Source organism: Nycticebus coucang, chromosome 3 (assembly GCF_027406575.1).
Source record: "Nycticebus coucang isolate mNycCou1 chromosome 3, mNycCou1.pri, whole genome shotgun sequence".
Classification (NCBI taxonomy): Eukaryota; Metazoa; Chordata; class Mammalia; order Primates; family Lorisidae; genus Nycticebus; species Nycticebus coucang.
In genome coordinates, this window is record NC_069782.1 from 7282115 (window position 1) to 7387329 (window position 105215).

The 105215-nt window shown below is 50.9% G+C and overlaps 2 protein-coding genes across 5 annotated transcripts; both read right to left on the minus strand.

Moving 5' to 3' along the window:
• Positions 1-6188: 6188 nt before the first annotated feature.
• TEF (TEF transcription factor, PAR bZIP family member) lies at positions 6189-38956 on the minus strand. Of its 3 annotated transcripts, none has more exons than XM_053584836.1 (4): positions 38700-38956; positions 20462-20779; positions 11652-11872; positions 6189-9726 (listed from the first exon to the last, which is right to left on the minus strand). In XM_053584836.1, the coding sequence occupies exons 1-4, from the start codon at positions 38764-38766 to the stop codon at positions 9511-9513; spliced, it is 822 nt and encodes a 273-aa protein (XP_053440811.1). In that variant the 5' UTR covers positions 38767-38956; the 3' UTR covers positions 6189-9510. The 3 variants fall into 3 exon arrangements, with proteins under 3 accessions (XP_053440811.1, XP_053440809.1, XP_053440810.1); XM_053584834.1 differs by lacking the exon at positions 38700-38956 and adding an exon at positions 24133-24837 and having other exon boundaries at positions 20462-20794; XM_053584835.1 differs by lacking the exon at positions 38700-38956 and adding an exon at positions 24133-24828.
• A 7526-nt stretch (positions 38957-46482) lies between these two features.
• On the minus strand, positions 46483-102286 carry ZC3H7B (zinc finger CCCH-type containing 7B). 2 transcript variants are annotated; one of them, XM_053582453.1, is made up of 23 exons: positions 102021-102286; positions 76361-76419; positions 73543-73576; positions 73242-73439; positions 71250-71408; positions 68550-68630; positions 67759-67815; positions 65643-65685; positions 64814-65007; positions 64183-64504; positions 62612-62670; positions 61738-61837; positions 61110-61271; positions 59265-59470; positions 57603-57703; positions 56409-56590; positions 53954-54039; positions 50809-50942; positions 50562-50667; positions 50341-50449; positions 49912-50045; positions 49652-49815; positions 46483-49315 (listed from the first exon to the last, which is right to left on the minus strand). In XM_053582453.1, exons 2-23 carry the CDS (start codon positions 76411-76413, stop codon positions 49069-49071), a joined length of 2931 nt encoding a protein of 976 aa, XP_053438428.1. In that variant the 5' UTR covers positions 76414-76419; positions 102021-102286; the 3' UTR covers positions 46483-49068. The 2 variants fall into 2 exon arrangements, with proteins under 2 accessions (XP_053438428.1, XP_053438427.1); XM_053582452.1 differs by having other exon boundaries at positions 102140-102283.
• Positions 102287-105215: the final 2929 nt, after the last annotated feature.

The following is a 105215-nucleotide window of genomic DNA, read 5'->3' on the forward strand; positions in this document are numbered from 1 at the left end:
TGGTTGCAGCCATCATTGTTGTTTGGTGGGCCCAGGCTGGATTCGAACCCGCCAGCTCAGGTGTATGTGGCTGGTGCCTTAGCCGCTTGAGCCACCGGCACCGAGCCACCCAGACAGTTATTTATGTATTTATTTATTTATTTAATTTTTTTAGAGACAGAGTCTCATTTTATTGCCCTCGGTAGAGTGCTGTGGCGTCACAGCTCACAGCAACCTCCAACTCCTGGGCTTAGGCGATTCTGTTGCCTCAGCCTCCTGAGTAGCTGGGACTACAGGCCCCCGCCACAATGCCAGGCTATTTTTTTGTTGCAGTTTGGCTGGGGCTGGGTTCGAACCCACTACCCTCAGTATATGGGGCTGGCACCCTACACACTGAGCAACAGGCACTGCCTTCAGGCTGGTCTTGAACTCCTGAGCTCAAGTGATCCACCTGCCTTTGGCTCCCAGAGTTCTAGTATTACAGTTGTGAGCCACCATGCCCAGCCTGTCTTAGTCCATTTTGTGCTGCTGTAACAGATTATCTGAGACTGGGTAATTTGGTATTTTTAATTAATGAATTAGATTTATTTTTTTGACACATAGTCTCACTCTGTCACACTAGCTAGAGTCCAGGGGCGTCATCATAGCTAATTGTAACTCAAACTTCTAGGCTCAAGCAATCCTCTTGTCCCAGCCTTGCAAATAGCTGGCACTACAGGCACGTGCCACGATGCCCAGCTAGGTTTTCTATTTTATGTAGAGATGGAGGGTCTCACTTTTGCTTTGGCTGGTCTCAAACTCCTGGCTTCAAGCATTCTTCTGACCTTGACTTCCCAGTATGCTAGGATTATAGGCATGAACCACTGTGACTGTCCTATTTTTAATTTCTATTTTATTTTTTTAGAGATGAGGTCTTCCTTTGTCACTCGGGCTGGAGTGCAGTGGTACCATCATAGCTCACTATAATCTTGAATGTCTGGGCTCAGGCAATCCTGCCTCCCTCTGAGCAGCTGGACTACGGGTGAGTAGTTACAGGTACCCACCACAATGCCTGGTTAGTCTTTCTGTATTTAGTAGAGATGGGGTCTCACCCTTGCTCAGGCTGGTCTTGAACTCCTGAGTTCAAGTGACCCATCCACGTTGGGCTTCCAGAGTGCTGGGATTACAGGTGTGAGCCACTGTCCTCAGCCAGAGTTTTCTTTCTTTTCTTTTTATTTATTTATTTTTTTTATTGACACAGAGTCTCACTTTGTCACCCTCTGTAGAGTACTGTAATGTCATAGCTCACAGCAACCTCAAACTCTTGGGCTCAAGTGATTCTCTTGCCTCAGCCTTTCTAGTAGCTGAGACTACAGACACCCACCATACCACCGGCTATTTTTTTGTTTGTTTAACAGGCCCTGGCTGGGTTTGAACCCACCAGCCCTGCAGCATGTGGCCGGTACCATAACCATTGAGCTATGGGTGCCCAGCCCAGAGATTTTTCTTTCTTCCTTTTTTTTTTGCAGTTTTTGGCCAGGGCTGGGTTTGAACCCGCCACCTCTGGCTTATGGGGCCGATGCCCTACTCCTTTGAGCCACAGGCGCCGCCTCTTTCTTTCTTTCTTTCTATTTTTTTTTTTTGTAGAGACAGAGTTTCACTTTATTGCCCTCGGTAGAGTGCTGTGGCCTCACACAGCTCACAGCAACCTCCAACTCCTGGGCTTAGGCGATTCTCCTACCTCAGCCTCCCGAGTAGCTGGGACTACAGGGGCCTGCTCTTTCTTTCTTTCTTTTTTTTTTTCTTTTTTTTTGAGAGAGAGTCTCACTATGTTAACCTCAGTAGAATGCTGTGGTGTCACAGCTCACAGCAACCTCAAACTCTTGGGCTTAAATGATTCTCTTGCCTCAGCCTTCCAAGTAGCTGGGACTATAGGCTCCTGCCATAACATCCAGCTATTTTTTTTGGTGTTGTTGTTGTTGTCATTGTGGTTTGGCAGGCCCAGGCCAGTTCAAACCAGGTTCAAACCACCAGCTCAGTGTATGTGGCTGGTGCTCTAGCCACTGAGCTATGGGCACTGAGCCCAGAGATTTCTTTTCTCCAACTCCTGGGCTTAGGCGATTCTCTTGCCTCAGCCTACCGAGTAGCTGGGACTACAGGCGCCTGCCACAACGCCTGGATATTTTTTGTTGTTGTTGTTGTTGCAATTTGGCCGGGACTGGGTTGGTATATGGAGCTGGTGCCCTACCCATTGGCCACAGGTATGGCCCTATTTTTTTTTTTTTTTTTGAGACAAAGCCTCAAGCTGTCCCCCTGGGTAGAGTGCTGTAGCATCACAGCTCACAGCAACCTGAAACTCCTGGGCTCAAGAGATTCTCCTGCCTCTGCCTCCTAAGTAGCTGGGACTACGGGCGCCTGCCACAATGCTTGGCTATATTTTGGTTGCAGCCGTCATTGTTGTTTGGCGGGCCTGGGCTGGATTTGAACCTGCCAACTCAGGTGTATGTGGCTGGTGCCTTAGCTGCTTGAGCCACAGGTGCTGAGCCAGAGAGATTTATTTCTTAAGAGTTCTGGAGACTAGAAGTCTAAGACTGAGGGGCTCCATCTGGCAAGGGGCTTCTCACTGTGCATGATAAGATGTAGAAGTCAGTCACCACATGGCAAGAGAGGATTACGAGCTGGAACTTGAGCCTCAAACCCTTTTATATCAGCATTAGTCCATCTATGACGCTGGTGTCCTCACCATCAATGCCTCCCATTAGGCCCCACCTCTCAGCATTGTACTGGGGATTCCGTTTCTGACACATGCCTTTCTGGGGAAGACCCTCCAAATCATGACACCACTCCAGGGTGCCGTGAGGCTGGAGGACACAGGAATGGGGGAAAGGCACTCCCAGTCCCAGCCCCTGAGATGACCAGTTGGAGGCAGCAGACCAAGGCTCCACTGACGCTTCCGCTGCCTACTCCAGTTCTGGACCCCTTGCCAGTTTGGAGAAACTTTGGGGAGGTGAAGCAGTGGCTCGCTGTGTGACTCAGCTCCTGCTGATGGAGTCACAGCTTAAAATAAGTCTCCTGCTCAGCCTTTACTTGATCCTAAGGGGTCTGAGCTACATGGTTGGCAGGATTTGCTGAAGTGGGAAGCTGATGGGAGCCCAGGGAGAGCTGGCTGGAGGTCTGGGGCACCTACCTTAAAACCTGCTGATTTCCTTTGCTGCTCATCCCTATCTCTGCCTGACAGCTTTCCTGGATTAGCTGCTGACGTCAGGAGCTGCCAGCTGGGCTGGACTGGCCTGGCACAGCCAAGGGGAGGTATATGAAAAGCTGTATGGAGGTGGGGTGCGGCCAAGGAAAGGCCTACATGTGACCTGTGTACATCCTCATTGTACAGAGAGGGAAATAGCTCAGGGAAGTTAAGTGACTCCTCCAGGGTCCCAGGGCTGATCTGATCCAGGCTGCATCCCACACTATCTGGTTGACAGCCCTCCTTGATGGCTGATAGCTGCTAGGACTGGAGGTGATCCCCTCAGCGTAGGTCATTACCTTCTACTCCCTGGGGTAAGCATTCCCCCTGTGCTAGGAGCTTTATGTACAGAATCCTTGCAACAGACTTACAAGGCTTTGTTCCATTCTACAAATGAGAAAACAGAAGCCCAGAGAAGGCAAGTGACTTGCCTAAGATCATACCCCAAATTGGTGACGGAGGCAGGATTTGATCCTGGGACCGTGTTATTCCAAAAGCTGGAGTTCTTACCTGCCATTCTCAGCAGGGATTTCATGGCCCATGCCTGTTCTTCCCATGGCTGTGCAAGTATCTGCTTTGAGTGAGAGCATCTGAATGTGGAGTAGAAAACAAAGTGCTTTCAAATGGGTTAAAATAGGTTATCCCTCAGGTTGTCAAATCTCAGGGAAGGGTTTCATAGACCCAGATGAGTCACATGATCACACCTTGACTAATCAACTGTGCCCAGGGCTAGGGTCAAATAGCCTGCAGGGATGGATTTGGGGACAGGCAAAACCTTTGGAGGTCAAAAGTTTTGCTTTTTCAACTGGCTTCTTGGAAGCCTATTCCCAACCCCAGGGACAAGAGGTGGGGGTGGGAGTGGTAGCTGTTTTCCTGGTGCTCTATCCTTTGGTCAGCTGGACAGGTTGTGTCTGCAGGGAAACTGAGGCGCATGGCTCAGGGCCAGAAGTTACTTGCAAGACCCTTGGCTCTGCATTCAGGTCTGTATTAACCTCCGGACAAGTCACTTCTATTCACCCTCCCGGCCTCAGCTTAAATGATCCTCTCACCTCAAGTGATCCTCTCACCTCAACTTCCTGAGTAAGTGAGGTTACAGGTATGCACCACCATGCCCAGCTAATTTTTTCATTTTTTTCCTTTTTCTTTTTTTGTAGAGACAGAGTCTCACTTTATGGCCCTTGGTAGAGTACCGTGGCATCACACAGCTCACAGCAACCTCCAGCTCCTGGGCTTAAGCGATTCTCTTGCCTCAGCCTCCCGAGTAGCTGGGACTACAGGCGCCCGCCACAGCACCCGGCTATTTTTTTGTTGCAGTTTGGCCGGGGCTGGGTTTGAACCCGCCACCCTCGGCATATGGGGCCGGCGCCCTACTCACTGAGCCATAGGCACCGCCCAATTTTTTCATTTTTTGTAGAGTGGGGATCTAGCTGTTTCCCAGGCAGTAATTTTATCTTTCCTAGCAGGCAGTGAGAGCAGGAGACATGGATGTCACAAAACAGACATTTAGTAAATATTTGCTAAGGGACCCTTCTCTAAACTCGTTTCCCCCCATATAAAATGGGGTAACAGCCTTCCTGTGAAGTTTAAATAGTGTTTCATAGCACGAAGCTCAGGCCTGGGATATAGTGGGAATTGTTCACTGTACTGAGGGCTGTGCTGAGGGGGGAAGGAGCTCAGGGGCTGACAGTGAGACTTTGTGAGCAGTGAGGGGCTGGGCAGACCCCAGGGTGCTATTATGTGACTCTGTCCTGATCCAGGGTGGAGAATGGGCCCCTTCCCAGTTGTTCTTCTGGAAATTTGTCACCACATGTCCTACTTGGGGTTTGAATTTAGCTATGCTACTATGATTTAGGGCATATCACTTTGCCTTTCTGAGCCTCAATGTTTCATTTGTAAGATTGTCACTTAAGAGCCCGCCTTGCCAGCATGCCTCCAAACTTCAAATGCATTTTTCTTCTTAGAAACAAAATTACAAATGGTTCCTGGTCCTTCAAACTACAGAGACCTTAAGGGCTAACAACAGGCAGTGTGGGGAGGCCAGAAGGAGCAGCCTTGATTCTAACAGGGCAGCCCCAGGCCTTGTGGAGGAAGCAGGCAAAGCAGGCACCCACTGGCTGCCCACCTAGAGGGAGTGGAAGGAGACTGGAGCTGGACAGGGGAGGTGTTTACAGGGAGTATGCCAGGGGCCATGCACTTCCTGGATAGCTTGGGACTTGTGGATGCCAAAGCTGAGTGAATTGACAATGTTGGCTCTATGCCCTGCAAGTTGCTGCATCCTTGTGTTAAAATTTGTCTTTTTTTGCCATAGACAGAAAATCTGGCAAAGGAGAAAAGGAAACCGCTCAGAATTTCTCCACCAGGACCCAACCCTCCCTGTTTTTTCCATTTTTTCTTCTTTTTTATTTTTTGAGACAGTCTCAAGCCGTCGCCGTAGAGTGCGGTGGAGTCACAGCTCACAGCAACTTTAAACTCCTGGGCCCAAGTGAGTCTCTTGCCTCAGCCTCCCAAGAGGAACTACAGGCACCCATCACAATGCCCAGCTTTTTTTGGGGGGGTGGTCCTGGGCTGGATTTGAACCTGCCAGCTCTGGCGTATGTGGCTGGCGCCTCAGCCATCAGAGTTACAGTCGCTGAGCCACATTTTCTTTTTTTTTTACATATATGCCATTGAGCATTCTCTGCTTGGAAACACATTTCATAAGCAGTTCCTGTCTTTCTGTTAGTTGTATAGCACTTTTACCTGTTCAAATTGCTTTTTGGTCTGATTTTTGTCCTTCCTCAATATAAGCAGGGCAAGAATTACTTCCATCTGATAGCTGAGGAAACTGAGGCACAGAGAGTTAGAGTTTTGGTGTCAAGGACACCTAGATTATGATGAACGGGGTGGAGCCTAATGAAATAGTTTTCTGGCTTGTTTCTCTGGCTCCCAGGCCAACATGCCGAGGAAATGGGTGGCACAGCGAAGGTGGACAGAAAAGACAGTCCCCACATTCTCATCTGAAAATATTTAATTTTATTTGAAAAGGACACATTCCCGGCTTCCCTCCCCACCATGTCGCTCTGGCCCACCAGCAATGACACACTCGCACGCACACACGCACATAAGGCCAATGGGCTGCGGTCTGCTTCCGCCCTCTCCAGCTGGGAAGAAGGGATTTTTCTTTTGTCTCCTTCCCCCAATAAGGGTAAAGGAGAGGGGCCCACTGGAATGCCAGCTCCCAGGGGAGGACACGGAGCCCCACACACTCTTACCATGTCACATGCACTTAGAAAAATAAAACCAAGTGGTGTTCTGGTATCCCAAACACCAAAAGATAGCAATATCCACCTGGAAGTCATCTTTGCCATTTTCTAGAAAAATTTATTGCACTTAATTAGCAGATGTTAAAGGGAGCTCTGGGGCGGAGCTTTGCTGTGAGAACCAGAAGCTCCTTGGCCCTTTGTGTTACAGGGAGCAGAGTGAGAGCTGCCCGGCACACAGGGGCCTTCCTCCACTGGCTCTCACACTGGACACCCTGCCTCAGGCCAGAGGACTATAGAAGCTGCCTGCCCAGGACCACAAGCAGCCCTCTCAGCAGGTGACATGTACCCAGAGTTAAGGTTCACTGTTAAGGTTCACTCCAACCTCAGGAGCCAGACAGACAAACCCCTTCTGTCCACCAAGGCTAAGCTACCCAGGGCCTTCAGAGTTGAAGGCTGTCTTACTAAAAGCTCTCTCCCTCTTGAAACGTACATGTACTCCTAGCCATATATACATTTATAATATGTATATTCTTGCAGTGTTCCAGCTCATTTATGATTTGTCTGTTCTGAGGTTACAGCAAGGCTGCCACAAAGCTGCAGACAGGACACTTAGGAAGTGGATGGCACCTCCAAGTCCATCGTGAACCCATGGAAACCCAAAGTTAAGTCAGCTTCTCTAGCCTCCAGTGCTTTTTAGGTGTCAAGATCTGGGTACAGGAGTCTCTGTCTTCAGTTGTCAGCCCCAAGATGGAGAGGAACCATGGACGGTGAGGGAGACTCTCATTTCCCTGATGGAAAACTGAGCAGGCACCGACCCTTTCCCCCTGCAAGGACTCAATTCTTAGGCCAGGGGAGGAGATGACCTTCCCTGAGCACTTCTCTTCCCTAAAATGTCAACCTCTGTGGACATCCTCTGTTCTGTCCTTGCCAGGCTCCTGACTCAAAAGGGCTCTTCTAAAAGAGTCCAGAAGCCACACTCTTTCCAAGTAAGCACTTTAGGAAGGGGCCCGACACCCACTGCCGGGGGGGAAGAAGGGAAGGGCACCGAACAGGTAGGTGGAACAAAGAGGAGAGACATCAAGCCGTCACCCCACCCACTGGGGTTGGAACATGGACACCATCCAGAGAGTAACTGTCCACCCTTAAAAAAAAATCAAAATAAAAAAGCACAAACCATACACTTCTGGCCAAAGAAAATGAAGAGCTTTTAAGCTTGAGGCTCTTCCACCAATAATATACTGACAACTGTCCTCTTGGTGAGTAGCCAGACCAGAGGGAGAGTCCCCGGGAGGGCAAGCTGCCCTGGGCAGGACGCTGACATGCTGGATGCACCTGCCCTGTGTGGTTACAACAGAGTGAAAAGTGTGTACATAGTTTTTATAGAACCACAAAGTAAAAGTCAGGGGCCTGGAGGGAGGGGTGACCTCCCTTGGCCTCAGGGACCCTTATTAAGTTCCCCAGGAAGGTACGTGTGCAAGCCCCCAGAAGGCTATGGCATTCCCTGGGGGTGCAGCCCACGGCCTGGTCTTAACATCTGTTATGAAAAGTCTTTACACATTCGGCCTGGGACTCTGAGCCACCACTTTAAATAAAGCCAGTGTTATATACGACAAAGCATGCCCGTCACCTCTGTCTCCTCTTCACTGTAGGCTGCCCGCCCTAAGCAAATAAACACACCCATCTTGAGGGTGCTCCAACTGACCCAAATGAGCAGAGGCTTCCACAAATTTCCTCAGTTAATCTTCTGGGCAAAGCAAAACGACGAGTCCAGCCAAACACAGGAGATAGGAGTAGCTGTGAGGCAGAGGAAGCCACGGCTGTGAGAATCCTTCCACCATGGCCAGGCTCGTGTGGGTGGCCCCATCTCCTGGGACCAAGATCAATGGGACTCTGTGTAAATGTCCCAAGAGCCTGCTATTCCCATAAGGGGTGCACAGAACTAGGATGCCCTCTCTGCCCCAGGGGAGAGTGGAATCTGGCCTGGGCCACATTGGTGAATAGGACAAGAAAAAACAGGAGTTTCTCAAGAAACATGCACCAGCTCTCATGCCCACAGTGTAAGGGGGCTGTGGAGGCCAGTTTTCTAAATACCATGAGGAAGCTGCATCCTGGGGTCCAGGAAGTTAAAGCTTCCTAGATAAGGGGGGTTTTCATGTTAAATCTATGATCTGAGATTGATTACTAGGTAAAAGAAACAGCAGACCCCAGAGGCCCAGTCTAGTGGGACAAAAAGAGAGTCTGGCGGCCTCCACAGGTGGCCTGGAGAGGAGGTAAAAGGGCCTCTCTCTGTGCTGGCAGCCAGGGCTTGAGACCAGCTGCCCTGTAGTCTCTCCTCCATGCCCATGAAATGCAGAGAGCGCCAATCACCAGGGCCTCCTCCCTGGCATCCAGATCTCAGAGCCACCATGGAATAGTGGGATGGGGCTAAGAACAGTTGGGTAAACTCCCGCTACAGGCTCCAGATGCAAACCCCACCCAGGCTGTGCAGATACCGGACTCCTGTGGCCTGCCACCCATGCAGACACTAATGGAGGATTTGGTTTGTCCTAACTCCAAGGAAGATGGGAACAGATGTTTCCCTCAAAGACTTTCTGGAGAGGATGAGGTGCATGATAGACTCACCCGAAGTGGAAATACACCCTGCTACCTGAGAAGACATAAGGGTGACAACAATCGTGACTCACTCTTCAGAGACAGCCCTTGGCAGCCCACGCTGGAGACTGAGGGAGTGTCAAGAGAAGCCTGAGTGCCCTGTGAAAGGAGAGATCTGAACTCCAGAGGTCCCATTCCGATTCAACCAGGACATCCCAGAATAGAAACTAAGGCCGATTCATCTGTCTGCGTAGATTCTCTCATGCTCCCCACCAGTGAGGAGGCTGGCGCCCCCAGGGCAGCTGCCACGTGCACTGGCTGTGTGATAATGAAGCTGAGACAGGACGCTCCTGCAGCACGTGTGCTGCCACACGCCCATGACGAGTCATAAGTCTCCACGTGTGTGAGGGGTTTCAGGGAGCCCCCAGGCAGAGGTCTGAGGTGCAAGCAGCACCCCGCCTGGGCGTTGGGCACGGGTTACAAGGGTCCGTACTTGGTTTCATACTTGGACACAATGGTCTTGCACTTGCCCACCTCCTTGCGTAGCTCGGCCACCTCCGTCCGCAGGGCTGTGTTCTCTTTCTCTAAGAAGGCTGCCCGGATGGTGATCTGATTTTCTTTTAGGCGCCGGGCATCCCGTGACCTTTTAGCTGCCACATTGTTCTTCTTGCGTCTTGTCCAGTACTTTTCATCCTGTGGGGAAATGCCTTCTGTGGGTTGCCTGTCTTTCCCCTTGAGGGAACCCAATCTTTCCCCTCCTGCCCCTGGCTTTCCCTTATAGCTCATCTAGGGTGGCCAGAAATGGGAAGCTGGGACACCTTAGGGAAGGAACAGCACACACCAAGGCACACGGGGGAGGGGGGTTCTGCCTTTTCCTCAGGGGGTGGGATGAGAAAGTCCTTCAGTAGGTTACAAGCTAGAGGGAAGGAGACCCATCTGCTGGTAGCTTGCTACGTGCTACAACCTATACCCTTGCCTCACTTAGATGTTCTGCTTATGGTTAAGGGCCTGTAACATGGGGCCAGTTCCCTGAGTTCAAATCATGGCTCTGCAAGATTACTAGTAGTGAAACCATGCCAGGCCTTAATTCTTTTTTTTTTTTTTGTAGAGATAGAGTCTCACTTTATGGCCCTTGGTAGAGTGCCGTGGCCTCACACAGCTCACAGCAACCTCCAACTCCTGGGCTTAAGCAATTCTCTTGCCTCAGCCTCCCGAGTAGCTGGGACTACAGGCGCCCACCACAATTCTTTTTTTTTTTTGTAGAGACGGAGTCTCACTGTACAGCCCTCAGGTAGAGTGCCGTGGCGTCACACGGCTCACAGCAACCTCTAACTCTTGGGCTTACGCGATTCTCTTGCCTCAGCCTCCCGAGCAGCTGGGACTACAGGCGCGTGCCATAACGCCCGGCTATTTTTCTGTTGCAGTTTGGCCGGGGCTGGGTCCGAACCCACCACCTACTCACTGAGCCACAGGCGCCACCCAATTCTTAACGTTTCAGTTCCCTTATCTTTACAATGAGAAATAACAATTATAACTACTTCACAGAGTTGTCTGAAGATTAATATACAGTTCAGATCTGTCCTTTCACAGGGTACCCTTATGTCTGAAGATTAATACAGTTGTCTGAGTTAATATACCAAGTGGTTGTAACAGTGCCTGGCCTGAGTAAGTACCACACTAATGTTTACCATTATCATCATCATGACTCTCAGAAATCCCCTTGAGAGATAGGTTAAGTTACTCCCATTTTACAAACGAGGAAGCTGAGACACAGCTAGGTCAGAGGTAGCAAAATGGAGTTAGGACCCAAGTCTGCTTGACTCCAAAGCTTTAGATGAAAAGTCCTTCCTGTAAGGTTTTCATAGGGTAGAATGGAAAAACGGCAACATTCCCTTTTCCAGCCAATTCTTACAGAGCCATGAGCCTGAAAGCTGCTTGCTCATCCCCAGGGATGGCAACATAGAAGCACTCTTCTGTCCTTCAAAGTGAGGACTTGTTCAGCCACAGTTCTGTTGTCTAGTGAGCACCTGCCCAATGGCTGGGCCACAGCCAGGGCAGCAGGAACATCAATATAGCTGATGGCCTGGTCAGGACAGAGAAGCTGTAGGGAGTCACACTGGGGACAAATGCCACCTTACTCCCCCTTGTTTCTCCCCGAGACAGACTCTCACTCTGTTGCCCAGGCTAGAGTGCCATGGCATCAGCCTAACTCACAGCAATTTCAAGTTTCTGGGTTCAAGTGATCCTCCTGCCTCAGCCTCCCAAGTACCTGGGACTACAGGCACTGCCAAGATGCCTGGCTAGTTTTTCTATTTTTAGTAGAGACAGGGTCTTACTCTTGCTTAGGGTGGTCTTGGCCTTCTGAGCTCAAGTGAACCTCCCACCCTGGCCTCCCAGAGTGCTAGGATTACAGGAGCGGGCCATTGTGCCTGGCCATCTGACTCCCTTTACTTCTACCAAATTCTTGCAGGATGAGGCTCTACGCCCAGAATTCATGTCTTTCTACAAGGAGTCCACAGGGAGGGAGGGTTCTCCAGATAAGGTCAAACGTGAAGAAGCCTAGTCCTTCAGCTCCTGAACCAACGCTGTACCTTTACTTATATAGAATACCAGGTTACCTTCTGCTCATCAGGAACAAAGACCTTCTTGGCCTTTTTGATCATGGGCTGGGGCTTCAGGTCCTCCTCTGCAAACTTGTGCTTCCGAGGGTTGAAAAGCTCCCCACCTGGCACACTGGAGAGAACCAGGTCAGCAGGGTCAGGATTGAAGTTCACATCCACCTCCACACAGTTGGGGTCAATGGGACTGGGAGTCTCCCTTTCTTTTTCCAGGGAAGATTCTGAAAGACATAGAGGCAGGTGATCCTGAAGAAGCCCACTGCACAAAGACTACATCACAAAACAAGATACCTGCCTGAATCTCCAGGTTGCACAAACACTTTCTTATTCAAGAACAGCAAGAAGAAAACTACAACAGCATCTGCCCTAGGTCAGACTGACACTCATGGTTCAATTCAGTAATGCAAACATGGAAAGAATTCTTCGCTTTAGGAAGAGAATGCTCAAAAGGAAAATAGTGGCCCTTGAAAGATTTTCCAGGGCAGCACCTGTGGCTCAGTGAGTAGGGCGCCAGCCCCATATAATGAGTGTGGCGGGTTTGAACACAGCCCCAGGCAAACTGGAACAAAAAAACAGCCAGGCATTGTGGCAGTTGCCTGTAGTCCCAGCTACTGGGGAGGCTGAGGCAAGAGAATCGCCTAAGCCCAAGAGCTGGAGGTTGCTGTGAGCTGTGACACCACAGCACTCTATCGAAGGGAAAAAAGTAAAACTCTGTCTCTAAAAAAAAGATTTTCCAATTGTTTCCCCCCCAAAAAAAATAGTAAATCATGGTACCCCATTAACTTTCTGTGATTTCACGTTCTCAAGTAATGAGAAGCAGGTGAATCTCCGTCAACTCCAATGGATTAGGAACAGACTGAATAACGTAAATGCAAATGATTCCATTTTTGAGTCCCTGAGACGTGTCAATCACTGTGCTCATTTAGTCTTATGACAACTCAGAAAAGAAGACGGGTTTTAACCCTATTCTACAGCTGAGAAAATTAAGGCTCAGAGAAATGAAACAGTTTCCCAGGGTTACACAGATGATAAGTTACTGAACTAAGTTTGAACCTTGGTCTGATTCTGATTCCTTGCTCTTCCCTACCCCATCTGGCTGCCTTTAAACAGTGGACACTGGATTAAAGCCACCTTCAGAATTCAAAGGTTGTGTGTTATCAGAGATAAGAGTTATTAAAAAAAAAAAGTATACCGTTAGCCAACTCATTCAATGCTACTGACAGGAGTACACAAAATAATTAGTCAACAGATACTTATTGAACACCTACTATATGCCAGATTCTGTCTTGGCAAAGACAAAACTGTAATAGTACAACTCAATCTCTGCCTTCATGTTAATGTTAATTTACTGGGGAAAACTGAAATTACACAAGACAAATACAAAATATTTCTAAAAATGGTACATGCCATGTGCATATATGGGAGAAAACTTAGAGTGAGTATCAAAGGCCCTGAGGCAGGCTTGGCTGGTACATTCTAGGAAGAGTAAGAAGGCCAATGTGGCTGAGGTGAATGAATGAGAAGGGAGAGTAATAAGATGGTCTGGAACAGAAATGTTTGGCCTTTAATCCCAATTAAAGCAGTTCTCAACAGGGTAGAATTCTGCCTTTCAGGGATATCTGGCCATTCAGGACTGGAGGGAGTCCTACCCATATCTAGTGGGCAGAAGCAGGGGTGCTGCTAAACATCATACAGTGCACAGATCAGTCTCTCCTCTAGCCCCAACAGAAAACTACATGTCACTGGTGCTGGTGACTTTCACACAGACACTGAGAATGGAAACCATTGGAGGGTTTGGGCAGAAGCATGATAAGATCTGACTTAGGTTTTAACAGGATGCAGCACATAAACTCATTTTATCGGTTGGGTGAGGTGGCTCACACCTATAATCCTAGCACTCTGGGAGGCTGAGGTGGGTGGACTGCCTGAGTTCAGGAGTTCGAGACCAGCCTAAGAAAAAGGGAGACCCCATGTCTACTAAAAATAGAAACAAAAGCTAGAGGGGCATTGTGGTGAGCGCCTACAGTCCCAGCTACCTAGGAGGCTGAAGCAAGAGGATCACCTGAGCCCACAAGGTTGAGGTTGCTGTGAGCTATGATGCCATGGCACTCTACTGAGGGGGGCATAGAGTGAGGCTGTCTCAAAATAAATAAATAAACTCATTGTATTCTATTAGAGGGGGTTAATTACAAGGAGGTCTAACCCTCAAAGGAATGAACAAGGACTGATGTAATGAAGGAATATAGGGGCCTCTCAAACCTCATCCTTTTTTTTTTCTTTTTTTTGAGACAGAGCCTCAAGTTGTCACCCTGGGTAGAGTGCTGTGGCATCACAGCTCACAGCAACCTCCAACTCCTGGACTTAAGCAATTCATTTGCCTCAGCCTCCAGAGTTCCTGAGACTATAGGCACCCATCACAATGCCCGGCTGTATTTTGGTTGTAGCTGTCATTGTTGTTTGGCAGGCCCAGGCTGGATTTGAACCCACCAGCTCTGGTAGTATGTGGCAGGTGTCTTTTTTTTTTGTAGAGACAGTTTCACTTTATTGCCCTCAGTAGAGTGCCGTGGCATCACACAGCTCACAGCAACCTCCAACTCCTAGGCTTCAGCGATTCTCCTGCCTCAGCCTCCCAAGTAGCTGGGACTAAAGGCGCCCGCCACAACACCCGGCTATTTTTTTGTTGCAGTTTGGCCGGGGCTGGGTTTGAACCCGCCACCCTCGGTATATGGGGCCGGCGCCCTGCTCACTGAGCCACAGGCGCCGCCCATGTGGCAGGTGTCTTAACCGCTTGAACTACAGGCACTGAGCCTCAAACCTCATCCTTGAAAGACAAACAGCCAAGGTATCTACCACATGAGGATGTTGTTCAAAGCGATACCAGCAGCAATCAAATGCTAAGATGTGGTTACATTTCAGGGACAGAACAAGGGAAAGCCCAAGAAAAAAAGAGAACAATTTTCAAAGAGTGCATAACAAGAGGCTGGGTGGGTAAGGTTTTTGAGGAATCCTCCCTTCCCAGTGCATAGATCTGTGAACAAATTCTAACAAATTACTATAAGACCTTAAAGTTGGCCGGGCAGGGTGGCTTATGCCTATAATCCTAATACTCTGGGAGGCCGAGGCCAGTGGATTGCCTGAACTCAGGAGTTCCAGATCAGCCTGAGCAAGAGCAAGACTCTGTCTCTAAAAATAGCCAGGCAAGGCTCAGCATGGTGGCTCATGCCTGTAATCCCAACACTTGGGAGGCCAAGGCAAGTGGATTGCCTGAGCTCACAGGTTGGAGACCAGCTTAAACCAGAGTGAGACCCCCATCTCTAAAAAATAGCAGGGTGTTGTGGCAGGCCCCTGTAGTCCTAGCTACTTGGAAGGCTAAGGCAAAAGGATCAGCTAAGACCAGGGCACTCTACCCAGGGCAACAAATGGAAACTGTTTCAAAACAAAAAACAAAAAACAAAAACAAACAAACACCTTAAAATTACTCTGCTGGAGGAAGAGGAAAAAGTATTAGGTCTATTAGTAATATACCTAAAACATTATTTGCTGAGGTCCACCATTACAAAAGATGCCAAAATTAAAATCAAAAGCTGACAACTTCAAAACCCTGCTGATGGGAGTGTAAATGGATACAACCACTTTGTATACTACTTGGCAGTATCTAAAAAACTGAGTGACTGGGCGGTGCCTGTGGCTCAGTGGGTAGGGTGCTGGCCCCATATACCGAGGGTGGTGGGTTCCAACTCAGCTCCAGCCAAACTGCAATAAAAAAATAGCCGGGCGTTGTGGCAGGCACCTGTAGTCCCAGCTACTCGGGAGGCTGAGGCAAGAGAATTGCCTAAGCACTCTACTGAGGGCGATAAAGTGAGACTCTGTCTCAACAACAACAGCAACTAAAAAACTAAGTGACTATATGCATACTCAAGGACCCAGCCATTCTATTCCTAAGTAAATGCCCAAGAGAAATACATACATATATTTAGCAAAAGACATGAACATGAATGCTTGTGACTGCACTATTTCTAAACAGAATGAAAAACACTCCAAATGTTTGACTAAATGGATAACTTGTATGTTCATTCAATGGAACAGTATTCAACAATGAAAAATAACAATTATTGCTACATATAACAACATGGCTGATTTTCACAAACATACAGTTGAGTTAAAGAAGCCAAACACAGGCTCTGTGCCCATATAGCACAGTGGTTATGGTGCCAGCCACATACACCAAAGTTGGCAGGTTCAAACCCAGCCTGGGCCAGCCAAAAAAAAAAAAAACAATGACAACAACAACAAAAAAATAGCCAGGCGTTGTGGCGGGCATCTGTAGTCCCAGCTACTTGGGAGGCTGGAGCAAGAGAAACGCTTAAGCCCAAGAGTTTGAGGTTGCTGTGAGCAGTGACGCCATGGCACTCTACCCAGGGTGACACAGTGAGACTCTTGTCTCAAAAAAAAAAAAAAAAGGAAGAAAAAGAAGCCAGACACAAAAGAATATATATTATTTATATCTTTTCTACATAATTAAGAGGATTCTTTTTTTTTTTGAGAGACAGAGTCTCACTTTATTGCCCTGGGTAGAATGCCGTGACGTCATAGCTCACAGCAACCTCCAACTCCTGGGCTTAGGTGATTCTCTTGCCTCAGCCTCCTGAGTAGCTGGGACTACAGGCACTCACCACAACGCCCGGCTTTTTTTCTGTTGCAGCTTTGCCGGGGCTGGGTTCCAACCTGCCACCCTTGGTATATGGGGCCGGCACCCTACCCACTGAGCCACAGGCGCCACCCCAAAAGGATTTTTTTTTTTTTTTTGTAGTTTTTGGCCAGGGCTGGGTTTAAACCCACCATCTCCAGTATATGAGGCCAGTGTCCTCCCTTGAGCCACAGGTGCCACCCCAAGGATTCTTAATTAAGAGAATTCTGGGGTGGCGCCTGTAGCTCAGAGGAGTAGGGCACCGGCCCCATATGCTGGAAGTGGTGGGTTCAAACCCAGCCCCAGCCAAAAAACTGCAAAAAAAAAAAGAGAATTCTATGTTCATTTCTACTATGTGTATAATTTTTCAATTTAATTCTTACTTCATTTTTATTGTGATTTTTCTGTCAAGAGTATTCCAAAAATATGCTCTATAAAATTTTTTTGTTAGTGTAGTAAAGAAATTCTGGAGCCCACATAACTTATGTGTGTACTATAAAACTAGCTATAGAAAGCTATAAATGGGCTTGGTGCCTGTCACTCAGGGGTTAGGGCGCTGGCCATATGCACCGAGGATGGTGAGTTCTGACCCAGCCAGGGCTTGCTAAACAATGAAAACAATAACAAAAAAATAGCCGGGCATCGTGGCAGGTGCCTGTAGTCCCAGCTACTTGGGAGGCCAAGGCAAGAGAATTGCTTAAGCCCAAGAGTTTGAGGTTCCTGTGAGCTGTGATGCTATGGCACTCTACTAAGGGCGACATAGTGAGACTCTTGTTTCAAAACAAAAAGAAGAAGAAAACTATAAATGTAAGAGTATAAACGTAATTAACTTTTTTTTTGAGACAGAGCCTCAAGCTGTCCCCCTGGGTAGAGTGCCGTGGCATCACAGCTCACTGCAACTTCCAACTCCTGGGCTCAAGAGATTCTCCTGCTTCAGCCTCCCAAGTAGCTGGGACTACAGGCACCCACCACAACACCTGGCTATTTTTTGGTTGCAACTGTCATTGTTGTTTGGCAGATCTGGGCTGGATTCGAATCCGCCAGCTCAGGCGTATGTGGCTGGTGCCTTAGCCGCTTGAGCCACAGGCGCCGAGCCCATAATTAACTTTTAACAGTCAAAAACAAAAGAGGACATAGTGTACAATTCCATTTATAGAAAGTTCAACTATAAGCAAAACTAATATTTGGTGACAGAAATAAGAATAATGATCAAAAATAATGGAGTAGGGTCACAAGGTACCTCAGAGACACCAGTAGTGTCTTATTATCCCAATTTAGGTGACAATTTTGTGGTAGGTTCACTTTGTGAAGATTCACTGAGCTGCACATTTATGATATGTGCACCTGTGTATGACACACTTTATCCAAAAGGTTTACTTAAAAACAAAATCAAAGGAAAGTGCTATCAAGTGTCTAAGGTATAAAATGGAAGCTCATTTCTAGCTATTTCCCCTACCCACACATGGAACCTGCCTTCTCAGAAAACTAGCACAAAAACAACCCACCTTCAAATGAGAATTCTGCCAGAATCAGCAAAAGCCTCTAGATTTAACCAATTTACAGGAAAAAAAAAAAAACAAAAGTACATGGTAAATGACCTATAAGAATACAGCCAGCAAAACCAGAAGACATGAAATTCTATCGATAAATGATTTGGTTTCACGAATAAATAAATTGCAGTGGGCATTCTTCCTCTTTCTTTGGGATGCCACACCCTACCCTGCGCTTCTTTTCTATCACCCTCACCCCCACATCTTCCCTTCCATCTCTTCTCTCTACTCTCTTCCCTCTAATATAAAATAAACTTACACTTTTATATCCTAAAAAAATCCAAATAAATTGCAAAGAAAAAAAAGGAGAAGGGAGACTACATGTAGAAATTTAAGAGACTTACCAACCAAATGCAATGTATATACCTTATTTGTTTTGGATGCTGATTCAAACAAATTATAAAATATTTATGGAACTTCAGAAATTTGAATGTTAATGGGTATGTCAATTTTAGATATAAAATTAGTATTTTGATTATGTATTTTTAAAAAGAATACTTACATTTTATTTATTTATTTTTTGAGACAAGAGTCTCACTTTGTCGCCCTAGGTAAAGTGCCATGGCGTCATAGCTCACAGCAACCTCAAACTCTTGGGCTCAAGTGATTCTCTTGCCTCAGCCTCTCAAGCAGCCCGGACTACAGATGCCCGTAACAACACCTGTGCATTTTTAGAGACGAGATCTCACTCTGGCTCAGGTTGGTCTTGAACTGTGAGCTCAGGTCATTTACCTGTCTTGGCTTCCCAGAGTGTTGGGATTACAGGCGTGAGCCACCACGTCTGGCCTTATTTAATTTTGTTTTAGAAGTGTAATCTTGCTGTGTCATTCCGGCTAGAGTGCAGTAGCAGGATCATAGCTCCCCTCAGCCTCCAACATCTGGGCTCAGAAATCCTCCTTTATCAGCCTTCCAGGTAGCTAGAACTATGGGCATATGCCACCATGACAGCTGACTTTTTATTTTTTTGAGACAGTGTCTCACTTTGTCACCCTGGGTGGAGTGCCATGGCGTCATAGCTCACAGCAACCTCAGTCTCTTGGGCTCAAGCAGTCCTCTTGCCTCAGTCTCCCAATAGCTAGGACTACAGGTGCCTGCCACAATGCCTGGCTATTTTTAGACAGTCTTGCTCTTGCTCAGGCTGGTCTCAAACTCCTGAGCTCAGGCAATCCACTTGCTTTGGCCTCCCAGAGTGCTAGGATTACAAGCGTGAGCCACCACACGTGGCCTTTTCTTTTTTTTTTTTTTTTGTAGAGACAGAGTCTCACTTTATGGCCCTCGGTAGAGTGCCGTTGCCTCACACAGCTCACAGCAACCTCCAACTCCTGGGCTTAAGCGATTCTCTTGTCTCAGCCTCCCAAGTAGCTGGGACTACAGGCGCCCGGCTATTTTTTGGTTGCAGTTTGGCCGGGACTGGGTTTGAATCCGTCACCCTCGGTATATGGGGCCGGCGCCTTACCGACTGAGCCACAGGCACCGCCCGTGGCCTTGATTTTTTTAGAGATGGGGTCTTATGATGTCCTGGCAGGTCTTGAACTCCTAACCTCAAGTGATTCTCTAGCTTCAGCCTCCCAAAGTGCTGGGATTACAGGCATGAGCCTCCATGCCCAGCCAGAACCCTTATATTTTAGATACATACTGAAATATTTATGGATATGATAAGTATCTAGGATTTGAATAAAAATAATTGCTTATGAGTTAAGAACTGTTGAAACTAGTTATATGAAGGTTCACTACTTGTCTTACTTCTGGTAAGGTAGTTTCTTACTTTTGTATATTGTTTGAAATTTTTCCATAATAAAAACTTAAAAAGAGAGAGAGACTATGAGAATTTCCTAAATGTGTGTTCCCTGGGTGACACATCAACTCCCAGGAGACATCAGCCTATATGCTTCTAACTGAACCTGAAAACAAAAAAAGCACTTCCCAGAGGTAAAAAAAAGAGCAAGAAGATGAAGGACAGACCCTGACTAGGGTCTTAGCTAGGCAGTAGGAATGCCTTCTTTAAGCCAGCGCCTAAGCTATGGAGTTAGATATCCTTGGTTTAAGTGCTGCCTCCATAAACTAATAGCTGTGTGACCTTGGGAAAGTTACTTCTCTGTGCTTCTGTTTACTCACCTGTAAAACAGGGATAAAACTATTAATCTCAAAGGTTCTTGTGAGGATTACATGTTAATACCTTGCACAGAGTAAGTACTAACCAAACGTCAGTTGGTGTTAACACTATTGCCTGAGCTTCCGGATAATCTGTGGAAGAGTGCATGTGGGGGTAAAAGAGGATCATAGAAATGGAGAGTGGGATTTCTATCCGGGAAGGGCTCGGTCCACTGTCCCAACCATTTGCAGCATACCAACCAACAGGAAGGCTCCGACTGCTGTTGTCAGTACTATTTTTATCTCCAGACTCAGGGATTGTGCTGAAGGGTGGAGAGCACAGGGCTTCTCCACATGGCAACCCTAGCAGGACTTCCCCTCAGAAATGGGGTTCAATGGATTGGGTGTCGACAGACATACTCAGTGCAAAGTGGATTTCTTTAGGTGGGGCAGGTGGCCCTGTCCACAGGCCTGTCACCAACCTGTGCTGGACACGGTTTCAGAGGGCTGAAAGATGGTAGTGGAGGAGGATGGGGGGGATGCTGTGGAAGAACTGGCAGACTCCTTTGCTTCTAGCTCTGCCACAGGCAGCAGCAGGTTCTGCGCCAGGTGGGTGGGGCTGGCAGGGATGCCATTCTCTAGCAAGAACTCGTCCAGGTCCATGTACTCCAGGTGGAAAGACTCGCCGTCATACGGGATGGTCTTGTCCCAGATGGGTGGCATGAGGGAGGCTGAGACGGCCATGGTGCTGGCAGCTGCTGCCTCATCCTCCTCCAGTTTTTCCTTCCCCTTTTCTTTATCTGCAGACACAAAATCTGTGATGAGACATCACACAAGAGGGTAACTCAATTGTACATGGTAGGCAGTGAGCCTCACAGGCCTTACCCAGCTTTTTCAGAGCCCTGATTCCATCCCATGCATTTCAAGAGCCTACTCTATTGTGCTGATTTTCTTCTTTGGAGATGGCATCATGCCCTTGTCCGTGCCTCGCTTTCCCATCATGCTCATCACATGCTCTGAGGCCTGACATGTCATAGGGTTTATTCACAACAGGCTGTAGGGTCAGCATTTGCAGGACATACTATAAGGGAAGTGGAATTTCTGACCTATCTTGATATTTTAGCATGGAAAGGGCTGAGAATTTTAGGCCAACAACTTTTGAATTCTCCTGTCTTGCTCCCTCTGGTTATGCTCCTCCATGGCAACTCAGCCCAGGGAGAAATCTCAGCTCTGTCACCCACTTGCTGTGTGATGTATGACCTTAGCCATATTACCTAGCTCTTCTGAGCTCTAGTGTCCTCCACTGATAGGTAAGGAAATAAAGTTGTCTCTTCTGTGAAGATTAGAGCTAACAATTTAAAGTGTCTTAGGGAGTTCCTGGCACACCATAGAGCTCACTGAGGGCAGGGACTGTGTCTGAAGCATTTCTAGATCTCAAGGGCCCAGAAAAGAATTAGCAGACAATGGCCTATGAGAAAATGTGTACACAGAATGTAGAATATTGGATTTGCAAACAGATTCACTTTAGGTTTATTTGATAGAGAGGGCCTGGAGCTGTCTTTTCAGGACCCTTTTCAGAACAACCATTTCAAGAGACCTTTATGCCTGATAAGCAGAAAAGACTGAAGATAGGTTGTGTGGGAGAAAGGACAGGGTAGAGCTGAAGAACACAGATTGCTCCTATTCAAAGCAAAACAAATCAATTAATAGGGACTGGATCCTGCTTAATAGTCTCAGTCAAAAAGTTATGCATGTGGATATCCAAGAGCTGGCAATGAAAAAAGACAAGAGAGAAATTTGACAAGGTTGGAAGGAAATCAAAGTGACAGGGAGGCTAATCAGGGAAGTGGGAGATAAAATCATGACAAGTTCATAATGGGTTTTCAAAATTGAGGGAGACAACTTTGAACTCTGGATTTAGAAGTGAAAAGAAGAAATCAAATATGATTATGTTGGAAATAAACCAGTCATGCATGGACTCCTAGACCATAAACAAAAAGCAGGCTGTTGATCCAATAAAAATTGAACATACCCAATGAGTTAAGAAGGTGACCATTTTAACAAACAGAACTTGGTCATGGCTTCTAATACAAATTAACCTGAGTTTCTGCAACTGCCTTCTATATCATGCTTTGATTTAAAATAAATTGAGAAGAAAAAGCCAAGCCTTGATAGGCTGGCTAGGTAGCACCATCTGGCCCACCTGCACTTATCCACTGAGATCTGAACAGACTCCACATTCTGTTCATAGTTTTTTTTTTTTGGCCGGGGCTGGGTTTGAACTCACCACCTCCGGCATATGGGACCGGCGCCCTACTCCTTGAGCCACAGGCGCTGCCCGAGACTCCACATTCTGTTCAGAAATGACTGTGGCCTATGTCAGGTGGGGTCATCTGGGATCAAAGGAGGCAGGAGGAGGAGATAGAAATAGAAAAACAGCCATACTGAAGGACAGGCACAATAAGTTCCACCTTTTGCCTGGACTAAGTGAGGATAGTTTAAATCAACATTTTTTGTAAGGTTGGGTTTTAAATTGTTAAGAGATAAAGGACTAGTCCATCATTCAGATCTGAAGAATTGATACCGGTGTTTCCTAGTGTGATACGGTAGAAAAAGCACCAAACATAGTCAAAGGCCTACCCAACTATGTGACCTTGAGAAGCACCTTCACCTCTCTGAGCCTCAACTTTCCTCATCTGGGAAGTGAGAATAATACCCTATAGGGCAGCGGTTTGGTCGGGGATCACCACATGAGGAACTGTATTAAAGGGTCGTGGCATTAGGAAGGTTGAGAGCCACTGTTATAGGGATGTTGTGGAAGTCTTAATGAAATAGGATATGTCAAAGTGCTTTGTGACCATTCTGTAAATGTAATGTAGACTTGCTGTTATGAATGGTTATTATCTGGTAATCTTAAACAAGAACCTGCCAGATGTGTACTCCTGTCCCTGTAGCTTGTCTCAGCCTCAGATTTGGAACAAAACACAGCCTTAAAAACAATCAAAAGAATTTGGATATGTGAGGTTCCAAAGTAGGAGGAGAGAGCCTGCCCTCACCTGATGTGCTGAAGCTATTTATAAACCCAAAAGTGACAGCCATAGGGATGGGAGCTTCAGAACACACCCCAAAACAGAAGAGAAATGGCATTTTTTAAAAGGAAAATTAATTCCCCAGGACAGGCAATTAACAGAAGACCTATATCCCCTCCCAAATCCCTGAATTACACTGATGGCTCTCAGAAATGAAAAGGTCTCAGAGGGAAGTATACCTCACTGCATCTAAAACCCCACAATAGATGGCATGCCTGCTGCTCCCCGAACCTCATCTCCTAGGCCAAAATCAAGGCCAACCCCAGCTTTCCACATATGCTCCAGGGACCTCTGTGCTATAGGAAATAAGGTGAAGTTCAGCCTGACCCCTATGGCCCCAAACAACCTGGGGAAGGGCCTCAGGGACCTCACTCTGACCCTCACCCTGTTCCTGCGTCACCCAAATGCCCCCTCAAAAGACACCCACATCTTTGCCTGCTCCCTTTCCCCACCCGCACCTCACGGCAGCAGCCGTGAGACAGGTTTCCAGAAGGGCTCCAGCGTAGACCTAGCAGCTGGGGATACTAAGGGAGGAAGCCACGTCCTCCCCCCAGGGGGGGAAGGCTGCACACAACGAAAAGTTCGCCACCTTGGACCAAAGCTTCTCAAACTTTGATGGACTTTGAAATCGAGGGGGTGCGGTTCATTGGGGTGCTCCATAAAATGCAGACTCCCGCCCTATGAGCTGCAGACTGGGTGTGGCCCAGGAACCGGCATTCTGAACCAGCACCCCCATTGAACCGGTGCAGGCGGCCCCAGAGGCGGCGCCCTGGAGCGTCAGTGAAGTGGCTGCTCCCGACCCCCGCCAGCCTCCTCAGAAACCACTAAGAGATCCTCCTACTTGCACCTCCGCTCACACGCTCCCTCCTGACCCATCCTCTGTCGTCTCGCTCCTGACCTCTCCCCCGCACCCCACCTAGTCCTCCAGGATCCTAGTCATTCCTGGCCCCCATCCCCCTCCGCTGGACCACTTCACCCTGACCTCCAACCTCCCAGCCCCGCCCTCCAAGGCCCCGCCCCTGCAGAAACCCCGCCCCCAGGCACGCGCGGACCACCCTCCTCACCCAGGCGCGCCTCACGCGGGGGGTTCTCCATCAGTTTCTTCAGGACCAGGGGAAAGGAGCCCGGCAGGCCCCTTTCTCCAGCTGCGCGCCCCGGCCCCGGGCCTGGTCCAGCCTGCGGCTCCACAGGCGGCTTCTTTCCGCCGCCCGCGTCGGACATTGTGCCCTGAGCCCTGCTCACGCACCTCGCCTCCCCCGCCCGCCCCCCGAGAAGGGCCAGAGCTGTGCGACCCGCTGCAGCTGCCGACACGAGCAGCTACTGCGCAAGCTCTGAGCTGCACCCCCGCCTCCCTCCATCCTTACCCCGCCCGCAGACGGGCTCCGAAACATTAATTATTCATGAGACCAGGCCTGCTTCCTGGGATCGCGGCTTTGGATTGGACCATCGTCCCGGGCCGTAATTGGCTGGGCAACGGGGGGGATGAGCTGGACACGTGCGGGGCCAGGTGAGCAGCTCCAAGCCCCGCCCCGTCCGCTCCTGCGTCTCCTGATTGGCTCCTGCAGGAGTCTGTGGCGGAGGTCGCCGCCGCCACAGCCCCTTCCCTCCTACTAGGTGTGTCCCATTCGCCGCCTTTTGTAAAACCCTCGCCTTCTCTCAGAGCTCGGCATCCTTTCTCTTGGGTCTCAACCTCGCAAACTTCTGGATGCACCAACGAAGGGAGGCGGGGCTGGGAGCGGACAGGCCGGCCAGGGCAGGCCGACAACCCGCGTGTACGTTCCTCCGCGGGTCACGTGGAGCCACACCCGAAGCTAGAGTCGCGTAGGGAGGGGGGAGAGGAGGACGGCGCGGCAACAGCCAATGGAGGGCGGGGGCGGGCCCGGGGCGGCGCACGAGGCGCCGCACGTGCGGGGCTGCGGCGGGCATGGGCGGGCCTGTTGTTTCCGGGACTCAGCCCAGGATCGTGAGAAGGGGATGCGAAGCCCAGCCCGCACTGCTGTTAGATAGAAAAAGGTTAAAACAGGTGACAAGACAGGTAGAGAAAGTGACCAAGAATAAAGAGCCAAAGTCAATCAAAGTACAAAACCTCCCCAAAATATCAAATATTTGTGACTTTTCTCTGTCAGAACATACACGGTAAAGACCTAGTGACCTTAACTGATCGCGGCCTCCTTACCATCGAATGGACATTACAGTTTTGACCCCCAGTGGATTTTTTGTAAAAGATTCTGAAAAGGCACATGAGTAAAAAAAAAAAAAAAAAAATCTTACATAAGCCCAACCTGTTACATAACCTGTTAGGTAACCTTTTATATAACCCCAACTTGTCAATCACCCAAAGGCGGAAAAAAACGACAACCAATCCCACCCAGGAGGAAGGCGCCCCAAACTTGTGAATGCACAGACTGTGTACCGTGCCTCCGAGGTCTTCTCCACCGGCAGAGAGACCGTCTGCCTCTGAGTACTTTACAGTACGTGCCGTGTGCTGTGTGTACCTCTGATCACGCCATCATCAGCTCAACCGGGTACCAATACCCACTCCTGACACTTGAAAACGGAGGATCAGAACAGGTCGAGACAGACCTAACGCTCCTCCCCCGCCCAACCCAGAGGTGGCCTGAGGGCAGGGATGGCAGCGGGCTTGGCCCCAGCTGCAGGGGGTGTCAGGTTGCCCACTGATCCCAGGCTTCGGTGCGGGCCAGGCGGCCAGATAAACATTAGCGTGGAGGAAGCATTCTTGAGGCCCAGCCCTGACCCGACCTGGGTACACACTTCCGTCCTCCCACTTACTAGCTCGTGACCTTGAGAAAGTCCAGTTGCTGCACTTGAGCTTGTTTCCTTGGCCGTGAAATTAAGAGGTTGGGCTGAACGATCTCTCCAGTCCCAAACAGCTCTGAAATTGCTCCTTCCTAGGACTTTCCCTTCCTTTATCTAGAAAAATAACACATCTTTGACATAAGGGTAAAGATCCCACATCTTGTGGGAGAACCACCTCTTCTCATAAAATATAAATACTGCTTGAGAGCTCCTCAGGAAATCTGCAGAAATGTAAAAATGTGAAAGGGTAGACAGAAAGACGTTAGGGAAGCTGCGTCTATGCATCACTCAGAACTTTGTACTCTATAATACAGATCATAATTGCTTCAAACCCAAACAGCACTGGCCTCTCCAGGTTTACTCCCCGAAGGACTGAGACTTTGTTTGGTTATGCCGTCTCCTCCAATGGCTCAGGGCCTTCTAGTAGTGGGAGTGGGGAAATGGTAGAACCGCAGTCCTTGGTTCAGGGGTAGATGCCTTACTGCTAGATAAAAGTTGTCCACCTGATGCAATCAGAATTTTGCTGGGAATTGAGGAAGAAAAAGAAGTTGGGTAGCTGAGCAAGCCTGGAAAGCAAGGGATTTGAAGCACTCTGGGTAGTGGTTGGGACAGGATGGCAGAGTCTGACTTTAAAATTCAAGTTCTCGCAAATAAATAAATAATAAAATTCAAGTTCTCACTGCCACTCTAATGACTTTGGTGATTTTTTTAATCTGAGGCTTCCAACTAATGGTTTCACTTCCCTAAGCTTCTTTTTGCTTGTATGTCAAATGGAAAAAGGGCAGGATCTACTTTATGGGGTTTCTGTGAGCCACTGTGTGTAAATGCCTAACTCCAAGCCCACAACAAGCGGTAGTTTTCGTAATTTTACTAAAACTGTGATAGGTACAAATCCATTAGGTGTTGTATCCATTATCCCAGGGGCCAGTACAGTGTCTGATTTACTCTCAATTTAGTGAAATTAGTCAACTGTGTACAGAAAATCTGTTGTGTTATGGAATTATTGTTTGTGTGAATTCTGTATATGGCTAAACTAAGATATGTTTAGGAGAAACTGACCTAGAGGCTTTTAGAAACAAATTTCAAAGGGCAAGAAAATGAGGTAAAACAATATGGGAAGCTGGACAGGCATGGTGGCTGAACCGGTAATCCTAGCACTCTGGGAGAGGTGGGAGGATTGCTTGAGCTCAGGAGTTGGAGATCAGCCTGAGGAGTGAGACCCCATCTCTACTAAAAATAGAAAACTTAGCTGGGGCATTGTGGCTGCTGCTTGTAGTCCCAGCTATTTGGGAGGCTGAGGTAGAAGGATTGCTTGAGCCCAGGAGTTTGGGGTTACTGTGAGCTCTGACACCATGGCACTCTACCCTGGGTGACAGAGTGAGACTCTGTCTCAAAAAAAAAAAAAAAGGAAGGTTAAAAAAGAAATAGCTGGGCGGCGCCTGTGGCTCAATGAGTAGGGCGCCGGCCCCATATGCCGAGGGTGGCGTGTTCAAACCCAGCCCCAGCCAAACTGCAACAAAAAAATAGCCGGGCGTTGTGGCGGGCGCCTGTAGTCCCAGCTGCTTGGGAGGCTGAGGCAAGAGAATCGCTTAAGCCCAGGAGTTGGAGGTTGCTGTGAGCCGTGTGACGCCACGGCACTTTACCCAAGGGCGGTACAGTGAGACTCTGTCTCTACAAAAAAAAAAAAAAAAAGAAAAGAAAAGAAAGAAATAGCCAGTTTGGCTATGAAGAGACTTGCTGAGTTAGAATTAAGTTGATATTTTGGGGGATTAATATGAAGTTATTGTAGGGGGAAAAATTCAATCTAATAGGATGGGATTAATAACATAACAGTTGAAGGTAAGAACATTTGTCTATGACAAAGATGAGCTATAGTAAGGGGAAGTAAAGCTTTAGATTTTCTTTTTTTGGGTATAGTTATCCAAAATGGATATGCCTACAGTAACGAACGAAACAAGCGACTCTGGTGAGAAGTGAGACCAGCTGTTAGGGCTTCAAAACTTAGTTTTGATTCTGTTCTCTGTACATGTTCTGACACATTCCAGAGAGGGTTTTTCCCCAGGATAACCAACAAGGAAAGGGTGTGTCACAAATATTGGGGGAGCATTATAAACGCGCCCTCTGTAACTCCAAGCTTGGAGGGTAGCTCATTGCCATTTTGCAGTAGACAGCACGATGCTAGGACTGGAGACCCTTTCTGTTTTCTTCATTCTCAACCTGACCCGAGGAGAGCCACAGCAGCCTCTCCCCTCCCACCTCTCATCAGTAAAGTGGGAATAACAGAGTGATCTTGCCCCTCCCCTTAGTGGAGGAATAAATGTTATAAGAAGTGATCAGCTAATTTCTACAGTGTCTGTGAACCCTACAAACTCCACAAGAAGAGCATTTTATGATGTGGTTAGAACTTTAAAGATATGAAGTGTATGGCTCGGCACCTGTAGCTCAAGCTGGTAAGGCACCAGCCACATACACCAGAGCTGGTGGGTTCGAATCCAGCCCAGGCCCATCAAACAACAATGACAACTACAACCAGCTACTTGAGAGGATAAGGCAAGAGAATCGCTTAAGCCCAGGAGTTGGAGGTTACTGTGAGCTGTGATGCCACAGCACTCTACCCAGGGTGACAGCTTGAGGCTCTGTCTCAAAAAAAAAAAAAAAAGATATGAAGTATACCCTAGTATTTTGTACTGAGAGGTTTTCAGTACAGTGGCTTGAAGGACATGTAGGTCTGGGACATCAGTGACTTGGCGGGCTTGGGAGGCTAGTCTGGGGAGAGTCTTCCCTTGACCACTGACCAGCCATATGGAAGAGTGACTTCTCTGTGAACCCAAGACGGACCTGCCTACCTCATGGGATTCTTGTGAGGATTATTGGTTATAAGCAATGTCAAGTGCATTCCCAGAACACAGTGAAGTGTGAAGTGGGTGGGGGCCACCCGTCCACTTCCATGCAGATTGTGTCAGGTCAGGAACAGAACTATTCTGGGTGTGAGGACAAGGCTATAGGCCTGACAGTGGGTTTGGGGTATAAGCTGGAGATGAGATAGGATATGAGGTGCCCATTTTTCAGAGCTGGATTGGCTTTATGTTCTTCTCGTTACTGTTCCAGAAACCTGCTAACCAATCCAAGTTAAAAACTTCATTCAACTGAGCAAATGCAGAACAAAATGATTTTCATTAAGCCCTTTTGCCAATCTGGATTTTTTTTTTTTTGGACAGTCTCACTTTGTTGCCCCTGATAGAGAGTGCCCTGGTGTCATAGCTCACAGCAACATCTAACTCCTGGGCTCAAGCAATTCTCTTGCCTCAGCCTCCCAAGTAGCTGGGACTATAGGTGCTTGCCACAGCACCAGGTTATTTTTAGAGAGGGGGTCTCCCTGTAGGTCAGGCAATCTGCCCACCTTGGTCTCCTAAAGTGCTGGGATTACAGGTGTGAGCCCAGGGCCCAGCCACCAATCTGGATTTTTAAAAACGTTTTTATTCTACTCGGGAGGCTGAGGGAAGAGAATCACTTAAGCCCAGGAGTTGGAGGTTGCTGTGAGCTGTGTGATGCCATGGCACTCTACTGAGGGCCATAAAGTGAGACTCTGTCTCTACAAAAAAAAAAAGTTTTTATTTATTTACTTATTGCAAATAAGGTCTTGCTCTTTCTCCCTGGCTGGAATGCAGTAACTCCATCTTAGCTCACTGCAACCTCAAACTCCTGGCCTCACACAATTTTTTGATTCTCCCTTCAGCCTCCTGGGTAGCTAGGATTACAGGTGTAGACCACTGTGCCCAGCTTGGATTATTATTATTTAAACTCCAGTGTGGAAGGACTTTTCTGAGGGGGGAGGACAGAATCTCAGTCACCCAGGCTGGAATGCCATGGCCTCAACTTAGCTCACTGCAACCTCAAACTCTTGGGCTCAAGTGATCCTCCTGCCCTAGCCTCTTGAGTAACTGGGACGACAGGCACCTGCCCTGACACCTGACTAATTTTTTTTTTCTCTTTCTTTTTTTCGAGACAGAGTCTTACTTTGTCACCCTCGGTAGAGTACTGTGGTGTCATAGCTAACAGCAACCTCAAACTCCCGGCTTGGGCGATCCTCCTGCCTCAGCCTCCTGAGTAGCTAAGACTACAGGTGCTCACCATAACACTAGGCTATTTTTAGAAACAGGGTCTTGCTCTTTCTCAGGCTGGTCTCAAACATTGTGCCTAGAATGGGAGCTCTTGACCAGATATCCCATAATGATCTCTTTGGCTATATATTCAGCATTTGTAGGACAGTCTCACTCTTCTTTTTTTTTTTTTTTTGTAGAGACAGAGTCTCACTTCACTGCCCTCGGTAGAGTGCTGTGGCGTCACACAGCTCACAGCAACCTCCAGCTCTTGGGCTTATGTGATTCTCTTGCCTCAGCCTCCCGAGCAGCTGGGACTACAGGCGCCCGCCACAACGCCCGGCTATTTTTTTGTTGTTGTTGCAGTTTGGCCGGGGCTGGGTTTGAACCCACCACCCTCGGCATATGGGGCTGGCGCCCTACTCACTGAGCCACAGGTGCCGCCCTCTATCTTCTGACTTCCTGAAAAATGAGACACAGGCCTGGGATGTTTATGGGGCAGGATGATGATAAGGCTTCTTTTGAGCTCAAAAAAGCCCAGTTACCTGTGTCCTTTGCCAATACTAAATGTAGGTGAGTACAACATTTTGTTCAGGCTTATACCTCAGTAAATATTTGTTGGCTGGCTTTGTTGGTGGTGCTGGTAGGAGGGTTGATAAAAACTTTTGGAACCAAGTTATGTACATTTAAAGTGTTACTAACATTAAATAGCAGTCATTGTGTTTGATTCCCAATTGAATCAGGGATAACAAACATGAGCCATCCTTATGGCAAGTGCCCCAGCAGTCCCCATGCCAACAACTCTCCTTTCTAGCCCACATACCTGTGGCTGCAAAGTTCGGGGCTCTGTGGTTTATACCTTGGTCTCAGTGTGTTCCAGGGGAGAAGTGGTAGGTTGAGGGTCTTTACTAAATTCTTGCCCACCTCTTCAATACTCTCAAGAGTACTATTTTCCTGCTTGCCTTGCATTTTGCCCACTCCCTGAGTTCAGAATCCAGATGGAGAGCTGCCCCCAAAGTGCTATATCTAAGGAGAAGCCCTCACCTCCAGCCTCCATGAAAACTGAACAGCCACTACCTGACGGCCACAGTTTCTGAGCTGAGAAAGACAGCTGAGTCAGACAGATACCTGCTTCAAGCTACAGTTGACCCTTGAACAACACAGGTTTTAACTGCTTGAGTCCATTTTTTTTTTTTTTTTTTATTGTTGCAGTTTGGCCAGGGCTGGGTTTGAACTCACCACCCTCAGTATATGGGGCCAGTACTATACTCACTGAGCCACAGGCACCCCCCCACTTTTTTTTTTTTTTGAGACAGAGCCTTAAGCTATTGCCCTGGGTAGAGTGCTATGGCGTCACAACTCACAGCAACCTCCAACTCCTGGGCTTAAGCAATTCTCTTACCTCAGCCTCCCAAGCAGCTGGGATTACAGGCACCCGCCAGCACATCTAGCTTTTTTTTTTTTTTTTGCAGTTTTTGGCTGGGGCTGAGTTTGAACCCACCACCTCCAGCATATGGGGTCGGTACCCTACTTCTTAGAGCCACAGGCGCCGCCCATGTCTGGCTATTTTTTGGTTGTACCCTGTTTCCCCGAAAATAAGACATCCTCCAAAAATAAGACCTACTTATGGGAAAGATAAGACGTCCCCTGAAAACAAGACCTAGCGCATCTTTGGGAGCACACCTTAAAATAAGACACTGTCTTATTTTTGGGAAAACAGAGTAGTTGTCATTGTTTGACAGGCCCGGGCTGGATTCCAACCCACCAGCTCTGACGTATGTGCCTGGAGCCTTAGCTGCATGAGCTACAGACGGCACCCTCAAGTCCACTTCTATATGGATTTCTTTTTTCAATAAAAGTTACGCTGAGGGTGGCACCTGTGGCTCAAAGGAGTAGGGCACTGGCCCCATTTATTGGAGGTGGTGGGTTCAAACCTGGCCCCAACCCCCCCGCCAAAAAAAAGTTACACTGAGTGTGCCTGCCTCTTCTGCCTCCCCTCCCACCTCCTCCGCCTTTTTCTGCCAACCTTGAGACAGCAAGACAAGCCCCTCCTGCTCTTCCTCTTCCTCAGCCTACTCAACATGAAGATGGTAAGGATGAAGACATAGATGATGAACTACTTCCACTTAGTGAACAGTAAATATTTTTTCTCTTCCTTATGATTTTCTTTTTCTTTCTTTCTTTCTTTCTTTTTTTTTTTTTTTTGAGACAAGAGTCTCTCTCTGTCGCCCTGGGCAAAGAACTATGTGGTCAGAGCTCATAGCAACTTCAAACTCTTGGGCTCAAGTGATTCTCTTGCCTCAGCCTCCTGAGTAGCTGGGACTATAGGCGCCTGCCATGACACCCGGCTAATTTTTCTATTTTTAGTAGAGACAGGAATCTCACTCTTGCTCAGGCTGGTCTTGAACTCCTGAGCTCAAGTAATCTGCCTGCCTCAGCCTCCCAAAATTACAGGCCAGGCATGAGCCACTGTACCCGGCTCCTTATGATTTTCTTTCTTTCTTTCTTTTCTTTTCTTTTTTTTTTTTTTTGAGACAGGGTCTCCACTCTGTGGAGAAAGAGTCTCACTCTGTCACCCGGGCTAGAATGCGATGGCATCAGAGCTCACAGCAACCTCAAAATCTTGGCCTCAAGTGATTCTCTTGCCTCAGCCTCTCTAGTAGCTGGGACTACAGACATGAGGCACAATGCCCAGCTATTTTTGTTTTGGAGGTGGAGGAGTCTCACTCTTGGCTCTGAGCTCAAGTGATCCATCCCCCTCAGCCTCCCAGAGTGCTGGGATTACATGTGTGAGCCACTGCGCCAGTCATGATTTTCTTCATAACATTTTTTTACTTCACCATGAGAATACATGTAACATATAAAATATGTGTCAATCAACTGTTTATTTTATCTACGTAAGGCTTCTAGTCAACAGCAGGCTATTTGCAGTTAAATTTTTGGAGCATTAAAAGTTATACACAGGGCGGCGCCTGTGGCTCAGTGAGTAGGGCACTGGCCCCATATGCCGAGGGTGGCAGGCTCAAACCCAGCCCCGGCCAAACTGCAACAAAAAAATAGCCGGGCGTTGTGGCGGGCGCCTGTAGTCCCAGCTGCTCGGGAGGCTGAGGCAAGAGAATCGCGTAAGCTCAAGAGTTAGAGGTTGCTGTGAGCTGTGTGACGCCACGGCACTCTACCGAGGGCGGTACAGTGAGACTCTGTCTCTACAAAAAAAAAAAAGTTATGCACAAATTTTCGACTGTGTAGGGTATCAGTGCCCCTAACTTCTGTGTTGTTCAGGGGTCACCTATTTGTAACCTTGGTCAAGTTACTTAACCTCTGTGTGCCTGAAGGTCTGAAGTAAATGAGCCAGGTGAGGCACAGTGCTGAGGACAGGTCCTGGCACAGAGCATGTGCTAAGTTAAAAGTAACTCTTACTATGATTCCATCTTAGGTGGTTCTGGAGATACCTCATTCCTCCCCACCTGGCACTTCCTGGGATTAGTGGAGATGGGCAGGGCCTTACAGACAGGGAAATGACAGCCTCACTCTTCTTTAAGACCTTCAAGGCCCTGCAGCCTCTCACCCTTATGGGTCTCTCCAACCTCACTTGTACTTCTCTTCCCCTTGCTCACTGTCTGCAGCCAAGGCGTTTTTTTTTTTTTTTTTAGACAGAGCCTCAAACTGTCGCCCTAAGTAGAGTGCTGTGGCATCACAGCTCACAGTAACCTCCAACTCCTGGGCTCAAGTGATTCTCCTGCCTCCACCTCCCAAGTAGCTGGGACTACAGGTGCCCGCCACAACGCCTAGCTATTTTTTGGTTGCAGCCGTCATTGTTGTTTGGTGGGCTTGGGCTGGATTCGAACCAGCCAGCTCAGGTGTACGTGGCTGGCACCTTAGCCGCTTGAGCCACAGGTGCCGACCCCACAGCGGCTTTTTTTAATTGTCATTTTTATAGAGAGAGGGTCTCGCTATGTTTCCTAGGCTAGTGTGTAGTGGCTTTTCACAATTTTGATCCTAGCTCACTGCAACCTCAAATTTCTAGGTTCAAGGCTGGGTGGGGTGGCTCATGCCTATAATCCTACCACTCTGGGAGGCTGAGGTGGGTGGATTGCCTGAGCTCACAAGTTCGAGACGAGCTTGAGCCAGAGCAAGAACCTCATCTCTAAAAATAGTTGGGCGTGTGGTTGGCACTTGTAGTCCCAGCTACTTGGGAGGCTGAGACAAGAGAATCACTTGAGCCCAAGAGTTTGGGGTTGCTGTGAGCTGTGATGCCATGGCATTCTACCAAGGGCAACAAAGTGAGGCTCTGTCTCAAAATAAATAAATAAATAACAAATAAATAAATAACAAAAAACTTCTAGGTTCAAGAAATCTCCTTCCTCCACCTCCTGAGCAGCTGGGACTACTGCATGTGTAGCAGTACCCAGCCACAGAGATCTTTTCTTTCTCAGACATTTTTCATGTTTCCTATCCCAGGAAAGGGCCTTTGCAAGTGCTCTTCCCACAGCCTGAAATTTCCTTGTGTAGTTGGTTCCTCCTCACACCTGTAGAGTGGATAATCATACCTCCCTTGCAAAGCTATTGTACAGATAGTGACGTAGAAGCACGTGGCACAGTTCCTAGGACACACATGCTCTAGAAGCAGTGACTATTAGAACCGGGAGTCATTCCTTTGGTGGCCTGGCCTTGAGACAGGCCTGGTGCAGACACATCCGGGAGGGGCACTCTCTGACACTGCTGAGAATGCGTGAGAATGAGTTTCTCACTTTTCCCTGAATTGTGAGGGGCACAAATAGAGAATGTGGCTCTGGAAGAAAAGAGAGGCTAGTCTACATACTAGTCCTAAGGGTAGCCGATCTGAGTTCATTTTCTTACCAGAAGAATGGGGAAAATACGCCATTTAGAAGGTGATATTGCAGATTAAATGAGCTAACACATCCAGCACATAGAGGGCCCCCTTCTCTTCCCTCCTTCCTGAAAGCAAAGACCACAGATCCTTGGTTTTGCAGGCTGTGAGTAGAGGCAGCCACATGATCTCTGCTAAGGCTAAGCTGGGGACAGCCCAGGCTGCACTGAGCTTGCCCTCTCAGCCCATCTCTCTTAATCCAGCAAAAGGGCAATACCAAGGCTTCTCCCCCTGCACCGCTGCTTCTGCCCCAGCATGTCCCCCTGAGATCCTGCCTGTTATCATAAAACTGGCTCCCCTGTCTGATGCAGGGCCGACGGCACACGCCTCTAGGAGCCTCAGCGCAGCATGCGTTTCCAAGGAAACACTGTGTGTGTACAGAAATTTGTAACCTCCATTCTTTAAAGGAAGGTGGAAAGAAAGAAGCCAGTGAGGGTCAGATTCCAAGTGTGATGTAGGTGGGAGGAGCGTAATGCCAGGCCCAGCTGCTCTTTGCCTTTAACAGAGAAAACAGCACAGCACTTCACAGTTTGTAAACACTTCCATGAGGGATAACTCATTTAATCCTGGCAACAAGCTTGTGACACAGGTATTCTTCCTTCCTTTTTCACAGACTGGAGCTGGAGAGAAAGAGGCAGGCCAAGGACTCCTGAGTAGCAGGCAGAAGTTTTGGGATTCACATCCTGTCTCTGATTATGTCTTTCCTGGGCTACATTGCTTCTCCAGAAGGGATTCTGGTTTAGGAGCACCCCAGGGAGAGACCCTGCCTGGCCAGCTCAAAGCCAAGGCCCCACTCAGGCCCTGAGTATGTTTTTATACTTCACAGCTCATTAAAAAGGAGGCCTGAGCCACTGAAGACAGCAGGAAGATGACGGGGCACCTCTAAGCACGGTCAAGCCCCATGGGGTGAGGAAAGGATTAAGTGTAAAGAGCTGGGTGTATGTTTAGAGACGTGGGGTCTCTCTAGAACAGCGGTTCTCAACCTGTGGGTCCTATGGAACTGTATTAAAGGGTCATGGCATTAGGAAGGTGGAGAACCACTGCTCTAGAAACTGGAGGAGGAAGAAGTGAGAAATGGAGTCTGGAACAGAATCTGGTCTGGGAAGAGGATCCTCAGGAGACAGAGCGGGAGTGAAGACAGAGAAAGCAGTCTTCAGGAACCAGGGAGCAGAGACACAGGGGGAAACTGATTCAGGGCTTGGGGCATAGACCCACCCTTTTACTGGGCATGGATTTCTCTGCCCACAGAAATTAGGTGACCTCATGGTCCAGGGTGAGGGCTGCCAAGCAGCCATTATAGCTGACAGCCAAGAGAGTCTGGAGTCTGGTCAGCTCTGCTAGAGGAATTCTGCTTACCCAGCGACAGGAAAGAGGCAGAAGCCTGTGCAGGCTGCAGGCCGGGCTGGGAGCCCCGGGGCAGCAAGAGGGAGTGGGGCCCCACGTTTGGGTCTCAGAGAATCTCTTTGAACTAGAAAGTGGAGGGGAGGCTGCAGAGAGCACACCTGGAGTTTCTCTCACTCCTGACGGCTCCTCTGAAATTCCCTCCCACTGAAGCCAAGATAAGTTCTGCACGTGACTTAAATGTGTGCTGAAGCACAGCCCCTGGGTTGGGGGAGGAAGAGCAAGTGGGGGGTGTGTGGACAGTCCTCCAAGGAGAGGACCATGCGCCCTTTTACACCTACAGGGGCAACAGAAAGTCCACCAAAACTAAGGGCACCCTGAGGGTGTCCCTGTTTTCTGATGCAACTGACCTCTGCTTTCTCCACTGAGCTTCAAGGCTAGAGCAGCGGGAGATGGGAGAGAAGCTGTTTCAACAAGAAGTTTTAAGGCACTCGCTGTACAACTGTTTAAAATCCCAGTCCTGTATAGTGGCTGTTCTCTCTTTCCACCAAGGTATATTGGTTTGCAGGTAGATGTTTTTATAAATAGTCTGGCCAGTCTGACAGCTTTGGTTGGGGGCAGTAATGTGACTGAGGTCTTTGTGACCCATTTGTCTTCTCATTTTATCCACCCAAGTGGCTTCAGGCTTCAGTGAGTTCAGTGGGACCTCATGCTTCAAACCATCAGTGAAATGCCACGTGAAGGAATAGGAGGTGGCCTGAGGCTCTGGCCCTTGGACCTGCTCAGCCCCACAAGACTTACTAATCCTCAGCCGGGGCTCGAAGTATTTGCTAAAGCTGTGCTGAAGCCACAGGCAAGTCCCCTAAGTGCTGGGCCCTGACTTTGCCCATCACAGTGAGAGATGGGGTTCTGTAGACCAGCAGAGAGCCAGAGATAGCAGCTGCTGCCACACTTCACAGGCTTTGTTATGCTCATCCAAGGAGCAGGGCCCTGAGTTGCCTCAAGGATCCTTCCTGCCCAGCTGGGAGCTAGGAGCCCTGTGACTCCTATGCAGGCAGGACACTGTCCTCGGACACCTGGGCAGGGCCAGGAGAGGGCAATACCACTTCTCTGGGTGTCAGACCAAGAAGGGAACCCTTTTACCTTAGCTTCTAGAAAACTTCAGCTTTGGCCACCGAAACAGGCCACTCAGAAAAGGAAAAAAATCTCAGCTGTGGTCTCTTTGTGAGTGTAGACTCCAACTGGGGACTCATCCTCAGGCTGAGTTGCAGAGGGCTTCCCTAAGGGGGTGGGCTGCTCCAGGTGGGCAGCTGCTATCCTAAGTGCTCTGGGGGCACAGGAGCTGTGTGAGCCTCACCTCAGAGGGTAGCCTCGGCTGCCCCAACTTTCAGAACCACGGGTTGTGGTTTAAGGGGCCTGTTCCCAAAGCTCCATGAACAAGCCCATGGGGGCCCCTGCCCCGAACTCTGGAAGTGACCTTCCTCACTTGGACAGTGTCTCTGGAGGAACAGAGCCTTGTCTGACTTTAGGGCAAGCCCACGCCAGCTCTAGATGGGGGAGAAGAGGCTGGGGACTGTGGTGTCCTGATTCCAAAATTTGGGAGTGTGCTAAGAGAGTCCTGTGGAAGGAATTCCTGCAGGGATAGCCAGGGCCTTCTGAGGATGAGCCGTATCAAGGTGCCAGCACAGCAGGATGAGGGAGAGGCCAGAGAAAGTTCCTTGGGGGTCACCCCAGGAGCCTCAGTCAGACTTAGGCAGCAGAGGGCAGCCCGGCCCTCTAAAGGCAACAGGGAGGTTGGTCATTGAGTACCCAGCAGGTGAGTACATCTGGGAACAGAAACGATTTGGTGAAATATTGATCAGGACTCTCCCCAAACTAACCTGGCCTTGGGTTTGCCAGGCAGGACTTGGGGATACCTGGTTCTGGCCAGGTCTGCCCCTCCGTCCACACCCACTCCACCCTCTCGTTTGTTTGGCGGGCGGTATCCTAGGAACAGTGCTGCGGCCCTGTGGTCCTGTTACATAATCACCTCTAGCCCTCTGTGAGTTCAGCCCTCCTGCGGTCGAGCGGGAGCTTCTCCAGACTCGGCTCCTGCAGCCCAAACCCACAGTCTCTGCCGCTCCTCTGCCACCCACCACGTGCAGAAAGAGGGCGCTTAATAAGTGCTCAGTACCTAGCCAGATTCTTTCAATAGGACTATCTTGTTCTTGTCCCACATGAGCATAGCACCAGTCAGGGGCCACACACTGGCCATGGCTTCCCAAAGCTAGCAAGTCTAGAGGGCATCCCTGGAGTGTGTGAGGCCCCCACACACCTCCCCAGTCCCTGTGCACCCACGGCCTTTCCTCCTGCCCCAGGAACCAAGGGCAGATGTGCTGTAGCCCCTCCCTAGCCTGGAGATGCCAGTCCTGCCACTGTGCCTGTGGCTGCCCCAACCCCTCGGGCACCTGGGCAGTCAGCCAGCAAAGACCACCAGTGCTCCTACCTGCCCTCTTCTCTGGCCAAGGCAGAGAGTGCTCCAGCAGGGACTTGAGGACCTCAGGCATGTCCATGGCAGGAGCCACCAACTGCAGCCCCACACAGCCCAGCGGGAGGTGTTTGCTTGGGGGAGTTCAAAAGCAGCTGGAAAGGCAGGGACTTGGAGGAGCTGCAGGCTAGGGAGGCAGGCGGGGTGGGAGCCTGAGGCAGCCAATGGACAACACTGGCTCAGCCCGCCTGGCCACCCCCGCCTCGGCCACCTGCCAGCTCCAGAGCTCTGGCTGCAGCCAGGCCTTCCCTTCCCGCTGCTTGGCAGGGCGGGCCTGGCCCTGTGCCAGCTGTAACACGTGGAGCCACTGCACCAATCCTCTGACAGAGAACCCGGCCTGTTATCTAACTTTGGAAAGGGAAGTTCTTCCCCAGACTGGGAACCGTAAGAGGTCTGCTAGGTGAGAACGGTGAGCTCCACACCCACAGCAAGCACACCTGGGAACACAGGGGCAGAGGAGCCCTGGAGGCCCCAGGCTCGGCGGGAGCAGGGTGTGCCATGGAAACCATCCTGGGTTGGACCTGAGGCCCCAGAAAGAAAGGATGACAGGCCAGACCAGCATCCTAGGGAGCTCAGCACAAAAGATACTCCACGTTGGCATATACAGGACACCAGTGGCACTACAAGGGGTTGTGGCATGTTTTGATGCTGACGTGTGTGTGCCTTGCACACTTGCCCAACAAGGCACATCAGTTGCATGAGGCATGCCTAGTTGGGGCTTTATACCATCTGCAGAACCTGAAGCCTGTTCTCCAAAGGGAAATGACAAAACCTGCTGCCTGAGGTTCTTTGGTCTTCTAGGTGGAGGGGAGAAGAGGCAGGTGCCAAGCACCCAAGTGCTGGGAGGGCAGACACCACCAAAAGGGGGAGCTCAGCGAGCCTGGCTCAGGTTTGCCCTGATGTCTTAGCTGTTCAGGTGGCAACTGGCTGTTTGCTAGTCCCCTGCCTTGGCCTCCCACCAGGACACCATCTGACTTCTGTGGTCCCCAGGCTGCTTGAGTGTTGCAGGAGATGCCAAGATTCTGTATGTTGCCATCTACCTGAGATGGGCATCAGAGCAAAGGCGGACTTTGCTGGGGATGTCAGGCTCTCAATTCTGCCATTCATTGATGTGGGACCTTGGACAAGCTGGGCAGTAATTCTGGGTTTCAATTCCAAAACTACTCAGTGCAGTAACCTTTAAGGTTCCTTTCAGGTCTGGTTTTGTAGTTCTGAAGCTGCAGGTTGGATGCAATAAGGATCTGATTTTCTGCAATGTAGCTGATTTCTATGCAGTGTTTTGTTGTTTTCCAAAATCTCATTTTGCACAGAGTCAAAAATACTCCAGGAGTCTCTTCTGGCTTCTCCCCTTCCAAACCCCCATCTTATCCTCTAATTACCTTTTTTTTTTTTTTTTTTTGAGACAGAGTCTCACTTTGTCACCCTTGTTAGAGTGCTATGGTGTCATATCTCAGCATAACCTCAAACTCTTGGGCTCAAACAATTCTCTGGTCTCAGCCTCCCAAGTAGCTGACACTACAGGTACCTGACACAACCCTGGCTATTTTTAGAGACGGGGGTCTTGCTCTTGCTCAGGCTGGTCTCAGACTCCTGAGCTCATGCAATCCACCTGCCTCGGCCTCCCAGAGTGCTAGGAGTACAGGTGTGAGCCACCACACCCGGCTAATTACTTTCCTTTTCTTCCTAGTAACCCTCTTCAAATTATGTTCTTTTCCTAAATTAACTAAAAATTAATTTTAATTTTTGAATTAAAAAAATTGTACATGGCTCAGAGCTCAAAACCTCTGGCAAGAAATACTTTAGAAGTGTCATTTCTATCCTGTTCCTCCTCTCCTTTACACATTTAATGAGTTTCTTATTTTTCTTCCAATGTTTCTTTTTGCAAAATTAAGCACAGTGTGTGTGTGTGTATATATATATACACACATACATACATATATATAAAATTTTTAAGTGCACTTTTGAAGAGTTGTATATTTCAACCAGTTGAGAATTTGTTCTTTTGTTTTTTTTTTCTTGAGATAGATTCTTATTTTGTCACCTGGGCTAGAGTGCTATGGCTTCAGCCTAGCTCACAGCAACCACAAACTTCTGGGTTCAAGCAATCCTCCTGCCTCAGCCTCCCCAGTAGCTGGGACTACAGGCACCTGCCACAACACCCGGCTAATTTTTCTATTTTTAGTAGAGATCGCAGTCTTGCTCTTGCTCAGGCGGGTCTTGAACTCCTGAGCTCAAGCCATCCTCTGACCTCGGCCTCTCAGGGAGCTAGGATTACAGGCATGAGCCACTGTGTCCAGCCATTTGAGAGTATAATATTATATGTCCTTACTGCTCTGTTCCCAGAGCCCTAGTCAGGGCCCTCTGCCTCTGTGAACCTGGAGGAAAGCCTGGGTAAGACTGACATCCAGCTGCGCCAAGTTGGCCTATGATTTGTAGGCAGGGACTGACTCAGTTTTGGGCTGGGGTATTAACCATTCCTTGGCCTAAAAATCTTCTTGAGTGCAAGACTGGCTTGTTACAAAGGTAGAATAGGCAGGGGCCCACAGAGTGTGATTTCAGATGCAACAGGAAGTACCCTATGTTCCTCAGAAATTCTCACCTGCTGCATGACATTTCATTCTTGGAGACTCATTCCTGTGAGCTCTCTGCAGACTCCTTGTAATGTGCATGTCCTAAGCCTCTAAGACCACGAGTGAGCCTTATCACATATCTGGCACTAGGCTAAACCCTATGAAGAATTCAAAGTTAAATACCATGCCCTGCCAGGCAACTCCCTATCCTTAGACAATGTTCACGCCACTGAAAGTTCACCTTGACACCCCTCACTGTGTGCTCAGACTGCCCGGCTGGCAGCATCACCTCTGATCAGACAGGGACCACATCAGTGGGTTGCAGGGCCAGGCAGCTGAGGAGGACAGAGGTAAGAAGGGAGGGCCAGGGACAGGTAAGAAGGGAGGCCTTTGGAGGGGTCAGCAGGCAGGCAGGGTGAGATCATCTGCACTTCTTGGGTTTCCCAGTTCAGGGGTCTGATGGCCACTGTAGAAGGTTTGAAGTCCATTGGTATCCTTCTCAACGCCACTGAACCTACCCTTGACTTTTCATCAGTTGTATCTGGCTCCAATTTGCTGGGAAATAGGTATCCTTTACATGCCTACAGCTACAGCTCTTGGCAGGGAAGCAGTGATCCCACACAGGAGACTGGGGTCAGAGGAGAAAAAGCCCTTAAGAACACCTGAGGCTTAGTTCAGCTGAGGGGCCCAGACCAAGGGAAGACCAGACCAAGAATGTGCACTGAACCTTGCCCTCTCCGTGGCTAGCATGGCATAATTTACCTGCAGGCCCAAAATGAAGATGACAGAGAGGCTGATACAAACTTACACGTCATCAGCCAGGCAGGTCTGGTGGCACAGGCTGCCCCTTTCCTGAGTCCCTGCAGGTTTTCCTCAGAGGCTGCAGAAGGCTGGGGTGGCATACGTGTTTTTGGCAGAGCCCTCAAGGTTCTTCCTCTCCTCTCCTCCCCTCCCCTTCCCTCCCCTCCCCTTCCCTCCCCTCCCCTTCCCTCCCCTCCCCTTCCCTTCCCTATCCTCTCCTCTCCTCTCCTCTCTCTTCTCCTTTCCTGTCCTGTCCTGTACTGTCTCACTTTGTTGCCCTTTGGTAGAGTGCTGTGGCGTCATAACTCACAGCAACCTCCCGCTCTTGGACTTAGGCGATTCTCTTGCCTCAGCCTCCTGAGTAGTTGGGACTACAGGTGCCCGCCACAACACCCGGCTATTTTTTGGTTGCAGTTGTCATTGTTTAGCAGGCCCGGGCTGGGCTCAAACCCACTAGCTTCGGTGTATGTGGCTGGTGCCCTACTCACTGAGCTACAGGTGCCAAGCCCTGGCTATTTTTATTTATTTTTATTTTTTAAATTTTGCTTTCAATTAAGTTCTTTTCTTTTCTTTTCTTCCTTTGACGATTCTCTTGCCCTTTGTCTTCCAAGTAGCTGGGACTACAGGTGCCCACCACAACGCCCGGATTTTTTTTTTGGAAGAGATGAGGTCTCACTCTGGCTCACTCCAGCTCAGGATGGTCTCGAACCTCTAGAGCTCAGGCATCCACTCACCTCGGCCTCCCACAGCATTAGGACTACAGGCGTGAGCCATGACACCCGGCCCCGGCTATTTTTTTGTTGCAGTTTGGCCAGAGTTCGAACCTGCCACCCTCAGTATATGGGGTCAGTGCCCTACTCACTGAGCCACAGACGCTGACCTCTTTCTTTTTTTCTTTTTTTTTTTTTTGTAGAGACAGAGTCTCACTGTACCGCCCTCGGGTAGAGTGCCGTGGTGTCACGCGGCTCACAGCAACCTCTAACTCTTGGGCTTACGCGATTCTCTTGCCTCAGCCTCCTGAGCAGCTGGGACTACAGGTGCCCGCCACAATGCCCGGCTATTTTTTTTGTTGTTGCAGTTTGGCCGGGGCTGGGTTTGAACCCGCCACCCTTGGCATATGGGGCCGGCGCTCTACTCACTGAGCCACAGGCGCCGCCCTCTTTCTTTTTTTTTCAAGGCCTTTTCTAGAGAGGTGCCAAGATGCCCCCCATCCCTCTGCCTGCAGGTCCCTTAAAGTCACCTGCTTGCCCCCGGGCTCTCTAGAGCAGGGGCAGCTGGTGCGCAGGGTTGGTGGTGTTCACTGAGGCCCCCACTCGCAGAGCCAAAGCCCAGACACAGACCTAATTCATCTCTGTGACCCAAAGTTAGGATTACTGTCAGCCACTAACTAAGATCTGGGTTACACTGGTACATGGAACTGTACGTGTGAAATAAAATTAAGAAAAAAAGAAGGATGCAGAACAGTGGATGCATGTTAAGCGTTAAGCCTCAATTCCAGTTTCACCTCCTCCAGGAAGCCCTCCCAGACTCCCCAGCCTGAACTAGGCTCCTTCCCTGGTACCCCAAGGGTCTCCCACCACTGTGCCCATCACATCACCCTACAATCTTCTGTCAGGTCCGTCTCCCTGGCAGATTGTGGCCACAAGAGAAACCCGTCTCTTCAGTAATTAATCTTTTCCCCCCGGGATCTGGGGTGGAAGGGGTGCTCGGGTAATGCTTAATAAATGAGGATCAGAGGAGAATTTAAGGGAACTTATGAGAATTTATGAATTTAGTTTACCAGGTTCACTGAAGTCCCATTTGTCTTGCTGTCTATAATTCTCTAAGCTCAGGGAAGGTCTTGATGCAGTCTCGTGCTCTCTGCAGCCTGACAATGGGGCTGTGTGTTTCTCCTGCCAACTGTACCTTGCCATGCCACTTTGGTATTTTGCAGTGTGGCAAGGGGTACTGAGAATCCTAGAATGGCAGAGCTGAGGGAACCTTCACCGAAGTCCAGTTCCCAGTGGCTGTTGATCCTTTTCCTGCCTCCTTCCTGAGGCTTCTTGGAAACTTCATGGAACCTCCCTGGGTTATGAAATGTGGAAGGTCTGAGGTCTGTCAGTGTCCTTGATGCCACCAAACCCATCCCTACTCTTGACTTTTTACCAGTTGCTTCTGACCCCGTTGTGGACAGCACACTTGCAGGGTTGTTGTGCAGAATAGACACACTATTTGTATCATACTTGGTACAAACAAGGTGCCCACCCAGAAGGTGGCTGCTTTGTCCCTCATCCCATCACAGTGATTTTCTTTTTTATGAGACAGAGTCTTGCTATGTCGGCCTCGGTAGAGTGCCATAGTGTCATAGCTCACAGCAACCTCAAACTCTTGGGCTCAAGCGATTCTCTTGCCTCTACTAAGTAGCTGGGACTACAGGTGCCCGCCACAACGCCTGGCTATTTTCTTGTTGCCGTTGTCAGTGTTCTTTTGGCAGGCCCCGGCTGGGTTCGAACTCGCCAGCCCAGGTGTATGTGGCCGGTGCCCTGGATGCTGAGCTACAGGTGCTAAGCCCATCACAGTTGATTTTCAACCAGCGTCCCGTGGCACACTGGTGTGCTGTGAGAGGATCTTAGGTGTGGCACAAAAATTTTTAAAGATCATTATTTTTTCTTTCTTTTTTGAGACAAAGATTCACTGTGTTGCCCTCAGTAGAGTGCGTGGCATCACAGCTCACAGCAACCTCAAACTCTTGGGCTTAAGTGATTCTCTTGCCTCAGCCTCCCAAGTGGCTGGGACTACAGGTGCCCGCCACAACCCCTGGCTATTTTCTTGTTGCAGTTGTCATTGTTGTTTAGCTGGCCCAGGCTGGGTTTGAACCCACCAGCCTTGATGCTTGTGGCTGGCACAGTAACCACTTTGCTACAGGCACTGAGCCATCATTATTTTTGAAAGATGTTCGAAGCATAGATATGTGTGTTTGTGTGTGTGTGTGTGTGTGTGTATTGAGACAGAGAGACAGAATGAGACTCTGTCTTCTGGGTAGAGTGCCATGGTGTCATAACTCACAGCAATCTCAAACTCTTGGGTTCAAGTGATTCTCTTGCCTCAGCCTCCCAAGTAGCTGGGACTACAGGTGCCCAAGGCAAAACCTGGACAGTGTTCCTATTTTTAGTAGAGACAGGGGGTCTCACTCATGCTCAGGCTGGTCTTGAACTCCTGAGTTCAAGGGATCCCCCTGCCTTAGCCTCCCAGACATGAGCCACCGCACCCAGCCTATGTTCTTTTCTTTACTTTTTTTTGGGGATCAACATAATTTAAGTGTGCCATAAAAGTTTAACTATAGGTTCAAGTGTGCCATGAGATTAAAAAAAAGGTTAAAAACATTTGTCAAGGGCGGCGCCTGTGGCTCAGTCGGTAGGGCGCCGGCCCCATATACCGAGGGTGGCGGGTTCAAACCCGGCCCCGGCCAAACTGCAACCAAAAAAAAAAATAGCCGGGCGTTGTGGCGGCCGCCTGTAGTCCCAGCTACTTGGGAGGCTGAGGCAAGAGAATCGCTTAAGCCCAGGAGTTGGAGGTTGCTGTGAGCTGTGTGAGGCCACAGCACTCTACCGAGGGCCATAAAGTGAGACTCTGTCTCTACAAAAAAAAAAAAAAAAAAAAAAAACATTTGTCAAGCATCTGAGCACCCACTGTATATTTGGCCCAAATGACTCCATCTTCAGGCAATTCTCAGGCTGTGAACCTCTGTTCTGGGGCCACTCCACGCTGCGGTTTAAGGCTATCTGGTGAAAGCTTGCTTGTGAGCATGTGTGGCCACCCCCCATAGGATGCCCCTTCATCACCTGCAACTACGTACAGTCCAAGGCACTTGAAAAGGTACCTCCCATCCTTGCAGATGCAGGTGAATCTGACTGAGAACGCTGTTCCTTTTAAAGATGAGAAAATTGGGCCCACATGACTTTAGTTGGGGTTGTAGTTGGGATCCTATGCCAAGGCATGTTGTGAACCCTAGCCTTCCTGTAAGAGCCACATCCAGAAAGGGCACGGAGGCCGGCCTCCAAGACCCAGGCTGGCATGCACTAGTGAAGGCAGGCTAGTGTGGGCACCACTGGACTGCCCCATTTGAAAGGCTGTGAGCAGGCAGGCTGCAGAGAGCCAGCAAAGGGTGGCTCACAGCACAGCCTGTCTCTGGCAGATGAGGTGCTGCCTGAGCCAGGGTTAGCTGGGTCTTTGTGTACACAGGGACACGGTCCTGCCCCTCACCCCTTGGAATGTCCACCTGGGGCGAAGCCAGTGCCAGCCAGCTCTGCTCCATGAGTACAGAGCAGCCCAGGCCCTTAGGCACAAGTGCCAGGCGAGGAGGAACAGGAGTGACACCTTGGGGACAGAGGTCAAAGCGCACAAGTTTATTTTCTAGAACAAACGCTAAAAGAAGTAGGTTTCTTTCATTTTATTTTAAGAAGAACAAAAATTGTTATTAAAACATCTACATTATTATCAAGATACTAGACCTTATGAATATTTAAGTGTGGTATTCTTAAATTTTTAATACACAGACATTTTAAAAGGACCATTAAATTGATTACTACTCAGCTGAGAAATGCAGCATCCCTCCCCACTCTATCCCACTCCGCTCACCATGCCATCCTGTCCCAGCCTGCTTGGGGTGGGCACAGGTCCTGTTTCAATGCTCTGAGCCTCCCAACCAGGGGCCCTAGAGGGATCACAACATAGTTACCCTCAATATCAAAAGTATCTTCTTTATCCCCAGCTTCCTGCCCTGCCCCCTGGAGGCCCAGCTCTGGCCAGGAGGAGAAGCCCCAGATCCCAAAGCCCCCTAGACAGATGACAGGCTGAAGATGAAAACTCTACACTAATCCTATTCCTTTGGAGAGAGAAAAATACAAATTGCTCTCTTTCCCTGAGCACCCCTGCTCTCTGCCTGCTAGAGTGGGGGGTCTGGGAAGCTATCAGGCAGAGCTGGGCCCATATCACCTCCAAGCCACGGCTCAAGTCCCTGCCTCCTTCACAAATAGCCCAATGACCCCAGAAGCCCCTCCAAATCACACAAGGATGGCTGCATTTTCTAGCCAAATTCTTTATCTTTAGCCTTCATTAGAAGTGATTCCGTGGATACCACACACATATATAGTATTATATAGAGCGATATATTTAATACCTGTGTATATATGCATCACGGGGGTGACATATATACACGCTAAAAACAAGGCTGGCGACAACAAACTGCAACACCACAGACCAGGGAAAACAAGTATCGTCGACACTCACGGCCATGACCCCCACTTGGGGTGCTTTCTCCTCCTCTCCAGCCATGCCGCCAGCACCCAAGCTCTGCAGTGCTGGCCTGTGGGGGCAGGGAAGAGAGAAGGGTACATGCCACAATTATTGGGAAGGGTCAGGCAGTGGTGCCAGAGGAGCGGGCTCTCTACAACCCCAGGCCCGGTCACTGTCAGCACACATCTCAATCCTTGATGGAGAAGGATGGGACGTTCCTTTCTCTCTGTCTCACCCCCCAGCCTTGGTCCCTGGTTTCTTCCGGGGCTGCCTCACTCCTTGTGCCAATGGTGTGGGGCATCTGGAATGTCAGGGGAGACAGGGGAAGTTGGGTCTGCCCGGGGGGTGTATTGGAGGAGAAGGTGCACACAGACACATCAGACGGGGGACAGAGGGGCCTTGATAGGTAGGGGCAGGGGCTGGTGGTCAGCTGGCGTCCCAGGCACAGCTGGGGACCAGGGAGGGCCTGGGACAGATGGTCGTCACCATGTCTTGGTCGAGGGGAAAGGATCGTGCTGGCTGGATCCCCAAGAAAGGGGCTGAGTCCCACCTGGGGTGGCCTATAGTATCAAAGGTCAAGCCCCTCTTTCTCCACATCCTCCAGTCCCCCCCCCCGCCCAACCCCTATACCTCACTTAGAACCTGAGCTAACAGTGCCCTGCCCTTTGTCACCTCTCCTGGGGTGGACATGCCAAGTACTATCTGCTGCTGTACTCCCCATGACAGTCCCCAGGAGGGGACTGTCCCTCCACAGGAGCTGACATGCCCGGCTCTCCTCTGGGCCTCCCTCCCCAGGCCCTGGGCGGCGCTATCTGGGACCTCAGCTGCACACTGAAGCGGAGACTGTCACAACCCCACTGAAAAGCCTAAGGCTTCAGCCAACAACTAGCATGGAGTTTTTGACCACTGTTTTCATTCCAGCTCAGCTTCATACTGGGAGCCTGGGCAGATCACTCTTTCCTTCTAAGGCTCAGTTTTCCTATCTATAAAATGGGGTTTGGGCTGGGTCATGTCTGCCAGTGCTGAGGACTTACAATCTACATTCACTGGCCAGGAGCAGGGCTGGGGTGGCAGCTCATAAACAAGCCCTAGACTCCTTACTCAGCCTCTGAGGTCACCTAGCCTACTCCTCCCACTCTTCTAACCATAGGGGAAACTGAAGTCCCGAGAGGGAAGTGACCAATACAGTATCCCCAGCTCCATCCTGGGGCTGCATTTTAAAGCTAATCAGGGCATCTTGCCCTCCTGTGTCCTGATCTGCCCTCCCTGGGGAGACAGGGAGAAGGACCCTCCTGCTGCAGATTCAAGTGGGGACCCCAGGCTCCCCAGCCCTGAGCTTTGGGCCCCTTTAGGAGCAGACAGAAGTTAAAGCTGTAGGCTGAAGCCGGAGGGGTGGCCAAGCCCCTCTTTCCCCAACCAGGAGAGGCGTGGGGGTGGGGGAGAGTCTGCCCAGGTTTCAGCAGGACAAGGACCCCAGGAACCTGGAGACTGCAGCATGTGCCCCTGGGTATGCACACTGGGGCATGGAGGCAGAGAGGATGGCCAGGGCCCCCCGGGGGCTGGGGACTGCCTGAGGAGGGCGGCCCCCACCCCCAGCTGCCTGCCCTGGCCCTTCTATCAGGCCCTCTGTCCCCACCCCCACCCCCAACCCCAGGACTTCACCCATGGCCCAAGACCTGGCCCTATTCCCCAGTGGTGGCAGCAGTAGAAGGGGCTTCTAGGGTGGCACCAGCAGTGTCCCCATCCTCTTGCAGCAGGAAGTTGTATTTGCCAAAGTCGTCATCCCGCGGGCACAGAAGCATGTCCTTTCGAGCCTTAGCCAGCTTCTGCTTCAGCACCTCACGCCGGTCCAGCCACTCGTTGAGTTCCTCCTGTCCATGGGCGCAGCGGCACTTGTCCCCGTCCGGGCAGGCCTTGCCCTTCTGGAGCCTGTGGGTGGTGGGAGGCTCACTGCCTGAGCTCTGTGCCCTTCCCACCCAGGTATGGGAACTCAGGCCGGTCACTTGACCTACCCTAAGGCAGGCCTCTCTCTGGGCAGCTTTGGGTCCAGCTCAGGAAAAACCTGATGTTCTGGGCCTCTCTGGGACCTGCCCTTCCAGCACTCCCCCTTCCCCAATCCCACAGCTATACTCACACCTAAGAGCCTCCTCCCCCACCCCCACCCCTGCACATCCTCTCCTGGCCAAGGGGCACCAGAGCTGGCCACCACCTCTATCCCTCAGGCCCGCCCCATGTCCCAGCAGGCCCTGCCCTCCTGGGGAGCACCTGTCGCAGAGTCGGAACTCGCCCATGGGGAAGCGGTAGGCCCAGCCGCTGGCATCGCTGTCGGACGTGAAGACCTTCTCCTTGTGCTTCTCAGACTGGATGTGCTGCTGCCACTGCTTCTTGCTGTTGCTGTTCTTGCCGCAGAGCCAGCAGTGGTAGCCCATCTGGGAACACAGCCACCATGCGTGCCTCTGCCTCCACACGTCTGCCTGGACCACCTCCCCCAGGCTGCCCTCAGGCACATAGGGGTGGGGTGTTACCATGATGTCCGCGTAATCCGTGGGCATCTGGATCTGCTTCTCTCCTTCCCGAGAACTGATTGGGGTCCCTTCTCCAGGCTTCCCAGGGTTGTGTTTTTTCAGCCACATGTCATAAGTCTGCTGCATGTCCAGGACTGGGCAGGGGACCGGGGACAGAGTACCTGGTGAAGGGGGCTTCCCCTTCATACTGCCCCATGATCCCTGCTGGATTTGGGAGCCCTGGGTATCCCAGGCCCTGCTGATGGGCTGCCTGACCCCAGGGCCCAGCCAACTACAGGCCCAGAGAGGGCACGGCCTGGTGGTGATGGAGAACGGCCCAGGCAGCAAAAGGGGGCACAGCAGGTGCCCTTGGTCCCGCTGATGGATTGAGGTGTCCAGCAGTGAGGAACCAACAGAGGAGGCCCCACCCTGCTCAGGCTGCCCACTCACTCTTGTTCTCCTTCATGAATGTCCACATGTCCCTTTCCTCGGGGCTGTGTGCGAAAGAGCAGTTCCCCACGTACTGGCACTTGCGGCCATTCTGCGCGTGGATGCAGAGCTGTGGAGTGGGTGTGGGCAGAGCCTGCTGAGTCCTGCTAGACTGTCACTGCCTTGGTGTGTGGGCAGCCCTGCTAGGACCCCACAGCCCTGCGCCCCTCTCCTGTGCTCACATCGTATTGCTGTGGGAAGTTGCGAATGGATGGCAGTGGCCTCACTGACACCCATTTCCTCTTGGCTTTGGACATCACCAGAAGGACCCGACGCTCCTTAGTCCAGCTGTAAGACAGAGAAAGGAACCGGTTGGGGAGAGGTCAGGGCACAGCCTCAGGGCTGTGTGGCCTCCACAAAGACCCCGGCCTCTCTGTCCCTTGGGTGGGCCCCCATCCTGCCCGCATCCCTGCCTGGTGCCTGGCTCACCAGTGTCGGGCCTTGGCACTGCAGTACTTGAGGTCCTTGTCGGGCTCTACCACCTGCCCGTTCCTCCAGCACTGGCCACACACAAACTTCATCTGCAGATCGAAGGTGCTGGGCCCGTGTGCTCGTGGGGTACCCTGTTGAACAATGGGGAGAGTGGTTGGTGAAACTGTAGGCACCAGGCCGGAGGCCCTGGGGTGGCTTCTTGGAGAGGTGGGGCTGCACAGAGCCTTGGAATGGGCTGGCCTACTCCCTGGTGCTACTAGCAGGCTTCTTAGTGGACAGGGCTCCTGACTCCTGACTGGATACTTTTTGGGTCTTCTCTGCTGCTCCCACCTCGCCTCACCTCATCCCTCATAGGCCTGCTCTGTGGAACCACCACGGCTCCCAGGGCAGACAAAGCTACGTCACACCTCCCTGTCTTTGCGCATGCTGCTCCCTCTGCCTGGAATCCTCTTTCTCCAATCTTTCTCCAGCTTGTTCTAGAATCTGTCTTCCAAAACTCAGCTCAAGTGCCACCTCTTGCAGGAAGCTCCCCTGGAGCTCATCTAAGTCATAGCTGCCCATTCTAGGAGCTCCCATGGTCCCTTATCTGGTTATGGCTGCTAGGCCTGGGCAGGCAGGCAGGGCTTCAAAAGATAGGCAGTGGAACAGATATCTGGGCAACCCTGGACTCTGGCCCCTTCCTCTGGATCAATGTCCCAACAGTCTCTTAGACCCTACACACCATGTCCCTTCCCTGACCTCTGCACCACTCTTCATCTTGTGGGTAGAGGGCCAGCTCTTCTGTACCTCTGGGACAGGGTTGGAGCAAGAGGTAGGAAAAATGCTTACCCAGCCCTGCCCTCTCCCAGCTCTGCTGGCCAACCTGTTGCTCTGTGAACCTGCCAACTGTCCCCTTCTCCTCCTGTAAACTAGAGCTTCCTCGTCCTCCCCGAGCCTCAGGCTCAGAATCATCCCTCACTCTTCCAGGCTGGTGGGTGAGTTGCCTGCCATGAGAGCTCCTCCAGGACAGGAGCTGTGGCCTACTTCCCTGTGTCCCCAGCATTGCCCAGCTCAGAACTGCATTGCTGACAGACCCCTCGCCTGGCAGCGGACACCTAGCTCAGCCCCAGGGCAGCACACGTTTCATCCCAGTAACAAGGTAAAGTCACACCTTTAGGGCTGGGACTCACATGAGCAGGAGCAGGCAGGAGCTCTATCCACAGGACTATTAGTTTCTGGGTGTTCCCCTGGACTCTCACAAGTGTGAGCGGAAGGCACAGGCGGGCGAGTGGAGTACAGGGGTACAGCGGCTTAGCTGCTGCCCTCCTGGAGGCCACTGCTCCAGGGCGTGGTTTCACCAGCTCTGTGCCACAGCCCTGGTTGCGCAGAAACAGGCAAATGGTGTGGGGACACCATCTCTCCTCACACTGGACAGAAACTTGTGCTCCTTGGTGGAATGATGAGCCATGAGCCAATTCTGCCCTGGCATCTCCTCCATGGCTACGTAATGCCGTTGGCCTCACTCTCTGGATGGCAAACCAGTAAGAAGCTTCCTGCCTGGTTCACAGTCAGGCCTGGCACAGAAGCCCTGTTCTCAAGCCAGGCTAAGCATGGCATATTGGGTGGGCAGGGTGGGGCCCCTGGCAAAGGAGGAGGATGAAGCCCCCCTCATGGCAATCTTGGGCAGCTGGGCCTATACTCTGTTCCTGGGTGACCCTGGCAGCATCACTGAGCAGAAATAAAGGGGGCATGGTCAGAGGGAGAGAAAGTGTCAAAGACTCAGAAAAGAGATGGGGTCTCACTCTGTTGCCCAGGCTGGTCTTAAAATCTTGGACTTAAGTGATCTTCCCAACTCAGCCTCCTAGGCAGCTTGGATTGCAGGCATGAGCCACCTGCCTCCCTCAGCTGGTGTTCCCTCTCTCTCTCTATATATATATATGTGTGTGTGTATTTCTTTTTTTCTTTTTTTTATGAGACAGAGTCTCACTCTTGCCCTGGCTAGAATGCCGGGGCATCATCATAGCTCTCAGCAACCTCAGTCTCCTGGGCTCAAGCCATCCTCTTACCTAAGCCTCCCAAGTAGCTGGGACTACAGGTGCCTGCCACAACACTCAGCTAGTTTTTCTATCTTTAGTAGAGATGCAGTCTCTCTCTTGCTCAGACTGGTCTCAAACTCCTGAGCTCAGGCAATCCACCTGCCTCAGCCTCCCAGGGTGCTAGGATTATAGTCATAAGTCACTGTGGCTGGCAAGTGGAGGCACTTTTAATCAAGTTACCAAAGTTTAATCAAAGTGTCACCAGTAATGGGCCACATTGAGATGACATGCCTCCTGACATGTGAGCTGAGCAGGACATGACACCACCTCTTCAGATCTTTTATAAAATACTCAGCTCCCCGAAAATGTCACTGCCATGGAAGACAAAGAAAGACTAAGGACTGTTCTAGATTAAAGAAGGCTGAAGAGACACAACAGAATGCAGCTCATGAGACCTGAATGACGCTGCAGTCTCAGTGCTAATTCCATGATGGTGATAACCGTGCTGTAAGAGTGTCCTCATTTTAAGAACATACACAATGGGCCGGGCCCGGTGGTTCATGCCTGTAATCCTAGCACTCTGGTAGGCTGAGGCAGGTGGACTGCTTGAGCTCAGGAGTCCCAGACCAGCCTGAGCAAGAGCGAGACCCTGTCTCTACTAAAAATAGAAAAACTAACTGGAGTTGTGGCAGCTGCCTATAGTCTCAGCTACTGGGAAGGTTGAGGCAAGAGGATTGCTTGAGCCCCAGAATTTGAGGTTGCTGTGAGCTATGACGCCACAGCACCTCTACCAAGGATGATAAAGTGAGACTCTGTCTCAAAAAAAAAAAGAATACACACAATGAAGTGTTTAGGGGTAACAGAGCATCATAACTACAGCTTACGCTCACATGGTCTGGAGAAACAGAAACAAGTATATATGCGTGTACACACACCACACATACATACACACAAGACAAATGAGCCTGGACTGTGGTAAGTCACTTCTGGGGAATCCAGTAAAGGGTACACATGAATTCTTTGCACTATTCTGATAACTGTCCAGTAAATGTGAAATTATGTTAAAGTGAAGGGATGGGACAGCTTGTGGGGCCTGCTACTGTCCCATGCCGACCCCAGGGCCTTACCAAGCTGCTGCTGGCCTTGCCTGCGTGGGCCTCCATCTGCTGCCAGTACTTCTTGGATTCCTGAACGATGTCTTCGTGGGTCATGCCTAGGGAGGGCGGGAACAGACACAGGTGTCCTTGAAGAGTTCAGGGAGGAAAAAGGCAGGGAGCTACAAAGCTAACCACTCAAGGCTCAGATGGAGGAACCCCCTTCTCCAGTTAGGCCCCATCACAGTAAAACATGGGGTGCAGAGAAACCACTTTGATCATCTATAAAATGGGAACAAATTCTCTCACAGGCAGTCAGAGAATTAAATAAGGCCAAGAGAGGGAAATGCAGTCAAAAGATATTAGCTCTGTGCCAGGGTGTAGGACTGTGTCACTGCCATGCCTATGTCCCTCTTTCCTGACCCTGCCTCCCCCAGCAGAGCCTCAGGCCTGGAGCCTGTTTGACAGACGCTAGCCCCTAGTTTTAGGACTCTGTGCCTGCCCAGCCCAGCTCATCAGCTCATCATCACATGTAGCTCTCACTGCCAGTCCCTCAAGGGCAAACACCCCAGCCTGTGGCCTAGATTATCCCAGTCTGATCCCCACCAGCCTCAGCCAGCTGCCTCTGAGCCCAGCCTTCAAGGTGCAGCTCAGCGCCTCTTCTGTGAAGCCTGCCCTTCTCCCAACTCGTGCTGTCTTCCTAGGGCCCTTCCCACATGGGATTCTCTGTCCACCTCCTCCTCTGGAAGTTGCTCATCAGAGCTCACTCTGGGCCACATATTGCACTTGACCTTTAGTACTGACCAGACCTTTTCAATCAGACCCCCAATCGGGCCACCTGCTCTAAGTCTCCTGAGTTCACCAGGCAGCACAGACTGCCCATGTCCCACCCTAAGCCCATGACCTTAGCCCCAGCCTACTCCTCCTACAGCCGCCTCCTAATTCTTAGAACATGGCAGCCCCATTCTTCCAGTTACTGTGACCCCAGAGTTAACCTTGACACTGTCATTTGTCTCATATTTCCCGTTTGGTCCATCAACAAATCTTGTTGGCTCCACCATCAAAATACACCCAGAATCTGACCACTTCTCCTGCCCTCCCTGGACTGCTGGTGCTACCCTCGCCCCTCTGTGCTCCACTCAGCAGCCAGAGCAACTTTGACAAACTCTGATCAGATTATCTGACTCTACCCCCTTAAAACCCTCCTCCCGGCATGGCATGTCATAATTAAAACAATCCCAACTATTTCTACTTGCGGCCTCGAGACTTACACATCCAGGTCCCTGTGAATCTCTCAGGCCTCAGACATCCCCTTTCCCCTGCGCCCCGCTCACTAAGCTGCTGTACTTCATTAGGCTTTCTGGCTGGAGCCCCGTGCCCTCTCTGCCTAGAATGTGCTTCTTTCCTTCCCCGCTCGAATGTGTCCCCTTCCCAGAGGACTTCTTTGGCTGTCTTCCCTCAAGTGCTCCACCTAAGTCCCTCTTTTTTTTTCTTTTGAGGTACTTTGTTGCCCTGGGTAGAATGCCATGGCATCATAGCTCATTGCAAACTCAAACTCTTGGGCTTGAGCAATCCTTGCCTCAGCCTCTCGAGTAGCTGGGACTACAGGTGCCTACCACAACATCCAGCTAGTTTTTCTATTTTTAGTAGAGATGGGGTCTTGCTCTTGCTCAGGCTGGTCTTAAACCCTGGGCTCAAGCAATCTACCTGTCTCAGCCTTCCAGGGTGCTAGGATTACAGGCGTAAGCCACCGCGGCCGGCTCTGAGTCCCTTTCTGTCCACTACTCTGCTGCCTTTCCTCATAGCATTGGTGCTCACCAGAAACTATATTGCTGTGTTTTGTGACTCTGAGAAGACAACGATTATTAGATGTGACGTATTTTTTTATGTCCCTTTCAACATACAAAATGCTGCCAATTAAATTCTGACAAGCAGTAGGGGAACTGTGCTTCCTAGGTCAGGTGGAATACAGGATTTGTTTACCTACCTGCACGCTATCTGTCTTGCTTACCCTTATAAATGTGAGTTCTCTAAGAGCAAGGGCCTTGACTAGTGCATGGCTGAGTTCCCGACACAGACAGGATGCTCAGTAAATCCCCAGTAGATGAGTCAGTGAACACCTTTTCATCTCCACAACAGCTCGGTAAGGCAGTGACTAGGATCTGCCCTTCCCAGGTGAGCAGATGGAGGATCAGAGAGGGGAAAGGACTTGTTCACGGTCACCCAGGCAGCAAGTGGAGGAACTGGGGCAGGAGCCCAGATCTGACTCCCTTTCCCACCTCCATGCTTCCCTGGCAGTGCAGGTAGGGAGAAATCCAGAATCTTCCGAGCCTGGAAGCTCCCTGGAGAGCAAACCTTTGGTTCTGTGATGTCTGGGATACACCGGCCCCTCTAGGAAGCCCGCCTGTCAGTGCCATCCTCCCCTGAACTCTCCTCCAGTCCCTTCCACTAGCCGCAGGGCCCTGTCACCCGCTGGCCTGCCTCTCACCTGAGTACTGTTGCAGCAGCCAGACCTTGAGCTCGATGAAGCTGTGGGCAAAGTGGCAGCTGTCCTCACGCAGGCAGCCGTAACGCACCTCATGGCGGCACACGTCGAACTGGAAGTGCTCCTGGAACTGGCGGATCTTGGAGTACTTGAGGGCAGTGGAGCGGACGATGTGCACCAGGCACCTGGCGGGCAGGGGCAGTAGGCAGTGGGCAGAATGCAGTCCGCAGCCCCCGAGACCCCCACCCTCTGGGTGGGGCCACCCTTCCCAGTGCTGGGCTTCTCCCTGGGCCCTTCTGACCTATTAATTGACTCCAGAACACGAACAGCATGGTAGGGAAGAGACAGGGGTCTTATGCTCAGGTGGTCTGGGCCTGGGTCCCAGCTCTGCTTTACTTGAGCCCCTCACCTCAGGATTTAACCTGGGACTGACTCAAAGATGGAGCTGCCAACGGAGAAGGGCACCAGACCCTACCCCCCTGCTATGAAGCCAAGAGAAGGGTGTGCCCGTGGGTGGCAGGAGGGGTGTTTGCCTCAGGTTTCTGGCATGATGCTCCAAAGCCAGCCCCAAACCCAGAGGAACAGTAATCAAGCACCGCATCTTAACTGCCCTCACTGCCAACCTGGGAGATCAGATCATCATCAACCTTTCTGATGAGGAAACCCAGGGCTACAGCAGCTGGAGGACATATAACAGGCCATTGACAGGGCCAGGAATTGGACCCAGGTCTGTCCAGGGCCCGGGCTCCCTCATCTACTGGGGCAGAGCCAATGGGAGCAAGATAGAGCAAAGGTGGGTGCACTCTTGCAGCAGTGCCTTCTCACCTCCTCACTGCCTGACACTGGTGTCACAGGGTGGGCGGTGCCAGGCAGGAGTCACTGCCTGGGTTCCCATCTGCCTGTTGAGTAAGCTGTTTCCAAGCATCAGCTTTTTTCTCTATACAACAGGGACAGTAACTCCTCCCTACGGCTGAGATAGTTAAAATACCCAAGGCAAGCTTAGAATATAACAAATGCTCAATAAATGTGGTTCTCATCATTTCCAGGTGGAGGCTGAGTCTGAGTCCCCAATTGTGCCACCTACCTTGACACCTGAGGTCTACACTTTGCCACCAGCCTTTCCCCAGACATCTGGCTGCCTTGGGGGGATTCTCTACCCACCCCCAGACCCTGGCCTGGGCTTTGGGTCCTGCTCACTTGTTGTTGTAGAAGCTGTGCTTGGCAGCCAGGTTGGAGCAGACAGATGGAGAGTCCTTGGTGCCTTTGCTGATGATCCGAGGTTTACTGTCAAAGCAGATCTGCCCAGGAAGGAGGTGGGCTGGGACTCTGCATGGCCACCTGGGAAGGGGGTGGGCTGGGTCCCTGCAAGCCCTGCCCTGGGTCAGGGGAGTGAGGAAGGGAATCCCAGGGCCTCTGGCTCTAGCTTATGGATGACCTGGACCTTGGCACCCTCCTCTCCATCCTCCCTCTCTGATCCCACACTTCAAATGCCTGAGGCAGGGGCTACTCCATGCCTCTGAGCCTGTTTCCTCTAATTTAAGCCAGAAGTAACCACACTTGCTTTGTCTCACAGGTTCACTGTGAAGTTCAAAAAACAGAAAAGAAGGAGCTACAGGTGCTTTATAAATTAGTATTCCCAGGCCAACTGTTCCAAGAGGAGTCAGCCTTGGTTCGCCTGCTCTAAGAGTCGGGGTGCAGGCTGGCTGTGCAGTGGTTCAGGGCTGAGCTAAGTTGCACCAAACCCTCCAGCAATCTGCACCTGGAGCCCTTGCTCCATGGACATGCATGTGACACTGCTCCTGCCCTCAACATTCTACGACTGGGTGGGGAGGCAAGTCCCAAGTTCATAGAAGGAGTCAGGCAGGGTCTTCAGTGACAGCTCTGGGAGGGAATTAACAACACTTAATTGGAGCTGCTAAGATCAGAGCTAAGCCAGAAACACAGGAGAGCACTCCATGGAGAGGCACAGCCAGGAGGCAGGCAGGGAAGTGCAGTGGGCACTGAAGCCAGCCCAGCTGGAAAGAAAGGTGTGAGGAGATGTGAAATGCAAGGCCGTGGACACTGTGCTTGGGGTGGCTGAGCAGTGCCAAATGCATCGTACCTATAACAGGAGATTCAGGGGTGGCTTGTGTCTACCTGGATCATAGGACCTGGCTGCGGGGACCACCAGTGGCTGCTGGCACTCAGGAGGCGGGCATTGGGCCTAGAGGCCACTGCTTGGGTATTATAGGTTTTTTTTCTTTGAAACAGAATCTCACTGTCACTCTGGGTACAGTGCTATAGCGACATAGCTCACAGCAACCTCAAACTCTTGAGCTGAAGCAATCCTCTTGCCTCAGCCTCCCAAGGAGCTGAGACGACAGATGCCCACCAAAACGCCCACTTAATCTTTCTAATTTTAGTAGAGACAGGCTCACACTCTTGCTCAGGCTAGATTGCCTGGGTTTGAAGCTCAGCTTTACATGGATCTAGCTGTGCAACTGAGGGCCGCTCTTCTCCCTCAAACTTCATCTATAAAATGAGAACAGCACTTGCCACCTAGTGCTGCTGTGCGCATGGGAATGGACATCTAGAGCTCCTGGAGCCCCGTCCGCCCCAGGGCCCACTGTCAGGAAGGAGCAGGTGTGAGGGTCATCATTCTCCTATCTGGCCTCAGTTTCTGCCTCTGCAAAATGAGGGGGTTCAATACGGCCTGGGCTCTACCAAGGTGGGATTCTATGGGTGTTAACTTCCTGACAGTCCAAGGACCTACTCATCTAAAGTCAGGCCTCCAAAGCCATAGGCTCCAGCACTGACTTTCCATGATGGCCCTAGACTGTGGGGGTGGCAGGTAGGTGGGGTGGGCAGGCAGGCAGGTACCTCACAGAGGAAAGTGAAGATGCCCTGGTGCTCCTTAAGGAGCTTGGCGATGGTGAGGCTGCCACGCTTGACGCCCCCCAGCGGGTCGAAGAGCAGGTCGCGGTTGAGGGTGCCCTTCCGCTCCTCGGTCCACACGTCGATCTCCTCCTGATGGTAGGCGAAGGTGCAGTTATCCCCGTACTTACAGTCCTGCTTGTTAATCATGTCTGCAAAGAGGCAACACGATACACGTTCTGCCAGGCGGGGACGGCAGCCCACAATGCCCTCAGCCCACAGCTGTGGCCAGTGGGGCTCTGGCTCCGTGAGGCAGGCAGGTCTTGGCTCTGCCCTGGCACAGGTGAGGTGGTGGCTACTGCCCTCCCCATGAGGACTCGGCAGGGCTGGAGGCCCAGCCCTTCCCCATGCCAGGCGCCCCTCTGTGCAGCACCTGCAGAGCAAAGCAATCACTCTTGCCCACCTGCCCCAGAGGTGGGCTTAGCCTTTTCCAGGTTAAGCAAGAAAAAAAGTATGAAAAAGGATTTGTGGAAGTGTATAAGCATCTAAATAAATGAGAGATTATAAAATGATTATTCACCAAGAAAATAATACTGCATGGTTGAGAGCATGCATTTGGTGTCAGACAGCCGGTCATGGCCTGGGTTCAGCTGCCTTGTCCAGATATGGAGGACACTTTATTATCGTGGGGTTCTAGTGAGGCAGTAAATAAAACTCCTGGACCAGGAAGTATGGAAGGAGGGAAGTAGGCTCAGAACCTGGAGACTGGCCCCTTCCTGGGGGTGGGGCCTGTTTTTCTTTCTCCTCTTTGTGCTCTTTCTCATTTGCCCTGTCCCATGCCTGTGCCAGGCTCTAGGCACACGAGGTGGAACAGGCCACAGACCTGCAGGGGAAACACAGAGAAGGGCTTCCCGAGATTGAGATGATGCTGGTTGTAGAGCAGAGGACGCCCAGGCTCAAAGGACACAGCGTATGCGGCGGTGCATTTGGGGAGTGCTTAGTGCAGAGGGGTGCAGAGCACATGTAAGCCTCATTGCACAGTCTGGACTTCATTTCACTGGCCACAGGCAGTGGCCTTCAAGCCCAGGAGTGACATGTCCTTAGACCAGCCCAGCGGCTGGGAGAATAATGAGTGGGTCCAGAAGGCCTGGGTGGGCTGTTGCCATGGGCTGTGTAGGGGGACAAAGACAGGGCCTGGGGAGGATTCTCAAAGCCTCAGTTTCCCCATTTGGGGTTGTTGAGAGGGTGAGTGATGGTGAGTATGAAAGGGCTCAACAATCTCATGACTGCTCATGTCCTGCCTCATCGTCTCCACCAAGACACTTGGTTGGGGAAGAGAAGAAACTGCATAAGGTACATGACAAACATCCATTAAATACTGACCCAACTGTCATGAGCCAGAAGTGAGGACAAGGACAACCACAGGGTCATTTAAAAGAGCTGATGTGCACAGAGCCCTTTCTGTGTGCCAGTCCTAAATGCTCCACAACGATTCTCTGCACAGGTCCCGACAGCCCTGCAGCCCTGCAGCCCTACTGTGATACCAGGACCACGGTACCAAGAACCCACCCTCCATGCACAGTCTGACCCTCACACTGTCAGCTCCAGAGGAGCATCCCACATGTTCCCCGCCTGTCTATGGGACTGGTCAGGGCAGGGGATGCTCGTCCTATTGCCAAGCTCATCCCACATGGGCCCCAGCGGCCTTGGGCCCCAGCTTCCTCACCCACCCGTGGCCATAAGGACCACACACCTGCTCTGTCCTCCCGTGACATGGAATGGAGCGGGGCTGGGTTAGAGGGGCCAGACCCTGGCTGTACTGTCTAACCCTGCTGCAGCCAACCCACCCACCTTTGCACAAATAGTAGGAGCCCACAAAGCTGGTCTTGGTGGGCCGGGGCCGGATCCGCTTCCAGGTCTGGTCCTCGGAGCTCCGGAGCCGGCCAAGTAGGACGTCCCGCTTGCACTTGTGCTCAAGACCCTCACGGTAGGTGTAGTCGCCAGCCCTGGGCCCTATGGGTAAGGTGGACAGGGGCATTGATTCTGGAAGCAGAACTGATGGGTGACGGCTAGCAGCCCCAAGCAGTGGGTAGGAATCGGCCCCCGTCTGAAAACCTACCTCCCCCTGCCGAGGCCTCCTGGCAGCTCCCTTCCCTGCTAAGCGCTCCCTGGAGACAGTAGGCCTGAGCCAGCCAGGGGCATCTCTCCAAAGACCCCTTCCTCAGCATCACCTGCCGCATTCTGCCACCACCCTGACTCTAGCCAAGGCTGACCATTCAGTGTCTTTGGAGAGAATGTGAAGACAATGCCAGCAGGGAGCAGGCCCGACAAGTGTTTGTCCCTTTTCCTTCCAGTCCTGGAGGGCGTTCTGTTCTCCTACGCTTACCATCAACTGCTATGTTAGGATTCTTTTATTCTGGGACCCCATGCTCCTGAGACTGCCAACTCCCTGGGGTAGAGCCGACAGGTGTAACATTACCTGTCTTGGGGTAGCAGAGCTGGCAGGCCTGCTTGAACTCGTGGGTGGCAGCCAAGGGGTTCTTGATGAGCAAGGCGGTGTTGGGCATAGAGGGCTCTGGCTGTGACAGGAGAAGGTTCGCCATTATGGGCACTGGATGGCAGCTGGGACCACTGGGGGTGCTTGCTCTGTGAACACCCCATCCTACCCAAGAGCAGAGCCGTAGCCAAGGTCCCTCCCACTCCCCACCTTCCCAGCTAGGGAGCGTCTTATAATGTGGTCCAAGAGCCTAGAATATCGGAACCAGACCAGCCTTGGGAAGTCCCTAGACTAGTAGGGGCACATAGGTCACTGTGATCCTGGTCCAGAACCTTTTCTTAAACACAAGTTCAATGTGAAAGCAGAGAAATGGGAATGGCCCTGAGAGGAGCCTAGATATGTACCCTCCTTCAAACCCCTAAGACATCAGCAGACCTAGGTGACAGCAGACACATTAGGTGACTTCCCCAGGGCCATGCAGCTGGTGTCTAGGCCAAGGTCAGCGTGTAGGGCGCCTAATTCCTCATCATAAGCTCACTTAAACTCAGAATCTGAGTTTGAAAATCAAGGATGTTACTAACCCTGGAAAGTCCCTTAACTCTTTGAGCCCTGATGCACTCTCCCGCCAGAAAGGGGCAGGGTGCTGGCCCAGCACACAGCTTGGTGAGGAAGGGCAAAAAAGAAACCATCTCTGGCCTGTCCACTGAAGGTGCCCTGCTTGGGGGGTGGAGGGAGGATACAGAGCCTCACTTCATGCAACAGGCTCATGTCCCAACTCCGGGGTCCAAACCACCTTCCTTCCACCAGCAGGAGGGAATGAGGGCCCTGGCCATGGAGCCCCACCTATGTTACTCACCGAGGGGGCTGGTTTCTGAGTACCACTTGAGGGACGGTGGTCCTGTGAGTTGTTCTCCTCTGAGCAGGGAGAAGACACAGAGGGTCAGCTGCCCGGGCTCTAAGGCCAGAAGGGGGCCTAGGACTTCCCTGGATATGATTCTAAATCAGAGAAGCCCCCAGGTTGCATCCTCTCCTACCTAGGCTGATCCCCTGACTCTGTCCCTTTCTTTTTTTTTTTGAGACAGAGTCTCACTATGTCTCCCTCAGTAGAGTGCTGTGACATCACAGCTCACAGCAACCTCAAACTCTTGGGCTTAAGTGATTCTCTTGCCTCAGTCTCCCTTGTAGCTGGGACTATAGGTGCCCACCACAATGCCCAGCTACTTTGTTGTTGTTGTTGTTTATTTGTTTAGCAGGCTCGGGCTGGGTTCAAACCCATCAGCCCCGGTGCATGTATCTGGCGCCCTAACCACTGAGCTACAGGTGCCGAACCCCCACCCCCTTTTTTGTTTTGTTTTGAGACAGAGTTTCACTTTGTTGCCCTTGGTAGAGTGTCATGGCATCACAGCTCACAGCAACCTCAAACTCTTGGGCTCAAGTGATTCTTTTGTCTCAGCCTCCCAAGTAGCTGGGACTACAGGCGCCTGCCACAACACCCAGCTAATTTTTAGAGATGGGGTCTTGCATCTTGCACTTACTCAGGCTGGTCTTGAACCTGTGAGCTCAGGCAGTCCACATGCCTTGGCCTCGCAGAATGCTGAGATTACATGTGTGAGCCACTCTGTCTCCTTTTCTTCACCCCCACAGCTATTGCCCTGGAGCAGAGAGGCCTCCCAGCCTGAACATGTCCACCCCTTGCTTACACCTTTTAAAGCTGCCCACTGGCCCTAGGCAAGTTTCCTTAGCTTGGCTCATAGGTCCTCTGAGACCAAGGTGACCTGGCCAGTTGCTCTGGTCACCACTGGCCCCTACACACGCCAGTCTTGTGCTGCTGCTCCTGCTCCCTGGCAGATGAACTTCTTCAAGACCTTGTGTAGCCATTACCTCCTCTAGGAGGTCTCCCCCGGTCCTGAAGCTGAGTGATTCCCCACCCTCGTGTCGTTACCACCCTGAGAATCCCTCTCGATCTTTTCCATGGTTACTGCCCTGGACTATGTCTGACCATGGAAGACCAGTCACACCAGGTTCAGAAGAATATGTTTCCTCTTTGGGTCCCTGGCACCCAGCCCAGAGTGGTTCTCAAGGAGCCCATGGCCTTGCATCACAGCTCCCTGGGATCCCACCAGCCCAGTGGGCCAGGGTGCTGGAAGGCTGGGTAGACAGCACCAGACTGGGAGTCTGGAGAGCAGAACTGTCTGCTCTGTTCTGTGTGACCCTGAACAAGACCCCCAGCCCAGGCCTCAGCTCTGTACCGTGCCACAGAGACTCAGCAACCCATAGATATGGCCCTGGATCACTAAGGTGTGATAGGACCTGGGCTTTCAAAATGTGGAGCTGTAGTGCCAACTCCACTCTTCAGAGACCAGCGATGTACCAGCACTTTATAAACTGACATGGGGGTCCGGGGTGAATATGTCTCCCAGGCCTCACCTATAAAGGAGTCGGACTTGTCCAGGGAGCCTCGGGCTGACCCGAAGCTGTCAAGGGCATCGAGCCGGGTCTCTGAGTATGGCAGCAGGTCCAGGGGGTCCAGCGTGGGGCCTGGGGGATCGAGGGCATCCAGCACCGAGGCAGCCAGCTTCTTGGAGGGGTCCATGACAAGGCCAAAGGAGGCTGGGGGCAGTGGGCTGGAGACAGGGATGGAGCCACCCACCACCGGTGGCAGCAGCGGGGTCCCGCCGGGAAACACAGGTATCAGCTGGGGGAGCTCACTAGGCATGCCACTGCCAGGCAGGCCACCCTGGACCAGAGACTGTGGGGGAGGGGTAGAGGTAGGGGTCAGCAGAGAGCACAACCACCCAGGCATTCAAGGAAGCTAGCCAACCTGCCCCACTCTGCACACAGCCTCAACCTGCCACCTGCGGGTAGCCAGGGCTCATCACAGTCCCCTTCTGGGTATACATTCTGTGGCTATACTTCTATCCCAAGCAAGTCCCTCCTGAGGTCTCAGTTTCCCTGGATGTAACACATGGACAGGGATCTTCTCTTTACCCCTTGTGGAACACTGGGGGCCAGATGAGAGAGGGGCTCAGGGGAGGAGCAGGAGGGCAGCATGTCTCACCAGAGAGTCCAGGAGGCTGTCCAGCTCAGGACCAAAGACATCCCCATCTGAGAAGTCATCCAGGTTCTCGGTGCTAGGGGGGGCCCTGCAGCTGCTGTCCAGGGGGGCCAGCAGGTCCAGAACGTGAGGGAACAGGGGCATCATGGGGGTGGAGGGGAGGAGGGCTGGGGAGCCTCGCAGGTCCACGTAGCAGTCTGTAGATGGGAATGGGAGTGGAAGAGGTGTCCAGGCTGAGGTATGGACCCAACACCTTCCCTTCTTTCCCTAGCCCCTGCCAGGGGCCCTGCCTGCCCCATCAGCCTGCCCACACTGGCAGAGGCTCAGCAGTTGTCAGAGAAGGCAGCAGCCCTGAGCAGGACACAGTCCTTCTGTTCCACGGCATCAGCCTGGGGCCTGGGCCCAGCACCTGAGTGTCTGCCTTCACTACCTCCCCTCCCTGCGGTAAGCAGTACCCTCTCCAAAGGATACTCTTAGAATGTAACCCCTCCCAGAGGCCACTGAGGAAGAAAAGGAAAAAGGGGGACTTTGATGATGGGGATTCCTGGGGGTGGGGAGGGCAGGCCTGGAGTGACGGTCACAGGACCATGGTCACCCACTGTAGGGCACACCCATCCTGGCCAGGCTAGAGATGCTCTCCCTTCCCTGAGAAGGAGTCTGTGGTCCTCATCCCCCTGCTTCCTCTCACTCAGAAGTCCCCAGGGTAGGGGGACCCTCAGGAGCCCCTGCCTTACAGGGTCAGGATGGGCAGCGGCTTGACTTGCCTTGGAGATGAGTGACAGAGCCCTCCCCTGGGTCCCCCAACCCCGGCCCCTCACATCAAGGGCATTACCTGTTTCGATGTCATCTATGGACCCCAATCCATTGGAAGTTCCCTGTGTGGGGAAGAACACGCAGGTCAGGCGGGGCACTGAGGTGGGGTCCACTCTGCTTGGGCTTCTCACAGCCCTCCATGACCAGCCCTGACCTCAAGGCCAGATGTGGTACCATCTGTGGTTCACTGGCAGCAGACTGAGCAGGGCATCACAGGTGTGGCCCTGGCAGAGCAAGGCATTCTGCTCATATTTGCTGTGAGCCTTTGGCTGTAGTTGTTCAGTCACTCAACAAACATCTTTTGAATATCTGTGAACATTTGCACACTGCTGTGTTCCCAATACCCTGATGATGGACATAAGGAAGCACTCCATAAATATCTTCTGAATGAATGGAATCAATGCTGGCCCCCTTCAATGTCTCCCCCCTCTCATGATGAAGACCGAGCTTCCCACCAGGGACCTAGCGGTCTGGCTTCCAGGCACTATTCCTGCCTGCCCTCCTCTTGGCTCCTCCCACACGCTGACCTCCCAGCCTCAGGGCCTTTGCACGTACTTCCCTCTGTCTGTTCCCTCTGTTCCATGGGCACACCTGCCTCTGCCTAACTCCTCAACCTTACAGTCTCAGCTTACCTGTCACTGGTGCCTTGTCTAAATCAGGCCTCCCAGTTCCAGCAGCCCACGGCTCCCAACACTCTGCCTTCATAGCTCTCATAGTTTGTAATCAGAAATCACCAGACTAATGTCCACCCAACCTGAACTGGGAGCTCTTTGAACGTAGGACTTGCTTTGTTCATCATATACCCAACCCCACGTTCCATGCTGGCATGTACTGGGTAAACTCAGACAAGGCACCTAACTTCTCCACTCCTCAGCTTTCCCTTTGCAATGGGGGGGGGGAAGGGGGTTGTAAATAGCACCTCCCATAAAAGGCTGCTATGTAATTGAAATTCAGTCACTTAATATTTTTTTGTGAGCCCCGAGTGTCAGGCCTAATAATTTTTGGTTACAAGCCACGAGTGATAGAAAGGCGGATCGATCCCCATCCTCGTCAGGCTGGGCAGTCCCTGGGGGTAAAGATGCAGCTGTCTCAGGCCCAGGGCCCAGAAAGTATTTTGTAGGATCCTTGTTGAGTGACTGAATGGAAATGCCATAAAGCTCTGGAGGAAGGGAAACCTGCTGCTGCTTCACCACGTGCATCGGCCCAGTCTCTTCACCACTCTGTGCCTCAGTTTCCCCTTATACACAACAATGTGGCAAGACATCAGGCTCTGTCAGTGATCTTACAGCCTTCCTGCACTTTCCGAAAAGCCTCAATGTCCAGCCAAGCAGTTCCTGTGTGGTGGGAGGGTGGCGCTAGGCCCTGCCACCCCCCCCCAGGATGAGCCAGGCCTGCCTGGATTACCCAAAGGTCTTGGCCCTGGGGGTGGAGAGCCTTAACCTCAAGATAGCCCTGCAGCCCTCAGGATTGCCTACTACATCTCCCTCAGGGTCCACACTTCTCAGGTTATAAAGTACTTTCCTCCCTTGCCCTGGCTGAGGGATAGACCACCCCTGTTTCCTGGATTTGGAAGCTGAGGTTTGAGATGAGGAACCCATCCGAGGCCACAGCCAGCACAGGGTCCAGCAGGCTCTTCCCTGTCGAAAAAAGTGAAAAGTGAAGAGACAGAGAAAAGGCAGGGTAGGGAAGAAGGAAGACACTTGAGGCCCAGGCCTGAACCAGCAGAAAGGCTGGTGAGAAAGAAGGATGACAGCAGGAAGTGGGTGGAGGATGGGGACCCGAGCCCCCAGGGATTGTCCTGGTGAGGGGCTGACTGCCAACACTGGCCACGTGGCACAGGAGGCACCTCTGGGCACTGTGTGTCCCTCATGGTTCTTCATGTGCTGCTCTCATGAGCCTGGACCAGGCTGCCAGTCACCCTGTCCCTCCAGGGTACACTCCTGGCTCACACCAATGGGGACAAGGACAGCATGACATAGCCCAGTCCTGACAGTGGCGAATGCCTCCAGACTTGCTGCCTGAGGTCATTTATACCCCAGAGAGTGAATCCCAAGCTCCCAGGATGGTGGGATGAGCTAAGACAGTTTGGTACAGGAGGATGGGGAGGGAGCTTGTGGCCAGAGCACCCAACCTACCTGATCTGTCACGCCAGCCACGGTGCCATTACTGAGCAGAGAAAATGTTTCCAATTCCTGTCAGAGAATGGTAGGAAGAGAGAAAGATACTGAAAAGATGCTTGGGGTTCCACCAGCCAGGGCAGCAGAGAGTGGCTGGGATTTGTGGTACCCTCCAAGGGACTCCCTTGCTATCTCTCTGGTCAGATTCCAGTGTTCTCCAACTAGACCAGGCTAGTTGGGTCTCCACATACATGCTCCCCTGCCTGTCAGGGACACACTGCCCACCTCTCATTTCACAGCTCCCAGGAGCCCTCTGAGGTGGGCACGATCCAGATGGGGAGACCAAGGTGCAGAGATGAACTACTTTGCTCAAGGACATGGCGGAGACTCTAGAGCCAGATGCTTCCCTGGCACACGGCTTCTTGGCACACGGTGGGTGGCAAATGAATAGATGTGGATCTGAACTAGTCAAATTTGCACCATACGGGGGTTATTTGAAAAGATAAGGCTGAAGGATGCCAGTGTCAACTCAGGCCACCTCTGAGGTAATTAAAGTCAGCCAGGGCAGGGGAGGGAGCAGTTTTTAGCAGCTGGTATCTAAGGAGAACTAGAAGCCTTGGCTGTTCTTTCCTTTCCCAAAAGGTCTGGTAGTCATTCCACGGCTTCCAGCCAACAAAGAGGGAAGATCGCCTGCTGCTCACCCCTCTGGCCGAAGCAGGCCCTGGCCACCCTCACCCACCTTCCTGAATCCCTTCCTTCAGTTTTCTCCATCCCCACCCCATGCATCCCAGGGCCTGGAGCCCACCTACCTGGGGCCTCTTATATGCCTTGCGAACTCGCAGCCCGAGCTTCTGGGCCAGCTCCTGACCAAGCTGAGTTACACTCTCATCCTGGAAAAGGTAAGACAGAGGGCATGGGTCAGTCTGCCCCGGCTCCCAAAGCTATGCTCCTGCTCCGCTGTCACCCCACGTAACAGATGAGATGACCCTGGCTTGCCCAAGTCACACAGCTAGTGAGCGGGGTGACTAGGACCATGACCTCATGCTTTTGTTTTTCCTTTAATTTCGGGGACAGAAAGGAATAATTTTGTTTTTATTCCTATAAATAGGACTTTTTTTAAATTTTGTTTTATTCGTATAGACTGTTTAATCTAGTCTTCCTATAAACTTCAGCAAGTGACAGTGCCCCTGTAGAAGGGAAAGGTATTACAGAGAGACAAGTGCTCCCTGCACCTCCCCTCCCTCAGGCTCCTTCCCAGAGGGAATCGCGCTGTGTTGGGCTTGCAGATCTTTCTAGGAATACACGTGGGCAGGCCTGTAAAGAATGCTGTTTGGTTTTGTAGGAATCCTCTTTTTTTCTTTTTTATATATTGTTGGGGATTCATTGAGGGTACAAGAAACTAGGTTATATTGATTGCATTTGTTAGGTAAAGTCCCTTTTATAATCCAGTCTTGCCCCCCAAAGGTATGACACACACCAAGACCCCACCTCCACCCTCCTCTTTTTTTTTAACATAGAGAATCATATTATACCTATATTTCTACAACCTGGTTCCATCACTGAGCAACGCCTTGGAACTCTTGGCCAATGAGGAACACTGGAACTCTAAGATCACACCTGGAACTCTGAGACCCAAAGGAGCAAGGGAGTGTAAAGTTTGAACCATGTCTGACCACAGTGAGTGGTCACGGAACAGTCCCTGTCCTTTCTTCCCCTCTCTGCACCTGCATCACCGAATGTGCACTGCATGCCAGGCAGGAGCTGGGGCAGACAGGGCCAGGCCTCTTGGAGATCAATCAGTAAACCCAGAAATAGGAAACTGCAGAGGATGAGTCCAGGCGCAGAGGGTAAGAGGAGACTGTGACATCCTGTGTATCTCCCTACTTCACTGCCAATCCCTGAAGAGCAGGCCTGGCTGGGTCTCATCATCTTTGTTCCCCAGGATCCAGCATGGAGCGTGGGCTTGGTCAGTATTTGCCCAACAGAGACCAGAAGAAGTGGGGATTCCCTAATGTGGACTCCTCAGTTTGGATACTGTCTCCATGCTGTTTACTAGCCCCCAGTGGGTCCCAGCTTCCTTTCCTGTGGTGGAGACAAAAGCTCCTCTGTCTCCTTATGAATGAGCACCCCAGTGAGACCTGGGTGTAGGATGCTATGGACACTGTAAAGTGCACTATGGGTCAGGACTATTGTCATGAAGAAAGGTTCTTTTTTGTTGTTGTTGTTGCAGTTTGGCCGGGGCCGGGTTTGAATCCGCCACTCTCGGTATATGGGGCTGGCGCCCTACTCACTGAGCCACAGGCACTGCCCAAGAAGAAAGGTGATTTTTTTTTTTTTTTTTTTGTAGAGACAGAGTCTCACTGTACCTCCCTCGGGTAGAGTGCCATGAGGTCACACGGCTCACAGCAACCTCTAACTCTTCGGCTTACGCGATTCTCTTGCCTTAGCCTCCCAAGCAGCTGGGACTACAGGCGCCCGCCACCACACCCGGCTATTTTTTTGTTGTTGTTGCAGTTTGGCTGGGACTGGGTTTGAACCTGCCACCCTCGGCATATGGGGCCGGCGCCCTACTCAATGAGGCACAGGCGCCGCCCAAGAAGAAAGGTTCTTAATCGTGAACTCAACTCTACTCTGCCCCCCCCAAATCCTTCTTGCCTTGTCCTGCCCTACTCAAGCCCCACCTCTGCCAGGGAGCTTTCAAGCATCGACAACTCCTGTCTTCTCGGCCCTTCCTGGGCAGCATGTAGGCCCCTCCAAGCCTTTCACACCTTTATCTCCGGGATAACGCAGGAAGGGTGTTTTATAGATGCAGAGCTGATGTGCAGAGATGGAAAGTACTTTGTCCAAAGTCATGCTGGGGGTCAGAGTGGAGCCAGGCCTAGTCCCCAGAGCTGTTTTAACTCATCTCCAGTGGGCTGTGGGACCCTGAAGGCCCAGATCTGGGCACCATGTGGGCATGCAGTAAATACCTGCTACGTGGAAAGTAAATGGGGGGATGTGTCCAGCTGTTAGCAGGCCAGCCCACCTCACAGGCTCTCTTCCCTACCCAGTGACAGTCCCGACACCAGGACCCCAGCACAGAGGGCACCTGTTAATCCTCATGACAACCATACGCTCTCAGAATGTGCATGGAGGCTAATTTTACACCAACTCTAGAATCATGCTGCCTGGGATCACGTCTTAGCTCTGCCATCTCCTGGCTATTGTGATCTTGGGCAAGTCCCCCTCTCTTCACGCCTCTGTCTCCTCATCCTTGTAACAGGAGTAATAACAGTATCCACCTCGTAGGGTTGGTAAAAGGACTGAGTTACTGTGTTTTAGCTGTGCCCAGAATACTATCCAAGCTCAGAGAATGTCAGCAGGCGTTAACATCAAGATCTGCAACTCCACATCACAGAGGATGACACTGGGGCTCAAAAAGATGTGGCAGTGCGGCCCCAGTGAGGGCCAGAGCAGGGGGTTTGGGGCATGCTGAGCCCAGCCCTGGCATGGCGGGGAACCGCACTCACATGGGGCAGAGCGAGGGAGCAGCGGCTGCTGCACTCGTAGGCCTCCTTGTGACGCCCCAGCTCGTTGAGGGCGCGTGCCTTGCGGAACAGTGCTCGGATGCTCTCACCGTCCAGGCCCAGTGCCTTCTCGCTGTCCTCTAGCGCCTTCTCATACAGGCCCTGCCGGAGAGGACCAGGCAGCAATTGGTCAGCACCTGTTACCCTCCAGACCTCCTGCTCCCTCCTAGGCCAGAACATCAGCTTCCCTTTCGGACTGCCACCTGAGGCCTAAGAGGGGGCCCAAGTGCTCCAGGAGAGAAGGGGGAAGCACTTTGGCCTTCTGACCCTGATCAAGGGCATCTGTGTGTCCAGCGGGCAGGGCTGCAGTGGGCACTGGCAGGACACCAGGGGGAGAGACCTGCAGGGTCTACCACAATGAGCCTGGTCACTCAAAAATATGTTTCCAATGCCAGGAAGGCTATGTTAACCAGTGGGATGAAAATGTGTCAAACAGTCTATAAACCAGTGTATGGTGCCCCATGATCATATTAATGTGCACAGCTATGATTTAATTAAAAAAAAAAACACAAAAAAAACATCTGTTTCCAGAACATTAAGGACTGAGAGTAACAATGTCACCTCTGAGAAATGAAACCATGATGGCAGCTCTATGCATACAACGAAATGTGAAGGACTAAACCCTCAGGCACACCGGACTGCAGAGGTATTATGGGGCCCTCAGTATGTACCCGAGTCTTCAGGGAGCAGGACCCCAGGAAGAGAAGGAGGCTGGAGCTCTAAGGAGGTGAGGAGGGGGGAGGGAGGGAATGGAAATCAGAGAGAATGAGGAAGCTGAGGGTGTGGTATGGATCAGGAGGCCAGGAGGGAGAAGCAGCAGCTGGACTCCCACCAGTGCCCAGGGTCTCCCAAGATGCTAACTTGATTCATCTGCAGTAGGGCCAGGACACCAGTACTTTTAAAAGCTCCCCAGGTGGGCGGCGCCTGTGGCTCAGTCGGTAAGGCGCCGGCCCCATATACCAAGGGCAGCGGGTTCAAACCCGGCCCCGGCTGAACTGCAAACCAAAAAATAGCTGGGCATTGTGGCAGGTGCCTGTAGTGCCAGCTACTCGGGAGGCTGAGGCAAGAATCACTTAAGCCCAGGAGTTGGCGGTTGCTGTGAGCTGTGTGATGCCATGGCACTCTACCGAGGGCCATAAAGTGAGACTCTGTCTCTACAAAAAAAAAAAAATAGCTCTTCAGGTAGCTGGGTGAGGTAGCTCATGCCTATAATCCTAGCACTCTGGGAGGCTGAGGTGGGTGGATCTCCTGAGCTCAGGAGTTCCAGACCAGCCTGAGTAAAGCAAGACCTCATCTCTACTAAAAATACAAAAAGTAGCCAGGTGCTGTGGTGAGTGTCTGTAGTCCCAGCTTCTCAGGAGGCTGAGGATCCCTCAAACTCAGGAGTTTGAGGCTGCCGTAAGCTATGATGCCATGGCACGCTACCCAGGGCACCTGAGTGAGACTCTGTCTCAAAATAAACTAAAATAAATAAGGCCAGGTATGGTAGTTCATGCCTGTAATCCTTGCACTCTGGGAGACCAAGGAGGGTGGATTGCTTTAGCTCAATAGTTCAAGACCAGTCTGAGCAAGAGCAAGACCCCGTCTCTAAAAATAGAAAAACTAGCCGGGCATTGTGGTGAGCACCTGTAGTCCCAGCTACTTGGGAGGCTAAGACAAGAGAATCGCTCAAACCCAGGAGTCTGAGGTTGCTATGAGCTATGACACCATGGCACTTTACCCAGGACAACAGAGTGAGACTATGTATCAATCAATCAATATAAAAGCTTTCCAGGTGAGTCTGCTGTGCAGCCGGGACAGACAGTTACAGACAAGAGGAGAAGGCGGCTAGGCCTGGGCCTGCAGATTCACCAGGGCACGGGCCTGGCCTGGCCGGACAGCCAGGGGGCCGTGGGGACTGGGGGAGGGGTGGAGAAGAGGAGAGGCCAGGCTCACCATGGTGAAGTAGCAGGCAGCCCTGTTGACGTGAAGCTTGCACAGCAGCTCCCGGGGCAGGGCCACCTGGTCAGAGGCAGCATAGTCAGCCACGTTCAGCCCCTCCACATACTGCACCAGGGCCTGCTTGTAGTCCTTCTCCCGGAACAGATCATTGCCCTCAGCAAGTAGATTCTGCACCAGCTTGAGCAGAAAGGCCTGTCGGGGGCAGGTGAGGGGGACTCAGAGCTTCCTCCCTACCCAGCCCCAGAGCTGGCCGCTCTGTCCTTGACCTTCGCCCAGCCTGGCAGCTGACACTCACCTCATATTCTTCTTGCTTTAGGGGAAGTGTTGACCTAGAAGGAAAAAGGACACAAAGTCTAGGTAAGCCCAAGGGTCCCAGCTTCACAGAGGCCCCAGGAGGCAGAGTTGCAGGCCAGAGGTCATTCAAGGAGTGGGCTCCTCCAGTCAGACCTCACCTCATAGGTTGGGTGAGAGGACAGAGGTTTCCCCCTACATTATCACCACGCAGGCCTTCTGTTTCTGATAGAAGAATCTGCATTTTCTCAAAGGACTGACAGCCAGGCTCTTGCAGGGCACAGATGCTGAGGAAGAGCAGACCAGCCCCAGACCCAGCACTCTCCCCCAAGGACATCCCAAGTCCCTTCTCAGTCCGTGAGGGAGAAAGGGGAGGAGCCCTGGTTGGGCCTAGGAGGAAGCTTAACGCCAGGCACAGGGGCTCTGGTAGCAGTAACTCTGGGAATGGGGCAGCAGGGAAAGGCAGGGAGCACAAGCGTCAAGGAACACTTCCCATGTAGGCTGGGCCTTGGGAATGGCCACGCCTTCTCCAAATCAGACCTGCACCTGCAGCCGGTGGCGGTGAGGCACCTGGGGTTCACTTCAGGCCCCCTAAGCTTGGGAGTCTCTGCCCTTCTCTTGTCCACTCTCACATGCCCCAGCCAACACCAGCTATGCCTCAAACCTGTTAAACCCGCATGCCAGACTCAGAAAATTAAGTGGTGTCCGTGGCACCCTCGCCCATGGCAAAATAACACCAGCTTAGTGTGAAAGACAGTGTCATCCCGGGGAGGACTAAAGCACATCTGTTGGGCTAAATGGCCAAGCAGGAAGGGCAAGTAAGGTTGATCTCCTGGTCCCGCACTTCACAGAGGAGAATGCAGACACTCAGAGTTGGGCAGTGACTTGCCCAAGGTCAGCAGCAGAAGCAGGGCCAGAGTGCAGGGCTGGGCTCTTTCCATTGCTGGAAACATTACCATCACCTGGGCAAGAAGGAGGAGCCTACGCCTGTGAGTGACGAGTGGGGAAGATGCTGGAGGTTGCATGTGTGTGTGTGAGGTGGGCCCAGGTGTGACACTGGCCTTGCCGTCCCACCATCACAGCCAGGCCTGGCCGCCCTTCCCCATGCCATTGCAGGTGGCTGTTCCCTGTGCTGTCCCAGCTCCAGGCCCCATCACCACCCTCTTTGCTCCAGCCTCTGCTCTTCCAGCATCAGCTTCCCCTTCAGCAGGTCACACTCCTGTGCTAGGACATCTCAGCCTGGTGTTGAAGGCCCTCTGCAACCCAGCGCCAACCCACCTGCCAGACTCACTGGCTCCCACATGGTCTGTGCCCAGCGGTCCTAACAGCCCGTGAAGCATGTGCGGATGCAGGGTAGGAGCAGTGGGGCAAAAATAGTGAGATTGATGCTAAAAGCAGCAAGTCCTACTGAGTCTCCTACAAAGCCCAAGGAGGCTGACAGCCGGGCTCCAGGAGGCTGCCCTGTGGCTGAACCTTCCAGAATAAACATTTTCCCCCAGCACCACAGTCCCCCATAACATTCACAATGACCCTGTGAGGGAAGTGGCATTATATCCCTCTCACCGGGAAGGAAGCCACCCAGGAAGTGGGAGAACGGGAATGGGGATCCACAGAGACAGTGATGGAGGTTGAAGACACAGAACTCCTCTTAGGAAAATCAGGAGTCTCAAGGTTCCTCTTGTTGGCCAGACTGGCCTCTGAGAAATCTGAGCAAAAAAATCAAACCCCTGCTCCCCAAAGTGGGAGAAGCCCCAGTTTCCCCCTGCCCATGAAGAGTGCTAAGCAGGGCCTGCTCTGGTGACCGGGTCTGAGGAGGACCCCCCGCTGGCACCAGGGCAGAGGGGGTTAGTGAACAGCCCAGGTCTGGGGTCCTGTAAGCCCTGGGGCCACATTCTAGGTCCCCCCAAATATCCCCAATCAAATTATCCCAGATTTGGACACCTTTAGGAAGTAGTTGGGGAATTGACTGTGTTGTGATATATAAACTCACTGGGTGACAGCAATGTGGATGGTGTGTGTGAAAATGGACCTGGTCTGTGGCAACTGTGGGTGAAAAAAGGCAGGAAAGGTTTTGTAGGCCTGGGTGAGAGAACAAAATTGGGGAGTACATGAGGGCGTGCAGAGGCAAATTCCAGTTTTAAGGGGAGCATATTTAAGAAAAAGTACACAAAATTATGAACATAGTATTACTATGCTGCCTGCCTTCCACGGCGAGGAAAGAGGCCCATGTAAGTATTGGCCATAAAACCTACATTTCATAGAGTCACAGTGAATATGCTTCTAAGGATCCACTTAAGAGAAATAAAAGAAAAATGTTAATAAAGATTATTTTGTATGATAAAGAAAAGAAAAACAAAACAGGGCATATGGGTGCTGGGGGATACATAATAGAAAGAGTGGAGGGTTTGGAGTCAGCCAGCACTGAGTAAGGATGCTGTCCTTCAATGCTGTGTGACCTTAAACATGTTGCTTAACTTCTCTGAGCCTCAGCTGTTCCATCTACAAAATGGAAATGAGGCCATCTACTTTACTGGGCTGTTGTGAAGATTAAAAAGACAATGAATGTGAAGGGTCCAGCGTGAGCCTGAGATAGTAAGTGTTCAGCAAGGCAGACTATTGATGTATTGGAAGATTCGGGCAGGCAGAGAGAGAACTGACAGGGATTGTGTGTGCACATGTGGTGGGAGAGCAATGGATGACCCATGCCTGTGGTGTTTACAGCCCAGCCACACGAGCCCCTCCCTGGCTCATCCCAGCTCCCCACAGCACACTTTGGAGCCTGAACAGGGGGTCTCAGCCCTGCCCACCCACCCCATGCTTACTGGATGAATTGTAGCCCCTTCTCAATGTCCGCCTTCCGTTTCTGCCTCTCCATTAGTCTCTGGGGAGAGAGCACAGGCCACTGGTCAGTCAGCAGGGAACAGGTTGCTGGCCGCCCCCACCCACTATGGGGGCCCACAGATGGGAGCGCTCACTCCCACTCTCTTCCCATTTCCCAGGGGAAGGGAGGCCCCTGAGGATGCTGTCTGTGTCAAGGCACTGTCCTCCATAGTCATGAGCCCCTGGACTCTTCAACCCACAAGCTGCACAGAGGCCACCTGCCCTTTCCCACACACAGCTTGGCCAGACACTGCATGGGGTGCCCTCAAGTTCAAGGCGAAAATCTTGTTTTTATCACCAAATTCAGTAGTGTGTGCTGCTGCCAGGGAAAAGAGACACAGAACACATGGAATGAGGGACAATGATTATACACGACAGGGAAGTGCCAGGCCCCCAGCCACACACTTTGTGTAAGGGTCTTGCTGACTTTTCCAACAGTGCCATGAGACAGGTATCATTTCAACTCCATTTTACCAAGAAGGACACTGAGGCACCTCGGGGCACCCCCAGCACAAGCCAGGATCCAATCCCCAAGATGTGTCTCCTTTCATGCCCACCAGCAGTCCCTCCGCGCATGCTGATGACCCCTGCGATGGCTGCCTGAGGGGGAGAGCCAAGAGAAGCAGATGGCCACAGTGTGCACAAGCCAGAATGTGAAGGCTGGCCCAGGGAAGGCCTCTGGACCTCAGGGCCATCTCAGCCTCTTCCCTCCCACCTGCTGCCTGGCCTGTCCTTGCCATTCCATCCATAGGATGCCACACTGGGCAGGGTTGGGGATGTCACAGGTGATCCTGACACAGCCGCTACCCTCAGGAGCTTTGTGTGCAGTAGACAGACCAGCCCTTGCATTTGGGAAGCCCAACACACACCTCCACTCGTCAGCCTGCCTTTCTGGGGCCCTGGGTCAGGGTTCTGAGCTCGGCACCCACACTTACTATATGACTTGGGGCCTCCGTCTCCTGAGAGGGAAAGTGGGGCTAAGGGCAGCTCCTGCCAAATTGGCTGTCCTGAGGTTCAGGAGATGCCTGTGCAGAGCCCTGGCCCAGATCAACAGTGCCTCTCTCTCCAGAAAGCTCTGGCAGTGTTCCTGGGGACAGATATGGCACCATGAGCCCTTAGTGATGGCCCTGGGCTGCTGCCCCTTGCCGAGCAGGCCTCCCAGTTGGTCTCTCTGCTCTCAGCTCACCTGTCTATGAAACAAGCCCTTCATCATCCTCATGTCACACTGTAGGCCCCCAGCCCAATGGTCACTGGTGCCCTCCTGGCCTTTGCTCTTGCTGTTCCTTCCACCCATGCAGCCGGCCCCTCTCTGTCCCTCAGCGTGGTGGCCCGACCCCTCTACCTGGTCTCTCTTTACCCCGTCAACTGAACCCATCATCCACTCCTTCATCCAGGCTTCACCAGCAGCCCGAGGACAGGGTCAATCTAGCAGGTGAGGTGAGGGCACACCCCAGCACTGACGGGGACGCTGCAGGAGGGGAGAAGGCACCCACAGCCTGAGCACCAGCCCCACCGGGCATAGCCACAGAACAGGGCACCAAGCCCTGCCATTTTGACCTGGGTCACCACCTAGCCTCTGTCCCGCCCCAGATGACCAGCCTCCTCACCATCCTCCAACCTCCTCAAGTTCAGTGTGGAACCTCTGCTGTGTAAAGCCTCTGATGACTCCTTACCTTTGGCTGATCAAAGGTTCCCCCACACCTAAACCAGTACTATTACCCTCTCATGCCCTGCTTGGCTCTGTGGTTCTATCAGAAAATCTCTGTGGTCAGAGAGACATGTTTCTTTCTTCTTTTTTCTTTCTTTCTTTTCTTTTCTTTTTTTTTTTTTTTTGAGACAGAATCTCACTATGTCACCCTCGGTAGAGTGCCGTGGTGTCACAGCTCACAGCAACCTCAAACTCTTGGGCTTAAGCAATTCTCTTGCCTCAGCCACCCAAGTAGCTGGGACTATAGGCGCCCGCCACAACGCCAGGCTATTTTTTTGGTGGCAGTTGTCATTGTTGTTTAGCCGGCCTGGGTCAGGTTCAAACCCGCCAGCTTCGGTGCATGTGCCCTGCGCTATAACCACTGTGCTATGGGTGCTAAGCCCATTTCTTTATTATTTTTTTTTTTAGACAGAATCTCGCTCTGTCACCCTGGGTTAGAGTGCCATAGTGTCACTGTAGCTCACAACAACCTCAAACTTTTAGACTTGAGCAATCCTCTTGCCTCAGCCTCCCTAGTAGCTGGGACTACAAGCATGTACAACACCCAGGTATTTTTTTTTTTCCCCTATTTCTTCCTACTCATCAGCTTGCCTTTCTGAGGCCTTTCTTTTTTTCTATTTTTTCTCTGCTCGTCAGCTTTCTTTCTGGGGCTGGTCTCAAACTCCTGAGCTCAAGTGATCCACCTGTCTCAGCCTCCCAGAGTGCTAGGATTACAGGCATGAACCACCATGCAACTGGCCAGAGAGAAGCATTTCTGCATCAGTCCTTCAGCGCGGGAGCTTGAGCAGACTTAACTATTTCCTGGAAAAGCAGTTCTTATGAAGTCTCAGTTCTATGCCAAGGAATAAGTGTTCCTTATACCATTTATTTACCTCTCGGATGTCCTCAGCTGATGAGCTGTGTGACTCTGAGCAAGTTACTCTACCTCTCTGAGTTACAGTCTCCTGCTTTGGAGGGACAAATAGTACTCACTGACAGGAATAACACAGGAGGGACTCATTTCAGGGTCTGGTACACATCATGTGCTTAACAAACAGGGGCTATCAGTAGATCAGAATTCCTATGCTGGACACTCAGTTTGACATTTGCTATATGCCCACTAGATGGGAAAGCTAGGGTTCTGACCCCCAGCCAGGCCTTACAACCTGGTCAGGACATGGACAGATATTACAACATCTCCATCTAAACGGCTCAGTGCCTGTGGCTCAAGCGGCTAAGGCGCTAGCCACATACACCTGAGCTGGCAGGTTTGAATCCAGCCCGGGCCCACCAAACAACAAGGATGGCTGCAACCAAAAAATAGCCAGGCGTTGTGGCGGGTGCCTGTGGTCCCAGCTACTTGGGAGGCAGAGGCAGGAGAATCGCTTGAGCCCAGGAGTTGAAGGTTGCTGTGAGCTGTGATGCCACGGCACTCTACCTGGGGCAACAGCTTGAGGCTCTGTCTCAAAAAAAAAAAAAAATCTCCATCTAAACCAGATTCCTATAGTAAAAATAGACTGGATGGGCATAAAGAAAGTGGAAGCTCCTCAAAGGGGACAACATTTAAATTGGGCTTTGAAGGATGAATAGGAGTTGGTTTCTTGGTGTCAGGGAGGGGAGGTCTTCTGGCAGTCTACATGTGATGATTTACAAAAACCTCTGTCATCTTCCACATTTCATCTGTTGCCAAATGATGACCCTGGGGCTGGGCCATGATGGACCCACACTTGAGAGATAAGGAAAGCGAGGTACAGAAAGGCACAAGGCCGGTAGCCAGCAAGTGGGAGCCATGCCTGAAAGAAATGACTTCAGGTCAGAGACTCTGATCCTCTCTCTCCACAAAGGCATCCTTCCCTGGCACCTGAGCTTGCATTTCCACTCCCAGAGAAGGCAGATATGTTTGTGGTATGATTTGAAGGAAAGTTCCTACATGAAAATATGCTTCTCCCAATTTCCTGTCTCTGGGTGTATATATGGACCACCACAGTCACTGTGCTGAGTATAAAGGCCCAGACCAGGGCTGGCAAACAGATTTCATCTCACCGAGCAACACTGCTAGGCTGGAAGAGGCTGGTGGGGCCTGACCTGAGGGCAAGAGCTGAGTTGAGAAGGATCCTGGGGCCCCGGCATGGTTAAAAGAAGGCAAACACAGAAGGCAAGGTCTGCCACAAAGAAGGAATGCCCGGCAGGGCCGCATATGTCCTTATGTCCTGGGCCCCAAGACACCTCTTTACCATTAGTAGAACTTTGTTGGGACTTTTTGTTTGTTTGTTTTTGAGATAGAGTCTCACTTTGCCTTGGTGTCACAGCTCACAGCAACTCAAACTCTTGGACTTAAGCGATTTTCCTGCCTCAGCCTCCCAAGTAGCTGGGACTACAGGCACCTGCCACAACACCAATGTAGCTATCCTAGATCACAGGCATGAGCCACCATGCTCAGTCTTTTTTTTTTTTTTTAGACATAATTCTTTTCTTTTTTTTATTTTTATTTATTATTATTATTTACAGTTTTTGGCCAGGGCTGGGTTTGAACCCACCACCTCCAGCATATGGGACCAGCGCCCTACTCCTTTGAGCCACAGGTGCTGCCCCATGCTCAGTCTTAACGCCCTATTTTTAGAGATGGGGGTCTCCTTCTGGCTGAGTCTGGTCTCAAACCTATGGGCTCAGGCAATACACCCACCTCAGCCTCCCAGAGTACTAGGATTACAGGGGCTATAGTAAACTTTGTTAAAAGTCACAGGAATACAAAGTAACAAGTCAGAGGCCCATGTCTGACTGGAGCCCAGGACACAGAGGGAGGGACCCCTAGTAGCAGAGCCCAGGTTATAATAATGGAGAGGATGGAGACAGGGAACCACCACACCCCTTCCTTCCAGAAGATTTTGGCTCCCCCAACTAACTGGTGCATTAAGTCTCCTCTGTGCCAAGGGCAAAGACAGACACAGAAGGAAGGGGAGGGTTTTGTTCAGCTCGGATGCCTTTCCTCCCTGGCACTAGGCACTGTGCAGGAGGTAGGGGCAGACACAGAAGGAATAGCTTGCTCAGGCCCAGTCCTGCCCCTGGACAACTGATGGTCCAACAGGAAAGAGACAGGTGGGCCAATGGGAGCTGCCAGCTGTGGGCAGGCCAGCTGGGGATGGACAGGACAAAGAGCTGGGTTTACAGGGGTGGCCAGGGAAGGGTCTGGAGGAGGTGGTCCTCGGGCTGCTAGTGAAAGAGAATGGCAAATTTCTCGGAAAGACTGGGAGGGGAAGGACATTCCTAACCAGAAGCCTGCCCAGAGGATGTAGGAGGAGGCCCAGCTTGGACACCCCAACTCCCCATGGTACCCTATAATTTGCACACCCACGAAGATAGGGAAGCCCAGGGCTGCCCCTCCTCGAGGGTTGCAGATGGGTGGGCCGGTGGTCCTGGCCCATAACAAGGAGAAAGCCCTAGAGTTGGGAGCAGCAGATGAAGGACATGCATGTTTCCTGGGTGCCCACCATGCACCAGGTATCGTGCTCACCTCTTCTGATCATGGGGCCTTTTGCTGGCAGCTCCTGATGATCCCTGCTGAGGATGATGGTGGCATAGACCATCCCAAGAGCTACCCAGTAGGGCTCTGGGCCTGGCTTTGCCTGACCATGCCCTGACATAGAAAGCAACCTACTAGGCGCCTGTGAAGTGCCACCCTCGGGACAGAGGGCCAGGCAGGTACAGAGCACATTACCTGGAAGAAAAAAACCATAGGTGCTGTGAAGAGTGACAGGTGCTATAATGATACTGTAGCCAGGAAAGGCCACCTTGACATCAGAATAGAGAACTATATGACACAAGGGAGCAAGCCATGTGCCTATCTGATGAAAAACTGTTTCGAACAGATGTAACAGCTAGTACAAAGGTCTCAATGCAGGTGCCTGGTTAGCGGATTTGAGGAAGTACAGGAGGCTGATGGCTGATGCGGTGGGAGTGGAGTAGGCTGTGGGGAGAAAGGGGTTGTGCAAAAAAATAGTACCCCAAGAAGCTAGGGGAGTAGTGCCAGTAGCTCAGTGGGTAGGGTGCCAGCCACATACACCAAGGCTGGTGTGTTCGAACCCAGCCCCGGCAAGCTAAACAACAATGACAACTGCAACAAAAAAAATAGACGGGCGTTGTAGCAAACATCTGTGGTCCCAGTTACTTGGGAGGCTGGGGCAGGAGAATTGCTTGAGCCCAAGAGTTTGAGGTTGCTGTGAGCTGTGATGCCACAGGACTCCACTCAGGACGACAGAAAAAAAAAAGCAGCAGCAGCAGCAGCTAGGGGAGTTTCTCAAGTCTAACTGGAGCCTGAGTTCAAAGGGAGAGGGGAGATGGACATCAGACAGCCTGAGCAACAATGTGCCAAGAAAGCAAAGCCCCAGCTGTGGAGGCACCCAAGACCCTCGTCTTTGAAGGAAAAAACAAAATCTAATGGTGGGCGGCACCTGTGGCTCAGTGAGTAGGGCAATGGCCCCATATACCAAGGGTGGTGGGTTCAAACCCAGCCTCGGCCAAACTGCAACAAAAAAATAGCGAGGCACCTGTAGTCCAAGCTACTTGGGAGGCTGAGGCAAGAGAATCGCCTAAGCCCAAGAGCTGGAGGTTGCTGTGAGCTGTGACGCCACAGCACCCTACTGAGGGTGACAAAGTAAAACTCTTGTCTCTAACAAAAAAAGAAAATCTAAGGTTTTAGACTTGCTTGGGACCTGTCACCTCTTTCTTCTTACTGATTTCTCCTTTTTGGAATGGCAATGTCTATCTTTTGCCCATCCCAACATTGCATTTTGGAAGCATATGACTTGCCTGGTTTCACAGGTTCACAGATAAAAAGAAATTCTCTGCCTTAGGATGAATTCTGTATTGAGTTTCACTCTATCTGATTTAGTTATTTGGTAAGACATTGGACTTCAGACCTTAAGACACTTTGGCTGTTGGGATGGAATGGATGTGCTTTGTATGTGACAAAGACATGAATTTTAGGGGACTAGGGGTGGAATGTTTTTGTCCTCCCCAAATTCATATGCTGAAGTACTAATCCCTAAGTATTAGGGATTAGAGATAGGGCCTAGGAGGAGGAGGTACCTGTAATTAAGGTTAAATGAGCCATGAGGATAGGGCCCTGATCCAACAGGACGACTGTCCTTGTAAGTGACCCCAGATCTCTCTCTCTCTCTCCTCCCATGCACACACCAAGCAAAGGCCATGTAAGGACACAGTGAGTTCTGTAAGCCAGAAAGAGAGCCCTCACCAGAAACCAAATCCGTCAGCACCTTGATCTAGGACTTCCAGCCTCCAGAACTGTGAGAAAATAAATTTCTGTTGCTTAAGCCACCCAGTCCACAGCATTTCAGTATGGCAGCCCAAGCAGACTAATACAGCGGTTAAAAGGTCATTTGTTCTCAGCTACAGAGGAAAGTGAGAAGAACAACTTCAAGGTGAGTGTTGAGCATGACTCTGAGAAGGCACTTAGTGGAAGAGCAAGGCCCATGTGTGCCAAACAAACTTCCAGGACCTCATGTTTTTCTTTTTATTTATTTTTCTTCATTTGTTGTTTTGAGATAGGGTCTTGCTCTGTTCCCCAGGCTGAAGTGCGGAGACATCTTAGTTCACTGCAACCTTGAACTCTTGGGCTCAAGCAATACTCCTGCTTCAGCCTCCTGAGTAGCTGGGACTATAGGCACACACCACCAGGTTCAGCTAATTTTTTCTTTTTTTTTTTTTTTTTTGTAGAGACAGAGTCTCATTTTATGGCCCTCGGTAGAGTGCCGTGGCCTCACAAAGCTCACAGCAACCTCCAACTCCTGGGCTTAATGATTCTCTTGCCTCAGCCTCCCCAGCAGCTGGGACTACAGGCGCCCACCACAACGCCCGGCTATTTTTTGGTTGCAGTTTGGCCGGGGCTGGGTTTGAACCCGTCACTCTCGGTATATGGGGCTGGAGCCTTACCAACTGAGCCACAGGCGCCGCCCAATTTTTCCATTTTTTTTGTAGGAATGGCGTCTCCGTCTTGCCCAAGCTGGTCCCAAACTCCTGATCTCAAATCATCCTTCCACCTCAGACACCCAAAGTGGTAGGATTATAGGTATACACCACCAGGCCATGTCCCAACTTTTTTTTTTTTTTTTGAGAGGGTCTCATCATGTCATCCCAGATAGAGTGCCACAGCATCACAGCTTTCAGACCCTTGGGCTTAAGCGATTCTCTTGCCTCAGCCTCCCAAGTAGCTGGGACTATAGGCGCCTGCCACAATGCCTGGCTATTTTTTGTTGTTGTTATTGTTGTTTCTCTAGTAGTTGTCATTGTTCTTTGGCAGGCCCCAGTGTATGTGGCCAGCGCCCTAGCTGCTGAGCTACAGTGGCTGAGCCCCAACTTATTTATTTTTTTTAAGAAAAAAATCTCTGGCCGGGCAGTGCCTATGGCTCAGTTGGTAGGGTGCTGGCCCCACATACTGAGGGTAGCGGGTTCAAACCCAGCCCCAGCCAAGCTGCAACAAAAAAATAGCCAGGTGTTGTGGCAGGTGCCTATAGTCCCAGCTTCTAGGGAGGCTGAGGCAAGAGAATTGCCTAAGCCCAGGAGTTGGAAGTTGCTGTGAGCTGTGTGATGCCATGGCACTCTACCAAGGGCAATAAAGTGAGACTCTATCTCTACAAAAAAAAAAACTCCAAGAAAGAAACGGAGGCTAAGATCTGGCCAAGATCCCAGTGCCTGGCCAAAATTTCCGAAGTTCATACTGGACTTGCCTTAAATGGGCTCTTCTGAGAAATATAGCTATGAAATAAGGAAGTAAGAGAAACAATTCTGGCAGGGCATGGTGGCTCATGCCTGTAATCCTAGCACTCTGGAAGGCGGAGGCGAGTGGATTGCTTGAGCTCACAAGTTTGAGACCAGCCTCAGCAAAAGCAAGACCCTATCTCACTAAAAATAGAAAAACTGAGGCAAGAGGATTGCTTGAGCCCAGGAGTTGGAGGTTGCTGAGACCTATGATGCCACGGCACTCTACCCAGGGCAACAGGTTCAGACTGTCTCAAAAAGAAAAAGAAAAAGAAAAAGAAAGAAAAGAAAAAAATAAACAGGGTGGCGCCTGTGGCTCAGTGAGCAGGGCGCCGGCCCCATATACCAAGGGTGGCGGGTTCAAACCCGGCCCCAGCCAAACTGCAACAAAAAAAAAAATAGCCAGGCGTTGTGGCAGGCACCTGTAGTCCCAGCTACTCGGGAGGCTGAGGCAGGAGAATCGCCTAAGCCCAGGAGTTGGAGGTTGCTGTGAGCTGTGTGACGCCACGGCACTCTACCAAGGATGATAAAGTGAAACTCTGTCTCTACCAAAAAAAAATAAATAAATAAATAAACAAACAATGCCCTCAATATGTAAGCAGAATGTGTGACAAGGAACCAGGTGCATATATGGGTTCCAAGGCAAGACAATCTCTTCCTTATCAACTGCATACAAGTTGCTCAATTTCTTGGTGGCTCCCTTTCCTTATGTCTAAAACAAGGATAATACCTACTTTATTGGGTTGTTGTGACGGTTAAATGAGATGTCTGGTACATGATAAGCATTTAATTTAATTTTTAATCATTTTAATGATTTAAAAATAGGCAAAGAATAGCCAGGCATTGTGGCTGGCGCCTGTAGTCCCAGCTACTTGGGAGGCTGAGTCAAGAGAATCGCCTAAGCCCAAGGATTTGGAGGTTGCTGTGAGCTGTATGACGCCACGGCACTCTACCGAGGGCGATCAGGTGAGACTCTGTCTCTACAAAAAAAAAAAAAAAATAGGCAAAGAATATAAGCAGGAAATTCACAGAAAATATAAATCATTAAGAAAAGATACTCAGGCTCAGCACCCGTAACTCAGTGGGTAAGGCGCTGGCCACATACAGTGGGGCTGGCAGGTTCAAACCTGACCTGGGCCTGCTAAACAACGACAACTACAAAAAAAAAAAAAATAGCTGGGCATTGTGGCAGGCGCCTGTAGTCCGAGCTACTTGGGAGGCTGAGGCAGGTGAATCACTTAAGCCCAAGAGTTTGAGGTTGCTGTGAGCTGTGACATCACAGTACTCTACCAAGGACGACATAGTGAGACTCTGTCTCAAAAAAGAAAAAAAGAAAAGATACTCAAACTCACATAACATGTTAAAACAAGACGCCATGGCTCCGCGCCTGTAGCTCAGTGACTAGGGAGCCAGCTACATACACGGAGCTGGCAGGTTCCAATCCAGCCTGGGCCTGCCAAACAACAATGACAACTACAACCAAAAAATAGCCAGGCGTTGTGGCGGGCGCCTGTAGTCTCAGCTACTTGGGAGGCCGAGGCAAGAGAATCGCTTAATTCCAGGAGTTAGAGGTTGCTGTGAGCTGTGACACCGCAACACTCCACCCAGGGTGACAGCTTGAGACTCCGTCTCAAAATAAAATAAAAAAATTAAACAAGACGCCATTTTCCCACCCGTGAGCTGAGATGAGAAAGCCTAGCTGATCAGGTTGGTAAGTGGGCACGCCCAAACACGATCCTAAGCTGAGTGTGGGCCCGAATCTTCTTTGCAAAGCAATTTGGCAACGGTCGGCAGACCCTGTGGGCAGCCTGCCCCGCGGCCAGCTTCCCCTCCACCTGCCGGGCACCGCCTCAGTACAGTCCCAGTCCCAGGCACTCAGGTGAACCTTAATGGGGCTAAGCCAATCATAACAGTCCTTTTCCCTGGCAGTGATTGGCTCAGGCAAAGAACACGTGATGTGCTAGCCAATGAAAAAGGAGGGGCCAACCCAAGGGATTATGGGAAAAGCTTCTTCTCCATTAAACTGAAATAGAACACGGAATCTATTTCTCTGCCGCCTCTGTCCAGGGGCAACAAGAAGATGAGCAACCCCAGAATGGCAGAGCAGAAAGACTAAAGATATTTAATGACAAGTCTGACCCCTAAGATTAACTGCCCCACCTCACTTTTTATGTGAGATAAACATATTGAGGTAGGAATTCTGTTAGTGGCAGCCAGAAGCCTTCTTGGTAAAATGTACTTTCACTTCCAAAAATCTAAGCTACAAAAACCTTTGGACAAGTATTTAGTTATACTTCCACAGGAATGTTTGGTTTTTTTGAGACAGTGCCTTGCTCTGTTCCCCGAGCTAGAGTGCCCTGGGGTCAGTATGGGTCACAGTAACCTCAAACTCCTGGGCTCACGTGATCCTCCTTCCTTAGCCTCCCCAATAGCTGGAACTACGAAGCTAGCCATGACATCCAGCTAATTTTTCTATTTTAGTAGAGATGGGATCTTGTTCTTGCTCAGGCTGGTCTTTTAACTCCTGAGCTTAAGAGTGCCACCCCTTTTGACCTCCCAGAGGATTACAGGTGTGGTATCTAGCACGGCCTGGCTGGCTGGAATGTATTATTTTTAAGAGTAAGTGAAAAACCAGAAGGAACCTTAATATCCACCAGTAAAGGATTAACTTAATTATTTAATTAAATTATAGCATATCCAAACCCCAGAATACAGTGCAGCTATTGAATCTACATGTATTGTCATGGAGATGCTTCCACTCATGACTGAGGAACAAAAAAAGCCGCAGATTTCAGGTCATGTTGTGTTGTACAATCTTATTTGTGCATGATGTGTGTTTATACATTAAAGGACTTTGAAAGACTATTCTCCAATTTAACTGGCTTTCTCTGGGTCTGGGATCTGCCAAGGGCAACAAGGCACCAAACACTTTCCTTTCCACTTTTCCTCAGCATGACTTGGATTTTTTTACACAGAGCAAGTTACTCTTGTAATTTGAAACACAAAATGAGATGAAGCCAGCCAAGCAGGCCAGGGGCCAAATGGGAATCAGTAGCCTGAGAGCATGATTTAGAACCCAGTGCTCTTGGTTTGCCAAAATGTCAATGGGCTGTTCTTCCTGAGAAAGAAAGCCAACCATTGACTTGAGAGGCATGATGGAAACGTGTTGTTTTTTCCAGTTTGGGGAAGGGCTTGAAGATGACAGAATTCTAGAGACTCAGCTCATCATCAGACGGGGGAGGGACTGTGTCAGCTTCTTCAAGATCTCATTGCCTGGGTGGCGCCTGCGGCTCAGTCGGTAAGGCGCCGGCCCCATATACCGAGGGTGGTGGGTTCAAACCCGGCCCCGGCCAAACTCCAACCAGAAAATAGCCGGGCATTGTGGCAGGCGCCTGTAGTCCCAGCTACTCGGGAGGCTGAGGCAAGAGAATCGCTTAAAGCCCAGGAGTTGGAGGTTGCTGTGAGCTGTGTGAGGCCACGGCACTCTACCGAGGGCCATAAAGTGAGACTCTGTCTCTATAAAAAAAAAAAAAAGATCTCATTGCCTGGCCCTCTGTTTGACACAGAGCTTAAAGGTTCAGTAAATAATGGTAAAACATATGAATAAATATCAGCTCTTCCAACCTAGCCATTTTGTGAATAAGAATGAATATTGACTAAACAAATGAGAGAAACTGACACTGAGAGAAACAAATAATCAGACAGTAATATTTTTTTTTTTTTTTTTTTGTAGAGACAGAGTCTCACTGTACCGCCCTCGGGTAGAGTGCCGTAGCGTCACACGGCTCACAGCAACCCCCAACTCTTGGGCTTACACGATTCTCTTGCCTCAGCCTCCCGAGTAGCTGGGACTACAGGCGCCTGCCACAACGCCCAGCTATTTTTTTGTTGCAGTTTTGGTCGGGTCTGGGTTTGAACCCACCACCCTCAGCATATGGGGCCGGCGCCCTACTCACTGAGCCACAGGCGCCGCCAATCAGACAGTAATATTAACAATTGGTGAGTGGTTGCCATGTGCCAGGGGCTGTCACCGCTTTACACATAATTCCTTAATGCTCAGCAACAACCCTAAGAGATAGAGAATTATTATCATCCCCATTTTGCAGATGAAGAATCAGAGACACAGGAAGTTAAATGACTCAGCCCAGAGTCACAGAGCTGCTACATGGTGGAGCTGGGATTCAAACCCTGGCAGCTTGAACCCAAAGCCCATGCACATCACCCTCACCTTTGCTGCCTGCCATTAAATGATCAGACCCAGCTCCAAGACCCCTCAGTCTATTATCATGCTCAAGTCTTCCCCACTCCCCAAATGATGCCCTCCCCTGATCCGGAATCGCCTTCTGACTAATGCACAACCTCTCTTCCCTTTCTTGGTAACACTTCACCAAAGAGTTGTCTACACTGTCTCCACATCCTTACCTTTTACTTAACTGCCTAAGTCAAAGCAACCATCCACTGCGTGGTGCTGGTCAAGGGTCCTTCCCAATACCAGCAACCTCCTAGTTGCTGATCCTAGGAGAGGAACAGTTTTTACTCGCCTCTTCCTGGACTTTCAGCTGCACCTGCCACTTTCTGGCTCCTACAAGGCTGCACCCTTGGGTCTTCCTCACACCTCTCTGATCATTCTTGCTCCGTCTCTGTTAGGGGCTCTTCTTCCTCTGCTCAGGTCTGAAGGCCAACAGTCCCAAGCTTCCATTTAAGGGATAGTGCTTCCACTGTCCTCACTCTACACACTGTCCCCAGATGAGCTCCTGCATTTCATGATCACATGAGTCATGTTGATAACTCACAAATCTATTCCTCCCACCAGCTCACCCCCTCCCCACTATTTCAGACTCTTATCTCTTACCTTCTGGGTATTGGTACCTGGATGTCCAACATTCAGACTATGACCTCCATGCCCTTCCTATTCTGGGGCCTCTACCTGAAATGCCCTCTCCCATACCTAGAAGGAAAAGAAAAGTGTACCTAGCCACCTCCATCTCATCTTTTAACACCCAGCTTGGATGCTTCTGTGTCCCGAAAGTCATACCTGGTGGCCATGCCAGCTGAGTTAGGTGTTCCTCTAATTGATCACATTCTGAACTCAACTCAACATCTTCTCCTCTAATCCTGCTCCTCCTCCATTCTTCCTTAACTCCATCCTTAACTCTGACTGTTGTCCTCTTCTCAACCAGTCCTCAGTTCCTTACACATTCACCTCCTAAATATTCCTCCACCTGCATCCCTTCCTATCCTCTCCACAAGCACAGCTATTTCCTAAGCCCTCATCATCTCTTGCAAATAGTTTTCAATGAGCTCCCTACAATCTGCTCCTGTTCAGTGATCAGGCATATCTGTCTAACACTATTACTTAGGTCTGACACAATGTTATCCCCAGCTCAAACCCTTCTAAGTAAGTGTACACATGCGCACATGCACACACACACACAAATGAATGCATCTAAAAAAAAAAAAAAAAGGCTCAGCACCTGTGGCTCAAATGGCTAAGGTGCCAGCCACATACTCCTGAGCTAGTTCGAATCCAGCTTGGACCCGCCAAACAACAATGATGGCTGCAGCCAAAAAATAGCCAGGCATTGTGGTGGACACCTGTAGTCCCAGCTACTTGGGAGGCAGAGGCAGGAGAATCGATTGAGCCCAGGAGTTGGAGGTTGCTGTGAGCTGTGATGCCACAGCACTCTACCCAGGGTGACAGGTTGAGGCTCTGTCTCAAAAAAAAAAAAGGGGGGGGGGCTGGGCACAGTGGCTCACACCTGTAACCCTAGCACTCTGGGAAGCCAAAGCAGGTGAATCCCTTGAACTCAGGACTTTGAAATCAGCCTAAGCAAAAGCGAGACCCCATCTCTACTAAAAATAGAAAAAACAGCTGGGCATTGTGGGCGCCTATAGTCCCAGTTACTCAGGAGGCTGAGGCAAGACAATCAATTGAGCCCAGGAGTTGGAGGTTGCTGTGAGCTGTGATGATGCCACGGCAATCTATCCAGGGCAACAGAGTGAGACTGTCTCAAAAAAAAAAAAAAAAAGGCTCCAAAAAAGGGTGAAAACTGAATAAGCTCTATAATGCAGCTATGTACCAATGCCAAATTCTAGTTTTGATAATGTACTCCAGCTCTGTAAGATGTCACCATTAGGGAAAGCCAGGTGAAGAGAATTCTTTGTACTATTTTTGCAACTTCTTTTGAACAAAAAGTTAAAAAACAAACAACTTTCCATGACAACACTAACAGCAGAAGAACAAAGTTCAAGCTTCTCATCCTCTTGCACGCAATGCTGTAGGGCAAGCCTGGCCTTCCCTTCTGCCCCTGGCCCAGCCTGGAATGTTACACTCCATGACCATCTGACTTCCCACCCAAACTGCCTGCTCTTTGTAAGACATCCTCCCGGCCCAGTGCTTCCCACCCTGGCTAATGCCCACTGCACCTTTTGTTTTGTTTTGTGGGGTTTTTTTGGGGGGGAGGGAGGTTGTTTGTTTGTGTGCTTGTTTTTTGAGTTTTGGGACAGAGTCCTGCTTTGTCATCCAGGCTGGACTGCAGTGGCATCGTCAAAGCTCACTGAAACCTCACTCAAGCAATTCTTCCTTAGCCTCTTAGCCTCCTGAGTAGCTGGGACTACAGGCGAGGGCTACCATGCTTGGCTAAGTTTTTCTGTTTATTGTAGAGATGGGGTCTCACTATGTTGCTCAGGCTCAACTACAGGCCTTAAGCCAGGCGTCCTCAAACTCCGGCCCGCGGGCCACATGAAGTGGTGTGAATTGTTTCTGTTCCCGTTTTGTTTTTTACTTCAAAATAAGATATGTGCAGTGTGCATCCGAATTTGTTCATAGTTTTTTTGTTTAAACTATAGTCCGGCCCTCCAACGGTCTGAGGGACAGTGAATTGGTCCCCTGTTTAAAAAGTTTGAGGACACCTGCCTTAAGTGATCCTCCCACCTCAGCCTCCCAGAATGCTAGGATTACAGGCCTGAGCCACGGCGCTGGCCCTGCTGCTCCTTTAATGCAGCTCAAGCGCCTCCTCCATCAGGAAGCTTTCTTTCCTGACCCACCCCTCACATAGCACCTTAAGCTAACCACAACCATTGCACTTCTACTAGCTAATTGAAATTGTGTGTATCTGTCTCACCTCTCCCTAAACAATAAGCTTCTTGAAGACAGAAAATGTTTTTCTGTATTCTAGTCTTTCTAATTCTAGTTTTTCTTTATTTCCTGAGACAAGGTCTGGCTAGGTGCTAGGTTGCCCAGGTTGGCCTTGAACTCCCAGGCTCAAGCAGTCCTCCTGCCTCAGCCTCCCGAGTAGCTGAGACAACACCTATTCACCACCATGCATAGCTGTATCTGATTCAGATCTGAGCAGCTCAGAGAAACAGTGCTTAGGAAATCTATGCTGAATAGACAGAGCTCATGAATCCTAGAGTAACAGTGAAGATAGTGATACTTCAATTACCAGATACTGCTCTGAAAGTTTTCAGTACTCCTTACAACATCTCATAAGACAGTACTAATATACCCCCATTTTACAGATGAGGAAATTAAGACACAAAGAGGTGAAGAAATCTGCCAAAGTTACACAGTTAATTAGTGATAGAGCTGCAATCTCACCTGGCAGTTGGCCTCTGGAGTTCACATTGTCACCTCCCAACCCAACAGTGCTCCCCACCCTCTGTACCAGGCTGCCTCCAGCCTCACCCCACTCACTTGGCACTCACTTGCCCCAGATTTAATTAAAGAGCAGCAGTCAGTTCAGACTGCAGACACATGACACACTTCATAAACACTGAGGTTACGTCACCTCTAAAGACACCTGGCACCTCTCCTGATTCACCAGGCCCTCAATGGCTTACTCAGAGAGACCAGGGAAGGTCTAATTTTGCTGACCCTGACCCTAGCACTCAGCATTCCTGACCTGCATCCATCCCTTCCCCACAGTCCTTACGCAGCACATCTGCCTATCCTGAGACTCCTCTGCCCTACGGAGGTCAGAGAAGGGTCATGTGCCACTTCTGGGGATTACCTGCAGCACGTCAGTACCTCTTATGGCAGGGATTTCTTTTTTTTTTTGTAGAGACAGAGTCTCACTGTACCGCCTTCAGTAGAGTGCCATGATGTCACAGGACTCACAGCAACCTCTAGCTCCTGGGCTTCCGCGATTCTCCTGCCTCAGCCTCCCGAGCTGCTGGGATTATAGGCGCCCGCCACATCACCCAGCTATTTTTTGGTTGCAGTTCAGCCGGGGCTGGGTTTGAACCCGCCACCCTCGGTATATGGGGCCGGCGCCCTACTCACTGAGCCACAGGTGCCACCCTGGCAGGGATTTCTAAATAGAGAGATTTCAGGGGCCATGAACTTGGACAGAGAAACACTTACAACCTGGTTTTCACTAATCCCTACCTGATATTTAGCATTCCCTCCAATTATGAATGTAAGCAATATACTGCCAGCACTAGAATCTTCCCATCACATCTCAGTTACTGAAGACATAATGAAATGTTCATGCTCATCGCAACTTCAAAATTCCAATAGTTACATTAAACGTGCTGCTAGATCTTGCTTTTTAGTAAATTCATAAAGGAGCTATAGTTTAAGAGAATGGTTTCCTTTATAATCCTGTGTATTTCACTTTCCACATTTAAGGACACCATTCATGACAGGTCTGAGAAGATTTAAAAACCCTGTTCTAGGGCAGCGCCTGTGGCTCAAAGGGGCAGGGCGCTGGTCCCATATGCCGGAGGTGGCGGGTTCAAACCCAGCCCCGGCCAAAAACTACAAAAAAAAAAATAAAAAAAAATAAAATAAATAAATAAAAGCCCTGTTCTAAGTACTTATCCCCACAATAATCTCAAAGAAGGCTGGCCTTCTTCCTTTCTTTCTTTTTTTTTTTTTTGTAGAGACAGAGTCTCACTTTATGGCCCTCGGTAGAGTGCCGTGGCCTCACACAGCTCACAGCAACCTCCAACTCCTGGGCTTAAGCGATTCTCTTGCCTCCCGAGTAGCTGGGACTACAGGCGCCCGCCACAACGCCCAGCTATCTTCCTTTCTTTCTTTGGGATCCTGTGCCATTCTCTCACTCCCCTTCTCTCCCCCAGGCATGTCCCCCCCACTCCCTGCTCTCTGCTCTATTCTCTCTCTTTCTCATCTCTTCCCCCCACTCTCTTCTCTCTAACATAAAATAAACTCATACTTTATATCCTAAAAAAAAAAAAATCTCTAAGAGGCTCAGCGCCTGTGGCTCAAGCGGCTAAGGCGCCAGCCACATACACCTGAGCCGGGTTCGAATCCAGCCCGGGCCCGCCAAATAACAATGACAACTGCAACCAAAAAATGGTAGTATGTGCACCACAACACCTGGTTCAGCAAATACACAGGCATTGTAGCAGGCGCCTGGAGTCCCAGCTACTTGGGAGGTTGAGGCAAGAGAATCGCTTAAGCCCAGGAGTTGGAGGTTGCTGTGAGCAGTGTGAGGCCACGGCACTCTACCCAAGGCGACAGCTTGAGGATCTGTCTCAAAAAAAAAAAAAAAAAATCTCTAAGAGGTAGGTGTTTATTACCCATTTTCCCACAGAGGAGATGGGTGACTTGCCCAAGTCTGCCCTGCTGCTATTGAAAAATGCTGGAGCTGGGGTGGCGCCTGTGGCTCAGTGAGTAGGGCGCCGGCCCCATATACCGAGGGTGGCGGGTTCAAACCCGGCCCCGGCCAAACTGCAACAAAAAAATAGCCAGGCGTTGTGGCGGGTGCCTGTAGTCCCAGCTGCTCGGGAGGCTGAGGCAAGAGAATCGCGTAAGCCCAAGAGCTGGAGGTTGCTGTGAGCTGTGTGACGCCACGGCACTCTACTGAGGGCAGTAAAGTGAAACTCTGTCTCTACAAAAAAAAAAAAAAAAAGAAAAATGCTGGAGCTCCTGGCACTGTCCCAGGCTCCAGGAATGAATGTGGAGTGCCCACAGGTCTCAGTGACCTGCGGCTTGCTTGCTCTTCAACGGGCTACCTTGAACAGAGACTAAAGTTCAAGCAACTTCTCCAGGACTCCCCTCCTCCCCCTTCCATAAGCCAAATTAAGAGTCAGCCACAAAGCATAATCTCCCTCCCTCCTGTAGCATTCTGGTTATAAAGGGCTTTTGCTTTTTTTTTTTTCTGAGACAGAGTCTCACTTTGTCGCCCTCAGTATAGTGCCATGGCATCACATCTCACAGCAACCTCAAACTCTTGGGCTCAAGCAATCCTCTTGTGTCAGCTGGGACTATAGGCACCTGCCACAATGCCTGGCTAGTCTTTCTATTTTAGTTGAGATGGGGGTCTCGCTCTTGCTCAGGCTATCTCGAGCTCATAAGCTCAGGCAATCCATCGGATCCACCTTCCTCAGCTTCCCAGAGTGCTAGGATTACAGGCGTGAGCCACCACACTTGGCCTGCTCACTCTTTCTTTTTGAGACACAGCTTCAAGCTGTCACCCTGGATAGAGTGCCAGCATCACAGCTCACAGCAACCTCCAACTCCTGTGCTCAATTGATTCTCCTGCCTCTGCCTCCCAAGTAGCGGGAATACAGGCGCCCGCCACAAGGCCCAGCTATTTTTTGTTGCAGCCAGTTTGGCAGGCCCAGGCTGGATTCAAACCCGCCAGCTCAGGTGTAGGTGGCTGGCACCTTAGCCACTTGAGCCACAGGCTCTGAGCCTCACTCTTTCTTTTAAACAGTTGATTAGTCCCTGTTCCTGCCCACAGGGGCACCACCAGGCCACCAAGAGAGTTGCAAGGGCCACTCTGCATGCTCTGATGCCTGGTGAAGACCAGAAGGAAGACTGGAGCTCCACAGCACGGGAACAGCTGGCTCTAGGCTGTGCAGTCCACTAGCCCTGGGTCCAGATCCCAGCACTATCCCACACTGGCTTTCAGGGCACCTTCCTGAGCCTCAGTTTTGTCATTTGCAAGATAGAGCTGACAATACCCATCTGGCAAGACTATTATGCCAGTTTACAGAGCGTACCTCCCTGGGAGGAGCTCAGAAATTCGTGTATTTGCTGAACCAGGTGTTGTAGTGCACATACAACTTACGAAATTATCCTGGAAGTTTCCATCTGTCAACACCAATTTCTTTGCAGTTTCCATCTTGGCCTGGGCTGTTGGGCAAGGGCTGTTCTATGGGTAACCTGCTGTTACTCATTTGTTTAACAAATAACTGTGATGCCCCGTCACGTGCAAGGGGCTCTGCCAGGTGCTGGGGAGCACAGTTAATAAAGTCCCTGCCCTGTGGAGCTTGTCAGCCAAGGGTAGGAAGAGACATAAACAGGTCAGTGTTAGGTGCACAAGGCAAAGCCAGAGATAAGAGTTCAAGGAGACTGAAACAGGAAACTGGCAGGGAGAGATGGAGGTGGACTGGGAGCTCAGGGAAGGCCTTTAGGTGACATGTAAGAGAGATAAGGAGCCAGCCATGGAGGATGGGAGGTGGGTAAGAGTGAACCTACGCAGCAGCAGACAGGGCAAGGGCATTAGCCCTGAAGTGGGAACACACCAAGAACCTTCAAGGAACATACAGAGTGCCTGAACCAGGGTGAGCCGCGTAGGTGGCAAGGCGTGAGGGGCAGGTGGGGCCGCCAGAGAGCTGCACACAGGCCATGCTGGAGAGCCGGGATGTGTCCTGTGCAAGTCAAGAAACTACTGGAGGGCTTGGCACCTGTGGCTCAAGCGGCTAAGGTGCCAGCCACATACACCTGAGCTGGCAGGTTCGAATCCAGCCCAGGCCTGCCAAACAACGACGGCTGCAACCAAAAAACAGCTGGGCGTTGTGGCAGGCGCCTGTAGTCCCAGCTACTTGGGAGGTGGAGGGAGGAGAATCCCTTGAGCCCAGGAGTTGGAGGTTGCTGTGAGCTGTGATGCCACAGCACTCTACCCAGGGCAACAGCTTGACTCTATCTCAAAAACAAACAAAAAAAAAAAAAAAGAAAGAAAGAAAAAGAAAAAGAAACTACTGGAGGGTTTTCAGCAGAAGTGTGAAGAGTGGTGGGATCTTATTTACATTTCAAGAAGATCCCTCTGGCCACTGCAGGGAGGATGGATGATAAGAGAAGGCACTAGGAGATTAGTTAAGAGGCTACTGCAGTGGTCCAGGCCTGGATCAAGTTAGATCGCAGAGGAGATTCAGGAACATACTGGAGGTTATTAAAAGCTCATGACAACCACTACCTGTGAGGCAGATTCAACTGCATCAGGTAGGATCATTTCACAGAAAAGGAGACTGAGGCCAAGAAAGACAAAATGTGCCCAGATCTTGCAGCAGGCATGCACTGGAGTTGGGAATGAAACAGCCCAACAACATTGGGTTCCCTGCCCTATGTTCTTCTGCCTGCAGAGGGACAGGGCATGACATGGAGTGCTCCAGAGAACAAGAGCATAAGGACCCAGGGTGACCCTGAAGGCCCCAGAAAGGCAGTAGCCCTGACCCTGTCTGCAGCCCTCACAGGAAGTGCTTGATGAATGACTATTGGCTGACAGCAGCACTTCAGACACACAAGCCCACCATACGACATGGCTCTTGGTCTCAGGGAATCTAACTTTGTTGCTCTTCTGGGTGACGGTGTGCGCTGGGTAGAAAAAATCAGAGAGTGGGTGACTCCTCAGTCTTTTTCTTTTTCTTTTTTTTTTTTTTTTTCAGTTTTTGGCTGAGGCTGGGTTGGAACCCACCACCTCCAGCATGTGGGGCTGGCACCCTACTCCTTGAGCCACAGGCACCACCCGTCTTTTTCTTTTTTTTCTTTCAAGGAAACTGGACATCACATAAACACTCTCCTGCATGGCAGCTAAGACCTCAAACTCTGGAGTTCAATGGGTCTGGGTCTATCTGACTTCCTCATCTACCACAGCTGTGTGACCTTGGATGTGCTACTTAATCTCTCTGAGCCTCAGTCTCCTCATCTGCAAAATGGGGCTGCTAATAACTGTTCCTGCCTCAAGGAGTTAAGCAAATTTAATAAGAGAAAACACAGAGGGCGGCACCTGTGCCAGCCCCACATAACGAAGGTGGGGGGTTCAAACCCGGCCCCCCTAGGAAAATGCCAGGAAGGCTATGTTAACCAGTGTGATGAAAATATGTCAAATGGATTTAATTAAAAAAAAAAAAAAGGGAGGCTGAGGCAGGAGAATCGCTTGAACCCAGAAGTTGGAGGTTGCTGTGAGCTGTGTGAGGCCACGACACTCTACCGAGGGCCATAAAGTGAGACTCTGTCTCTACAAAAACAAAAAAAAAACCCGGCCCCAGCCAAAAATTGCAAAAACCAAAAAACAAAAAAACAGAAAGGGCCAAGCACAGTGCTTGAATATGCATGCTTGAATATGTATGCATTACATACATGGTGGCTGCTGTCTTGTTACCGCCATGATCGTCAAGCTCATGTCTCAGCCTCTAATATGAGGCTCAGGAACTGCTGCTGAATCAAAGTTGACGAGATGTTTCTGAAGTGGAGAGAAGCTGGGTGCTGACTGCAGGGTGCCACTGTCCCTCCCACAGCTTGATGGGGAAAAAGCGACACCTTCCTGACTCCCTAGGGGAATAAATAAGTTGGAAAGGAGTCTGTAGCTGGTGCTGACAGAGAAAGGAAAACAAGCCCATTTTCTATGGGCCATTAAATGTGATGAAAGAATGCAGCTTGTGTGTGGGCTCCCAGGAGTTGACACATAGTAGTCACTTCATCAGCCCAGGCCTAGCCTCTAGCTTCAGGCTACAGCCTTTCTCAGAGGACATCTCCAGCTCCTGTCTGAATGACCTCAGGTCTGCCCCAAGGGCCCTGCAGTCTCCACTCTCCCTTCCCAGGTCCACAGGAACCAACTCCACAGCCAGATGCCTGCACATGCTTTGTGGTGCTGCCCCTTGCACACTGTCACTGAACCTCTCTGTGCAGTTTCTTCATCTGTAAAATGGGGATAATTACAGTGTCTCTCAAGGGCTGTTATAAGAATTAATAAAGGGCAGTGCCTGTGGCTCAAAGGAGTAAAGCGCCGGCCCCATATGCCGAGGGTGGTGGGTTCAAACCCAGCCCCCACCAAACTGCAACAAAAAAATAGCCGGGCGTTGTGGCGGGCGCCTGCAGTCCCAGCTGCTCGGGAGGCTGAGGCAAGAGAATCGCGTAAGCCCAGGAGTTAGAGGTTGCTGTGAGCCGTGTGACATCATGGCACTCTACCTGAGGGCAGTACAGTGAGACTCTGTCTCTACAAAAAAAAATAAAATAAAATAATAATAACCAGGCAATGTGGCGGGCACCTGTAGTCCCAGCTACTTGGGAGGCTGAGGCAAGAGAATTGCTTAAGCCCAAGAGTTTGAGGTTGCTCTTAGCTGTGATGCCACAGCACTCTACTGAGGGTAACATAATGAGACTCTGTTTCAAAAAAAAGCTCATCTGGAAAAAGCACTTGTAGACTGGGCATGGTGGCTCACACCTATAATCCTAGCACTCTGGGAAGCTGAGGTGGGAGGATCCCTTGAGCTCAGGAGTTCAAGACCAGCCTGAGTAAGAATGAGACCCTATCTTTACTAAAAATAGAAAAACTAGCCAGGCATTATGGCAGCGCCTGTAGTCCCAGCTATTTAGGAGCCTGAGGCAGGAGGATCACTGGACCGTAAGAGTTTGAGGTTGCTGTGAGCTATGATGACACCACGGTACTCTACCCAGGGCAACTGGCTCAAAACAAAAAGAAAAGAAAAGAAATTAGTTTATTTAGCTGGGTGTAAGTATCTGTAGTCCTAGCTACTTGGGAGCCTTAGGCAAGAGGATCACTTGAGCCCAAGAGTGGGAGGCTGCAGTGAGTTATGATTACACCACTGCACTCTAGCCTCTGTGACAGAATGAGATTCTATGGCTAAAAAAAAACAAAAAACAAAAAACAAACAAACAAAACAACGCTGGCAATAACAATGCCCACCCCTCATGGAGCTACTGTAAGAATGAGAGAGAACGTAAGCGTACCTCCAGCACAGACGCAGCTGTGGCTAACCCAGGAATCCACTTTCTCCTCTCCACACTGCCCAAGCTTCTCTCTTCTTCAAGCTCCCATTCCACTTCCTGAAGGAAGCTTTCCCTAATTTTGCCAGGGTACCCTGAACTGTTTTCTCTCCACTCTCACTGCTCTGACCACAGAATTGAGCATTTTCTTCTTCTCTCATTGGTTTACTAGCATTAACTTTCTCTTTCCAGCCAAACAAAAAGTGACAAACACAGTCCTAACCCTACCCCACAGCATCTCACAGGAGAAGCTCAGAAATCAACTTGCTAAGGCAGCCCAGGACTCTGGGAAAGGGTGAAGACTTGTAGTCAGAATGCTGGGTGGGAAGCCTGCCTCTGCTGTGTGACTGACTCGCTTCCCTGAGCCTCAGGTTTCTTCTCTGAACAATGAGGATCAAAAAATGTCTACCTGACGTAGTTGCTATGGAGGACAGATGAGCCAACATGTATGAAACTCAAAAATGCTATTTAAGGGATTATTACTTTCTGATGCTCAAACCCAAACCGACTGATGTCTCAACTTTCCTAAACCTAAGACTCAAGAGATTGGCTCATCCTACTGAGGTTCTTAGCCCCCAGATAATCCACCAAAACCCACTATCTTAACCATCCAATCTAGACAAGAAGCCTAAACAAGCACTCACAGCACCCGTGGAACACAAACCTGCCCCTGCTCAGGGACCACAAAGTCTCTCTCCCATCCTCAGATCTCACCCCTCCTAGACACAGGTTTCTCCTTCCCAGTGTAAAGAACCTTCTCAACGCGGCTCCGACTGAGCGGTGGCATCATTTCCAGCTTGCAGCCCAACATCAATGGGAGGTGAATGTAGGGAAGACCAGAGAGTACGGACCACAGAGGGTACCAACTGGCTGTATGTATGTGGGGGGAGTCTGGTAGTAGAACTAAGGACTCTGCTAGAATTCTGTGTCCAACACAGTTGCTAAATGTACTATAATTATCTCATTTGTGTGAAAATTCAAGGATCTGCATTCTGCTATTTTCATCAGACTGGATGAACTGCAGGCACTGAGAAAAATGGCAAGAAGTTGGGGTTCAATATGTCTAGGAACCAAAGCTAGCCACCCAAGAAATGAATTCTGGATCACTCTCCTGTGAGTCTGCAGCCCGACTCCAGCCCAGCCCCCAGACTCCCATACCCAGTCCTGTTCTCCAGACTTCCCTCTTAATGCCATGGAGGCACCACAGCCATCAGGTTCTATCACTGTGATGTTTGTACATAATTTCCCCCCCAGGACAACTGTTTTGTCTCTGTGAAAGACCCCCCAAACGAAGCACCCTACAAACACCGGAACTGGACGGTTTAAAGGGAGAAAGGGGGGAAAGGAGGGACCAGGCCCCAGAGGGGACTCCCAGGCCCCCACAGGAGGGGCTACGAGGCTCCTGGGGCCCCCACCCCTGGCTCGGTGACCACCCCCACTCAGTGCCTAAACTCCTGCCCATAGCCCCTGCATGCTGCCAGTACGGTGGGAGCCTCCTGCAGGCCTCGGCGCCCCGAGGCGGATCATGGACCGGAAACGCCCCCATGCCCAGCCGGCCCAGACCGCGCCCCCCTTCCCTGCTGTCCCCTCCCCCCGGGCCTGGCCGCAGGCCCCGGATCCCCGGGCTCGCTTGGTTGCCGCAGCCGGCAGGAGCGGTCCGTCGGGCGGCCGCGGCCCCTCCAACTCTGGGCGCTGCGGGGCCAAGTCGAACACAAAAGGAAGGAAGACGCTGGCAGCGACGCCTCTGCTAGCACCCCCGACCCCCTGAGCGGGGATCGGGAAAGCATCCGCGCACCCTGAAAGCTCCGGACCCCGAGGAGAGAGCCCCCATAGAAAATTCCAGGACGCATCCTGGGGCTGCAGGGGCGGCCAGATCTGCCCAGGGGCAGGTGCCCCCGGCCTCACGATAACTTTGAAACTTTGGGGCAGGGCAAGGGGACAGGGATCCCCACAAAGGAGGAAATGAGGATTGGTGGTTCTTTCTTTATTTCTGCTAAAACCCACTTTCCAGGTGGCCTGGCGCGCGGCTCCGGCCTGGACGACGTTCTCCGCGCCTCCTCCCGGCCGGGCCCCTGGCCCCCCGGGCCCTCGCGCGCCCGCGGTCCGGACGTGGTGGCCCGGCCTCTGCCCCAGCTGGGCTCGGGCCGCGCCAAGCACTCACCTCCGCCGGGCTGCGCTCCCCGCGGGCCTGCGCCGAGCCCGATAAATGGTATGCTATGACTAGAGGTATGATTACGTTATTATTAGTAGTAATAATAAGAGTAAATGCTATTTAATTACGGGCGGCCGCATCCTGCTCCCGGCGCCGCCGCCCCGGCAGCTCCATCCATGTGGCTCCGGAGCGCTTTACTTTCATTTCCAGCCCCCTCGGCCGCCGCTCGCGGCAGCACCCGCTGGAGGCTCAGTCTCCCTGCAGCTCTGCCTCCTCGGGTCCTAGAGAGCGCGGCTCCCCTCGCCTCGGCGCGCCCAGGGTGGGCGGCGCGGGCTGCGCACCTGGGGGGGAGGGCTGGGGAGGAGGGAGCCCCCTTCCCCGTGGAAGGCTCACGCCTGGAATTCACCTTTATCATCCTTAAAAGTGTCCTTCTTTTAGTGGGCTTTTTTTTTTTTTTTTGGTGGCTCTCCATTTCTGAACGGAGGCTGGTCAAATCCAGAGCCTCCCCCCTTCCCCATCCGTGTAAAAACCCCTCAGGTTTCCAGGTGCTCTGGTGGAAGCCTCCCCTAAACCCTTTTCCCAGATGAGACTGGAGGCACAGAGGGGAATCAGCATCTCCCTTGACTGGAGTTTTATGTATAGATGTTAAAGAAAAATTACTCAATGACGCTTGTTAAAGACAGCAAGACCGATGGGGGTGGGGGGAAATCACTGCAATGGGGTGTTGCAGTATGGGAGATTGGGTTTAACTTGGAATTCGGCATAGGCACCTGGGAATTTATAGCAAGGAGCAAAGCGGGCTTTAGTGGATACAAAATTACAGCGAGGGTGGGGGAGATTCTGGCTGAACACACCTAAACAGATTCTCCCTGAAGCCAGGCCAGAGCCATCAGATCTCATCTGGGGAATCTTGGAGGATGAGGAACCTGCTTAAATATTGATGATCAGATATGGAGGATGGGCAATTCTAGATAAACCAATTCTAAAATTGGGCAAGGCAGAGATGAACAGGGAAGTCCAAACGTCTAGGCTCAATTGGCCAATTCAGGGTATCCCAAGAAGAGTTCAGTCGAGGGAACAATCTTTGTCAGGGATCTTTCCAGAAAGGATTTGAGGCTACTTATAAGACCTACTAGGTAAAGGGGGATTAACTAGACGAACCAGCCCTAAGCACTGCCTCAGAGCTGGTAAAGGTCAGGCTGGGGGTTTGCGTCCACAGCTCCTGATTACAAATACCGTTTGTTCATCCCACCTTACTGATACCTGCCCCATTGATTCCTGGAGGAATCCTAAGAATTCTCTCAAATTTCATTTTACATTTGTGTATGTATATTTAGTTTATTCCAGATCACCTGTGAGCATGCCAGATTTTATCTTTACAAATTTTTTTTTTTTTTGTAGAGACAGAGTCTCACTTTATCACCCTCAGTAGAGTGCCATGGCATCACACAGCTCACAGCAACCTCCAACTCCTGGGCTGAAGCGATTCTCTTGCCTCAGCCTCTCTAGTAGCTGGGACTACAGGCGCCCATCACAACGCCCAGCTATTTTTTGGTTTGCAGTTCAGCCAGGCCAGGTTTGAACCCGCCACCCTCGGTATATGAGGCCGGCGCCTTACCGACTGAGCCACAGGCCCCGCCCTATCTTTACAAATTTTATCTCTTCCACAAACACTAGTGACAGACACAATCTTATAAGGTGGAGATACAACAGTGAAGTTTTAAGTATTTAAATACACTATGATACCGGCCTGGAGGGGTGGCTCACACCTGTAATCCTAGCACTGTGGGAGCCCGAGCTTACAGGTTCAAGACCAGCCTAAATCTGAGCGGGATCCTCTGTCTAAAAATAGCTGGGCATTGTGGCTGATGCCTGTAGTCCCAGCTACTCTGGAGGCTGAAGCAAGAAGATCGCTTGAGCCCAAGAGTTTGAGGTTGCTGTGAGCTCTGATGCCATAGCACTCTACCGAGGGTGACAAAGTAAGACTCTGTCTAAATAAATAAATAAATAAAAGTGCTAGGAGGGAGAAGGACCTGGCTTCATGTTTACATATTTAATTTTCACAATAATGAAGATTTGTTTTTCATGTCCATTTTTGAGATGGGAAACTGAAGCTCAGAATTAAGTAACTTGTCCAAGGTGGAAGTTCTGCTGTGAGCTATGACAATATGGCACTCTACCAAGGGTGACAAAGTGAGACTGTCTCAAAAGAAAAGTAAAATAAATAAAGCATCCATGTGCCTCCTACACTTTCTATCATCTCTGCATTCCGGGAGACTTGGAAGAGAAAAAAAATGCCCCTGCACTTTCAGAAGTTCTCAAACTCTTCCTGCTGTGGGTGTCTCCTCCCTCTTCACTTCTCTGAGATCAACAGAGACAGCCTCTGGCATGAAGAAGATGGACGCTTATGTCCAGCTACGGAAGCACACTCCAGTGGCCCTCAGACATCACTGATGTTCAGTGGGAAATCAACCCCTGGGTCCCCTAGGGTTGGCTAGTGGGCCAAATGCCCATACATACCGAGCCTGACAATTTAGGGGAGCCGGAGGGTGTGAGGCATCTGTCACTGAGGTGACATTAGGAAGACCAAGGTCCCCAGTCCTGCCACTTGGTGGCTATGTGACCCTGGGTACTCTTGCAGTATCAATTTCCTCATTTGTTAAATAAGGATAAGAACACTGAGTCAATGGAAACTTTGTTTCAAGGGTTACAATGAAACATCTATAAGACATGCTGTGAGGGATTAAAAAATATCAGTTCCTAACTTTTTTTTTTTTTTTTTTTTTTTGTAGAGACAGAGTCTCACTGTACCGCCCTCGGGTAGAGTGCCGTGGCGTCACACGGCTCACAGCAACCTCCAACTCCTGGGCTTACGCGATTCTCTTGCCTCAGCCTCCCGAGCAGCTGGGACTACAGGCGCCCGCCACAACGCCCGGCTATTTTTTTGTTGTTGTTGTTGTTGTTGTTGTTGCAGTTTGGCCGGGGCTGGGTCCGAACCCGCCACCCTCGGCATATGGGGCCGGCGCCCTACTCACTGAGCCACAGGCGCCGCCCACTTTTTTTTTTTTTTTTTAAAGCAGAGTCTGCCAGAATGGGCGGCGCCTGTGGCTCAGTGAGTAGGGCACCGGCCCCATATGCCAAGGGTGGCGGATTCAAACCCAGCCCCTGCCAAACTGCAACAAAAAAATAGCTGGGCGTTGTGGC

What these genes read in the sequence shown, in the direction of transcription:
- TEF (XM_053584834.1), bottom strand. Translation starts at nt 24,289, where the DNA reads ATGTCCGACGCGGGCGGCGGAAAGAAGCCGCCTGTGGAGCCGCAGGCT. An exon ending in TGAAACCGTGTCCAGCACAG is followed by an intron (nt 11,873 to 20,461) that starts GTTGGTGACAGG and finishes TATGTCTTTCAG; the next exon opens with AATCTTCCCTGGAAAAAGAA. An exon ending in TTGTTCCTGATGAGCAGAAG is followed by an intron (nt 9,727 to 11,651) that starts GTAACCTGGTAT and finishes ATTTCCCCACAG; the next exon opens with GATGAAAAGTACTGGACAAG.
- ZC3H7B (XM_053582452.1), bottom strand. An exon ending in ACAGCCTCCTGGACTCTCTG is followed by an intron (nt 64,505 to 64,813) that starts GTGAGACATGCT and finishes CCTCCCCCACAG; the next exon opens with TCTCTGGTCCAGGGTGGCCT. An exon ending in GAGTTCCGACTCTGCGACAG is followed by an intron (nt 49,316 to 49,651) that starts GTGCTCCCCAGG and finishes CACCACCCACAG; the next exon opens with GCTCCAGAAGGGCAAGGCCT.